The following is a 110,188-nucleotide window of genomic DNA, read 5'->3' as shown; positions in this document are numbered from 1 at the left end:
TTTTTAGAATATTGGTTCGGAAATAATATCCTTTTGGTGAGCCAACTGGTAAATGCAGAGGGCCTTTCACTCAGTTATAAGGAATTCTTATCACTTAGACGCCATTCCCTCAGGTGTTGTATCTATCTATACCTTATGTCATGCCTTATTGGAATGGATTTATTGATAATATCTGTTTGGAAAAAGTTTTGATGTTGTCACACACATACCTAGTTGTTAACAAAATTGAGGAAGTTTCCTTTAAAATTATTCAGAAATATTATCCTGCCAACCACTATATGAAGAAGGTTAAGGAAAACATCAACTCAAATTGCTCCTTTTATAATCACCACCCAGAAACAGTGTTGCATCTTTTTTGGCATTGAATTCATGTAAGAAAACTGTGGCAAGACATCAGTAGATTTATAATTGAACACATTTTGTGAATATATTTTTTTTTGTTGCTCAAGATGGCATAGCATTTCAGACGTATTTTTGTCCTCGTCCTGTCGTGTCCCGTATATATATATATTTACAACTTTTTTTTCACATACATTTTTAATTTTCCAAAAACTCATCTTCAGAACACTCTCCTGCAATCCGCTTCACCAATTTATATTTATACAAAAAAGTATTATTTACCTCAGATCTGTGATCCTCCGAGAGGCTAGCCAGAAATTAGCCAGAAGCTAGCCGGGAGCTAGCCAGAAGCTGGTCCAGAAGCTACTCTGAAGCTGAAGAGTTCCATCAATCACTCCTGGGCTGCAGTCACCTATCCGGACCCGTTTTGCTGCCTACGCGGAGCCCCACCGGACCTTCACGGCTGGACTGCCGACGTTGTCTACCCGAGGGAGTTGTCCGGCTGGCTCCTCCGGCGCAACGTTGCCTGGGCGCCCATCTGCGGCCTGCTAGCCGTTGGCTATCTTATCGGCTGCTATCTGAATAGACAATCGGACAATTTTTATTTTATTTTATTTTTATTTATTTATTTATTTTTCTTCTTGGGCCTCTATAACTATATCTATTGTTTTTATTTTTGTTGTTGTTGTGTGATTTGGATTAATCCCCTCTACCACACGGAAACCCACTAATCTACTGACGGAACGCAAGAGTTGGCTAACAACAGACCTCCATCCTATGCTAGCTTGCTCCTATGCTAGCTTGCTACCGATTTAGCTGTCTAAATCGCCGTGACCCCCAACCAACCTCTCCACTCACTGGACCCTTTTGATCACTCGACTGAGCATGCCTCTCCTTAATGTCAATATGCCTTGTCCATTGCTGTTCTGGTTAGTGTTTATTGGCTTATTTCACTGTAGAGCCTCTAGTCCTGCTCATTATACCTTATCCAACCTATTAGTTCCACCACCCACACATGCAATGACATCCCCTGGTTTCAATTATGTTTCTAGAGACAATATCTCTCTCTTCATCACTCAATACCTAGGTTTACCTCCACTGTATTCACATCCTACCTTACCTTTGTCTGTACATTATACCTTGATGCTATTTTATCGACCCCAGAAACCTCCTTTTACTCTCTGTTCCAGACGTTCTAAACGACCAATTCTTATTGCTTTTAGCCGCACCCTTATTCTACTCCTACTCTGTTCATCTGGCGATGTAGAGGTGAATCCAGGCCCTGCAGTGCCTAGCTCCACTCCTATTCCCCAGGCGCTCTCTTTTGACGACTTCTGTAACCGTAATAGCCTTGGTTTCATGCATGTTAACATTAGAAGCCTCCTCCCTAAGTTTGTTCTATTCACTGCTTTAGCACACTCTGCCAACCCGGATGTTCTAGCTGTGTCTGAATCCTGGCTTAGGAAGACCACCAAAAATTCAGACATTTTAATTCCAAACTACAACATTTTCAGACAAGATAGAACTGCCAAAGGGGGCGGTGTTGCAATCTACTGCAAAGATAGCCTGCAGAGTTCTGTCCTACTATCCAGGTCTGTACCCAAACAATTTGAACTTCTACTTTTAAACATCCACCTCTCTAAAAACAAGTCTCTCACCGTTGCCGCCTGCTATAGACCACCCTCTGCCCCCAGCTGTGCTCTGGACACCATATGTGAACTGATTGCCCCCCATCTTTCTTCAGAGCTTGTGCTGCTAGGCGACCTAAACTGGAACATGCTTAACACCCCAGCCATCCTACAATCTAAACTTGATGCCCTCAACCTCACACAAATTATCAATGAACCTACCAGGTACCTCCTCAAAGCCTTAAACATGGGCACCCATCATCCTAACCAACTTGCGCTCTAAATACACCTCTGCTGTTTTCAACCAAGATCTCAGCGATCACTGCCTCATTGCCTGCATCCGTAATGGGTCAGCGGTCAAACGACCTCCACTCATCACTGTAAAACGCTCCCTGAAACACTTCAGCGAGCAGGCCTTTCTAATCGACCTGGCCGGGGTATCCTGGAAGGATATTGATCTCATCCCGTCAGTAGAGGATGCCTGGATATTTTTTTTAAATGCCTTCCTAACCATCTTAAATAAACATGCCCCATTCAAGAAATTTAGAACCAGGAACAGGTATAGCCCTTGGTTCTCCCCAGACCTGACTGCCCTTAACCAACACAAAAACATCCTATGGCGTTCTGCATTAGCATCGAACAGCCCCCGTGATATGCAGCTGTTCAGGGAAGCTAGAAACCATTATACACAGGCAGTTAGAAAAGCCAAGGCTAGCTTTTTCAAGCAGAAATTTGCTTCCTGCAACACTAACGCAAAAAAGTTCTGGGACACTGTAAAGTCCATGGAGAATAAGAACACCTCCTCCCAGCTGCCCACTGCACTGAAGATAGGAAACACTGTCACCACTGATAAATCCACCATAATTGAGAATTTCAATAAGCATTTTTCTACGGCTGGCCATGCTTTCCACCTGGCTACTCCTACCCCGGTCAACAGCACTGCACCCCCCACAACAACTCGCCCAAGCCTTCCCCATTTCTCCTTCTCCCAAATCTGCTCAGCTGATGTTCTGAATGAGCTGCAAAATCTGGACCCCTACAAATCAGCCGGGCTAGACAATCTGGACCCTCTCTTTCTAAAATTATCTGCCAAAATTGTTGCCACCCCTATTACTAGCCTGTTCAACCTCTCTTTCGTGTCGTCTGAGATTCCCAAAGATTGGAAAGCAGCTGCGGTCATCCCCCTCTTCAAAGGGGGTGACACTCTTGACCCAAACTGCTACAGACCTATATCTATCCTACCATGCCTTTCTAAGGTCTTCGAAAGCCAAGTCAACAAACAGATTACCGACCATTTCGAATCTCACCATACCTTCTCTGCTATGCAATCTGCTTTCAGAGCTGGTCATGGGTGCACCTCAGCCACGCTCAAGGTCCTAAATGATATCTTAACCGCCATCGATAAGAAACATTACTGTGCAGCCGTATTCATTGATCTGGCCAAGGCTTTCGACTCTGTCAATCACCACATCCTCATCGGCAGACTTGACAGCCTTGGTTTCTCAAATGATTGCCTCGCCTGGTTCACCAACTACTTCTCTGATAGAGTTCAGTGTGTCAAATCGGAGGGTCTGCTGTCCGGACCTCTGGCAGTCTCTATGGGGGTGCCACAGGGTTCAATTCTTGGACCGACTCTCTTCTCTGTATACATCAATGAGGTCGCTCTTGCTGCTGGTGAGTCTCTGATCCACCTCTACGCAGACGACACCATTCTGTATACTTCTGGCCCTTCTTTGGACACTGTGTTAACAACCCTCCAGGCAAGCTTCAATGCCATACAACTCTCCTTCCGTGGCCTCCAATTGCTCTTAAATACAAGTAAAACTAAATGCATGCTCTTCAACCGATCGCTACCTGTACCTACCCGCCTGTCCAACATTACTACTCTGGACGGCTCTGACTTAGAATACGTGAACAACTACAAATACTTAGGTGTCTGGTTAGACTGTAAACTCTCCTTCCAGACCCATATCAAACATCTCCAATCCAAAGTTAAATCTAGAATTGGCTTCCTATTTCGCAACAAAGCATCCTTCACTCATGCTGCCAAACATACCCTTGTAAAACTGACCATCCTACCAATCCTCGACTTTGGCGATGTCATTTACAAAATAGCTTCCAATACCCTACTCAACAAATTGGATGCAGTCTATCACAGCGCAATCCGTTTTGTCACCAAAGCCCCAAGCCCTCGCTTCATACTCGTCGCCAAACCCACTGGCTCCATGTCATCTACAAGACCCTGCTAGGTAAAGTCCCCCCTTATCTCAGCTTGCTGGTCACCATTGCATCTCCCACCTGTAGCACACGCTCCAGCAGGTATATCTCTCTAGTCACCCCCAAAACCAATTCTTTCTTTGGCCGCCTCTCCTTCCAGTTCTCTGCTGCCAATGACTGGAATGAACTACAAAAATCTCTGAAACTGGAAACACTTATCTCCCTCACTAGCTTTAAGCACCAACTGTCAGAGCAGCTCACAGATTACTGCACCTGTACATAGCCCACCTATAATTTAGCCCACACAACTACCTCTTTCCCTACTGTATTTAATTAATTTATTTATTTTGCTCCTTTGCACCCCATTATTTTTATTTCTACTTTGCAAATTCTCCCATTGCAAATCTACAATTCCAGTGTTTTACTTGCTATATTGTATTTACTTTGCCACCATGGCCTTTTTGCCTTTACCTCCCTTATCTCACCTCATTTGCTCACATCGTATATAGACTTGTTTATACTGTATTATTGACTGTATGTTTGTTTTACTCCATGTGTAACTCTGTGTCGTTGTATGTGTCGAACTGCTTTGCTTTATCTTGGCCAGGTCGCAATTGTAAATGAGAACTTGTTCTCAACTTGCCTAACTGGTTAAATAAAGGTGAAATAAATAAAATAAAAACAATAGATGTACTGCTTGGATTCTTTACATAAGATAGAAATAAGCTGAAACATTTTTATGTAATTAATTTCATTATTCTTTTGGCCAAATTTCATATACACAAATGTACATTTACAAACAAAAAAAACACATTTTCGTACCCTACAAAAATAAATTGTACTGTATCTTAAGACAGTTAAATACTCTAACAAAAAAGCTGAATTGTAAGTGTATGTATGTCCCTTAAGGTCCTTGTGTAAAATTGTAATGTGATATTGTACCCCCTAGCTCGATTGTCCATTGTTTATAATCTATACATACACTTGTGTTCCCTCATGTACTTTCTGTATTGATTTGTTGTTCATGAAAAATAAAATAAATATATATTTCACCGGATGTATAGATGTGAAGCATCCGCTTGAATAGTTTTCTGTTCCCCAAACTGCATTCTGTTACGAACAGATTGGACTACGTTGTGTAGACTTTACTCTTTGCGTTATTTCTGAGCGCAAAGGCGAATTGAGATATTGCACACGCGAACTTCAGCTACTCTGAACGAAAATATGCAAATATATGCTAGAACGCGCCAATAGGATCTCACTAGGCTCGTGCTTGGCTCTGTCCAGCTCCCTGCTTATTCTGCCCACTATGACGGGCTGTGGTGTATCTTGGTTAAATTATCCTTTGTACTTGTCAGACAGTTAATTGCTACACAGATAGAGATCCTAATTCTGTTTCTACAGATATAAATAAATGCTAGCCATTATTTGATTTTAGAATATCCCACTTTTGATAGAGACCAACTTTCTCAGATGGACAGCCATTCATAAGAAATACGTTGCAGAAGTAAAATATGTATTTATTGGAAAAAGTTTTTATTCTGCACAATTCTGCCACAATGCATCAGCAGGCTCAAACCTTCAAGACTAAATACATTTTTTGCTTCTCAAGGACTGAAAACATAGAAAACCCAACAGGTATACAGTACATACACCTAACAATCAATTGCAAATGAGACAGGAAGTAGTAGAAACAAAGACAAAAAAAGAACAAACTCATAGCACACTAGTCAAACTTCTTCCAAGGAGGGCCGAGTGTATGCAGGTTTTCGCTCCACCTTGTACTCGACTGATGAATTAAAGTCACTAATTAGTAAGGAGCCCCCCTCACCTGGTTGTCTAGGTCCTAATTGAAAATTAAAAAAAACAGCAGACTCTAGTCTAAGCCCTCCATGGAGTGAGTTTGACATCCTTGCCATAGATGAATTAACATGTGAAAATAATGGTAAAAACACCAGGTGAGGTATTCTGTTATCCAAAAATATTAACATTCAACAAAGTGAGTGGACAAAACAAAACAGCAAATTAACAAGGGTGAGGAAAGCAAAGTTGAAAGTGATGGAGGCTATGGAAAAATTCAGTATCTGAGCGTACTCATTACGATCCATTACGTAGTTTCAATAAAGGGAAAGAATAGCACAGCTGTTGATACACATTCTGAAAAGAAAAAGCTAGACAGAATCTTACAGTTATGATTATACTCGGTCTCATCTGGTCAATGGACTCATAAACACATAATAGATTTGAGTTTCTATTGAGAACGGTGGCCAGTAACTATCATACAAAATGACATCACTAACAGAAAAAAGGTATTCTGATAAACATTTACACATACTGTCCATTAAGTTTTGAACAGGAGAGTTAATAGTTTAGTTGCTTAAAAAGTCAGTAATCAATTATCCCAGTTTGTATAGTATGAGTATTCCATAATACAGGTGTACTTTATAGCTTTAACAGTTAAGACCGTATTTCAAAACAAGCAGCAAGTAAAATATCCTTCAAACTGAATCATGGTCAATGGGCTGAAAAACATCTCTAAACGATGCCCCCTAGAAATAAAATGGTGGATTTAACCATGTGTTGGTTGTATGTAACACAGCTCTCGGAACCAACCCCTGAAAACGGAGTGTCACTCAGAATCAATACCCTTCGTTGAACTAATAAATTCCTGGCTTTATATATATTTTTTTACACTTATACAGAGGTTTGTTCTAACATGTAGCCTGTGAGAATGTCAACATTTGAATTACAGTTCTACGAAAAGGAGAATAATAAGTAAACACCTCAAATTAAGTTGACATTTAATCTTGACAACACTAGCAGGCAGCTCAACATCAATATAAAAGTATACATTTCAGGGCACTGCAATCTGCTGCAGTCAGCCAGGTAAAGGGATCTATATACACTGTACATGTACTCTGAAGTGACAACTCAGACAGCCACCGGCTCTGGTTCTAAAGGATCCATCTCTGGAACATCCTGATGTGGTTCTAAAGGATCTTCTTCTGGAAGAGACATTTCTGGTTCTGCTGGTTCCGCTTCTGGAGAACCTGCCTGTTCTGGTTCCACTTCAGCCATCTTCTCAGGTTCTGCAGGTTCCACATCTGGGATGATGAGGTCGTGCTTAAGTTTCTTCAGCTCAGTCATGTTGAAGCCCATGAAGATGGTAGGGCTGTTCCTCTGGATCGCCTTCATGCACTTGGTGCGCTTCATTCCAAACAGAGTGGACACCTCAGTCCGGGTCAGCCACAGTCTCTTGGAGAGCTCCTCAGACTCCTTCTTTGTGGGATACGGCTTGGTGTGAAAGTATCTTGTGAGGAAGTCTTTCCGCTCCTCAGAGGGGCGTTTCTCCATCCCACTGGGGTCCAGGGCTAGCTGAATAGAGGGGTCAGTCAGGGGTGCCTGCTCTCGTTTCTCCTTCTCTCGTTGCTTGCGGAAGGCTGCCCGCGCATCCCTCTCTTTCTTGTTGGCCTCCATGGCCTCCCTGAAGGCTGCCTCCAGCCTCAGCTTGCTCTGCAGCTCAGCAGGTGACTCGGAGGAGTGGGGGATGGGGACGGAGGGCTTCGCTGCCATGGGGACGGGAGGGAGCTGGGTAGAGTACCGACCTGGCACCTGGATCATCTGGTTAAAGGCCATGACCTGCTGCTGGCGTCCGTTGGTGGGGGTGGACTGGAGACTGTCTGCATCTGTAGGGGTCTTGGGTGCACGGCGGCACCGCTGTAGATGGATGATTATAGCTTTCTGCGTGGTCTTGCCTGTGTAAACGCCGTTGCAGTAGATGCATTTGAATGCTGAGGTCTTGAGGATGGCATGGACAGTGGGCGCAATGCAGTGCTTCCCACTCAGATGGGCCCGGTAGTTCTCCAGTGTGACACACTTCTCTTCACAGAAGGGGCAGTCGGTCTGCATCGTTTTACTGGGGTTCCGACACACTTCCTGTTTACCACCAGGTTGCATCTTGAGGAAGATCAGGTCCAGGGAGTTCGTGACCAGAGCTAATTTCAGTTCTGCGTCTCCTAGGATTTCTTTGGGGGCCGTGGTGTTAATGTCAAAGTAGGGGAACAGAAGGTTACCGCTGTCGTCTGTGTACAGTCTATACTCCCGCCTCATGAAGTCACAGTTGGCCTTCTGTGTGGGGTTGTGTTGTGTGTTTGTGTGTTCAACCAGTTGTTGGATGGAGTAGAACATCCCAGGACAGTAGAGACAGTTGAGCCCGTGCAGCAGGTGTTCAAAGAGGCCCTTCTCAGACAGGAGGATCTTACACTTCAAACACTTGACTGTCTTGTCAGGCATCTTCCTGAGGAAGGGAGCACGGGCAGCCAGGCCCTGCTGCTTGGCTGTTCTGGGCTGGGCCTTGTGGGCAGCCTGCTGGTGAGCCTCATAGACATTGGAGGGGAGCAGTTCATTACAGATGGGACAGGTGATCCACTTCTTGGCTTTGGCGTTGAGAGCGGGGTTACCTGCTGGTTTGATGGGTTGAGGAGCCTTGCTCATCAGCTGGACGTTGCTCGTCTGGCCGGGCATGCCCATTGGTGTTGCGAAGGTGTAGGTGGGCATGCCGTTGACCTTGTTGCCTGTGGGGATGAGGTGGCTGAGGAGGGACTGGGAGGTCAGCATGGTGCCCTGAGGGGTGCTCTGGAGAATGGTACTCTGGGGGGTCCCATGGTTCAGGGGGAGGCGCTGAGTCATCATGAGGGACTGGGACATCCCTGGAATGCTGATCTGCACCCTCGGGGGCAGGAAGACCTGCTGGGGCTGCTGCTGACCTTGGACCCCTATGAAAGGCACCTGGTTGTGAGGAGCACCAGGTAGCGAGGTGCCAGAGGGCAGTCTGACCATGGTCTGGCCGATGGGCATGGTGGCTGAGATGGCCCCCTGTGGCATAGCACTCTGCAGGTTGACAGTAGCACCAGGCTGGAGGAGGCCTTTAGCATTAGCACCGGCCATATGAACCAGGGTTGAAGACTGTGGGGGGAGGAAGCTCTGTTTGGCCCCGGCCAGCTGCTCAGGACTGGATACCTGTGGCAGCTGGTTTTTAGGGGCCAGTGTTTGGTAATTTGAAGGCTTGGTGTACTGAGTGTTCTCTAAGATCCAGGTCCTTATCTGAGCGCAGGCCCACTGGTGAGTGGGAGAGGACAGGATATGGTGCAGCATGTGCTCCGTGCTTTCGATGGCCATCTTACACACCTTACAGAACTGCCTGGAGGCTGTATGGGGGAACTTAGTGTCTGGTATCCGTCCTGAGAAGTGGTGCCACAGCTTCTCCAGGTGGTTAAGCAGGACGTGCTTCTTCATTGAGAACAGGTTTGAGTCCACATATCGGCACTTACGACACTTAAACCGGTCCCCTTTCTTGGTAGTTGAATGCAGAGACTCTGCATCCTGGTCCACGTTCGGAGAGCCATGGAAGAGGAGGAGGTGCTTCTTGAGGACTCGGGGGTGGGCGACAAAGGGGCAGATCTGGCAGGGAGCCAGGACACACAGTTTCCTCTCATACTCATGGTTCCGCTGCAGATGACTCTTGTAGGAGTACCAGTTCCGTGTAGAGTACTTACAGAGGGTGCAGCACAACAGCCGTGTGCGGTATGGCCACTGGGGAAGAAAATGCACAGTCAACAAGAGTGATTAGCAAAATAAGATTATTTACCTCACTCTAAGGAATGAATGTTCGTTTTTTTTGTCTGAAAGGGTGTGCCCTACATAGTGCACCACTTTTGTCAGAGCCCTATGGGGATAGGGTGGGAATTTGGGGAATAGGCATCCATTTCAGTTGATTCAGTAAGAACTGAATCAACATGTATTTAAAAAAAAAAAATTAAACACACACACACAGCTATTCATTTTGACAGACCCCAGAAATATTGGCACATTTAATCAATCAGTTGAATTATAAACTATTCTGTTTCAAATTAAACACTTGCTTGGTTTGTTGACATCCCCATCAGACTAGCTAATCTTTCCAGGTGCTATTGTACCTTTTTCTTTCTCTTGCCTGGAAAGGGCTCACTGAAGTCCACCCACTCGGTCTCCTGGAACACCTCATCAGAATCCAAATTTTTTTCCTTCTTCAGCTCCTGGAAGATGGTGACAGACAACATACAGCTAAGTATCACAGGAAGAAAACAACACTGATCAATGATCTCTGATCATTCACTGTCATGCATCCCAAATGGCATCTTATCCCCTTTATAGTACACTTCTATATAGCCCATAGGGAACAAGGTGCCACATGGGACACAGTCTTTAAAAGTTATGGGAAAAGTACAATCATGACTCTAAACAATGGGTAAAATGGCAATAATTAGGCATTCATCTAGCCGACAAACAATAGTTGCTACACTGATCTGATAGTTTTAAACGTAAAAATTGCACAAGAAATACCTACTTCCAGAAGGACTTTACAATTCTCCAGTCCAAAGTCACTCAAAATATGTTTAACTTTTCTCCTTGTTTTTCTGATGTTTTCCAAGTTTCCAACAGGGACTTGATACATTGTTCCTCAGCTTCCTAAAAGAGAGAGGCATCTTGTTAGGCCAGGTAATATAACCTACAGTACACTTTAGACTTATTAACTCAGTTATCCCAGATCTGTTAGCCTATTAGCCATTTGTGTAAACTGTGCATAAAAGTACCATAACAATAAGCCTGGGGACATGGTTAGTATAACAACCTGGGTCCATTTCAAATTGTTAACATGGATAGGCCTAAATGAAAATACACTACCCATGAATGTAGCCTATGGATTCATGTGTTTATGGCCCATATAACCTAGTGACATCATCTTAAGAATTGTAAATGCATTCATGAAGCTAGATAACGTTACACTCACCCAGCATCATCCTTTAGCTAATATAGCTACACTCACCCAGCATCATCCTTTAGCTAATATAGCTACTCTCCAAATCAAAACACACTGCAAGATAACATGAACAATTGGGTAGTTGCCATACGGCCAAAACAAAGGTGAAAAAATAATGTCTAAACAACGGCCACCTTAAATGTTTAGTTTATATACAATTTCATGTATTGGTGCCTTGAATGTGTCATCTGGTGTGACATTACAATGCATGTTAATATAAAAAGGTCGAATGATTCCCAAATTGACAAGAAAATAATTGTTATTATTTAGTTACTTCGGTAATCATAATCTGGCATTTCAATTGAAAAACACAAATTCCTTTTATTCTCGCTATTACATTTTGAATAAGGTTCATAGTAATTTCACTAAACCGCGATAAAAAAAAAGTTACCTGCCTCATACTTAAAATACTTTTTGGCGTGAACCAATTTGGACATTGTCACACGGATACGCAACTGGCAGTCAAATGTTACTTTCAAAAACATACATGTACATTTCTGACCACTAAAAAAATGACTCTGAACATCAGTTCTAAAAATCTGTAATGGATCCTCATTCAAGTATTTTGTGTGTATTTTGTGTGTACAAAAGGTCCAGTATTGCTTTTTTTCATCACTAGCTGGCTAACGAAAGTTACTTGCTTCCCTGACTCGGGAGTTGATCATTTGTGTTCCTGGTGCTTTCCCTGGATGTGGTAGACGTTTTCCAGACTCCCTCTTCGGAATTAAATCCTGATTCGCAGTTACCCGTGGTCACCATTTAGGTAGGCACAGAAACTACCATGGAAGTTGAAAGGGCAACTACCATTCGAATGGGACGTCTGTGCAATCAACTGTAATCAAAAGCGGCCGGGGGACCGGATAACTAACTAAACCCATCGAATTGTACGCATTGGCGGGAATAAAAACACATTAGCTAAAATGCTAGCTAGTTGTGTTGAACGCAATGATAAATCATTGGTTGAACTGCATACACACATGCCTGGTTGGCTGATTTGTGACAGCGCATCTGCGCAACTGTTGACAATGGCTACAATAGGTGTAGATTTGTGATGAACTGTTGAGGATGCTCACATGACATAAAATTACCTTTGCTTTGGCGTCTCCGGTTATAAAAGGATGGCTGTCGCGTCTTTTTTTCCCAATCTGGATAGTTTCACCAATCCGCAAGCGCTTCAGTCTCGGTGTCACGGAAGTGTGCAATCAATCCACCTGGACAATGCTCTGCCACTTACCTCTCCAGACAACATGCAGCCGCCAAAGTTAATTCAGGAAAAAATGATTTACATTAAAGTGAAATAATTGGTGTATTATGCTGTTTCACCCTCCTCCTGAAGTATATAAAAAAAAATGGCGCTGTGTTCAGGACATGACGTTTGGGTCCTAATTAGCATATACGGAAGGTGACCAATGAGATTGAAGTTAGCCGTGGACTAAATTGAGGAATGTTCCAAACATAGTTGGAAGGTTCGTAGAGATTTAAATCCATTTCACACTTAATTGATTAGTTAATTGGGCTAATAAACATTTATATAAGAGCACTAAAGAGATGTGGGAGTGGCTACAGACAAAATGAAGGCTATGGAAAAAGCTAGCTAGTCACATGGTACAATTCAAAACAACCAATAGGCTGTCCGGAAATTGAGGCAAAGGGGAGGGCCAAAGAGAGTATGGTGACGTCATATCATGCCACAGTTCATCAGCCAATAGTAGACGACTCTTCCAGTCCATTATTTGAAGAAAATGTTTTTGTAAGAACGTGAGTACATAGCAATCTTTATGATAATGAATTAATGGCAAAAAAAAAATTTGCATTGGTATTGCAAAGGTAAAAATCAAGAATAACAATTTTTATCGTTATATTTTGAATGTTATGCAAAAAATAATAAATCCAAAGGTCTAGCCCCAGTGAAATTTGGCTCGCCATGTAAAGCTATTCAATCACCAGCATTCGGTAAAACTATCTTCGGTAACAAGACATAAACACAGATTTACAAATGGTTCATCATATATGCTTGTAAATGTCTTGATTTGGTGCCCTAATGCCGTAGTCACTCACCAGTCACTAGGCGACCATCTCTTGAAGGCCCTTAAAACAACCTTATCAACTATTTTTGCGCATATGCCTTTCATTTGCACAAATCAAACAATTCAACCCAATTGGTTAACATGTTGCTGATACATTTCGTAAAGTTGGACTTTCCTCAACTTTCAGTCCTATAGTCAGGGTTCTATTGTCAACAGTTGCATCGCCACCTTCAGTTGAAAATAAATAACTTCTGGCCAACTGTGATCGCCCCCTGGAGGCCAACACTAATATTGCTGACCTAGCCCAAAATTGTTACAGGCTACTGTTATCTCCTCAAAGAAAAACTCAGCATTCTTTACGTATTATTGTATTCATCATGATGGAAATGTATTTTCAAGAGCAATACTCAATGGCGTTGACTGTGAAATTACTCAATATGCGTCATATGTGAACAAGGGGCCAGTCATGGTAGCGAGATGACAGTGTACATTGTGGCAAACTCATTCCACGGTGGGCCGAGTGTCTGGGGGTTTTCGCTTCTTCCTTGTATTTGATTGATGACCAGGTGAGGAACTCCCCTCACCTGGTTGTCTAGGTCTTAATTTAAAGGAAAGAACTAAAACGTGCAGACACTATGCCCTCCGCGGAGGTGTACACCCCTGGTGTACATTGTTTCAGAAGTGACAAACTAAGTACTGTAGCAGAATGCATTCACAAAGTTTTGCTCATCTTCCTGTCAGAGGATTTGGTGTCTGGGTTGCATTTACTACCAGGGTCAATAGGTCATCTGGGCCTATGTCTTGATCTTAAGCTGTCATAATTTGCTTGACTGCATCTGAAATGGCACCCTATTCCCTATATAGGGCACTACTTGCCCTGGTCAAAAATATTGCACCATATAGGAAGTATATACGGTGCCATTTCAGAAGCAGACATTTGTTTTGTGTTGCAGGACAACATACACATAGCCTGGTCAACTTATAGGAGTTTACATGATGGTTGACATGCATTACTATAAAAGTGTATAAGGTTGTGGGTCAAGGGATCTTAATAACACAAAAAGGAAACTGAAAACAGTGAGGATGAAGCTGGCTAGCCTTCATTTGAGCATGTGCTTCACATGATCAGCATCAAACCCGAGTGGCGCAGCGGACTAAGGCACTGTATCTCAGTGCAAGAGGCGTCACTACAGTTCCTGGTTTGAATCCAAGCTGTTTCACATCCGGCCGTGATTGGGAGTACCATAGGGTGGCGCACAATTGGCCCAGCGTCGTCCAAGTTTGGCCGGGGTAGGCAGTCATTATAAATAAGAATTTGTTCTTAACTGAGGGTTCGCGCCCAGGCTCTGTCTCAGCCGGCCACGACCGGCAGGTCTGTGGGGCGACGCACAATTGGCCTAGCGTCGTCCGGGTTAGGGAGGGTTTGGCCGGTAGGGATATCCCATGATATGTCATTTCCGGTCACAACTTGCAGATGTGCTTCACATGATCAGCATCAAACCCGAGTGGCGCAGCGGACTAAGGCACTGTATCTCAGTGCAAGAGGCGTCACTACAGTTCCCGGTTTGAATCCAAGCTGTTTCACATCCGGCCGTGATTGGGAGTACCATAGGGTGGCGCACAATTGGCCCAGCGTCGTCCAAGTTTGGCCGGGGTAGGCAGTCATTATAAATAAGAATTTGTTCTTAACTGAGGATTCGCGCCCAGGCTCTGTCTCAGCCGGCCACGACCGGCAGGTCTGTGGGGCGACGCACAATTGGCCTAGCGTCGTCCGGGTTAGGGAGGGTTTGGCCGGTAGGGATATCCCATGATATGTCATTTCCGGTCACAACTTGCAGATGTGCTTCACATGATCAGCATCAAACCCGAGTGGCACAGCGGACTAAGGCACTGTATCTCAGTGCAAGAGGCGTCACTACAGTACCTGGTTTGAATCCAAGCTGTTTCACATCCGGCCGTGATTGGGAGTACCATAGGGTGGCGCACAATTGGCCCAGCGTCGTCCAAGTTTGGCCGGGGTAGGCAGTCATTATAAATAAGAATTTGTTCTTAACTGAGGGTTCGCGCCCAGGCTCTGTCTCAGCCGGCCACGACCGGCAGGTCTGTGGGGCGACGCACAATTGGCCTAGCGTCGTCCGGGTTAGGGAGGGTTTGGCCGGTAGGGATATCCTATGATATGTCATTTCCGGTCACAACTTGCAGACTTGTTTTCGAGTTGCTGTGCGTTTTGTTGCCAACCTGTTTTGCTACCTGACACATTTACGGTTTTTACTTTTTAATTACCGTTTATAATTTTGTTTTTTTTTCCTCAACTTTTTCACTCCAGACGCTTTATCTGGACACGATTCGTCAGGACCTCCAACAGCCGAAGCTAAGTAGTAACATTAACATGATGCCTTCTAATTGCAGTCGCTGTACTCGCCTTATGGCGAGGATAGCTGTGCTACAAGCCCAGCTTCAGACGCAATCGCTAGGCAAGGGTAATTTCAGTGTAGGAAAGGATGAAACCCCAGCGGGTCGGAGTCAGAGGCCGAGTCTTCTCTGGTCTCTACTCCTCCCGTTACGGGGTCTGAGACGCCGAAGCTTCCCACCATTAGCTCTGACAAATTGAAAACTCTAGTCATTGGCGACTCCATTACCCGCAGTATTAGACTTAAAACGAATCATCCAGCGATCATACACTGTTTACCGGGGGGCAGGGCTACCGACGTTAAGGCTAATCTGAAGATGGTGCTGGCTAAAGCTAAAACTGGCGAGTGTAGAGAGTATAGAGATATTGTTATCCACGTCGACACCAACGATGTTAGGATGAAACAGTCAGAGATCACCAAGCGCAACATAGCTTCTGCGTGTAAATCAGCTAGAAAGATGTGTCGGCATCGAGTAATTGTCTCTGGCCCCCTCCCAGTTAGGGGGAGTGATGAGCTCTACAGCAGAGTCTCACAACTCAATCGCTGGTTGAAAACTGTTTTCTGCCCCTCCCAAAAGATAGAATTTGTAGATAATTGGCCCTCTTTCTGGGACTCACCCACAAACAGGACCAAGCCTGACCTGCTGAGGAGTGACGGACTCCATCCTAGCTGGAGGGGTGCTCTCACAGTCAGTGTAGTCAGCTCAGCTATCACCATTGAGACTGTGTCTGTGCCTCGACCTAGGTTGGGCAAAACTAAACATGGCGGTGTTCGCCTTAGCAATCTCACTAGGATGAAGACCACCTCCATTCCTGTCATTATTGAAAGAGATCATGATACCTCACATCTCCAAATAGGGCTACTTAATGTTAGATCCCTTACTTCAAAGGCAATTATAGTCAATGAACTAATTAATCACTGATCATAATCTTGATGTGATTGGCCTGACTGAAACATGGCTTAAGCCTGATGAATTTACTGTGTTAAATGAGGCCTCACCTCCTGGCTACACTAGTGACCATATCCCCCGTGCATCCCGCAAAGGCGGAGGTGTTGCTAACATTTACGATAGCAAATTTCAATTTACAAAAAAAAAAAAAGACGTTTTCGTCTTTTGAGCTTCTAGTCATGAAATCTATGCAGCCTACTCAATCACTGTTTTATAGCTACTGTTTACAGGCCTCCTGGGCCATATACAGCGTTCCTCACTGAGTTCCCTGAATTCCTATCAGACCTTGTAGTCATAGCAGATAATATTCTAATCTTTGGTGACTTTAATATTCACATGGAAAAGTCCACAGACCCACTCCAAAAGGCTTTCGGAGCCATCATCAACTCAGTGGGTTTTGTCCAACATGTCTCTGGACCCACTCACTGTCACAGTCATACGCTGGACCTAGTTTTGTCCCATGGAATAAATGTTGTGGATCTTAATGTTTTTCCTCATAATCCTGGACTATCGGACCACCATTTTATTGCGTTTGCAATCGCAAAAAATAATCTGCTCAGACCCCAACCAAGGATCATCAAAAGTCGGGCTATAAATTCACAGACAACACAAAGATTCCTTGATGTCCTTCCAGATTCCCTCTGTCTACCCAAGGACGCCAGAGGACAAAAATCAGTTAACCACCTAACTGAGGAACTCAATTTAACCTTGCGCAATACCCTAGATGCAGTTTCACCCCTAAATACTAAAAACATTTCTCATAAGAAACTAGCTCCCTGGTACACAGAAAATACCCGAGCTCTGAAGCAAGCTTCCAGAAAATTGGAACAGAAATGGCGCCACACAAAACTGGAAGTCTTCCGACTAGCTTGGAAAGACAGTACTGTGCAGTACCGAAGAGCCCTTACTGCTGCTCGATCATCCTATTTTTCTAACTTAATTGAGGAAAATAAGAACAATCCGAACTTCCTTTTTGATACTGTCGCAAAGCTAACTAAAAAGCAGCATTCCTCAAGAGAGGATGACTTTCACTTTAGCAGTGATAAATTCATGAACTTCTTTGAGGAAAAGATTATGATTATTAGAAAGCAAATTACGGACTCCTCCTTAAATCTGCGTATTCCTTCAAAGCTCAGTTGTCCTGAGTCTGCACAACTCTGCCAGGACCTAGGATCAAGAGAGACGCTCAAGTGTTTTAGTACTATATCTCTTGACACAATGATGAAAATAATCATGGCCTCTAAACCTTCAAGCTGCATACTGGACCCTATTCCAACTAAACTACTGAAAGAGCTGCTTCCTGTGCTTGGCCCTCCTATGTTGAACATAATAAACGGCTCTCTATCCACCGGATGTGTACCAAACTCACTAAAAGTGGCAGTAATAAAGCCTTGAATCAGAAAATATAAAAAACAATCGGCCTATATCGAATCTTCCATTCCTCTCAAAAATTTTAGAAAAGGCTGTTGCGCAACAACTCACTGCCTTCCTGAAGACAAACAATGTATATGAAATGCTTCAGTCTGGTTTTAGACCCCATCATAGCACTGAGACGGCACTTGTGAAGGTGGTAAATTACATTTTAATGGCATCGGACCGAGGCTCTGCATCTGTCCTCGTGCTCCTAGACCTTAGTGCTGCTTTTGATACCATCGATCACCACATTCTTTTGGAGAGATTGGAAACCCAAATTGGTCTACACGGACAAGTTCTGGCCTGGTTTAGATCTTATCTGTCGGAAAGATATCAGTTTGTCTCTGTGAATGGTTTGTCCTCTGACAAATCAACTGTAAATTTCGGTGTTCCTCAAGGTTCCGTTTTAGGACCACTATTGTTTTCACTATATATTTTACCTCTTGGGGATGTTATTCGAAAACATAATGTTAACTTTCACTGCTATGCGGATGACACACAGCTGTACATTTCAATGAAACATGGTGAAGCCCCAAAATTGCCCTTGCTAGAAGCATCTGTTTCAGACATAAGGAAGTGGATGGCTGCAAACTTTCTACTTTTAAACTCGGACAAAACAGAGATGCTTGTTCTAGGTCCCAAGAAACAAAGAGATCTTCTGTTGAATCTGAAAATTAATCTTAATGGTTGTACAGTCGTCTCAAATAAAACTGTGAAGGACCTCGGCGTTACTCTGGACCCTGATCTCTCTTTTGAAGAACATATCAAGACCATTTCAAGGACAGCTTTTTTCCATCTACGTAACATTGCAAAAATCAGAAACTTTCTGTCCAAAAATGATGCAGAAAAATTAATCCATGCTTTTGTCACTTCTAGGTTAGACTACTGCAATGCTCTACTTTCCGGCTACCCGGATAAAGCACTAAATAAACTTCAGTTAGTGCTAAATACGGCTGCTAGAATCCTGACTAGAACCAAAACATTTGATCATATTACTCCAGTGCTAGCCTCTCTACACTGGCTTCCTGTCAAAGCAAGTGCTGATTTCAAGGTTTTACTGCTAACCTACAAAGCATTATTACATGGGCTTGCTCCTACCTATCTCTCTGATTTGGTCTTGCCGTACATACCTACACGTACGCTACGGTCACAAGACGCAGGCCTCCTAATTGTCTCTAGAATTTCTAAGCAAACAGCTGGAGGCAGGGCTTTCTCCTATAGAGCTCCATTTTTATGGAACGGTCTGCCTACCCATGTCAGAGACGTAAACTCGGTCTCAACCTTTAAGTCTTTACTGAAGACTCATCTCTTCAGTGGGTCATATGATTGAGTGTAGTTTGGCCCAGGAGTCGGAAGGTGAACGGAATGGCTCTGGAGCAACGAACCGCCCTTGCTGTCTCTGTCTGGCCGGTTCCCCTCTTTCCACTGTGATTCTCTGCCTCTAACCCTATTACAGGGGCTGAGTCACTGGCTTACTGGGGCTCTCTCATGCCGTCCCTGGAGGGGGTGCGTCACCTGAGTGGGTTGATTCACTGATGTGGTCATCCTGTCTGACCCCCCCCCCCCCCCTTGGGTTGTGCCGTGGCGGAGGTCTTTGTGGGCTATACTCAGCCTTGTCTCAGGATGGTAAGTTGGTGGTTGAAGATATCCCTCTAGTGGTGTGGGGGCTGTGCTTTGGCAAAGTGGGTGGGGTTATATCCTTCCTGTTTGGCCCTGTCCGGGGGTGTCCTCGGATGGGGCCACAGTGTCTCCTGACCCCTCCTGTCTCAGCCTCCAGTATCTATGCTGCAGTAGTTTATGTGTCGGGGGGCTAGGGTCAGTTTGTTATATCTGGAGTACTTCTCCTGTCCTATTCGGTGTCCTGTGTGAATCTAAGTGTGCGTTCTCTAACTCTCTCCTTCTTTCTCTCTCTCTCGGAGGACCTGAGCCCTAGGACCATGCCCCAGGACTACCTGACATGATGACTCCTTGCTGTCCCCAGTCCACCTGGCCGTGCTGCTGCTCCAGTTTCAACTGACCTGAGCCCTAGGACCATGCCCCAGGACTACCTGACATGATGACTCCTTGCTGTCCCCAGTCCACCTGACCGTGCTGCTGCTCCAGTTTCAACTGTTCTGCCTTATTATTATTCGACCATGCTGGTCATTTATGAACTTTTGAACATCTTGGCCATGTTCTGTTATAATCTCCACCCGGCACAGCCAGAAGAGGACTGGCCACCCCACATAGCCTGGTTCCTCTCTAGGTTTCTTCCTGGGTTTTGGCCTTTCTAGGGAGTTTTTCCTAGCCACCGTGCTTCTACACCTGCATTGCTTGCTGTTTGGGGCTTTAGGCTGGGTTTCTGTACAGCACTTTGAGATATCAGCTGATGTACGAAGGGCTATATAAATACATTTGATTTGATTTGATTTGAGAGACTGGTGCACTTCACAAAATAGATGGCATCACGAGGAGGGAAAATTATGTGGATACATTGAAGCAACATATGAAGACATCAGTCGAGAAGTACCCTACTCAACAAATTGGATGCAGTCTATCACAGTGCAATCCGTTTTGTCACTAAAGCCCCATATACTACCCACCATTGCGACCTGTACACTCTCGTTGGCTGGCCCTCGCTTCATACTCGTCGCCAAACCCACTGGCTCCATGTCATCTACAAGACCCTGCTAGGTAAAGTCCCCCTTATCTCAGCTCGCTGGTCACCATAGCATCTCCCACCTGTAGCACACGCTCCAGCAGGTATATCTCTCTAGTCACCCCCAAAACCAATTCTTTCTTTGGCCGCCTTTCCTTCCAGTTCTCTGTTGCCAATGACTGGAACGACCTACAAAAATCTCTGAAACTGGAAACACTTATCTCCCTCACTAGCTTTAAGCACCAACTGTCAGAGCAGCTCACAGATTACTGCACCTGTACATAGCCCACCTATAATTTAGCCCAAACAACTACCTCTTTCCCTACTGTATTTAATTAATAATTCATTTTGCTCCTTTGCACCCCATTATTTTTATTTCTAGTTTGCACATTCTTCCATTGCAAATCTAACATTCCAGTGTTTTACTTGCTATATTGTATTTACTTTGCCACCATGGCTTTTTTTGCCTTTACCTCCCTTATCTCACCTCATTTGCTCACAACGTATATAGACTTGTTTATACTGTATTATTGACTGTATGTTTGTTTTACTCCATGTGTAACTCTGTGTCGTTGTATGTGTCGAACTGCTTTGCTTTATCTTGGCCAGGTCGCAATTGTAAATGAGAACTTGTTCTCAACTTGCCTACCTGCTTAAATAAAGGTGAAATAAAAAAATAAAAAACCAGGTAGGCCAGTTGAGAACAAGTTCTCATTTACAACTGCGACCTGTCCAAGAAAGCAAAGCAGTGCAACAAACAGAGTTACACATGGGATAAACAATCATAGTCAATAACACAATAGAAAAATCTGTATACAGTGTGTGCGAATGAAGTAAGGAGGTAAGGCAATAAATAGGCCAATAGTGGCGAGGTACAATTACAATTTATCAATTTACACTGGAGTGATGTATGTGCAGATGAGGATGTGCAAGTAGAAATACTGGTGTGCAAAAGAGCAGAAAAACAAAAACAAATATGGGGATGAGGTAGGTAGGTAGTTGGTTGGGCTATTTGCAGATGGGCTGTGTACAGCTGCAGCGATCGGTACACTGCAGCTGGCTGCACGTAGGAGGCAGTTTATACCTTTGCAGAAGACTATGGGAAGATCAATTGCATAATCCTCACATCCTCCACTTGTCTCCTACTCAACCCATTGGAGGTCAGAGGGGAGGGACCTCAGGCTTTCTCATCTAATTGGTTTTGAGGAGATGAGAGGACGCGAGGAGTAGCCAATTGAGATCTTCCCTAGTTAAACTGCGTTTGAAATGGTACCCTATACTTTACTACAGAAGGGATACTCGACTCTTACCCTACAAGGCACGGCGCATCCCGGTTTTCTGTTCTACCTGAATTACTCATGCCTGGTGTCCCAGGTCTAAATCAGTCCCTGATTTATAAAGGAACAATGAAAAAATGCTGTGGAACTGGCTTCGCGGTCCAAAGTTGAGTTTGAGGGTTTTATAGGGTGCCATTTCCTAATAACAAGGCATGTATGGATGAAATGTTATCCAATATTGGGAACTAATACTATAGTTTGAGTAACAGAATAAGGCAAATCGTACCAGAAACGTATTTGGGAATGAATTTATTATGTTGTATTCCTGTGCACCATGTCTGGACTAGAGGTCGACCAATTAATCGGAATGGCCGATTAATTAGGGCCGATGTCAAGTTTTTATAACAATTGGAAATCGGTATTTCTGGGTGCCATTTTTTTTACACCTTTATTTAATCTTTATTTAACTAGGCAAGTCAGTTAAGAACACATTCTTAATTTCAATGACGGCCTAGGATTATTTTTTTACCTTGTCAGCTCAGGGGAACCAATCTTGCAACCTTACAGTTAACTAGTCCAACGCCTGCCTGCCTGTTACGTGAATGCAGTAAGCCAAGGTAAGTTGCTAGCTAGCATTAAACTTATCTTATAAAAAACAATCAATCAACGACTGTCGTTGCTCCAATGTGTACTTAACCATAAACATCAATGCCTTTCTTAAAATCAATACACAAGTATACATTTTTAAACCTGCATATTTAGCTAAAAGAAATCCAGGTTAGCAGGCAATATTAACCAGGTGAAATTGTAATTTCTCTTGTGTTCATTGCACGCAGAGTCAGGGTATATGCAACAGTTTGGGCCGCCTGGCTCTTTGCGAACTAATTTGCCTGAAATGTACGTAATTATGACACAACATTGAAGGTTGTGCAATGTGACAGGAATATTTAGACTCATGGATCCCACCCCGAGGTGATAGTTTCCAGATTTGACCTAAGGCTTGTATTTCTGTGTGTTTATTAAATCTATGATTTGATATTTGATAGAGCAGTCTGACTGAGGGGTGGTAGGCAGCAGCAGGCTCGTAATAGTCAAAGGTATATGGTTTAGAGAGAAATAGTTGACGCGTTGTAATTCATGTAATAACTTGCGGCTACATTTGAAAGGAGTTCCTTCGTTATTTTACCGTTCCTGTCTTCCATAGAGAATGTCTTGATCTACTTCAAATAATGTCTGTGTTTCGTGCAGGCTTAAACCGCCTCGGGGTTTTGATACCCGTGTAAATCTCACTAGGGTAAGGTAACGTTTGTCAACATATTTTCATAAATCTACAAAACAAAAACGATCTTTGCTTATATTTAGCCAATATTGATCAGAATTACCTTGTCCTATGGATATCTAGTTATAAAATTGGCAAGGTGGTGTAAGCCTACACGAAACACAGACCTTATTTTAAGTGAATCTAAAAATATCCTATGGAATGAATGAAGGAACCGCTTTTCAGATTTTGCTAGGTGTCATGGGAATTATGACTCGCACTTTGGTAGTCAATTCTTACCATGTCCATTATTAAAAATAGGAATTCCTGCATATAGAAATTAGTTTTTGTTTTCAACATTCATCACAGGTAACTTAAACTCTATTTTTATTCAAACAGATGAGAGTATTTCCTAAGCAGACTCTTCAGTATCATTGTCTTTACAGATGGCAGAGAAAAGCAAAGCACCAGTGTGGGACTATTACATGGAATTGGCACCAGGGAAAGCAAGGTGTCTTATTTGTGATAAAGATGTAAGCATGGGGTCAGCAATGGCTAAATAAAAAAAATACCACCAACCTGTGGAATCACCGTAGGAACACCCATCCAAAAGCCCATATGTATTATATTAAGTTAAAATAAGTGTTCATTCAGTATTGTTGCAATTGTCATTATTACAAAAATGTGTGTGTGTGTGTATATATATATACACACACACACATTTTAAAAATTGGCCGATTAATCGGTATTGGCCTTGAAAAATCATAATCGGTAGACCTCTAGTCTGGACATCACAATTCACCACCACTGTAACAGTATGCAGTTAACTGTGCAGAACACATTTGTCTCAATTTCCTCCTAATACAGAATAACTGGTTAATGAGTTTATTGAAGACAAGAATCTGACAATCATTCTCTCACACACACGTAAAGTTGAAAAGTAATATAAAAAGCTAACTCTGTGGAAGGTACATGATCCTTCCATTTCCTCCTATGCTCCAAAGTTATGTAGTGCCAATCTGAACATGTCATTTGTGCAGATCCATTTGTTGTCCACGTTCTTCAGCAGGAACGTTTGTTGAAAACCCATCACCTGGTCCGTGTCAGCCTTTTAAAGAAAAGAGAACAGATGAGCATCATCCTCTACCAATATAATTTACTAATCTATCATTATTAGGGTTGCAAAGGGTCTGAAACTTTCTGGAAATGTTCAGGAAATTTTCCATGTGACGTTAAGACCGGGAATTTTGCTTAAATTCACCAAAAAGTTAGCTTATAAAGGTGAACCTTTATTGTATTATACATGTAAGGCAATTCTAGGTCTTGTGGCATATTTTGGTTAAACTGTCTGCAATACAATGGAACTGCAACCCTCTGCATGCACAGTGCATTCGTCCATCGCATGTACAGCTGATTCTCAAGATCTTGCACACTAATGAGATGCTATTGAGTCCACACTACTACACTGTCTGAGCCAAAGACTACATGCTTTCTGGTAAGTTTTTACAGTACTGGGTGGGATGAATATATTTTATGACATACATTTTTTGTTAACTAGTAAATAGTAGTCATCAAGTTATGGCATCAATCTACCTCATCAAGCAAAGTGTGAAGAATAAGAGCAACACATTGAAGTTGCCCTGCAACACCCGTTGGGGTGGTGTTGTCATCACGTTTGACAGTCTCCTGGAGGGGAAGGAGTCTCCAAGAATTGGCCATATCACAGTCTGCCGATATAAACAGCCCCATCAAGAGGATCCTCCTGGATGATGTGTTTTGGGAGAGAGTGATAAGCAGCCTGAAACTCCTGAAACCTACAGCAATAGCCATTGCACGGATTGAGAGAGACAATGCCATCCTGTCTGATGTTCAGACTCTGCTTGCAGATGTAAGAGAAGAAATCCGTACAGCCCTGCCCACTTCACTGTTGCTCCAAGCAGAGGAATCTGCAGTTCTGAAATGCATCAAAAAGTGTGAAGATTTCTGCCTGAAGTGGTAAGCAGCCTGAAACTCCTAAAACCTATAACAGTATGTAGGAGAAGAAATCCATACAGCCCTGCCCACTTCACTGTTGCTCCAAGCAGAGGAATCTGCAGTTCTGAAATACATCAAAAAGCCAATACACACCGCAGCGTACATGTTGGTATGCTGGCAAGAGCATCCTGTCTGATGCAGCGATCAACAAGGTCTATGGTGTCATTACTACCGTGTCTCGCCACCGTGGCCTGGATGAGGGCAAGGTTCTTGGCAGTCTGGCAAAGTTTTTATTTCACCATTATTTAACCAAGTAGGCCAGTTGAGAACATGTTCTCATTTACAACTGCGAACTGACCAAAATAAAGCAAAGCAGTGCGACAAAAACAGCAGTTACACATAAACACAGTCAATAACACAATAGAAAAAGACATGTACACTGTGTGCAAATGTAGAAGAGTAAGGCAATAAATAGGCCATGGATGTGAAATAATTACAATTTACCATTAACATTGGAGTGATTGATGTGCAGATGATGGGCAAGTAGAGATACTGGGTGAGAAAGATCAGTAACAATATGGGGATAAGGTAGTTGGGTGTGCTATTTACAGTTTGGCTATGTACAGGTACAGTGATCGGTAAGCTGCCGATCACTGAAGTACACTTCCAAGCAAGGGCTTTGGGATGGAGATGCAATATGGCACTCGTGCCAACATATCTCATCAGCCACCTGGTGGAAGGGTCTTTGTGGATCTGAGGCTCTTTCCCCTGTTGCCTCCATCATCCTCCAAATCCCACCACCTCAGAGCGCAACTGGTCCTTGTTTGGGAACACACACACCAAAGCACGCAACAGGCTGAACAATACAAGGGTTGAAAAATTGGTGGCCATCCAGGCAAATTTGAGGCTTTTTGAGCCTGACAACAAGCCATTCTCAACAAGGTTGGAAATTGACAGTGAAGATGAGGTCTCAGAGTCTGATGTTCAAGAGGTGGACATTGAGGAGGTCCAGGGAGAACTCATGGAAGCTTGAGAGGAAGACAACCATAGCTTTAGTTTCTGGACTATCATTTCACAGATTTGTTGAAAATGTTTTTGGGAGATGCGATGGATCATTGAGGATCATTCAATATTCCTTTTATTTTGTTGTTCAGTGAAATCCTCCCATGTGAAGAGTCAACTCATTTAATTAAAGTTAAATTCGTAACTAAATTGTTTATTTCTATTGGAAGGATTTAATCATTTGCAATTATGTCTACTCAAGGTAAAAATATGTCTCCATATGACATGGTAAATATCCAATGCAAAAAAACATTACATTTAAAAATATATTAATTTGCATATATATTTCCGTTAATTCCCATGGAAAGTTTCCCTCTGAATATTCCCCAAAATGTGCAACCCTAATCATTACATACAGTAGAAATTAACCACAATAAGAACCATCGATTTGATTCTAAAATTGATTACAGTTAAGCTCAAGTGTCTTTAAGTGGTATTAAAATGAAAACAGGAGCAGCTCCTTCCATGTTCAGCGGTGAAACAAAGACACCGATGAATGTTCCTGCAATTTATTGTGCAACGTTTCAGCCCAAGTGTGCAGATATCCATCTTTATTTTGTGGCATTTTTTGTACCCAGGTTCACCAGTGTCACTATGCTAGCTTAGCAGCTTCTTTCCTTTCCTCAACTTGTCTTTGACTGGGCTTAAAGTAGGGTCATTTCAAGCAGTTGGTGAGTTTCTGGTTCGATGTCACTCAGTTACTCTCGCCCCTCTAAACTTGCACTACATTGACCCCAGCCTTTGATCTAAGCTTAACTGTGGATCCAGGTCACGGCACCACTGTAACCCGCGTCACTGTGTTAGCTTATTCTCTCAACTCGCCTCTGACTTGGCTTGACTACAATCCTCTGCTACAAACAGTTAACACACATGACTGTCAACTTGACAATATATACACCAGTTGTGCCACTGAAAAGGATGCAAATCACTGGCGCCACCTCAAGCTGTGGGTGAGTTTCTGTTACGATCTCCCTGTTACACCAGCAAGTCACTCAACGTGTGTCCACTACATTTGAAATGACCTACCTTGAGCTGTCCCATCACCATGCTCATTACACAGCTGTCTGGCGTGGGCTGGTGGTCCTGTGCGGTGATGCTGTGCTGAATTGACTGGAACGGTAAGCTCTGCAGTAAGGGAGAGAAGAGGTATTTTATGTCTGTACCATGTTAAAATAATTAGGCTATACATTATAATTACTTTGAAGTTTAAATGAAGATGTCACTTACAGTGATCTTCTCCATAATGGCTTTATGCCCCTGGAAACCAACTCCTTCCCATGTTAAACATGACGCATCAGTCTGGACACACAAACATCAATAATTTATTAAGACAGCGAGCTCTCACATCAGTTACACACTGAACAACATGAGCAGCTGTGTATTCATTAGTTAGATTCCGTTGCAAGACGCTTTGCGGAATGGGAGGGACCTACCTGAATTAGACCAATAGAAATTCTTGTTTTCGTTGTAAAATGTTTTCCGCTTGGAGTAAACGGTTACCAACCCAAATGTTTTGCAACGGAATCTGACCAATGAATACACCCCATGGGTCCATCTCAAAAGTTTTCCTCGATTCCTTATATCCTCTCATCCATGCCACTTTCTCAAAGCACTTCGGAGGATAGCCCTTGAACATGACTCGACATGACTCAATTCCAATCCATTACACATCTTCTGTACAGGGGAGTTAAGAGTCCTGACACTCAATCTGAACATTAACACGCATCGCTTGCAGTACCCATAGCTGTATGGATCTTGAAAAATTGCAACAGTAAGTATATTTTAATGCTTTTTTTCTCGATGATGAAAGGGCCATATGTTTCAGAAGCCATATTGTAAGCAATGATTGACGTTTCTAAACGTTAAAACACAGCGTTGGGATTGTGGTTCACATGAGCAAAGCTGAAAACTGTAGGGTTATTTGAAGGAGAGAGTCCAAGTGAAGTAGGCAAGGAATTAAGAGCGGAGAGTCACCCCAGGTTTCCAGACAAGGTTGGTCCATGAAACACCATTACACATCTCTAACTGTGTTGAAATGTAAATACTCACATAGAGATCGGCGAGTTTGGTTCTATCAGAATCAAATTGTTGGTAATAATGTTGCACAAAGCCTGCACCTATCTGCTCCCAAACCGGTTTGCTTGCCATGATTCAAAGTGCAGGTAGGAATCTGGAGAGGAAAATGCGACTTGAATATGACGTAGCCAACAGCGCATCTCTGATGAGCACATTCCACGTGTTGCAGAATCATTCTGAATTATAATGAATGGAAAAGATAAAACTTTACAGTGTCATCATGTATTTATCCACTTATCAAGAGAACATGAGCACGAGAATGGCTAACTAGCTAGCTAGATCTCAAAACTGGAAACACTAGCTAACGTCAGTTAACGGAATGAATACTGCGTTACATAGCGAACTAGTTATATACAGTAGCAAGCTAGCTCGCTAACTAGTTTAATGTCAGTACATTATTCCACTCAGAAAAAGACAACTAAACTTTTACTTTGTGTTGCAAAGAATAATTTCCCCTATAAACTACATGTTTTATTGTTGAATAGTTGTGTAAAACTTCATATGGAACTTACCTTAATATGCAACTTGCTAGTAATCCAGTGTGGATGCACAACAGGTCTCTCCCGCTTCATCCGGAGAAAAAAACTTGTGTTGTCATATACTGGGGCCAAACAACCAATAGATGCGCTCTTCGGCTTGATTGACGGGTACCTACGAGCGGGAATGGCACCCAAATGGGCGTTTCCATCAAAATGATTTGGGAGAAATACCAAAGTGCAACCAACCTTGGTAGCTCAATTATTTTCAGCCCATTGATAATGAAATGTACATTAAATGTTATTTTTAATGACAATTAATACTTTTGTATAACATTGAGAATATTTTTTATTTAACCAGGCAAATCAGTTAAGAACAAATTCCTACATGGACAACTGTGAGTTAATGGATATGACAATGTATACTTTTATATTATTATTTTTTTAAATATTTTATTTTTATTTCTACTTTGCACATTCTCCCATTGCAAATCTACCATTCCAGTGTTTTACTTGCTATATTGTATTTACTTTGCCACCATGGCCTTTTTGCCTTTACCTCCCTTATCTCACCTCATTTGCTCACATCGTATATAGACTTGTTTATACTGTATTATTGACTGTATGTTTGTTTTACTCCATGTGTAACTCTGTGTCGTTGTATGTGTCGAACTGCTTTGCTTTATCTTGGCCAGGTCGCAATTGTAAATGAGAACTTGTTCTCAACTTGCCTACCTGGTTAAATAAAGGTGAAATAAAAAAAAAAATATATAGCATTGAGAATCAGATGTTTTTAATTTAGCCTTTATTTAACTAGGCAAGTCAGTTAAGAACACATTTTTATTTAGTTATTAGTTATTTTACACATGAGCTCTTTGTAGCAAGGAGAAAGTGACATAAAATAGTTTAGTTTTCAACAAGTGCTTTATGTAGCAGCTAGCTGTGTATTCCTCTGATATATTTTGATATCTGTGGTGGTGTGAAACTCAGTAACAGCTTTCCAGATGGTTTACTGATAAAGTCAATAAGGAAGAAACCACTTTGTTGATAATTATTTAGTATGATGATCATGAGTGACAAAAGTATCAAAGAATATACAACTATTACAAAATATGTTCAACAAATAAATGTTGCTTGGTGCAGTGTGTTGAGAATGACTAAGTGCCAATTCCACTCCAGTATTAGGCCATACAAACAGGAAACAATAGCATTATAAAAACGTCATGTTAAGGTTTACTCAAGCTTGAACATCATATACTTCAAATCATACGATTGGTGAGAGTACAAGTGTGACGATTAATAACATTTTCCTTATAGCAATTTAATTCAACAGGTGACCGACCACGCAATAAAATAAAGGGAAACACTCAGAGGCACTTGAAAAACAGTCTGAAGAAGTCTTCAGATCAATAACACAATTTTCCTTTTTCAGGTGTCCGCATCGTCTGATTTCTTCAGCGTCTTGAGAGCCAACACTATATTGCTTGTTGAAACTGTTGTACTGTCAGATCCTCCAGTCCAGAGGACACTAGTATTATTGTCTATAGTCAGGTCCAGAGCCGTATCCATCTATGGCTCTGGTCCAGTTAAGACAGCCATACAGACTGAGGTCACCTGAAGAGGAGTCAGGCTGACCATTGCATGTGCGATGTGTGGGAGCTGCAGGCATCTGTTTCAAATAGCCTCCTAAAATGGCACCCTATTCCCTATATAGTGCACTATTGTTGACCAGAAAACAATGGGTAATACAATATGTAAGGAATAGGGTGCTATTTGAGACAAGCTTTCAGTGTCCTGGGTGTGAGATGAAATAATCATCTGTTCTCAACACTGGGGGAAGCTCCTGATGCTGCTGCCTACTGGGGCTGGCTGGTTTCTGTAGAGACAAAAGTTATGGAAATAAATTAAGTCACGTGCCAAATACAACCGTGAAATGCTTACTTACAAGCCCTTAACCAACAATGCAGTTCTGAAAATACAAATATATCCACAGAGCAATGGACAACTAACATTTCATTATTATAGAGTCTCCCGAGTGGCACAGCAGTCTAAGGCGTCACTACACACCCGGGTTCGACCCCAGGCTGTGTCGCAGCCAGCCACGACCGGGAGACCCATGAGGCGGCGCACAATTGGGCCAGCGTTGTCCAGGTTAGGGGAGGGTTTGGCCGGTCGGGATGTCCTTGTCCCATCGCGCTCTAGCGATTCCTTGTGGCGGGCCAGGTGCATGCACGCTGACTTCAGTCACCAGTTGTATAGTGTTCCCTCTGACACATTGGTCCGGCTGGCTTCCGGACTAAGCAAGCAGTGTGTCGCTTGGCAGGGTAGTGTTTCACAGTAAGGTCTACAACTGTTGTATTCAGCATTTCATGTATTTTTAAAACTTTTATTTAACTAGGCAAGTCAGTTAAGAACAAATTATTATTTTCAATGACGGCCTAGGAACAGTGGGTTAACTGCCTTGTTCAAAGGCAGAACGACAGATTTTTACCTTGTCAGCTTGGGGTTTCGATCTTGCAACCTTTCGGTTACTAGTCCAACACTCTAACTAGGCTACCTGCTGCCCCCATGTGACAATAAACATTTGATTTTGATGTACTGACGTTATGGACATTTTGTATAAGCAACTAAAAAAATGCCTCTTCGGCACCTCCAATGTTTTGAGCTGTTATAGACTTCCGACCTGTGCGTGGCAATAATGAGTGATTGGAGGTGCCAAATAGGCTTTTTTTTCAGATGCTTGTACATTCTTATTTATACCTTTTTTTGGAAGTACATACCGGCCGTAACTGGAGAAAATGAAGATAGTTGCTCAGCGAAACTCCACAATTGGTGATCAGCAAATGTATTTTGACATTATAACGCTTGCAGAGCTGGTGAATGACAGTTTGAGTTGGAACTTCTTGGGTGTTACAGAAGACTTTGCTAGAGGCGTCACTACAGACCCTGGTTCGATTCCAGGCTGTAACACACCCGGTCGTGATTGGGAGTCCCATAGGGCGGCGCACAATTGGCCCAGCATTGTGCGGGTTAGGCCAGGTTAAGCCGTCATTGTAAATAATAATTTGTTCAGAACTGACTTGTCTAGTTAAATAATGGTTAAATAAAATAAAAAAAAACACAGAGATACTGGTTCAGGGGGATAGTGATTAAGTATAGGAATACAGCATTTACACTCCAAATGGATATTGCCTTAATGGTTGACTGAGATGTGCATTGATTGATTGACTCCTCACATTTAGAAAGCTCGGGACACTAATGGTACGGAAGATCTTTCTGAAGGCGCCCGGCAGGGTTCCTTGTTCCTTCTCTGCCTGAGTGACATGCTCCTCCATGACATTCACATTGGCACCCACCATCTTCACAAACACCTGGACACAACACCAGGGAACAGGGTCAGATACAGAACTACCATATCTGTGCACCAAATATAGAGAATAGGGTGTCATTTGGTACACAGATCATGTCAGGATTTCAATGACATCATCCTGGTCATTAACAATTACGTTAAGTAAATCACACTTACATCCAACTTGTCAATCTTTCTGTATATTTGTCTCATCTCTTCTGATTTTCTATGTATTTGAGGTAGGTTCTCGTTGACAATCTGTGATGTGTCGTTGCGGATCTATAACCAGAACAAGAAAATTGTATCTCTCACCCACTTTCACAGACATGAGCAGCACATACAGGGATGCGCACAAATTACAATGTACCATAAAAAGCTATGTATCAAACTACAAAATACAGAAATACATTTCCAAGTAGTCGGCCCAAACAGCAACAACATTCTCAATAAGTAACGGTTACAGAAACATTTGACTTGCTCTAGTTGAATGCACTGACTGTTAGTCACTCTGGATAAGCGTCAGTTAAATTACCAAAATGTGAAAATGAACATACCAAAATGAACTGCAAAGCACACTGGGTATTATAAGCCTTGTGTCAGTCAGAACTCATTACAATAATACTCAGCATGTTTTGCAAATGTCCATTTTTACATATACAATTATATGCAGTTAATTCGGCACAGGGGTGTCCAACCCTGTTCCTGGAGAGGTAGGTACCTTGTATCTTTTCGCTCCAACCACAGTTGTAACTAACCTGGTTCAGTTTATCAACCAGCTAATTATTACAAATCAGGTGTGTTAGATTAGGGTTGGAGTGAAAACCTACAGGATGGCAGCTCTCCAGGATCAGGGTTGGACAGCCCTGATTTCGCAGATTATTTTATCACACCATAGTGCCATCAGACTTCTGATACCAATGCAGGGTGAGGGGCCCACAAAACTGAAGCGCTATAAAAAAATAAATTGTATAGAAAAGGATTTTAGTATTTTGAAAATACAAATTACAGCTCCTGAAAGTATCTTGTTAAAAAACACAATAGAGTGCAGTTCAGCCTTGTGTAATACAAATTACTCAAGTAAACGAAATACATATTTCAAATACTGCCGATCTTTGAGCACGTACCATGTCAAGCATTCCAACAAATTCATCCACCCTAGTAAGCATTTCCTCCAGACTTTTCTCCAAACCCAGGATCTGTGGGGTATAGAAAGCAGGACATGGTTATAACCAGTCAAGTGACATTTCTCTTGTCACGCGTATCCAGTTATAGCTAGCTTTGGCTAGCGCTATTGCACCTCCCAGCATAGACAGTATTATATATTTTACATCCATCAGAAAGGTTGATTAATACTAACCTCGTCTCCAGCAGTATCTCTGATGTAAGAGGAGTAACTTAGGGTAGTGTGTCTCAGGATATCATCCTCCTCGTTGTGGTCTGGGTCCGTGTCGGGTTCCTCGGAGTTGAAGCTCGGACTCCGCAAGACTGCTGCGTCGAAGCTGGGGCTTTGCGACACGGTACCATTGCTTAGGGCCTCACTCAACATGGATAAACTGCTCACACTCTGCGACACGATGCCACTGTCCCGACTCACCTCGGCACTGGACTCCTCCAGCGGGGAGAGAACATCTACCCTATTTTCCATCCTAGGCTCCATCTTTCCCCCTTTTGTTTATTTTTGTTTTCAGCTACCGTGTTATGATTGTCAGCTGATTAAATCACGTGGTTGAATATGTTGATGGCGGCTTACAAGGATCAGGTAGAGCTAAGCGAAAAGGAGCCATGTTAAATCAGGGCTATTTCTCACTAATTTCCTCTGAAGTTGAATACTGAAATCTGATGACTCAATCGCCATTAGAAACATGTAAAAACACAGGAAACAATGAGTCAACTTTCCACAGTAGAAAATTGGAATGAAAATCTGGACAGCAAGTGCATTTTAAACCTTTATTTCAAAATGTATCTCCCAAAACGTACAAAACAGTAAGAAAATATAAACACAATATTCACAATACAATTCAAATTAATTGCATTAAGGGTTTGAATTTCAACTGTGGAAATTAGTTGAAGTGATACTTACGGTTTACTATGTTGAAAGAGCAACTAGGCCTACTAAATATTGATTGATCAATTACAGATCAAGCCCTAATATCCATTCAATTGTTGTTTACATTTGAGTGCTCAGTACATATCTGGACTAAAATGAATTAAAAAGGCACAAAGTGTTTTACAAACCTTTTCTCCAATAAGTGTGGAGAATGTATAGCAATGTCTGTACAGCATCATCATCATCCCATAGAATAAAAACAGTCCAGTTTACATGATATGCTGAAATATTCCCCATCATAATCATCCTCGTACCATAACACCTCATGGAATTATTTGTTCTTATGTCATTATTTTTCCCTTGTAAAAATCTATTATAAAATCCGTATGTACATTAAAAAGACAGTAAAACAATAGACATTATTCCAGAAAAATCTAGATGTTTCTGTAATAAATATAAAACCTGTAATATTTCCTAGGCGTGAATATGTTGGCTCACACAATCGATGGTACAGGGTACTACCAGAAGGGGGAAGTGACCAACACATTATAGCACTACTCAACAGGGTTGAACTGACTGTGCACAGTAAAGATATGCATGGAATAACCGCACTATGGTCATAAGAACAGTGTCAAGGTAACCAAAGCAGCCTATGGGGAGAGGAAAAGGAAAGAGCAACACAAATGACATATTTGTGAACCAAAATAGGGTGATAATCCAATGTTAATCCTGGAGATTTAAAGCGTTGAAACAACAATAAGACTTTAAAAAATAATACTTTGCAAACCTTGACAGCTTAAAAGCCTTGAACTACAATGTGAATACTGGTGAGAAGAATCCCATACAAAAATCAAACCACCTATGGATGATGGCTTAGTGTCCCACAGAATCCATGTACTCTATGAAAGTTAACCATACCATGGATGGATAGATGATGCTTGTTAACCAAAGTACCACTGGATCCATACATGGGTCTCAATGTGTGTGCCCAACACAGTGTAGGAAAGTGAATGAGTGAGGTTAAGCAGATGCAGATTCAGGTGTTATCACCTTCACCTTTTAGCAGTCCTGCCTGCTGTAACAGGGTTCACATCCCCCTGTCTTCTGTAACAGGGTTCACATCCCCCTGCCTGCTGTAACTAACAGGGTTCACAGCTAAGCAGGTGAGTAAACAGTAAAGATAACGATTCATTAGCGGTGAAGTGAGAGGGGTGCTAGTCAGATAGTGGCTTTTTTCCAGAGAGCATGTTGCATTCCTGGAGCTCCAAAAACAGACAACCAGTGGAGAAGACGAAACAGGATATAGACTATGTTCAGTGTAGGAAGTATTGCTTGATAGCAGTTCAAAATGTACCAGGTATAAATGACTGCTGGTAAGGGAAGTAAGAGTTTTAGTACATGTGATGATCCAACACTTCTCCTTATTAAAGCTTAGAATAATTTATTGGAGAATATAAATCACCTGTGAATCCACATGTAAAATACAGATATAGAGAATCAGTAGACAGGCAGCATTGTACAGAAACATTGAATTTTTCTTAAAAACAAAAGCTCAAAGTTGGTCCCAAAAAGGAGATAGAGGTTCAGATTAAAAGTGGCCACTAAAGGATAGCAGGTGAACCCCATCAGGCCTACACATTAGTGGCCTAAAATGCTCATTTACAAGACATTGAAAACCTTAAAACTCAAACAATACAGAATAAACTGTCCTTATTTGTTTTATAAAAAATGTAACAAAATTAGTAGGAGGTTTGAGGAACAACGTTCATTCTCATGGTGGGTATACCGGGCAGGGGATGCTCCAGCTCACGTCCAATGTGTGTGTGTATGTGTGTATTATTAGTGGAGGTGTGTGTGTATTATAGGGTGATGACGGTGCCATCCTCTTCCACCCCTCCCCGGGGCAGAGCCAGGCTGTGTCGAGGGTCCGTCCTCATGGTGCTGAGGATTTTGTGCAGGCTGCTGTTGCTCTCCCGGAGGGCTGGGTTGCTGCTGTGGTGCTGGGTTTGGTGATGCTGCGGGTTCTGTAACTGGGGCTGCTGGAGGTTCAGGTCCCTGTGCAGCATGTAGCTGAGGCTGCCGTGGTGAGAAAGGCCATTGAGGCTGGGCTGGGAGTGGGAGGAGGAGGTGGAAACCACAGAGAGGGGTCGGATCGGGGGGTTGGTGGGTTCCACGGGGGCCTGGGGAGGGGCTTGGGTATGGGAGCGTGACGTTCTTGAAGCCACGGACACTATTGATGCGCTGGAGCGCCTCGACGGCCGCTTGAGGGTGCTCTCAATAACGATGTCTGACTCCTCATCGCTTTCCAGCTCGTCGGGGTAGCCATGGGCACCGGTCGCCATTGCTGCGGTGGACAGGCTGGGGTAGCCAGTGGAACCGCTGCTGTCTGACGACTGACCGGAGCTGCCGGATATCCGGCTGGCTCGCACCACATTGTTCCGCTGGTTCACCGGCTTCACTGTGACAATCAGGTTGTGACTGTTGGCGATCATCATGTCCGTTACCTGGTCTAGCGTCTTCCCAGTCACCTCAATGCCATTGACCTCCAGGACCTCGTCATTGACGGCCAGCAGGCCCGTGCTCTCAGCCAGGCCCCCAGGCACCATGCGGGAGATAAAAATCCCAGGCACCTTCTCCAGGCCATGGGGCGTCACCCGTACGCTTGTCCCATCCCGGATGTAGAACCCCAGGGGTTTGTCAGAACCATGGCGGTAGAGGCGAACGCGGCGGTGGGACTCTGGCAAGATGTCCACATCGATGATGGAGGAGACTGGCCGGAAGTCCTGCGGCATGCCAATACGGATGTGAGGTCGCTTCCTGTTGACGTCATTCCGCAGCGCCACCACAGCCTTCTTCTTTCGTGTCAGAGAGTGAGTCCCATAGCTGCTGTAGTCGACCTCCTCTGAAACACAACAGGAGACATAGAACTGGTTAGAGCCTTTTCTGAAACCCAGAACAGAACTGCTAAGAACTGAAACACAGAAAATATAGAACCCCTTAAGGCCTCTGGGAGACAGGAGAAAACAACTGCTCACGGAACAGAACTACTTAGAACAGCTTAGCTCTCAGGGACACTTCACTTGAAGCATATGAGCCTCAAATGGTGAGCAGATGTTTTCCTTTGAAAGAACACAATACATAAAGGTTTTATTTGTAGCAAGAAATGTACGCAGTGCTCATTACCATACACGTCAACAGGTCTTAGTCCAAACTCCTCTAACTCTACCCCTGGGTAAAGCAAGCATCAACCCTTCATGTTTTTAAAAATGGACAAATGACCAAAACACACATAAAACTGCAAGATGACAACATGAACACAGATTAACTTTATTCCAGACTTGGGACATCAACACAACAGAATAGTGAAGCTGCCAATACATTCCAGATTGCAGTCCTAGAGTCATTAATAAAACGCTGAGAGGGCAGAGCAGAGCTGACAGCGTGGGGGTGTGTGTGTGTGTGGGGCGTTCCTGTCTGTGCTGACAGTGCTGTCCCGCTTTACTGGTACTGCTTAGACAGCTGCTGTTGGGGAGGCCCTGCCTGCCTGCCAAGCCAAACCATGGCCAAAATGGGACCAGAGTCACAGCGTACTGACTGTTTACCAGTCCCACTCTAAAGAAACACCCACACAAGGAGTTGAGGACAAAGGGAAGTTTATCATTAAAACTCCGCAGCTTGTTTACTGTGAAATCCTTTCCCTCCACTTCAGAACAAAGCTTCAACTGGGCTGAACTTGTGGCAGACCCTGTTGCACTCTGGGCCGTAGAGAAAGCCTGACGAGTGCTGTGCTGGTCTGGTGTAGCTCTGCAGTCAGTGGGGTGGACCAGAGCCACAGGAAGAACAGTTGTAATCAAACACCAGGATGGGATTACAGTTGGAATACCGATCATTCTGAGCTTCAGTTGTACACGACTCGCTGTCTGCAAGCAAGGGCAACGGAGTGTGTTCAAGCAAAACTATTTTTTTTAAAAAATATATAAAAACATTTCAACCAACCCAATATGTCTAGGCTTAGGCGGTATACGATATACTGGGGTATTTGGAGAAAAAAAAACACAGGATGGTTTTTCAATACTGTCAAAACTACTTCTTTGAAGTTGTTCAATACATTTGAATATTTATAGCAACTTTTTAAGTTAATACCTACAGTCAACTTGTGCATTACGTTCGGAGACAAAGCAGATTGCCCTTTTCATTCCACCCCTCACATTATGAACAGTTGAGCCAGTCACGTGTTTGTTTGTAAATAGCATAACATGAGAAAGCGGGAGCTGGTTAGTCCAAAGCATTGTATATCTATCGGTAAGTCTCTGTTGTGCAGCGCACATGAGGTGATGAAGTTACACCTGTATGCAATTCACCACAACATTTTTGCCATCAGATATCTTACGTCTTTCTGCCGTGTTTGAGAAGTCAAAAAGCTCTGGATGAGTTCTGTACAGATGCCATTTCTTTCCCTGTACTTCCTACTAGCACCCCCCCCCCCCTTTCTTCTCCCCTCTGCTCCTTATACACATAATGCTCTTCCTTCAGAAAAGCATTCATCACAACTTTGTTCATTTGCACAATTTCTCTCATTCACTTCCTCTTGTAAAATGTAAAACACTCACTGAAAATGACATTAGGTAGCTACTATCTATCCAGCTTGACAATGGCAGGAAGAGAAATAAAGAGAGACATGGAGAGACAGAGAATGCCAGAAACAGAGAAACAGTATGATAGTGAGAGGACTGCTCAGGCATAATAAACTCATCCTGTGACCTTCCTCTCAGGACATGTCTGTACTGCTAGCTGTGTTGATCCAGATCCAAGGAGGAAGTTTGTCCGGACAGTGTGAAGCACAGTGCTGCAGGAACAGGAACTAGAGGTCCTACGGGGGGGGGGGGGGGGGCATCCACCACTTCCATGGCAATGGGCCACGAGTCATAGTCCCTCCTGGGGTGGACACTTGCCTGGGTGTATGTGTTTGACGTAATAGCATATGCAAGTGGGATAACCATATGGTCACGTGGTATAGATGTGTTCCCTCTGCTGGAAAAGTGTGTTAGTTCCTATGCTAAAGTATTTTTGGGGGGGACAATTCTCTGTGCTAATAGTTTCAGTGGGAGTATTTTGTGCACCACTGTACTGACCCAACCTCCCAGGCCGACTAATGACTTTCTGCATCTCCTCCCCACTACACTAATGACGGAATCTAATGACAGGACACAACACAGTTTTAATAACGCTGTTCTGAAAGCAAACTGCTGCACTCCTTGCTACATATACAGATGGCCACAGCTAGGTTTGCAAAGGGTCGGAAACTTTCCGGTAAATTTCCCAGAAATTTTCCATGGGAAGTTAAGTCTGGGAATTTTGCTAAAATTCATTAAAAAAAAGTTAAGCTTTTTTGTGGGATACATATAAGGCAATTCTAGGTATTGCGTCATATTTTGGTTAAACCATCCCCAATTCAATGGAATTGCAACCCTCTGCATGCACAGTGCATTCTTCCAACACATGTACAGCTGATTCTCAAGATCTTGCACACTAATGAGCCCACACTGCTACACTGTCACAGTCAAGGACAACATGCTTTCTGGTAAGTTTTGATTACAATACTGGTTGGGATGAATATATTTTATATGACATTCATGATTTTTTGTTAACTAGTAAATAGTAGCCTACAGCAAAGTGTGTATAAATCATTTCTAATTCGTTAGCAACTTCTGCTAGTTAGTTTTTGTTACCATGTGGGTTTTAGCTTGCTTGAGCCTGCGAACTGAGGAGTGTTAATTCACCTGTTTCCATATATATATATGAATGAATGAAAGGTGAAATAAAACGGGGGGGAAAAAATTAAACATTTATCTTAAAAAGGAGTTTAATCAAATTTGCTTAACTATTTATTTGTACATGGAATGTTATATATATTTTTTACATATTTTTGTCTAATCTTTACAGGAAAATGCCACGGGTACTATCTGATGTGTGAAGACATTTCACTGCAGCTAATGTAGAAGGAAAAGCTGTGTACATTTGCAAATACTGTGCCAAATCATATGTGAAGAATACAACAAAGATGCAGAATCATCTGGCCAAGGGCATAAAGTTCCCTCAGCACTTACAACAAGCAACCTCTGACAAAAGTCCTATTACTTCTAGTCGAGTTGAAAATGATGAATCAGACACTTTATCGATAGCAACAGCTCGTGGTCCTCCTGGAATCAGAAGCTCTTTTTGACTCACTGGAGGAACGTAGTCAGAGAAATGCTGATGAATGTCTTGCTCGAGCTGTGTATGCAGCTCATTCACCTCAGATGCTCACAGGCAATGTGTATTGGAAGAGATTTCTGAATGTTCTTCACCCAGCATACACCCTCCAACCAGACATGATTTATCTACTCATTTGCTGGGTGCAGAGTTGAAAGTCAAGCAAATCATAGAGAAAGCAAACTGTATTGCAATCATCTCTGATGGGTGGTCAAATGTTTGTGGACAAGGAATAATTGACTACAACTCCACCCCTCAACCCATATTCTACAAGAGTACAGACACAAGGAACAGACACACTGGTCTCTACATTGCAGATGAGCTGAAAGCAGTCGTCAATGACCTTGGACCACAGAAGGTATTTGCACTGGTGACAGACAATGCTGCAAACATGAAGGCTGCTTGGTCTAAAGTGGAGGAGTCCTACCCTCACATCACACCCATTGGCTGTGCTGCTCATGCATTGAATCTGCTCCTCAAGGACATCATGGCACTGAAAACAATGCATACACTCTACAAGAGAGCCAAGGAAATGGTTAGGTATGTGAAGGGTCATCAAGTTATAGCAGCAATCTACCTCACCAAGCAAAGTCAGAAGAATAAGAGCACCAAAATGAAGCTGCCCATCAGCACCCGTTGGGGTGGTGTTGTCATCATGCAAACATCTCCTCCAGTCTACTGGAGGGGAAGGAGTCTCTCCAAGAATTGGCCATATCACAGTCTGCCGACATGGACAGCCCCATCAAGAGGATCCTCCTGGATGATGTATTTTGGGAGAGAGTGGTAAGCAGCCTGAAACTCCTGAAACCTACAGCAATAGCCATTGCACGGATTGAGAGAGACAATGCCATCCTGTCTGATGTTCAGACTCTGCTTGCAGACATAAGAGAAGAAATCCGTACAGCCCTGCCCACTTTACTGTTGCTCCAAACAGAGTTAACTGCAGTTCTGAAATGCATCAAAAAGTGTGAAGATTTCTGCCTGAAGCCCATGCACGCCGCAGCGTACATGTTGGACCCCAAGTATGCTGGCAAGAGCATCCTGTCTGGTGCAGAGATCAACAAGGCCTACAGTGTCATCACTACCGTGTCTCGCTACCTTGGCATGGATGAGGACAAGGTTCTTAGCAGTCTGGCAAACTACACTTCCAAGCAAGGGCTTTGGGATGGAGATGCAAAATGGCAGTCGTGCCAACATCTCATCAGCCACCTGGTGGGACTTTGTGGATCTGAGGCTCTTTCCCGTTTCCTCCATCATCCTCCAAATCCCACAAACATCAGCTGCCTCAGAGCGCAACTGGTCCTTGTTTGGGAACACACACACCAAAGCTGACCAATACAAGAGTTGAAAAATTGGTGTCCATCCGTGCAAATTTGAGGCTTGTTGAGCCTGACAACAAGCCATCCTCAACAAGGTTGGAAAGTGACAAGGGAAGATGAGGCCTCAGAGTCTGATGTTCAAGAGGTGGACATTGAGGCGGTCTAGTGAGAAGACATGGAAGCCTGAGAGGAGGACAACCAAAGCTTTAGTTTAATCATTTTACAGATGTATGTTGAAAATGTTTTTGCATCTCCCAATGGATCATTGGGGATCATTCAATATTCCCTTTCTTTCATTGTTCAGTGAAATCATCCCATGTGAAGAGTCAATTCATTTAATTAAAGTTCGTAATTCGTTACTAAATTGCTTTTAAAAATGTATATTGGGAGGATTGAATCATTTTCAATTATGTCTACTTATGATTAGGTAAAAGGTTTATGTTTGTCTCTATATGATATGGTAAATATACCCAATGCAAAAAAAGTCTATATTTAAATGATATGAATTTTCATATATTTCCGTTAATACCCATATATTCTCACAGAAAGTTTCCACCTCTGAATATTCCATAAAATGTGCAACTCTAGCCACAGCTTTAGAAGGTACAGAACCACAAGCCACAGAACCCAGTCTGGCCAGCTCTACTGTGGATTTTCATATAGAAGCCACCCCGCCGGCTCCAGCTCCTGCCCTGCCGGCTCCAGCTCCTGCCCTGCCGGCTCCAGCTCCTGCCCTGCCGGCTCCAGCTCCTGCCCTGCCGGCTCCAGCTCCAGCCCTGCCGGCTCCAGCTCCTGCCCTGCCGGCTCCAGCTCCTGCCCTGCCGGCTCCAGCTCCTGCCCTGCCGGCTCCAGCTCCTGCCCTGCCGGCTCCAGTTCCAGCCCTGCCGGCTCCAGCTCCTGCCCTGCCGGCTCCAGCTCCTGCCCTGCCGGCTCCAGCTCCTGCCCTGCCGGCTCCAGCTCCTGCCCTGCCGGCTCCAGCTCCTGCCCTGCCGGCTCCTGCCCTGCCGGCTCCAGCTCCTGCCCTGCCGGCTCCAGCTCCTGCCCTGCCGGCTCCAGCTCCTGCCCTGCCGGCTCCAGCTCCTGCCCTGCCGGCTCCAGCTCCTGCCCTGCCGGCTCCAGCTCCTGCCCTGCCGACCCTGTCAGAGAGAGTCTGGAAAATACCCGTAGACACCCTTTTCTGTTTCACTGCTGCTTTCAACTCTTGTTTTTAAGAAAGCTTCCAAAAGCTTCTGAATATCATCAAAGTAGGGTGCAGAAATTATTCTTAGTTGTCGGGTCGAGGCAGCAGGAAGTATAATTATTTAGATTGAAGCCAGACAGGCTTTTATTATGGGGAGGAATTTATGCCACAAGTGCAAGTCTGCTGATGGGAAACACATTGAGGCTGTACTGCTTCATCTCATTACCGAGGTGGACTGGTGCACCAACACTTCCCTCCACTGTCCCGCCTTTAGTCCCAAAACCCCAGGTACACCTTGTCCCAAAACCCCAGGCACACCTTGTCCCAAAACCCCAGGCACACCTTGTCCCAAAACCCCAGGCACACCTTGTCCCAAAACCCCAGGCACACCTTGTCCCAAAACCCCAGGCACACCTTGTCCCAAAACCCCAGGCACGCGACACACTGATGAAACTGAACAACACATTCCCCCCACTGAATCCCAAAGTCCTTTCCAAACTAACAAAGTTGAGGGTCAAGAAAGAGTCTCTGAACTATCTGAGAAACACAAGCGAGAGAGAGAGAAAGAGAGAGAGAGAGCGAGCGAAAAGGGTGGCATCTCACCGAGATCCAGGCCACATGGACAGACTGCTGACTAGAATGGAAAGACAATTTATACAAACACAAATAATTGGATGGTAAGATGGAAGGACAATTAGCCCAGTAATGTAAGAGCTGCAGCCCTGTTGGATAAAAGAGAATGATTATCAGAGCATGATTATTATGTGGCTTCTAGAGCATCGGGGGGGGAAATGGAATTTAGAAAGTCTGAATGCTTCGAGTCAATACCTTCAGCCTGATGTTGACTGACGCAGCACAAAACAAGACATGTAATGAAAAGGTACTAATGCGGAGGGAATACAGCTAAATAGTTTGGCATGGAACTGAAAACACTGACATGAACCAAATCAACTTTAACATCTTCCCCAAGAGAACTAATTAGGTGGCACCCGAAATGGCATCCCCATAGGCTCTGGTCAAAAGTACTGTACCATTGAGGGAATAGGGTGCCATTTATGTTCTAAGGTACAACAACAAACAGCCTCAACCAAGTCATGTGATGCTGCCAGTCACCTGACCTGGCTCTCCCATCCCAGTATGGGTCAGGGTTTAGGGGTTAAAGGTGAAGTGCCTAAATTCCTCTGTTTGTAAGAGGGCCGAGTTGGCCTCCCACCCACAATCCGGTCAGACTGCCAGGCTAGCTCTGTAGGGTTTCACCAGTCAGGAATGTGGCGCTTGATGGATATGGAGATATCTCTGGACAGGTTCAACTTAACTCAGTTTCTGTAGCTGTGGGTACTCTAGCCTTGCCTAGTCCTAATCCTGCATCCCCTTTAGGCTGGGCTAGGTCTGAAATGGCATCCTATTCCCTACATAGTACTCTCCTCTCCTCCTTGTTAACTGGACCTGTGAAAAATAGACTATTTTCAAGTCCAATAAAGGGTTTTTATGATCAGTCATTAGGCCTCCCCATGTGCTTTGTTCTCAAACACCTTGTTGTACGTTTAGTGCTGAATGTATGTATTCGCCAGCAAGCGGAATGTGTTGGCCAGAATGTAGCCTACTGGCCAGCACAGAGTACAACGATAAACACAAAGTAGAAAATAAAATGTAAGATTTTGAGCCACTATTTCTGAGCCCATTTGTTCAGTTTAAATCTAAGAACAGTGCATATTGTTGTGATGTAGTGTTGTCGTTCACGTTGATGGGAAAACTAACATACATTAGTCTAGACTAATCTGTCGGCTCTGTATAATGTTGCGGCAGGTAGGCTAGTGGTTAGAGCGTTGGGCCAGTAACCGAAAGGTTGCTCGATCGAAACCCCGAGCTGACAACGTAAAAATCTGTCGTTCTGCCCCTGAACAAGGCAGTTAACCCACTGTTCCTAGGCCGTCATTGTAAATAAGAATTTGTTTTTAATTGACTTGCCTAGTTAAATAAAAGGTACAATTTTTTTTTTTTTTTAAATGAACTCTGCATTACAAAGACTGGTAAATAATGGTAACATTCTACACCTCTGTGACAAACCAATCGTAAGCCTGGCTTTACAAAACGTCAATAAACACCAAACACTAGCTTTACAGAACATTAATAAGCAACATAACTCACACGTTGACGTGAGCCTAACGATCTGAGGGAACATTCAGGGTCTTAGTTGGTGTTTGTGATGGACGACAACACGTGGCATATTACACCTCCGTTACGCAACAGTTATGATGCAGAGATGTTTGGGAACTCAGTACCTCTCTGTTCACCAGGTATACTGTAGGCATCTAGGATCCCCTCTGTTCACCAGGTATACTGTAGGCATCTAGGATCCCCTCTGTTCACCAGGTATACTGTAGGCATCTAGGATCCCCTCTGTTCACCAGGTATACTGTAGGCATCTAGGATCCCCTCTGTTCACCAGGTGTACTGTAGGCATCTAGGATCCCCTCTGTTCACCAGGTATACTGTAGGCATCTAGGATCCCCTCTGTTCACCAGGTATACTGTAGGCATCTAGGATCCCCTCTGTTCACCAGGTATACTGTAGGCATCTAGGATCCCCTCTGTTCAACAGGTGTACTGTAGGCATCTAGGATCCCCACTGTTCACCAGGTATACTGTAGGCATCTAGGATCCCCTCTGCTCACCAGGTGTCGCCTACGGGAACTAGACCCTGAATGTTCCTTCAGTTTGAGTACATTACTAAACATAGACTCCTCAGAACCATGTTGGTCAGCGAGCAGTAGCCAGAGAGGAACAAACCAGCAGGTTTCTGCCAGGCTGGTGTGAGAGATTGGAGGTTAGAGGTCAGGGAGAGAGAGGGGTGAGAACATCCTCCCCCCAGGCCAGGCTTGGGCTAGCCACTGAGAGTGACCACTGGAAGAGATGTTAGTATTTAGACGTGACCCTGCTACAGACCCCTGCTAGGCCTGAACAGCCAGCTCACTGAAGAACACATGACCTCAAAGATCAAGAGCCTCCTTTAAAAACAGCATGGGTAACCAATACTCTGGGCCAACAAACTACTCTGGCTTACGCAAACACCACTCACACAACACAGCTAGGCTATCCATCTTCCGTAGAGACAATAAAAAGGGTCTTTCCTCCACCACCACAGGAACAAAGTGACTACCCACGGACTAAACAGTGACTAACTGCTCTTACTGCCAGCATAGACCAGGGGTGTCAAACTCATTCCATGGACCTAGACAACCAGGTGAGGGGAGTTCTTCAGTGACCTTAATTCAATCAATCAAGTGCAAGGGAGGAGCGCAAACCCGACGTGGAATGAGTTTGACATGAGGTAAAGACCATAACCACCACAGAGAGGTGTATAGAGGGTATGCAGGGCACGGGACAGAGCTGCCTTTCCCATTATGTGACTGGCTACCGTGGCTAGCCTGGCCAGAGATTACTCGAGAAATTCCCCATCCACTCATCTCCACACCAGCCACCAGAGGTGTTGCATCACCTGCAGGGAAAGGGTCAGTTAGAGGTTCTAAAACCTGTGTGATCCCGTCTGTCCGTCCAGCATCAGGGAGGTCTGAGTTGCAGCAGGAAGACTGCTGCCAAGGCATTCCTTTAACACTAACATGGAAAAAGGGAATCGCCTAGAATTTAAAATAAGCAAACATGTTTGCCACGGTAGCAGGGTCAGGGGGGAATGTTTAGGGGCCTAAGAACATCTACATAGTAGATGACAGCTAGAGTGGCCGGTGAGGGAGGACATTATTTAAGTTCCAGCTCTACCATAACAACAGAAATATCCTGTCGTCTCGCTCGTCACACACGAAGTTCAAAGAACCCGAGCAAGACCTATTAGACTGACCCCTTCCAACCACTGCTCCTCCAGAACTGGGAGCAGAGCTAGAGGCTGGAGACAGGGGAAGACAGGCGAAGACAGAGGAAAGCCTCTGGAGATTTGACTTTACTCAAATACTCTCAAGAGACAGACGGGCGAGGGAGGAGCTTGTGCTCCCTGAGAGTGCACAGTCAGCAGCACGGCCCTCCCCCTTCCTCCTCTACCCCCTGCCTGTTACCACCAGACATCTGGGACCAGTTAGGGGGACTGCTGCTGAAGAGATCAGGGTGGAGAACAGGAACGGCAGCACTACGATGGAGGATTAGCCTTCTCTCCTCCTCTTTTTCAGACGCATCACATTTTTTAACACAGGTCATGGTTGCCGACTTGTCTAGTGGTTGGCGGGGGGGGGGGTTAAATGATAAATGGTCTCCACCCAGAGAAGTCAGAACATGTGTTGGCGGTTAATGTTGAGCGTTGTCTTACCGCTGTCCATAAGTTCCACAAGCCTTCCAGGCTTTTAGCAGTAAATTGGGAGTTCAGGACCCATATTTGACATCGGAGTTTGCCATTTAAATCAAAATGAATAAGGGGTGGGGGGGACGGGGAGACGACTCATCCTAGATGATCTGTGAATACAGGCTAATAGCATTGCAATTTTGTCCACTTCACATTTAAAGTAGCAGCCAAGCACAGCAGAATTTAGAAACAGAGGAGGATGTGGGACAGATTTTGGCAGCGTATCGGAGCAGGGTGACTTAAATCACAGTGGCATGCTGGGAGTCAGGGCCACCCGTCTGTTTACAAACAAGAGATCGACTGGAAGGAGAGACAGAGAACACGAAGGAATACATCTCTCCTAATAGACATCGGAGTCTGGACCTCGCCAGGGAGGGAGTTCATCTGAGGGAGCGAGTCCAACGGCCTCCTACTTTCCAAAAATGGGGAAAAAAGGGATTTCTAAAAGCTTCCACAAAGGATGTCCAAAAATCTTCTTTCTAAAAAAAAAGACATATTTAGAGCTCATGGCCATCTTAGTCCACTAGAGCGTGAGAGTGAGGGGAGAGATGGTGCATTGGGGACAGATGTTATTTGAACCACAACAGCAGGAGACTGCTGCCGTTTCTAGCCTGCTACAATAGAGCATTAAGCTTTAGGAAGAGAGACAGCGCTATAGAGTAGGAAGGGACAGATAGAGACAGCACTACAGAGTAGGAGTCAGACAAAGCACGCCGACAGAGGACAGCTACATTAGCGAGAGCTTCAGACTCTTTAGTCCTTTAATAATGTTTAACCTGCTCCGGATTGAAAGATTAGATTCCTATTCGATCTGGATCACACTGTTCATTACGAGAGAACATGTATGTGTCCTTAGTGGATACATTAGAAGTCATTTACACTGATCCAGGCTGAAGAGGAGTAACCTAATAAAGTAGACTCACAGAGCTGTATTAGTCATAGACAGCCTCATTTAGACTGTAAATCAAGGGCATCATTGGATGTTGGATGTTCCAGTAATGATATCAGAATGGTTTATTAGTTCAGGGGAGGGGGTGAGAGGGCGTGTTATTTGATTAAAGTGCCCAATAATGGAGTTTCCTAAACTCCAAAGAGTAGTCTTTCCACCACTGTCCCAGTGAGACATCTACCTGGGCAGCGTTGGAGGGGAAAGAAGAGGGCCCACTGATAAACTCAGTGTGGGGGTCAATGAGGGTGTACCGATGATCCCATCCTTGCCTCGACACTAGATACAGCCTCTCCCTGGCCTGGTCTGGTCTGGCCTAGCCTGACCTTTCTCCACCCCCTCACCAGCCTGGCTGTCTCTGTCAGTGAGCAGAGCCAGACCTCCTAAACCTAACCTCCTCATAACCCTCTCTAATCTCCCCAGGTTCTGGGTAACAACTAACAGGTCCTGAGAGAAGTTAGGATAAGGACTGTACCCCCACCGACAGACACTCCCATCTCTCTCTATCCCCATCCAACATCTCCTGTGACCCCACTTCTCCCCCTCATCAGAGAGGATCTGGGGAGTCTGACTACCACGCCACATGGTGCTCTATACCCAGTAGGGATTAATTTTTGCCCGAAAATCTACCATGTTTTAATACCGGGAATAATTCATATTTATCCCGAGAGTCCCGGGAAATGTAAAGGGTTTAAAACCAAAATATGGTCACAATTCTAGGGTTCTCCCAAAGTAAGGATTGGCTGTGCCACTATGTGAAGATTTCAACGTAAATTAAACTGATATTTAGTAATGAGAGTAACTACCTTTGAACAACAATGACATTGTGAATTGCCAAACAGGTCTTTCATAAATTCAGAGCTTTATCATGTTCCTCAATTAATTCAGCAGTCGGTTATCTCGACACAGAGAGCACTCAGGGTGCACCAAGAGTACGCCTATAGCGTTACAGAATCTCTCACACACTTTGTCAAATTACCAAAGTTGCTAAACTTGCTAGAGAACCTCCTTCAAATGAATGAGCTCATGAATAAACAGTGAGACCAAGGGTGGAAATCGTTTAAATAGCAAGTGATCTTAACGGTGACCAACTCCGTTTAAAAAAAATATTCATAACTACTTCGGTTTGTTGATCACATGCATGGGTGAGAGACATGCGTTGATAATGCAACCTATGGATTACAGAATAAAGTTAGGAATTGTCATGCGAGACAGGAGTCATGATTTTGGGTTTCAGTGGCATTGGGACTGAATAGAAAAATAGTCTAGACTCTAGGACAATAGAATTTTCCTTCATGTCTCTCTGAATTGTTAACGGTAGTGTATTGTGCATAGCCCGGTCACATTTGTGACTGTCTGAAGAGTCACAATGACAGATCAGAGGCAAACATTTGATTGGCTATTACTGTAGGGGTTTCTTGTAGGGTTTATTAACTGCATTTGGGTCACGTGTGTAGTCGGCAGTGTCAATTAAGCGTGCGCTTTGAATTTATGGCGACTTTGTGGCTTCCATGCTACAACCGGTTTGGATAATGTGCCCTTTTATTGTTTTGCTAATCTGCTACTGCACATGTGTGTTTTGGGGAATTGCATTAGTGTGACATAGGAGGAAAATGTTTCCCGGGTCTTGTAATGTCATTTTTTCTGAAAATGTGGAGTGTTACCGGCACAGGATCCTGCTTACCGATATTAATCCTAATACCCAGCCTGTCCAAGCACAACAATCCAGGTTGACATTCACATACCAGCTCTATCAATGTACACTGGCAAACACACACGACTCATACTGGCAAACAAAAACTCACGTACTAGTGAGAATCACACCAGCGGCCAAGTGGAGTTGGGACTTCACCGCAGCCTATTAACTTGTGGTTTTCATGTCAGGCACAGGGAGAAGTGAACTAGTACGTATCATTAAAACGATGGTAGGGGAGGAGGAACGGGAACGAAGGATTTGGACGGGTAATTGCAGTCTAATGGTGGCAAAGATTCATGTTTCATCCGCCATTAAAAGACAACACACACACACACACACACACACACACACACACACACTAAGCTAAGCTAAGCGAATGCTGATTAGGGTTTAATTCAACCACAGTAAAACTGCTTTCACTATGATTCCCTCAGAGATGCATCTTATTTCGGTGGTTGACAAGAATATGAAATTCAATTTATTGTATGTAAATCACATCTCCATAACAACGCGAGATAATCTGATAATATCCTGCGTATGTAAAGTCCTACTGTGCAGAGCATATGGTTCATTATGTTCCTTAGCCATAATACTGTATCACATTGTTAAATTCCCCTGTTTACATTGTGTAAGACACAGAGGTGGTTCTGTCCACACGGGGCAGTGTCAGCCTCTCCTCCCCAGTTGAGGCTCACCGTCCCTGGGTGTTGTTGGGTAACCGTTAGGCAGGCTGCATGCTGGGACAGGCCCGGGCTAGAACTACACCTGAAACAACAACAGGACTGGTCTGGAGCTCTGCTGCTACACCTGAACCATCCACACCTTTGTACACAACCAGACTGCTTCCTGTGTGCTTCTAAAGTGTCAGGTTCTCCACTCCTGCCCGCCTCCTGCCAGGCTCCACTGACTCTGTTTGTAGACGATGACACACACTAATGAGATCCTACCCTGCCCAGATCTCAATTTCTCCAACAAAGCAAAAAAGTGAAATAACTATTTTCCTACAATGGGCCCCCTGAGATAATATCCCGGGTCCACCTGTACCTGAATACCTAAGACCTGATTTTGGACCAGTGAAGGCCTCTACTTTAAAAGTCAGGACTGCGAACAACAGCGATAAGACAGGAACACAAATTGTACTCAATAAATGGATGTATTATAATGTAGCATCAGAACTTCCCCAGATTGCTGAGACAAACTTCTCCATTCTAGCCGTCAGTATCTATTGTCTACAAATCTAAACGATTCATATTGTCTACAGGTCTAGTCTCCACAAGTCATCTGAGAAGAGTTGGAGCTCATTTCTCTTCCTGCCATCCCACTGCCCTGAACGGTTGAACTGCTGAGCTGGCCTGATTGGCCAAAAGCCCAGGTGTTTGTAAAGGGGCCGTCTCCTCCATCCTTCCTTCTCTCCCTTTCTCCCTCTGTGTGTCTGTCTGCTGTCAGTTATTGGGGTGCAGTCACACAGACAATAAGAGGGCTTAAATCACAGACCTCCTGTGAGCAAAGGACCACAGAGAAGGATAGGGATGTTTATATTAGGTACACAAGGGGTGGGATTATGCTTAAACAACTGAAATTGTTATCCTCTAAAATATATTTTCTGCAATATGACTAAAGAGGTTGGGCATCATTGTCTTATTTCAAAAGTTCATGTGCAGGTCTGTCACCTGCCTGCATGTCCCAGCTCAGCCAATCAGCAAATATATTTGTGATTGACAGCTCTCCTGATCCACTGCAGCCAATCAAACATTGAATAAGTGCCTCCCTGGTCCTTGTGGGGTGGGGGAGGTTAGAGTGAAGGGGGGGGGTATGGCACAGCAGGCTGTCTGATTGTTTTACAGCACGATGACCTATATATGCCTCTTCTTTGAACACATTCTAAAAACTCAGCTTAATTGTTCCTTTACTTCCCCTTCAGCGGATTCACCACCCCCAACCGTGGACTAGAAGCCCATACTACAGTCCGAAGAGTGTTGTTTAAGCCTGTTCACACTTAATCTATACATAACCACATTTGGAGATCAGCGAAACAAGGACAAACAGAGAATCAGAATTTAACATGCTATCGCCAAGGTGATTCAGAATAAAGCTGATGAACAATCACACCCTGTAGAAAACACCCTATAGAAAACACCCCATCTCATCTGACTGCAAGTCACAACTGAGCCTTTCTAGGAAAAACTGATATTTTACTTGTGCCCAATGAATCGCTGCATCAGGGCTAATCATGTTAGTTCACTGAGAAGGGGTGGAGGGGGAAGAGGCTGTAGCGAGAGAGCAAAGTGACTTTGGGACCATGCAGATATGTTTTTTTTCTTCCATTGCTTCATAGGACTAGATATTGACTGCCGTCAACATGTACACAGCGTGGCTGGTCTTGTGGATGAAGATGTGATGGCTTTCAGGTGACGGGATATGTGGATCCCTACATGCTAGGTATCGGGCAATTCTGCAACAAATACATGTGAAAGTCCCTAAATAATCTAATCTAAGCTTCCTAGAGCAATTCTGTTCTTCTAATTCCGTGTTTCATGGTCCATACCATATTTCTGCTTCCCAGACAGACCAGCGTGTTGCTGGGTGTTTGGTGTTGTGAGTAGATGAGGAGGAGAGGCCCTCCTTAGTAATTATGTCCTCCAGAAATAAAAACTGTGGCACGGGAGGCAGTGGCGATGTTAAGAACACAACAACTCTCCCTGCACCGCTCCGTTGACTCTCACACTACTTTTTCCTCACAGCTCAAACCCATGAATAAGGCAGTTAACCCACTGTTCCCCGGTAGGCCGTCATTGTAAATAAGAATTTGTTCTTAAATAAAAGGTTACATAAAAAAAAGTGTTTATTTTGTATGTGTTCAATAGCTGCTGGGACTGTTAAAGGCCCAGTAGCACATGTAGCTGTGCTGCCTGAGAGAGAAATGGGGCTGATTATATACTGCGACAGAACTCATCTCTCTGTTGCCCGGTCATCAAACACCACAGGATTCTACAGGGACAGAGATATTAATGTTTACAGCTTTCCAGAATGCTTTAGAGAGACCATTTTGTTGTGAAAGACAAGAAAAATGCTGAAAGCAAAAGTTAACCTTAATATAGTCTTACCACGATGTACGAGACAGTAAAACTAACAGAAATAGACTGGTTGGTTAAAAAAATGTGAGAACTAGAATAAAGGACGTCATCTCAGCACAGCACTCGACAGGAGACGAGGCATGTCCGTGCCAATTTACGGTGAATGCAGCGAGACTTTAAAACAAGATAGAGAAGGAACTAGGTTAAGGGCACCATAATCTCTCCACACACACACACACACACACACCCTTGTCCTACAGTAGATCAGTAATTAGAGGAACTAGAGAGAGCTGGTCTCTGGTTTGCATAGATACACTGCCTGCTCCCATCCTAACCTCTCCTCTGCTCAAACAGCCCGCAGACAAAGTACACTAAATGCTTCCCTCCCCAACCAGCACCCACAATGAACCTCTTCCAGGGTTCGCCCAGCACAGGGATAGTTCTCTCCTAAACCACATGTGACTGGGTCGGGTCCAGAATCCACTAAACACAGCCTGGCTGGGGCTATAAACAACGATCGCCTCGCTCTAGGCTTAACCTCCCCTCCTTTACCCGGTCTAAAAACATACACTCATGGATCAAGCTGCTGCAGGGTTGGAAGGAATAGGTAGACAGTTGTATTTACAGAGGGTTTGGTGGTGGTTGTTAAACTGTTAGTCTCCGGAGAACTGCAGCCATATTAATCACAACAGGTCGTATAGGCTAACATGTATTGGTACAGAAACAGTCTCAGATTATGTGGGAGAGAAACTCACACAGGAATCATGGCAGTGTGTCTGGAAACATAGGTTGTGGGAGCTGACACAGCGAGGCCTGACACAGCGAGGCCTGACACAGCGAGGCCTGACACAGCGAGGCCTGACACAGCGAGGCCTGACACAGCGAGGCCTTTTCAAAGCAGGTCGTTAAACAAAACGAAGCAGGGAGAGAGAAAAAAAAAGAAAAAACACCTCCAAGTTTGCCAAATACAACAGACGTTTAGAGTTTAATTAAAGTGAACACCCTCCTCCCTCCACTCTAGTGTAGGGATCAGAGAGAGAGGATGGGAAGGAGTGTGTGTGATCTCAGGAGCAGACAGAGGAGAGAGGCGACCAGGAAGGAGGAATCCAAGGAGGGGGGAGATTAATAAAGGAAGGAGTGCAGGTTCCTCCCACCAATCCTCCACACGTCTGCTCTCATCCCAACCATCCCTGCTCCTGTGAATCTCCTAAACAACAAGCAGCTGCTGTGTTGTCGCCATGAACGTGTAATGACCAACTCCACAAACAACCATTAAACTACAAAACATCAACAAACACCAAGACACAAACAGGGGAAATCAGAGTAAAGCCATGGGGGGAAAAAAAACTTGCCTGTGTAAACTAAACCAAACTATGTGGCCCCTGTTGATGGGAAGAGCAGGGGTGAAGGAGGGGGTGATGTGGCACGACCGAGACACTAACAAGTGGGTTGACTTAGGGCCCATCTAAACTGCCGATAATGGTCCTGCTACAACAGAGCCGGCGGACAGAGGGCCTGTCCCAATCAGGCATGGTGCTACCCCTCCATGCAGCCCCTAGCAGGTAGCTACAGTTCTCACTCACTCACTCACTCACTCACTCACTCACTCACTCACTCACTCACTCACTCACTCACTCACTCACTCACTCACTCACTCACTCACTCACTCACTCTCTCTGTGAGGAGCACAGGAGAAAAACGACCCCCCTTCCACACACACTAACCACTTAACTGCTCTGGCCATGCCACCATAGAGTAGATACACTTGACATGGTCCAGGAACACACAAAGGACAGCCTACTACCAGAAGCAGGCAGGATAACCAAATATACTGTAGAGGTAAGCCAAATACAGGCTTGCTATGAAACAAATAGGAACAGCATGTTGGTCTGTTCATCTGCAGCCAGCCAGTGTCCCCCCTCTCTGGGAGTTATTTGTCCAGTATGGTGCTGTGATGCTCAGACCGTCTCCCCTCTGGATATGACTGGGATTACCAATGACCCAGACAGGGCTGTCTGATGTCTGACAGCGGAGTAACAGAACCACAGCAGACGGGACTAGCCTAAACCTGCAGAGGCCATTCTCTCCCTTTCGACTCGCCCTCTTTCAGACTTTCTCTGAACGGTCATACTGTCAGCTTCAGCACTTTCACCAAAGTGAGAGGAAAGAAACCTAATGCTGGGGAGTGGGGGAGGGGCACAGGGGTGGAGGGGCTACTGACAGCTGGTTTCTTCCTCCCCTTTCAAGAGCCTGTCTGTTTGTCCAGAGCAACATGTGGACCAGCTCATACATATGGACCCATTTCAGAATCACTCTATCCCAAACAGAACCAGGCTTTTATCCCTGCAGAGCATTCAGACATCGGAAATGCATTAACTGTAGGGATGCATCATATTAATTTTTAAAATAAAATATTTTTTAAAAATTTTAAATATGTTTTTTTTATAAATCAATAAATCAAAATAATAATAAAACTTAGCTAAAAATGCCAACATCGGTATCAGCCAGATGTCTAGTTTAACACCGTGTTAAAAACCGATGTAAAAGCTACTGTGCATACCTATATAACGTAGGTAGATGAGGTGCATATCTATATAACATAGGTGCATACCTATATAACGTAGGTACATACCTATATAACGTAGGTACATACCTATATAACGTAGGTACATACCTATATAACGTAGGTACATACCTATATAACGTAGGTACATGATGTAATGACGCCACGTAAAATTTTGCGCTACACGTGCAACACAGCATTCCTAACCTAACCCACAATGTCTGCAATGACCAGTAGAAACTGCAGTCATTGTCATTAGTCTTCGCAATGATTTAGGAATCCTTGTGAGTAAGTATTAGCTAGGTTGCCACTTGTTGTTCGCTTATTGAAATTGAACTTCAGTTCATAAAAATAAATAGCTAGCTAGTTAACCCTCTTGCCCAAAGTTAACATTATAAGCAACCAGCTAGCTTCATCTGGCTAGTGAGGCTTGACCGGACTTGGTTATGAGTTGTGAAGCTAGCCACAATAAGGATTAGGCACAATAGTGGAATTTGCGGTTTGCCTTCAAAATAAAAGTATGTCATTGACAGTGAATACAAATAGTAGAATTATGCCATACTTTAATGTTGAAGGCTAACAGCAAAGTCCACTATTGTGGCTAATCCTTATTGTGGCTAGCTTCACATAGATGGGTCCAACCACCATTAATCAAATAAGAACTCTTATAAATTAGGGTTATTTTAGATGACACCAAGCTATATATAGTTAGCTAAACAGCGTTCCATAGAAATCAGCGTTCCATAGAAATCCTGGTTGAGAATGAAACGACTGAACAACGAAACAGCACAGCAAGTAAGTGAAAGAAATAGGTTTTGATTATGCTTTACTGGTAATGGGGACATATGTAAAATGCCAACAAAATATTTTTAGGGTCAGTGTGGTGTGCAAGTAACCTTTATTAAACTAGGCAAGAACAAATTCTTATTTAAAATGACAGCCCGGACGACGCTGGGCCAATTGTGCGCCACCCTATGAGACTCCCAATCACAGCCGGATGTGATACAGCCTGGATTTGAACCAAAGACTGTAGTGATGCCTCTTGCACTGAGATGCAGTGCCTTAGACCGCTGCGTCCGTGTGTGCATCCGTGTGTGTTAACTATTTAACTGTGCTAGAATGCTTAAAAAGGCTGCAAAAATGTAAAAATAAATCGTTATTGGTTTTTTTTTGGCAAGGAAAATATTGGATAACAGTATCGGTCAAAAATGTCATATCGGTGCATCACTAATTAACTGTGCATTAGACCTGTCTCATTGTCCATCTCCTGCTCAGATTCTTTTTTATTTCAAGTCAACGTGGCCCTGACAGCAGGCCTCTACTTTCATGCTGTAGCCGTTCTTTTGTCCTCTGGAAGGGAGCCATGGCCGATAATACAAGGGTTGCTGCAGTCCTCTCCTCTGGCCAGGCAGCATGTGAGTTGCATAATCCAGTAGCACACTTACATAAGGCCTGGAGAGGAGGAGAAAGGCAGAACTCTTGCATGAATAAATACTACATTAAACTAATCAGACATCTAATCCGAGCTCAGCACAGGAGTGACATCCCTAACCCTGCTCTGCTGTCACTGCTCTGTCTGGGGGGGATAAAGGGCTAATGCTATATGACTCTACACCATGGTTCAAAACGCTCAGAGGGCACAGCTTTGTACACTACACTGGTGGAGAGGTGAAAACACATCTTTCAGGTGTGTGTCTCGTCAGGAGGAGTCTCCAGTACAATGACGGTGGTAACAAATCGTGGTCCTGTTCCAGGGAGCGTTCTCTGAAGCCCCGTCGTCATGAAAGGTCTGGGTCTGGGCGGACCAGATGTTCAGACAGTACCCCGTGGTTGGCTGCTGTGGTAGACAGACACAAATAACACCCAGCCTTCATAAGAGGGATGCATTGACAGACTAATGGTGCAGTGAAGCTACAGGCAAGTCTTCAGGATTTTTTGTTTTTTGGTGGGGGGGCTACACCTGGGGGAAAGGAGACATGTTGCTAACAGAGGCGTGCTAAATGCCAAAAGGACTCTCCTCCAACAATAACACATTATCATGATGAGAAGGATAAACTTATGGATCTAAGAAAAACAATGTCACGGAAGATTAACTATGGATAAAATTAAAATCTAAAATGGCAATAACAATTTTACTTCCATCTCGTTACGAGTTCGACCCAATTAGATCTCATCTGAGGGGTTATTTGTCAGTCTGGGCCTTCTCTAGGTCTCTAGCTGGCCAATACAGTCTGCAGTCTTGGCTCTCCATCTCAGACATCTGTTGGGACTTCAGACACTGGTCTGGTCCTCTCTGGGGAATTAAATTATACTTACTGTAGAGGGATGTTTGATGCAACATTTTGTAAAGCACCACCACACTTTGATTAGCAATTAGAGAAATATAACAAAGCAGCTGGTTCATTCAGTCCAGTCACTGTCCCACAGCAGGGTTCTGTTGCAGTGTGTATGACATTCCTCTATTCAGACCATGCCAAGTTACATTCCTCAACAACCGATTTATGCTTGAAATAGAGTCTATACACAGAGTATATATTCGTCAGGGCATGGACTCTACAAGGTGTCGAAAACGTTCCACAGGGATGCTGGCCCTCTAATGTGTCCCACAGGTTTGTCAAGTTGGCTGGATGTCCTTTGAGTGGTGGACCATTCTTGACACACACAGGAAACTGTTGAGTGAAAAACCCAGTAGCGTTGCCGTTCTTGACACAAACCGGTGCGCCCGGGTCTCAATACCATACCCCGTTCAAAGGCACTTACATTTTTTGTCTATCCCATTCAACTTCTGAATGGCAGACATACACAATCCATGTCTCAGTGTAATTACAATAATACTTTCCCTGAACGTCTGCTGTGCAAACAACTCAATACACGTTTGAGTCTAAAAGCAGCAAAAACAATAGTAACAATTGGTTCACTATGATGGACTGAATTTTAGTTCTCCTTGCCACATTAAAGCTGCAATATCTAACTTTTTGGGCGACCTGACCAAACCCACATAGAAATGTGTGTGTGTTATAGATCTGTCGCTCTCATTGAAAGCAACTCTAAGAAGCTATGTTCTAAGATATGTTCTATGTGCGCTAGTTCTATGATTCCGGTTCCTAAGTTTAGTTTTGTGTCTTTTACTTTCGGTTTTGTACACCAGCTTCAAAACAGATGAAAACACAATATTTTTGGTTATGGAGAATATATTTCACAGCGGTTTGGATGGCACAATGATTCTCTACAGTATCCGTGCTTGCTTCGTCACAAACTGAAATTCGGAGAACTATTTGAATTTTTGCAACCAGATTTAACGCTTTGCAACCACATTTAACTTAAATGTTGCTAAAGCAGTTTCCTTCTGACAGTCAGTGCTGTGCATTTGTACTAAAACAAGGGAGACACTGTTTCGCTAACACTATTATCAGTCTAGTGTCCCAGGCGGGTTTCTAGAAGGTTAATCAGGTTATGTACCCATAACACCACATGTTAAACAAGCTACACCGCCAACGAGACGACCTTGGCCTATATCACCCACCTCCTAGATCCCAACTTCCCAGTATTTATTTAAACTGTGGGTTTTGCGAAAGAGGTGTTTGTCTGTTTAAAGTTCAGTCTGTTCAGCACTGGCATTGTCTTTAAAAAAAAAACGCCCCCCCCCAAAACCAAAGCAAAAACATATTTTGCTTAAAGGCAGGAATCCGCTACATTAATGTAGTTGTAGGCAGGATTATGACTGGCACACACTCAACATTAACTTTATAACTCTACATTAGTGGGGGTTTTTTCAGTTTTGATTAATTCCTTGCACTGGAGGGGATTCCGGTACATCAAACAAGCAGTGCTTGCTTGAGACAGGGGAAAAACACTTAACTGTACCTGACAATGGAGGTCAATAAGACCCTTAAAGAAAACTTATGTTGACTGTGTGCACCTCAGTAACATGTTAAGTGAAATGTCTATGGGCATTTCCATGGAAAAGGACCCATGAGCACCAACATGTGAAGTCCATTGGAGCATTTCAAAATTGGGTGTCAAAAGGAAAGTGAAGTCTTTATTGAGAAATGAAGGCATAGATACATTTGAACCATTTTCCATCTTAAGAATGAAGCATAAGTTGTGTTGTTACATGTTAATAACATTAAGACTGTGTCACCCAGCAGGCTATGCGAGGGTGGGGGAGTTGAAGTATGCCTTGCATGGCTACACAAGGACATTTCTAGCTGAAGTATCTGTTTATTAAAAGTAGTTCAACCTAAGCTCTGGTTTGTCATCATACGAAGAACAGGGCTGAGTTGGAATATGTTGGAATATATGAGCAAGTTGATGAGCAACTTACCAAAGAGAAATTGAAACTGTACCTGTTTCACGATCATGGATAGGCTTAGTCCTCCTACTCCTATGTAGTTAACAGGCAATCTAGCCGACAAATGGAAACGTTTCAAGCAAAAATCCAATATCTACATAGCAACCAGTGGAGCAAGGGGAGATCAATTGAAAGCTTCCATTTTTCAGCATGTTTTTGTTGGGGATGTATTGGACATTTACAATAGCTTTCAGCTAGACGAGGCAAACTTGACATTGACAGTCCTCATGGCTAAATTTGAGGAGTACTTTGTATCAAGCCAGAACATCACGTTTGAGAGATGCTTCTCTAATGATCAGAAACAGGGAGTCAGTTGTGAGTCTTCAGATTTTCACTAGTGAAAGACAGGATTGTCTGTGGCATACTTGATAATTGACTCAAGGAGAGATTGCTGCGTGAGCAAGATGTAACTTTGGATAAAGCAGTGAACGTGCCGAGCAGCTGAAACCACCAGAGCACAAGCTAAAGTGCTGCGCAGGGATGAGACGTCAGTGCATGCAATAAAAAGAGAGGAGCAACACACACACAAAACAAAAACAACCAAAAGAGAAAAATCTAAATACCACACGTGGAAAATGTGGAGTTATCCACAAGCCCAAAAATGGCCCTGCATATAGCAAATTATATAACAACAAAAGCTAAATGGATTGTGCCATTGACTGCGAATTAAACTATAATACCATCCAAGCCCGATACTGGAGCTCATGTTGGTGCTGGATGACAACAAAACACCGAATGTGAAGAGCAAAATACACCCTATGAAAATCATGGTTACTAGTTAGAGTGAGGGAAAAAAGTATTTGATCCCCTGCTGATTTTGAACTTTTGCCCACTGACAAAGAAATGATCCATCTGTAATTTGAATGGTAGGTTTATTTGAACAGTGAGAGACAGAATAACAACAACATTCAGAAAAACGCATGTCAAAAATGTTATAAATTGATTTGCATTTTAATGAGGGAAATAAGTATTTGACCCCTCTGCAAAACATGACTTACTACTTGGTGGAAAAACCCTTGTTGGCAATCAGAGGTCAGACGTTTCTTGTAGTTGGCCACCAGGTTTGCAACACATCTCAGGAGGGATTTTGTCCCACTCCTCTTTGCAGATCTTCTCCGAGTCATTAAGGTTGAGGCTGACGTTTGGCAACTCTAACCTTCAGCTCCCTCCACAGATTTTCTATGAGATTAAGGTCTGGAGACTGGCTAGGCCACTCCAGGACCATAATGTGCTTCTTCTTGAGCCACCCTGTGTTTTGGGTCATTGTCATGCTGGAATGCCCATCCACGACCTATTTTCAATGCCTTGGCTGAGGGAAGGAGGTTCTCACCCAAGATTTGACGGTACATGGCCCTGTCCATCGTCCCTTTTCTGCGGTGAAGTTGTCGTTTCCCTTTAGCAGAAAAACAACCCCAAAGCATAATGTTTCCACCTCCATGTTTGACGGTGGGGATGGTGTTCTTGGGGTCATAGGCAGCATTCCTCCTCCTCCAAACACGGCGAGTTGAGTTGATGCCAAAGAGGTCCATTTTGGTCTCATCTGACCACAACACTTTCACCCAGTTGTCCTCTGAATCATTCTGATGTTCATTGGCAAACTTCAGATGGGCATGTATATGTGCTTTCTTGAGCAGAGGGACCTTGCGGGCGCTGCAGGATTTCAGTCCTTCACGGCGTAGTGTGTTACCAATTGTTTTCTTGGTGACTATGGTCCCAGCTGCCTTGAGATCATTGACAAGATCCTCCCGTGTAGTTCTGGGCTGATTCCTCACCGTTCTCATGATCATTGCAACTCCACAAGGTGAGATCTTGCATGGAGCCCGAGGCCGAGGGAGATTGACAGTTCTTTTGTGTTTCTTTTGTGTTTCTTCCATTTGCGAATAATCGCACCAACTGTTGTCACCTTCTCACCAAGCTGCTTGGCGATGGTCTTGTAGCCCATTCCAGCCTTGTAGCCCATTCCAGCCTTGTGTAGGTCTACAATCTTGTCCCTGACATCCCTGGAGAGCTCTTTGGTCTTGGCCATGGTGGAGAGGTTGGAATCTGATTGATTGCTTCTGTGGACAGGTGTCTTTGATACAGGTAACAAACTGAGATTAGGAACACTCTGTTTAAGAGAGTAAAATGCAAATGCAAATCAATTTATAACATTTTTGACATGCATTTCTCTGGATTTTTGTTGTTATTCGGTCTCTCACTGTTCAAATAAACCTACCATTAAAATTATAGACGGATCATTTCTTTGTCAGTGGGCAAACGTACAAAATCAGCTGGGGATCAAATACTTTTTCCCCCCTCACTGTATACTGGGGAGAACATAGCAGTCAAAGGAAGCTACATAGTAACTTTACAGCACAAAGGAAAAACATTTCAAAGCACAGCTGCTGAATGTGGAAAAGACTGTACAGCTTATCCTAGGAATCAGTGCTTGTGAAAAGCTACATTTGGTGAAAAGAGTATGTAGTGACATCAGACTGAAAATGACCAAGAGTCACTACTGACTGAGTACGAGGATGTGTTTTAGGGTCTCGGATGTTAACCTGGAGAACACAAAATATGTATTGATGACAAAATTACTCCAGTTGTGCATGAAAAAAAGCTCAAGAAGGAACTCTGACGCATGGAAAGATGGATGTGATCACAAACATGGATGAACTTACAGATTGGGTAAGATCACTGGTTATTGTGATGAAAAAGAACGGGGATCTCAGGATATGTTTAGACCGGAGAGATCTCAAAAGGCTATCAAGCGAGAGCATTTCAAGTTGCCAACCGGAGAAGACATAATTTTACAGTTTGCTGGAGCAAAGTGGTTCAGTAAGCTTGATGCCTCATCAGGATTCTGGCAAATGAAGCTAGATGATGCAAGCTCAAGGGCTAGGCACATTCAACACACCTGAGGGCAGGAACAGATTTCTTAGTCTACCATATGGGATTCTCTCAGCGCCAGAGGTCTACCACAAGACAATCTATGAGCACATTCCAGGACTAGAGACCATGGACAATATCATCGTCTGGGGGTCAACAAAAGAAGAACATGATGTGAGAGTGAGACAAGTGCTGCACCTGACACGGAAAGTCAGCCTGAAACTAAACAAGGGCAAATGAGAGTGATGTGAAAACACATACCTTTGTGGGAGACATTTCAGAGGATCTAGTCAAACCAAACCGAGGAAAAATATCAGCTTTCAACAACATGGAGTACCCGAAGAACAAGGATGACTTCAGACACTTCATGGGCACGAAGTGTCTGAAAAGTTCATCTCTCAACTGTCCGCACCACTCCGATGTCTTCTGGAACAGATAAACAAATGGACATGGACTCATATGTGCAGGAAAACTGCTTCAAAAACAACCCGAAGACAATCACAGAAGAGCCAGTGCTCAGGTTCTATGATCCAGAAAAAAGCACAAGGATTTCTGCATTCGTGTCACAGTTTGGCCTGTGAGTAGTTCTTCTGCAAGTAGTTCTTCAGCATGATGACACATGGCAACCCGTTGCTTATGCGTCCAGAGCCTTGACAGGTGCAGAAATAAGTTATGCACGAATAGAGAAAGAACTACAGGCGAACGTGAGTTTGCAAAAGGTTTCACCAATAAGTCTACAGACAAGCCTTGAAGTCAAAACTGACTACAAACCATTGGTGTCAATCATGTCTAAGCAACTGAATGATTGTCCAATGAGAATCCAGAATGTTGATCATACTGCAAAAGTATGAAGTGAAGATGATCTACAGTGCCTTGCGAAAGTATTCGGCCCCCTTGAACTTTGCGACCTTTTGCCACATTTCAGGCTTCAAACATAAAGATATAAAACTGTATTTTTTTGTGAAGAATCAACAACAAGTGGGACACAATCATGAAGTGGAACGACATTTATTGGATATTTCAAACTTTTTTAACAAATCAAAAACTGAAAAATTGGGCGTGCAAAATTATTCAGCCCCTTTACTTTCAGTGCAGCAAACTCTCTCCAGAAGTTCAGTGAGGATCTCTGAATGATCCAATGTTGACCTAAATGACTAATGATGATAAATACAATCCACCTGTGTGTAATCAATTATCCGTATAAATGCACCTGCACTGTGATAGTCTCAGAGGTCCGTTAAAAGCGCAGAGAGCATCATGAAGAACAAGGAACACACCAGGCAGGTCCGAGATACTGTTGTGAAGAAGTTTAAAGCCGGATTTGGATACAAAAAGATTTCCCAAGCTTTAAACATCCCAAGGAGCACTGTGCAAGCGATAATATTGAAATGGAAGGAGTATCAGACCACTGCAAATCTACCAAGACCTGGCCGTCCCTCTAAACTTTCAGCTCATACAAGGAGAAGACTGATCAGAGATGCAGCCAAGAGGCCCATGATCACTCTGGATGAACTGCAGAGATCTACAGCTGAGGTGGGAGACTCTGTCCATAGGACAACAATCAGTCGTAAATTGCAAAAATCTGGCCTTTATGGAAGAGTGGCAAGAAGAAAGCCATTTCTTAAAGATATCCATAAAAAGTGTTGTTTAAAGTTTGCCACAAGCCACCTGGGAGACACACCAAACATGTGGAAGAAGGTGCTCTGGTCAGATGAAACCAAAATTGAACTTTTTGGCAACAATGCAAAACGTTATGTTTGGCGTAAAAGCAACACAGGTGAACACACCATCCCCACTGTCAAACATGGTGGTGGCAGCATCATGGTTTGGGCCTGCTTTTCTTCAGCAGGGACAGGGAAGATGGTTAAAATTGATGGGAAGATGGATGGAGCCAAATACAGGACCATTCTGGAAGAAAACCTGATGGAGTCTGCAAAAGACCTGAGACTGGGACGGAGATTTGTCTTCCAACAAGACAATGATCCAAAACATAAAGCAAAATATATAATGGAATGGTTCAAAAATAAACATATCCAGGTGTGAGAATGGCCAAGTCAAAGTCCAGACCTGAATCCAATCGAGAATCTGTGGAAAGAACTGAAAACTGCTGTTCACAAATGCTCTCCATCCAACCTCACTGAGCTCGAGCTGTTTTGCAAGGAGGAATGGGAAAAAATTTCAGTCTCTCGATGTGCAAAACTGATAGAGACATACCCCAAGCGACTTACAGCTGTAATCGCAGCAAAAGGTGGCGCTACAAAGTATTAACTTAAGGGGGCTGAATAATTTTGCACGCCCAATTTTTCAGTTTTTGATTTGTTAAAAAAGTTTTAAATATCCAATAAATGTCGTTCCACTTCATGATTGTGTCCCACTTGTTGTTGATTCTTCACAAAAAAATACAGTTTTATATCTTTGTTTGAAGCCTGAAATGTGGCAAAAGGTCGCAAAGTTCAAGGGGGCCGAATACTTTCGCAAGGCACTGTACACCCCGGGAAAGCTAAATGTTTGCCGCTGACACTCTTTCTCAAGTAGTTGACAAGAAAGAGGAGTGCCAACACACAGAAAATCTGATTCAGGCCTATGTCGATATGATCGTAGCATCACTTCCTGTGTCTTCTGAGATAATGGAGCAGATCAAAAGAGAGACAGCAGCTGATGAAACAATGACAGAGTTGAAAGAAACAATACTAATAGGATGGCCCACACAGAAAAACAACTGTCCAAAGAGAATACAGGATTGCTGGATGTGCAGAGCAGAGCTCACCATTGTGGATGACAGTGTTCAAAGGCAACAAGATAGTCATTGCCATGACACTACGCAAAGCAATGCTACAGAAAACACACACGGGCTACTTGGCTGAGGTAAAATGCAAACAACGAGCATGAGAAGTAATGTACTGGCCAAGAATCAACCAGGAAATCAGCCAGACCACTGCTTCATGTGAACTGTGTTTGACCTACAGGCCAAAGCAGCAAGCAGAACCACTAATGCCTCATCCAGCACCCAACAGACCCTACTACAAAGTTGGAGTTTACTTTTTTGACTGCAATGGCAAAAAAATACATTGTTGTTACTGACTACTACCTAAACTACCCTGAAGTAGCAACACTGCCAACTACCTCCAGCAAAGCTGTAATCACCTACCTGGAATCAGTCTTCCCTAGACATGGGGTTGCGTCTGAACTGTACTCCGACAATGGCCCGCAGTTCTCAAGTTCCGAATTCCAATCATTCGCTAACGACTGGGGATTCAGATAACACCTCAAGCCCCAACGGCTTAGCAGTGAGTTCAGTCAAAATTGGCAAAGGTCTGATGAAAAGGGCACAAGATGGAAAGGAGGATTTCCTCAAAAGTGTAGTGATCTACCGCAGCGCACTGCTGCAGAACAGACTTTCACCAGCACAAATGTTGATGGGACATCGCATCAGAACCAACCTACCCATCCATGGAGGACTTGCAAACATCCAGAGATGCTCAAAGTCAAACTCGCAAATGAAAAAACAGAAAGACAAACAAAAACAGCAACACGACAAAAGCGCAAGACATTTACCTGAGCTGAAACTACCAAAAAGGTAACAGATTTTCACATTTTAATCACTTAATTCATTAACAAAATTGCAGAGCTTTGTATTTCTAATACCTTTTAAGACTGTCTGGGAGATGTTTTCCGTTTGACCAGAAAGCAAAGCATTTTGCTTAGTCCTAATTTTTAGGATGGAAATGGTTGAAAAATGTATACATGCCTTTATTTCCCTGAAATATAGAGACTCTTAGCATTTATTTGACACCAAATTTGAAATGCTCCTATGAACTTCACATGTTCATGTTCTTGGGTCTTTTACATGGAAATGACCATTTAAGAAATACATCAAAACACAAATATGTTGACGTAAAGAGCCATGCCGAATAATCTCAACACATTTAGTTTTGTAGAATTGTTTTAGCTTCTGTAAATGTAAGAAATATTTCCTTGTGCCTTGTAATTCCATTATCAAAATCCCACTCATCTTTAAGATATTTTCTAGTTTCTCTCCCTCATGAGAGGATAATGAAAGTTCATAAGTAACAAGTAATGGTAGACCTACCAATGACTTGTAGTGATTTAACCGATTTCAAATTTGTTTATTAATTATTAAGTGATTAAAATTCAGAATAATAAAATACATTTTAAAACATTAGTAACACCAACTGACATTTACTCCTGAGGTACTGACCTGTTGCACCCTCTACAACCCCTGTGATTATTATTTGACCTTGCTGGTCATCTATGAACGTTGGAACATCTTGAAGAACGATCTGGCCTTAATGGCCATGTACTCTTATAATCTCCACCCAGCACAGCCAGAAGAGGATTGGCCACCCCTCAGAGTCTGGTTCCTCTCTAGGTTTCTGCCTTTCTACTTTCTAGGGAGTTTTTCCTATCCACTGTGCTTCTACATCTGCATTGCTTGCTGTTTGGGGTTTTAGGTTGGGATCTGTATAGCACTTTGTGACATCTGCTGATGTAAAAAGGGCGTTTTAAATAAATTAGATTGAGTAACAGAATTACTACAAGTGAATTGGCTACAATGGGATATTGGTCACAAACCACAGTTGGGTCACCTGCTACTGTCCTCCCTTCCACTGGCATACTATGTTCAGCTCATAGCAGTTCTCTTTGTCTTTCTGTTGTCCTTTGGTAAAACCAAGAGTGTTAAGAGTCTGGAGAACCCATCCCTTGCGCGCTCTCTCTCCAGTTAATGTCACCTCTCCCAGCTCTTACTGAAACCTACCCATGAGCCCCCTCGCTTTCCATTTACTGTAACCAGCATCCTCACCCACTGAGCACCGACCAACACCGGACATCCATGGACGTTGAAAAGTAGTTGAAATTTGGTCGGTTCACCTTGGCCTTGCTGTTAAAGTCCACAGACGGACTGGACCAATCATAGACGTATGTTTCACAAGTTTGGACAATACAGTAAGCAGAGCACAGCAGAGTACAGTCCAATACAGCAAAGAAAGAGTACAGTATAGTATAATGTACTATACTCTACTCTGCTAGACTGTACTACACGGAACCCTACTCTGCTCTGCTGCGCTGTCCAAACTTGTGAAACATGTCTTTTGGAGAATCTCATTCATATCCATAATTATGCATTTCTGTGTACTACAGATCAGGGACCCATGATGTAATTCCATTACCGTAATTCCGTTACTGGGTGTAAATCCACTTCACTTACTGTAGTTCAATAACCAAAAACTATTTTTTCTATGTGTCATGTTAATTCAATGTGTCATGTTAATTCGGAGCAGATGCCTCCCGAGTTGGACAGTGGTCTAAGACACTGCATTGCAGTGCTAGCTGTGCCACTAGAGAACCTGATTAGAGTCCAGGCTCTGTCGCAGCCGGCCGTGACCTGGAGACCCATGGAGCGGCGCACAATTGGCCCAGCGTCATCCGGGTTAGGGGAGGGTTTGGTTGGCAGGGATGTTCTTGTCCCATCGTGCTCTAGCGACTCCTGTGCAGGCCGGGCGCAATGCACGCTGACACGGTCGCCAGGTGTACGGTGTTTCCTCCCACACATTGGTGCGGCTGGCTTCCGGGTTAAGCAGGCATGGTGTCAAGTAGCAGTGTGGCTTGGCTGGGTTGGGTTGTATTTCGAAGGATGCAAGGCTCTCAACCTTTGCCTCTCCCGAGTCCGTACGGGAGTTGCAGCGATGAGACAAGAGTGTAACTACCAATTGGATACCACGAAATTGGGGCGAAAAGTAGGTAAAAGTAAAATTCGGAGCAGATATTTAACAGAGTTTTTGGTAAACGTGGTCGCATAAAAACCAGAGGGAGATTTTACCAAAATTCTGTTCCCAAAGTTTACATCACCACAGCTCTTCCACTAAATTCTTTTTGATACATTTTTCTGTGGAAATTGTTAAAAGTAGTCCTTGTGCATAGAGTTGTATGGTTTGTTAAACGTTGAAATTCTGTTATTGTGGAACTGACCCAATGCAAAACAATAAAACCAATCTATCTATGCTCTGCATATACACCAGTGGTAGCAACAGGTGGCCCGTGACGCAAAAATCAGCCAGCGAGTTATTTATTTTGGTCCCCCCAAAGTTGTTTTGTGTGTGTAGAAAGGTAGGTAGGTAGATAGATCTAACTATCTATAAAATCACCAGGAATTTAGCTTTAAAAAATTAGTTCAATTTAGGAAATCTGCTCAAGTACTCCCATGAATAAAAAAATAAAAAAAGACGTGATCATGTCTGTATGTAATCAAGGTACATCGCCTTCAGAAAGTGCCAATACCCCTCACCTTTTTCCACATTTTGTTTGAATTTAAAAACGTTCTGTCACTGGCGTAAACACAATACCCCATAATGTCAAAGTCAAATTGTTTTCAACATTTATATCTGTAATGTCTTCAGTCAATATGGCAAGCCTAAATAAGGAGGAGTACACATTTGCCTAACAAGTCACATAATAAGTTGTGTGGACTCACTCTGTGTGCAATAGTGTTGAACATGAGTTCTGAATGACTACCTCATCCTTGTACCCCACACATACAATTATCTTCTAAAAAAAGGTCCCTCAGTCAAGCAGTGAATTTCATACACAGATTCAACCACAAGGATCAGGGAGGTTTTCCAATGCCTTGCAAAGAAGGGCATCTATTGGTAGATGGGTCAAAAAAATGAAAAGCCGACATTGAATATCCCTTTGAGCATGGTGAAGTTATTAATTACACTTTGGATGGTGTCACTACAAAGATACAGGCATCCTTGCAAAGCAATTCACTTTTTGTCCTGAATACAAAGTCGTGGTAATATTGGATTTACCCCAAACATGTCTGAGTACCACTCTCCATATTTTCAAGCATAGTGGTGGCTGCATCATGTTATGGGTATGATTGTATATATTTTTTTAATGTTATTTAACTAGGCAAGTCAGTTAAGACGGCCTACCCCGGCCAAATTCTCCCCTAACCCGGACGACGCTGGGCCAATTGTGCATCGCCCTATGGGGCTCCCGATTACGGCCGGTTGTGATATAGCTCGGGCTCGAACTCAGGTCTGTAGTGACGCCTTTAGCATTGCAATGCAGTGCCTTAGACAGCTGCGCCAGTCGGTCCCTATTAAACTCCCCGTTACTTAATGATACAAAATAAACGGAATGGAGCAAAGGGGCAAAATCCTAGAGGAGAACCTGGTTGTCCGTTTTCCACCAGACACTGGAAGATGAATTCCCCTTTCAGCAGTATAATAACCTAAAGGACAAGCCCAAATCTACACTGGAGATGTTTACCAAGACAGTGAATGTACCTGTGTGGCCGAGTTACAGACTATCTATATCTGCCTGAAAACGGTTGTCTAGCATTGATCAACAACAAATGTGACAGAGCATGAAGAATTTTGAAAATAATAAAATGGGCTTACCCTGAAAGACTCTCAGCTATAATCACTGTCAAAGGTGATTCTAATTTGCATTGACTGAGAGGGTCGAATAATTATCTATAGTGATAGTGTTTCATTTTTCATGTTTTTTTTTTTTTTTACAAAGGTTAGAATTTTTCTTCCACTTTGACATTGAGTATTTTGTGTATAACATTTACCAAAAAAAATGACATTTTATTCCCACTTTGTAACACAGCAAAATGTGTGAAAAGGGTTGTGAATACTTTCTGAAGGCACTGTATGCAATTGTTCTTTTCAAATACAATTTATTTTTGATCAATTTGCAGTGTACAAATGATTATAATTATGTTCCGGCCGCCCCCACGACTTTTCACTAGATTCGCACAGCTGAATCTATTTGCCTACCCCTGATACACACCATGAGTGCCAGCTATTTCATTCTGTATTTATAATGCAATTTGAATCCATTTGCATCGTGGCAAAGATTTTTATTAAAAAGTTACAACTCACAAGTTGAACCTTAACCCAATGCAGCAATTATCAGCTTGAGCTACATTAGAAGTGGTCATGCCAGAGCTGGTCTAAAGAGGCCAGACTAAGGCCGCTTCCACAATGGCTCCCTATTCCCTATAGGGCCCTGGTCAAAAGTAGTGAATTATATGGTGAACAGGGTGACATTTCAGAGACAACCTAAAGCTCCACCACTGCAGAACCAGGGAGGCCAGACAAAGTTCCACCCCTGCAGCTCTCTGACCCAGAGCTAATGTGAGTGACCAGCAGGCTCCACATGACTGGACAGCTACAATCACACCCACACCATCATCTCAGGCAGGGAGCCTGAATACAGGCATGCTTTCCCACTACTCCTTTCCCCTCTGTCCTCATACTCATGCTGTATCTTCCAAAGCTCCCGAACTGTAACAGTTGTACACTAGAATAGACTGTTCCAGAGTTCAACTGTCTCTGCTCTATATGTCTACAGGACAATCCTAATACTGTTGCCCTTCCGTAATCAGCTTACTAGTCGAGGCCACAGCTTCCCCATCTCTGCACTTCATTAATCATGATTTTGCAAACAGACGTGGCTCCAGTAACAGGATTAGTAAATTATGCAAAAGGAATCGTTCCAATATCCCTGGATCTCCCCTTTAAAACAGGAAAATACTGCATAACAGCAGGTGGAGAACGATCCTTAACCCGCTCTTCCTCAGTCCGATGTTGATTGTCCTACAACCTCATAACTCACTGAACAACGGAGAGCACAGGAAGGATGGGTGAAAGCCAGATGCAATGATGCATGTGGCTACTGACTGAGCCCTCTAAACTGCCGACAGGCCTGGTTACCGGCCAGAGAGAAAGACAACCTTGTAAAAGCAGCAGCAAGGTCTCCACACTCACACGGGGGAGGGGGTTGGGGAAAGGTAGGGGGTGGGGTGGTGAGTTCAAATTAAACCAGGAGGAAGTGGGCCCTTTGCGGGGCTCTTACAGGTTCAGTTCCCCCCTGGACTCAGATTAGTCATTACCCAGAGATCTGAGGGTCTTAGTGGGTCCCGGGCGGAGGGGAGAAGTGCACCTGTGCAGCAGCACATCAAATGGGTCCTTGTCATGGCAGTGGACCATGGAGGTGATCTAGTGACCACCCTACCCTGGCCCCAGGGGCCTCATCTGACTTTATGTCTCTACTCTGATTGGCTGGGTCCGAGGTCATGTGGTGGGAGAGAGAAGACTATAAATTGACAGACAGTGAGGGGTTCTGGGCTTTGAAACTCAATTGTCAGAGACATTTACCTTCTCTGTTCAGTCTTATAAACCCATTCCAGAGTTTCACTCAGAGAGGAGTGTTTTGCATAAGGAATTTCCTTTCCAGCTTTTTCCCAAAACAGAGAGAGGGACAATGTTTAAGACTGTTGCTGTTATGAGCAGTATTGTCGTCTCTGTGAGGTTAGGATCTAGTTAAGTGTTTGTTCAGTCAGTGGGTCCAGACGACCCATACTGCGTTAGAATAGGATCCGTGTGATCAGAGTGACAGAGTCGTGACGCTGAGTCAAACTAATGACTCTATGCAAGGCCCTGAGAGAGGGCAGCAGTTCTAACTACTGACCGTCTCCGACAGAGGCCTGGATTGTTCTCCGGGTGGTCAGGAGATGCTTGGACAGCGTGACTGACGGGAAACCTGTGGTGCTTGTAGGTTGGTACTACCCAGCGCTACTCATCACAGGGGATTTTTACCCCCAGATACACAGGCGGGAATAGGCCTCAGTATGAATAGACGTTAGAACAATGGCCTCCAGTAAAGTTCAATACACAGCTCCAGAATGCTGACTCATCTCCAAAGTAACTACAGCGCGAATTCCTGTAAATAGTACCCACGCTTACACCATGAGTCCCAATGCAATAAGTTGACCTTACCCTGCTGCACACACATGAATACTTCACTATCATTACTTAGATCTTCACAACAACAAAAAAAACACCTGATAAAACAAACTCTTTGTTAGGAGAGGCATTGTATAATCTTCCTTCCTACTGGAGCTGCAATCCTTTCAACAAACAAATCCTTTGTGTCAGCAATGTGCCATGATAACACCCCACTTTGTTCAGCCTCTTGCATTACAACCATTGGGAGTATTGTCATAACGCGAACTGCAGGAGTACGTAGCGGGACAGTACACCAGGAAACACAACACAGCCAATGACGTGAACATTCCACATGAAAGGTGATGGATGCATTTGTATGCTGGGGCCGGCTGCAGTCGGATGCCCATGCCTGGTCCCATGCCTGGTATACAGGGGAAGAGGCCTCCGCAGGCCTTGTGTATATGGGGGGGGGGGGCCGGCTCCCATTCAGTGTTTAGGAGCGGTGCCTTTGGATTAGCAGCGCTCAGTTCAGCCCTACATAGTGAGGAGCATCTCATTCAAGCAGGGCTTTTGTTCGAAGTCATGTCTGGCATGAAAGAAGACGTTCCCATCGACCTCCTTTCTATTGGCTGCTTTCGCCTGCAAGCATTCCCCTTTTAGATAGCACACAGGACTGACCCATCACACACACCCACCCACGGCGGACCAGCAGTACAGGACAGTAAACCCCCCAGTGTGAGCGAAACAAAAAGGATCCTGACCGATAGGTGAGAAAACAGACCCTAAATCATTACAACCAATGACGACGCAGAAGAAAACGATAAGTCTGCTCGATCAGAAACAGCTACACTATATATTAGTCGAGCTCCTCCTCACCTTGTCTCTGTATGAAGACCCGGAGCAGTGGGTGGGCCGTGGACACCGCCTTGCAGAAGTTGTCGTCGTTGTTGATTGGCAGCAGGTCTCCGTGGATGTCAGCGTAGCCAATCATGACCTCCATGTTGGCGATGCGGTGAACGTGCATGACGAGCTTATAGAAGTCCTCGAACTTCCCCGGTTTGAACCGGTCCACGGAGAACCGCCGGAACTCTGCTCCGTACTGCAGGGACAACACATAGGGGTGAGTTAGCAAGACAGCTGCTTGGTGACCGAGCACAGCACTGAACACAATTTGAGCCAACCTTATACTTGAATCTCGATCGATATCGACCTGGCCTATAAACGTATAGTTAGACACAAGGGACCTCAGTGGGACAGAGTCCTAAAATGCTAGGTAATCAGTGTCACAACTGCTTCCACATTGTTCTCTAATCCACCACCAAGGCCAGACGATGTTCAGCCAAAACAGAATCGGCAGACAGACACAATATTCCTTCAGGATGTCTAAAGAAGATGATTTTTCAGAACTTCACAGACAGTCTAACCACAATAAAACTATTTACACAATGTAACACTCAAACAAGCCACGGCACAGGTCAAGAAAAGAGCCGTAATTGCTATGTCCATGTCTTCCATTTATCCCACTGAAGCAAGAGGGAAGTGGAGGTTTAGGCTTGTCCCAAATGCACCTTTTTCCCTAAATACACAGTGAGCTCCAAAATAATTGGGACAGTGACAATTGTTTGTTTTTTTGGGGCTCTGTACTTCAGAACTTTGGATTTGAAATTATAATGACTGAGGTTAATTAGCTTTAATTTGAGAGTATTTTCATTCCTATCGGGTGAACCATTTAGAAATTACAGTACTTTTTGTACATAGTCCCAACATTTTAGGGGACCAAAGTTATTGGGACAAATTCACTTGTGTGTGTTAAAGTAGTCAAAGGTTTAGTATTTGGTCCCGTACAAACTTGTTGGATGCACTTGCTGTTTATTTTGGTTGTGTTTTAGAACACGTGGATGCTTCCTATGTACAAAAAGTGCTTTCATTTTTAAACGGTTCACACGATAACGGATGAATATAACCCTCAAACTAGAGCTGATAGTCTGCACTTTAACCTCATAGCCATTGTATCACTTCAAATCCAAAGAGCTGGAGTACAGAGCCAAAACAACATGAACATTGTCACGGTCCCAATACTTTTGGAGCTCACTCTAGTCCAGTACTGTTGATCAAGGATCCGGGTCAAAAGTAGTGCACTATATAGGGAGTAGGGTGCCATTTGTCTGAGACAAAGGAACAATGCAGGTGAATGAGTCAGCAGTAAACAAGCCTATCTGGATGAGATGACGCCAACAGACAAAACAGTTCGGGTCAGAACAACATTATATGGGGGTGGACAAACTGACTGAGCATGCACACACACACCAAGGTTTGCTCAAACAGGATGCCCAGAGGCGTGATTGTCTGTACTGGCGTGTCTGTGTCTGTGTGTGAGAGAGAGAGAGAATGGACCACCATGGAGAGCAGCTGGGGTGACCCAGGGGTCACAGCTCTGGTCATGTAACTGACATAGCCAGTAGAAACCCTATCACTGTATGCATGGGCACTGGGTCTGCATAACACAAGCTAGGCTTTGTCTCTGACAATAGCAGTCACATTACAACAGTAGTCACTTGTGGATGGTGGTGAACTGTGCTGCACTATGCTATGGTGCGGTAATTATCTGCTCAGAGAGGAAGGCCGGATGACTGTCTGTTCTAGAGGAAGGCCAAGGTTAGACTGCTGGGAGGTTTGTGTTAGACTGGGCCTGTCATGCAGTTTGTCATTACAACGTGAAATACCATCTGAATATGTTGGTGAGGCAGTGTGATGCCAGGTGTGTTATCCAACTCATACTGATGCCAAACATGAATAAACACACACACACACACACACACACACACACACACACCAAAATAAATCATCAAATGAAACCTACATTTAGCAATAAGTGATGGGTTTGTGACAGACTGTTCTCTCTCAGCTTGTGGGCTAATGAGGTCTTGTGAAAACCACTGAGGCACGATATGATTTTATGAAGAGAAAAAAAACCCTCAATAAAATAGATTCAAAAACAGAATCCTGTGCTAGATATATGTTAGCTGTTGAAAAGTAGAGGTCAGTGTTTCAGTATGTTACCATGTCATCTGTGTGACTGAGCTGCTAAACCAGCCTGTGTTTAAAACACGAACACAGCCTAAAGGGAGTCAGCCAGCTTCAAGTCTGGACAAGATCATGAGCTAAATTTGAATCAGAACCTGAAATTAATACATCACACTAACAAAGAGCACCTCCTCCTCTTTCACGGGAGAATGTTAAAACGGGTCCAGACAGGTACAGGCTGCGCTGCTCAAGCATTAGGCCCGACACACTGACTGACATGGATGGAGGCCAGACTAAGTTTGCTAATGGCTTCTCGGTCTTATCACGCTTCTTCCCCGCGTGACAATCTCAACTACCCAGCCGACCTACGGACAGTTTTTGTATGGAGATGCAAATTCCAGTGGTTGAGAGATGAACCGTGATGGGTGAGGGAGGGTGAGGTAGATACTGTCGGGTGAATGAAGACATGCTACAGTACCATCTAAAGACATCTCTACAGAGAACAGCTGGCGCCGAGACAAACCAGCCCGTTGCAACACAGCTCATCTTTGAGAAGCCACGTTGTTCGAGTCTGGTGTTATCAGAACAATTCCCGAGAACAGGTTCTCCTCCTGGGTCAGTGAAAAACAGGAACTAAACTCCTTTATGACATCACTAAGAGGCTGATACCGATTCACTCCCTCAGTGGGGAGAGATGGTGCCTGATTGAGGTCACACTCCAACAGGCCTGAATAGAGTGGTGATGGTGAGTTAGGGTGTCGTGTCACTAGAGGATGACACCGGTTGACTCACTACAACAGCCTATTAGTTCTGTGATGACACGTTTAGTCCTGCCCTACCTAGCCCAACCCAATATGGCTCTTGATGACAAGTTTCTCCTAAAGTTGACAAGTTTCCTCTCCACCTATCAGAGGTTGTTTTAAACACACAAACAAAACATTAAACTGCTTACTCCTTAAGGGGTTCCCAGGAGAGATAAGCCAGAAGGGGGCCCTAACACTCTGATAGGGCTCCTAAAAGAGGACCTCCTTTCACCACAGACAGAGAGACAGACAATGGGTCAGCAGCATTCCAGCCCCGGTATGAATTAGTGAGACTGAATATTAACTCTGAATTAGAGCTGAATACTCACTCAGCCCTCTGAAACAATAGAGGTGGATCAGCTCTGCGGCGGGCAGGCATGGTGCATTGATGCACTTCACCAACGAGAGCCTTGAGCAAAACACTGCCAGCCACAACACCACACAAAGATTATACAACCCGCCTAAGAAATGTCCAGGCTGTGAAATCCACCTGAGGATAAACTAAACAACATCAGCACCATCCTAAACCTTGTAAGAGAGGAGGAAAGAAAAGAATGATGGAGGAACATAACCTGAGCAACAGATATCATAGAAGTAGACGAATATACTATCAGTACAATATATTGACATGTCAGGATGGAGGAAGGACACGACATGGGCCAGTAGAGAAGAGATCTAGTCGTCTGAACTGATCTATTCCACTAATGGTTTCAAATGGCACATATTCGTCTTATCACCCACCAATGTCTGTTGGTTGGTAGGCAACTGGCACACACTCCAGACTTAAGAGTGATGTTTACAGTATGAGGGGAGGAGGTAGTTTCTCTCACACACACACACACGCACAGCAGGTCAAGAGCTGCATGACCGAATAACTAAAATACAACATGTCTCGGTTTCTAGCCCACATCGACAGACGATTACATTTTTGTTTCACAACAATGAGAGAGCATATTTGTGTTAAAATAACTAAATAAATCGGTTTTAGGTCTATTGGAATGTAATTTGGTTGAGAAAGCTCGGCTACGATCTTGTAAAGTCAGTCGGTGTATTGGTGTGTTGAAATCAACACGCTGTCAGTGTCAACTCTTGTTAGTAGCAAAACAATCAAGAGTAGTTGCAACAAATGTTGCAAAAAATAACCATATCTCGACCGCTACTCTTGGGAATTACCACGAGACTTTCTTTAGAATAATTAACACATTTAATCGATCCTTCCTCAATGCAAAACCCGTTTTTCTAGAACATCTGCCATGGCATTAGGATTCGCATGAATAGTCCCAATCTTCAGCGGGTTTTCCACTAGAAATTTGAAAAAGTTGCCTTGTGAAAAATCACAGTAGTTTACAACCAATTCATCAACTAACCAACTGTAGCGTAATTGTTGAGAGTTTGTGAGTATTCCCATTGCATGTGGCAGGTCAAATCTAGACAAGTAGCAGTACAGTCTACTACCTCTTCCACCACAGCCGAGTCTATTTAGCCAGAAACCCCATTCCAGAGCATGTGAAGTAGCTTAGGCTAACTATTTAGCCTACTTCAAAGAAAATTGTCATGATGGTGTCTAAATGTGTTCCAACGATAGGCTAGTCGGCTTACCTTGCTTTTCACTTCAACCGCGATGCAATCAAAATATTGCAGGGAAGATTGGGATTTATTAAAACTCCGATTCATTTTTGCGGTTCCAGTAAAAGTTCACGCGCTCGCCCACAGAAAAGGGGCTGTTCGGGTCTATGTCCAGTCGCTAAATCCCTTAAATCCCACGTCGTTTAGACAGCAAAGTTTAGTTATCTGACTTTCTCGGTTTGTGCTGCGGTCCGAGACGCATTGGAGAAACTTCAGGTGGGAAATGAAACGAAGACAACAAATCGGTGCCTCTGACTTGGGGGAGTGAGTTCGCAGATGACATCATCGAGCTCCTGCATGAACGTTTTCAGCTTTCAACCCTCCCAAAACACACGTCCTCCAAGACGCCAGGGGACGCGATGCATGGCCATTATACCACGGCTAAGGACTATTCTTGCGGAGTGCTTGGATACAGCCCTTTGCCGTGGTATATTGGCAATATACCACAAACCCCCGAGGTGTCGTATTGCTAATATAAACTGGTTACCAAAGTAATTGGTAAAAAATACAGGAATTGTTCTACCTGTGGTATATGATCTGATATACCACGGCTGTCACCCAATCACCATTCAGGGCTCGAACCACCCAGTTTATAATGCTTAGGACCCGGACTATCTGGTTTAAAATAAGCATTATAAACTGTGTGGTTCGAGCCCTGAATGCTGATTGAGTGACAGCTGTAGTATATCAGACCGTATACCACGGGTATGAGAAAACATGTATTTTTACTGCTCTAACTCTGTGTTGTGTCGTGCATAAGAACCGCCCTTAGCCGTGGTATATTGACCATATACCACACCTCCTCTGGCCTTATTGCTTAAATATACCACACCCCCTCGGGCGTTATTGATTTATAGTCTAAGCATTTTGAAACGATTCAATCTGACTGAGAGCAATAACCTAGTTTAAAAATCATGCATCATTCCCTCAATGAATAATACAAACTGGTATACACCCCTTTGTCCTATTTTTTCACTAGAAATAATTGATATGCTTAGTAGAGAGATCCACATAATACGCCAAGAAAGACAAAAGACACAAAGTTATTCAGGGCCAGCCATGAGGATAGAGAATTCTGTAACTGTATAAAGCAGCATGGTCATGGTGTGTGTGTGTGTGTGTGTGTGTGTGTGAAGCTGTGTGAAGCTGTGTCTGCATTCTGGCGGCATGGAGACGCCTGCAGAACGGAACAGCTGCAGCCCAGCCCTCTGCTCCAAGCTGCGAGGCTACAGGAGCATCTCTTGACCTGCTGGGTGTCCGTTGACTCTGTGTGTGAAGCTACCTCCTCCCCTCACACTGTAAACATCATTCTAAACACTCATGTTTTTCTACTCTAGGCCTGTTGTGTTATTGTGTGTACTATAAAGAAACCAAAAGTGAATATCATTTCATCCTGATTAAGGCCTCAAACAGAATGTGGGAGTTAGGCCTGAAGTTGCATCTGAGAAATATCTATAACTTTAAGATATTACTATGTTATGTAGGATCTATAATAGTTGTATTATTTGAGATTATAACAGTTTGGTCAAGATCAGAAGTGTCACTTTGATAGTAACAAAGTTTGTCAAAGTAATATTTAAAACATGAATCATTGTTACAAATGGAGTATTATGGACTGACCAGAAATAAATATATCAATGTTAGGTAATGTAGTTCATATTGGTCTGGCATTGAATCAATTGACATACTCCTAAACTAGACTATGTGTCAAAAACTACCTGTCCCAAGCTTAGACTGCAGTCCAGTGGACTGTGGATGTCATTGCACATGTGCCCATATTTTTGGGATGTTGGCGCGGTCGGCATGACGACCCAGACAGACCTTGATAAAATAGCCTAACTAACAGTCTACAGATAGCATCAGTATGATACTACATATAGTATAAAGATGAATTTGCCGGAATATTTTATGACTTGTGTTTGTGACAGAGTAGATTATGTCCGTCTCTACAGTGGGCACCAACCAGCAATCTTCTGGTCCCCCGCAGCAACACCTGCAGTCGGGCAGACTCTAATGTTGGTTTCCAAGGATCATGACTAACACTGTCCATTTCTGTTCCCCATCGACTACCTGTGCCACACCCTTTATACATGTGTCTAAAGTAAAGTGAAAGAGCTAGAGAATATTGTTAGGAAGGAGCACTAAGCCACAGCTACCACCAGAGCTGGTATCTAGGCGCATTATTACATTTAAACGAAAGATGGAGGTGTGAGTATTTTGTTACATCATTTCTGCTGCGTTAGTCTACTTTGTTTATGAATGTGTTATTTGAAAGTGATACTGTAGTGATATAACCTTGTCGGTCAGGACAGGACCCTTGTTACTGATTCAGAGGGGTTGGGTTCAATGTGGAAGACATATTTCAGTTTAGTTGTAAAACTAACTAGGTATCCCCCCCTTTCCCTTTCAAAGAAAAAAACAAAGTAATTCAAAATTGATGACTAGGCCTGTAATCATCTGAACTGATAGTGTTTGTCTCTTTATCTCTTGGTCTGTCTATTCCATTTCCCTCCATTTCTACTTCTGCTTGGTGTTTAGCTGACCTCTCCGCTCAAGTTTACCAATTGATCAATCAAACAAGCAATCTGACGTATTGCTTGTCTGTCTGTGTATCTGAACCTAGTCTAATAGTTTACTAAGGGAGAGTGCTCAACTAAATCAACGCTGAAAAGTTAAAGCAAGTATTCTTTCTCCCCAGAAAATGCAACAAAGTTGCTCTCACCACTGGACTCACCACTGTCTGCTCTAGGTGTGATTGTGTTCTATAGTAGCCTGTCGCCGGCACACCGGCCCCTAGCCTTAGGCGTTCGCATCCTTCCCAGCCGTAACAGTTTGGAACAGTTCCTGCATATATCAAAGCTGGGACAGAGAGACTGGAAAACAGTTTCTATCTCAAGGCCGTCAGACTGTTAAATAGCCATCACTAGCCGGCTACCACCTGGCTACTCAACCCTGCCCCTTAGAGGCTGCTGCCCTATGTACATACTGTAGACACGGAATCACTAGTCACTTTAATAATGTTTACTTACTGTTTTTGTCAGGTGCGTGAATGAGGACCCAAAAGCGAATTAACAAACAGAGTTTCTTTAATGATGAACACACGTGGGCTCAGATGGACAGGTAGATTCCGACAGGACAAGGTTGCAGCAAACGCGATGATAGTCTGGTTCAGGCATGAGACACACAAACAAGAATCCGACAAAGACAGGAGCAGAAACAGAGAGAGATATAGGGACCTAATCAGAGGGAAAAAAGGAACAGGTGGGAAAAGGGGTGAATGAGGTAGTCAGAGAAGACAAGGAACAGCTGGGGGAAAGAGGGACAGAAACGGTAACCTAGTACGACCAGCAGAGGGAGACAGGGTGAAAGGAAAGGACAGAAAGACACAACATGACAATACATGACAGTACCCCCCCACTCACCGAGCGCCTCCTGGCGCACTCGAGGAGGAAACCTGGCGGCAACGGAGGAAATCCTCGATCAGCGCACGGTCCAGCACGTCCCGAGAGGGAACCCAACTCCTCTCCTCAGGACCGTACCCCTCCCAATCTACGAGGTACTGGTGACCACGGCCCCGAGGACGCATGTCCAAAATCCTACGGACCCTGTAGATGGGTGCGCCCTCGACAAGGATGGGGGGGGGGGGGGGGAAGACGAGCGGGGGCGCGAAGAACGGGCTTGATACAGGAGACATGGAAGACCGGGTGGACGCGACGAAGGTATCGCGGAAGAAGAAGTCGAACTGCGACAGGATTAATGACCCGAGAAATACGGAACGGACCAATGAACCGCGGGGTCAACTTGCGAGAAGCCGTCTTAAGGGGAAGGTTCTGAGTGGAGAGCCAAACTCTCTGACCGCGACAATATCTAGGACTCTTAGTTCTACGCTTATTAGCAGCCCTCACAGTCTGCGTCCTATAACGGCAAAGTGCAGACCTGACCCTCTTCCAGGTGCGCTCGCAACGTTGGACAAAAGCCTGAGCGGAGGGGACGCTGGACTCGGCGAACTGAGATGAGAACAGCGGAGGCTGGTACCCGAGGCTACTCTGAAAAGGAGATAGCCCGGTCGCAGACGAAGGAAGCGAGTTGTGGGCGTATTCTGCCCAGGGGAGCTGTTCTGACCAAGACGCAGGGTTGCGAAAAGAAAGACTGCGTAAGATGCGACCAATAGTCTGATTGGCCCGTTCTGCTTGACCGTTAGACTGGGGGTGAAAGCCGGAAGAGAGACTGACGGAAGCCCCAATCAAACGGCAAAACTCCCTCCAAAATTGAGACGTGAATTGCGGACCTCTGTCCGAAACGACGTCTGACGGAAGGCCATGAATTCTGAAAACATTCTCGATGATGATTTGTGCCGTCTCTTTAGCAGAAGGAAGCTTAGCAAGGGGAATGAAATGAGCCGCCTTAGAGAACCTATCGACAACCGTAAGAATAACAGTCTTCCCCGCTGACGAAGGCAGTCCGGTGACAAAATCTAAGGCGATGTGAGACCACGGTCGAGAGGGAATGGGAAGCGGCCTGAGACGGCCGGCAGGAGGGGAGTTACCGGACTTAGTCTGCGCGCAGACCGAACAAGCAGCCACGAAACGACGCGTGTCATGCTCCCGGGTGGGCCACCAAAAACGCTGGCGAATGGAAGCAAGCGTACCCCGAACGCCAGGGTGGCCGGCTAACTTGGCAGAGTGAGCCCACTGAAGAACGGCCAGACGAGTAGGAACGGGAACGAAAAGAAGGTTCCTAGGACAAGCGTGCGGCGACGGAGTGTGAGTGAGCGCTTGCTTTACCTGCCTCTCAATTCCCCAGACAGTCAACCCGACAACACGCCCCTCAGGGAGAATCCCCTCGGGGTCAGTGGAGGCTACTGAAGAACTGAAGAGACGAGATAAAGCATCAGGCTTGGTGTTCTTAGAGCCCGGACGATAAGAAATCACGAACTCGAAACGAGCGAAAAACAGCGCCCAACGCGCCTGACGCGCATTAAGTCGTTTGGCAGAACGGATGTACTCAAGGTTCCTATGGTCAGTCCAAACGACAAAAGGAACGGTCGCCCCCTCCAACCACTGTCGCCATTCGCCTAGGGCTAACCGGATGGCGAGCAGTTCGCGGTTTCCCACATCATAGTTACGTTCCGACGGCGACAGGCGATGAGAAAAATACGCGCATGGGTGGACCTTGTCGTCAGAGAGGGAGCGCTGAGAAAGAATGGCTCCCACGCCCACCTCTGACGCGTCAACCTCGACAACGAACTGTCTAGAGACGTCAGGTGTAACAAGGATAGGAGCGGATGTAAAACGATTCTTGAGGAGATCAAAAGCTCCCTGGGCGGAAACGGACCACTTAAAGCACGTCTTGACAGAAGTAAGGGCTGTGAGAGGAGCTGCCACCTGACCGAAATTACGGATGAAACGACGATAGAAGTTCGCGAAGCCGAGAAAGCGCTGCAGCTCGACGCGTGACTTAGGGGCGGGCCAATCAATGACAGCTTGGACCTTAGCGGGATCCATCTTAATGCCTTCAGCGGAAATAACAGAACCGAGAAATGTGACGGAGGAGGCATGAAAAGTGCACTTCTCAGCCTTCACAAAAAGACAATTCTCTAAAAGGCGCTGGAGGACACGTCGAACGTGCTGAACATGAATCCGGAGTGACGGTGAAAAAATCAGGATATCGTCAAGGTAAACGAAAACAAAGATGTTCAGCATGTCTCTCAGGACATCATTGACTAATGCCTGAAAGACAGCTGGAGCGTTAGCGAGGCCGAAAGGAAGAACCCGGTATTCAAAGTGCCCTAACGGAGTGTTAAACGCCGTCTTCCACTCGTCCCCCTCCCTGATGCGCACGAGATGGTAAGCGTTACGAAGGTCCAACTTAGTGAAAAACCTGGCTCCCTGCAGGATCTCGAAGGCTGAAGACATAAGAGGAAGCGGATAACGATTCTTCACTGTTATGTCATTCAGCCCTCGATAATCTATGCAGGGGCGCAGAGACCCGTCCTTCTTCTTGACAAAAAAAAACCCCGCTCCGGCGGGAGAGGAGGAGGGGACTATGGTACCGGCGTCAAGAGCTACAGACAAATAATCCTCGAGAGCCTTACGTTCGGGAGCCGACAGAGAGTATAGTCTACCCCGGGGGGGAGTGGTTCCCGGAAGGAGATCAATACTACAATCATACGACCGGTGTGGAGGAAGAGAGGTGGCCCTGGACCGACTGAACACCGTGCGCAGATCGTGATATTCCTCCGGCACCCCTGTCAAATCACCAGGCTCCTCCTGTGAAGAAGAGACAGAGGAAACAGGAGGGATAGCAGACATTAAACATTTCACATGACAAGAGACGTTCCAGGAGAGGATAGAATTACTAGACCAATTAATGGAAGGATTATGACAAACTAGCCAGGGATGGCCCAAAACAACAGGTGTAAAAGGTGAACGAAAAAATAAAAAAGAAATGGTTTCGCTATGATTACCAGAAACAGTGAGGGTTAAAGGTAGCGTCTCACGCTGAATCCTGGGGAGAGGACTACCATCCAGGGCGAACAAGGCCGTGGACTCCCTTAACTGTCTGAGAGGAATGTCATGTTCCCGAGCCCAGGTCTCGTCCATAAAACAGCCCTCCGCCCCAGAGTCTATTAAAGCACTGCAGGAAGCTGACGAACCGGTCCAGCGTAGATGGACCGACAAGGTAGTGCAGGATCTTGAAGGAGAGACAGGAGTAGTAGCGCTCACCAGTAGCCCTCCGCTTACTGATGAGCTCTGGCTTTTACTGGACATGAAGTGACAAAATGACCAGCAGAACCGCAATAGAGACAGAGGCGGTTGGTGATTCTCCGTTCCCTCTCCTTAGTCGAGATGCGGATACCTCCCAGCTGCATAGGCTCAGCTCCCGAGCCGGCAGAGGAAGATGGTAGTGATGCGGAGAGGGGGGCAACGGAGAACGCGAGCTCCTTTCCACGAGCTCGGTGACGAAGATCAACCCGTCGCTCAATGCGAATAGCGAGTTCAATCAAGGAATCCACGCTGGAAGGAACCTCCCGGGAGAGAATCTCATCCTTTACCTCTGCGCGGAGACCCTCCAGAAGACGAGCGAGCAAAGCCGGCTCGTTCCAGCCACTGGAGGCAGCAAGAGTGCGAAACTCAATAGAGTAGTCTGTTATGGATCGATTGCCTTGACATAGGGAAGACAGGGCCCTGGAAGCCTCCTCCCCAAAAACAGATCGATCAAAAACCCGTATCATCTCCTCCTTAAAGTCCTGATACTGGTTAGTACACTCAGCCCTTGCCTCCCAGATTGCCGTGCCCCACTCACGAGCCCGTCCAGTAAGGAGAGATATGACGTAGGCGACACGAGCAGTGCTCCTGGCGTAAGTGTTGGGCTGGAGAGAAAACACAATATCACACTGGGTGAGGAACGAGCGGCATTCAGTGGGCTCCCCAGAGTAACACGGCGGGTTATTGATTCTGGGCTCCGGAGATTCGAAAGCCCTGGAAGTGGCCGGTGGATCGAGGCGGAGATGGTGAACCTGTTCTGTGAGGTTGGAGACTTGGGTGGCCAGGGTCTCAACGGCATGTCGAGCAGCAGACAATTCCTGCTCGTGTCTGCCTAGCATCGCTCCCTGGATCTCGACGGCTGAGTGGAGAGGATCCGAAGTCGCTGGGTCCATTCTTGGTCGGATTCTTCTGTCAGGTGCGTGAATGAGGACCCAAAAGCGAATTAACAAACAGAGTTTCTTTAATGATGAACACACGTGGGCTCAGATGGACAGGTAGATTCCGACAGGACAGGACAAGGTTGCAGCAAACGCGATGATAGTCTGGTTCAGGCATGAGACACACAAACAAGAATCCGACAAAGACAGGAGCAGAAACAGAGAGAGATATAGGGACCTAATCAGAGGGAAAAAAGGAACAGGTGGGAAAAGGGGTGAATGAGGTAGTCAGAGAAGACAAGGAACAGCTGGGGGAAAGAGGGACAGAAACGGTAACCTAGTACGACCAGCAGAGGGAGACAGGGTGAAAGGAAAGGACAGAAAGACACAACATGACAATACATGACAGTTTTACTCATCTCATATGCATATACTATATTCTATTCTACTCTATTTTGGTCAAAGCCACGCTGACATTGCTCGTCCTAATATTTATATATTTCTTAATTCCATTATTTTACTTTCAGATTTGTGTATTGTTGTGAATTGTTAGATATTACTGCACTGTTGGAGCTAGGATCACAAGCATTTCGCTACACCTACAATAACATCTGCTAAATATGTTTATGCATGCAACCAATAACATTTGATTTGATTTATATGGCCAATATACAACGGCTAAGGGCTGGAGTGCCTGGACACAGCCCTTAGCCATGGTATATTGGCCTTATATCACAAACCCCTGAGGGGCCTTATTGCTATTATGAACTGTTTATCAATGTCATTAAAGCAGTAAAAATAAGTGTTTTGGTCATACCCGTGGTATACGGTCTGATATACAGGGTGGCAGCGTGGCCTAGTGATCAAATCCCTGAGCTGACAAGGTAAAAATCTGTCGTTCTGCCCCTGTTCCTAGGCTGTCATTGAAAATAAGAATTTGTTCTTGTCTTGCCTAGTAAAATAAATATACCACAGCTGTCAGCCAAACCACCCAGTTTATAATTAAGCGTTGGGTTTAATGCTGATTGGTTAAAACTGCGGTGTCATTCCACATGTTACCAACATTAAAATGCCTATTTACTCTGTTTCATCTGACTGAGCAAACCGCTGTCTCATCAGCCCACCCAGGCAAGTTCTAAACTTGATCTCCTCTCTAACGTTAAAACGTGTCATATGTCCTTAGTTTTCAACACCAGAGATTTGTATAAACCTTGCTTTCTGTCTCTCTGACATTTGCAACATTGTTTCAATATTCAAAGACATGAACATGTCAGGACGAGACAGACAGGCAGGCAGCGTTTCTCAGCCAGTCCAAATCATGAATCAGCTGGCATCATTTATATGGATACATACAGTTTTTCCTATTTTGTTGCAATACAACCTGTAATTTAAATGGATTTTTATTTGGATTTCATGTAATGGACATACTCAAAATAGTCCAAATTGGTGAAATGTAATTAAAAAAGTACCTACAAAAAATTTTTAAAAAATTGAATGGAAAAGCGTTGCGTGCATATGTATTCACCCCTTTGCAAGGAAGTCCCTAAATAAGATCTGGTGCAACCAATTACCTTTAGAAGTCACATAATTAGTTAAATAAAGTCCACCTGTGTGCAATCTAAGTGTCACATGATCTGTCACATGATCTCAGTATATATACACATGTTCTGAAAGGCACCAGAGTCTGCAACACCACCAAGCAAGGCTCACCACCAAGCAAGCGGCACCATGAAGATCAAGGAGCTCTCCCCAGGCAAGGAGGGCATTAATCAGAGAGGCAACAAAGAGACCAAAGGTAGCTTTGAAGGAGCTGCAAAGCTCCACAGCGGAGATTGGAGTATCTGTCCACTTTAAGCAGTACACTCCACAGAGCTGGGCTTTATGGAAGAGTGGCCAGAAAAAAGCAAACAAACGTTTGGTGTTCGCCAAAAGGCATGTGAAAGAATCCACAAACAAGTGGAAGAGGTACTCTGGTCAGATGAGACTAAAATTGAGCTTTTTGGCCATCAAGGATAACTTTATGTTTGGCACAAACCCAACACCTCTCATCACCCTAAGAATACCATCCCCACAGTAAAGCATGGTGGTGGCAGCATCATGCTGTGGGGATGTTCATGCTGTAGGGACTGGGAATTTAAGGAATGATGGATGGTGCTAAATACAGGGACATTTTTGAGGGAAACCTGTTTCAGTCTTCTAGAGATTTGAGACTGGGATGGTGCTTCACCTTCCAGCAGGACAATGTTGCTGAAGCAACACTCAAGTGGTTTAAGGGGAAACATTTAAATGTCTTAGAATGGCCTAGTCAAAGCCCAGACCTCAATCCAATTGAGAATCTGTGCTATGACTTAAAGATTGCTGTACACCAGCGGAACCCATCCAACTTGCAGGAGCTGGAGCAGTTTTGCATTGAAGAATGGGCAAAAATCCCAGTGGCTAGATGGCCAGTGGCCAAGTTTATAGAGACATAACCCAAGAGACTTGTAGCTGTAATTGCTGCAAAAGGTGGCTCTACAAAGTATTGACGGGGGGGGGGGGGGGGGAGACTCAAGGTCTCTGTTTTTTGTCTTATTTCTTGTTTGTTTCACAATAAAAAATATTTTGCATTTTCAAAGTGGTAGGCATGTTGTGTAAATCAAATGATACAACCCCCCCCAAAAATCTATTTTAAATCCAGGTTGTAAGGCAACAAAATAGGACAAATGCCAAGGGGGTGAATACTTTTGCAAGCCACTGTACAAATAAATGGCAATTGAAAAAGGCTGAAGCACAGATGTTTGCAATCTTTCCAGCTTCAGTTTCAAGTTATTGTGTTAGCTGTGTTGTTGGCTAGCTCCTCTGAACAACAGTTTCCTGACGAGTGAGCAAATTTTCAATGCCAGGCAAAATCAGGCATCATTAGCTCATTGTTATGGATGTAGCCAAATAATTATCACTAGAAAACAAATGTCACGCTTAAACAAATGCAGCTACTTCGCTGTTATTCCCGGCTGCACCTTTTGACGTGACTAAGTTGGCTGTAGTTGGCTAGATAGCAATGAAACATTTAGAACGAACAACTGGGTCGCATCCATAGATACAGAACAAAAAGACTGAACTACTGGGTAGCGTCTCCAGTGACCAAACTGATAGAATGAACGACCAGCCGGCTTAGGTAGCAACCCTAGATTTGTGTCGGGACTATATATTGTGGAAGGATGAAATAGTATGAATAAACTCAACAAAATAAAGTTTTTAATGAAAATATGCGTAATCATTATTTGAACGTGTGTAACCTGTTGTATAAAATTGCTAATGTTAGTTTGACTTTGTCTCGGGCCTAACAACACCTATGCCAATATATCCTCCAAACACCAGTTTCTCGGCATTATCATTTAAATAAGGCCACAGGGGGTGTGGTTATGGGCAATATACCAGGGCTAAGGGCTGTTCTAGACCTGCTCTGAACATCAGCTTGCTTCCAGAAAAAAATTGGTGTGCCCGAACAGCCGTAAAAAAATTGTGCTTGTTGTTGTTGTTATTGCACCTTTAAAAATACAAATAATTTTCTGAAATAGAAACACAAAAAATAGGATTTTACATAACTATAATATATCATATGGCCAGCAGAGGTCACTACAACCATGAGGGACGAAGGCTGGTCTCAACCCAGAACAGGCCATGGAATTACACAGTTACAGTTTAGTCCAGCAACTTTTAATTGATTAATCACAAAGCATGCTGGCTAATTCCTGATTAAGTTCTAATAACACTTAGGGTTGAAGAGGAGAAAAATTCAATCTTGTTTTCCAGTCCAGAAACAAAAACAGACTGAGGTCATCAGGGAGGTCAGACTCATTTACAGAGTTTCTGCCGCATGTCTCTGCCGGGGCAAAACGGTCAAAACTCAAAGATTCTGTTCTCTCTGCTTGGAGAATGTTAGTGTGACTGCAGCAGTGAGAGTGTTCTACTGTCTGACAGGACAATATTACTGTAACAACATTTAAACTCAGCTTTTCATTATTCCTGACATTTAATCAGAGTAAAAATTCCCTGGCGTAGGTCAGTTAGGATCACCACTTTATTTTAAGAATGTGAAATGTCAGAATAATAGTAGAGAGAATTATTTATTTAAGCTTTTATATCTTTCATCACATTTCCAGTGGGTCAGAAGTTTACATACACTCAATTAGTATTTGGAAGCGTTGCCTTTAAATTGTTTCCACAAGTTTCCCACAATAAGTTGGGGGAATTTTGGCCCATTCCTCCTGACAGAGCTGGTGTAATTGAGTCGGGTTTGTAGGCCTCCTTGCACGCACACGATTTTTCAGTTCTGCCCACAAATGTTCTATAGGATTGAGGTCAGGGCTTTGTGAAGGCCACTCCAATACCTTGACTTTGTTGTCCTTAAGCCATTTTGCCACAACTTTGGAATTATGTTTGGGGTCATTGTCCATTTGGAAGACCCATTTGCGACCAAGCTCGAACTTCCTTACTGATGTCTTGAGATGTTGCTTCAATATATCCACATAATTTTCCATTCTTATGATGCCATAAGGAAGTCCAGGATCCAGTTGCTGCAGAGAGCGTGATCAACAGTCTGAGCCAAAGTCAGATAGTATCAGTATAATATTATATTTACAGTATAAAGATACATTTGCGGGAATACTTTTGAGTTTTCCTATATGTGTGTGTAACAAGGAAGATTGTCTGTTCTTTTATGGTAATTAACCAGCAATCTTCTGTTCCCTGCAGCAACCGCAGCCGTCCAACTATGGGACCAAGTCACATAGCCCGTGTGTCCTCTGTTCAACACCAGGTTCATGTGTCACACCATTGACAAATGTATAGGAAAGTGAAACAGATTTAGACTCAATTGTTCGGTAGTGACGCACTAAGTCAGAGCTATCACCAAGAACAACTATCGAGACACCAAACTATACTTAACTAAACTAAAGATTGCCACCCTAGTCATGTGAGTCATGTGAGTAATTTGTTTCATGTGAGTAATTTGTTTCATCATTTACTCTGCATTAGCATCCTCTGTCTCTGAAACAATTATTTTACAGTGACACTGTAATGGTATGCCTTTGCCTGCTGTCAGTTCTATCTTTTGGGGAATCTGTACAATCTTAGCTGCCTTCTGTCTTTCTGCCAGTCTGAATATAGTCTGATAGTTTACTGATGGGTTACAAATGAAAAGTTTTGAAATGAATCAATATAATCAAGTACTTGTTTTTCCCAAGAAGATTTGTGTCTATTGCAGTCGCTAGTGGTGCCGTTACAGCCACAACTTGCTCTGTTACAGGCCCTGCTCTTGTTGCAATAACAGCAGTGGTTACTGTCGGTGCAATTGGGGTTTTGATCTACAAAACTACCCCTTGCATTAAATCCACTGTTGATTTATTTCAGTATTGTATTTTATGAGCAAAAATAGACAGTACTTAGTATATTTGTATTCAGTGGGCACCAGTCATTCTGGGCCGGTGTGGCAGAGCCCACCTGTTTTGAGCCCTACCTGTTTAGCAAACATATTTATGCGTGTATATATTTATACATATATTACTTCATTTTTATTTTTTTTGTTGTTGCCTGTTTGAGTTATATAGCAGGATACAAACATGGTCTCTTTTTTGCTTTCTTAAGTAAGGCAGCTCCAAAATGCAGGTGTTTAAACCTAGCTTAGTGCTTTCTGTTGTGGTGGAGCAGCCAGCGGAAAATACAATAGGTAATAGGTCATGTTCTCTAGTTGTGCTTTGATTGGCTCAGTGCTTATGGGAACACTACATCACTGCAAAATCTACAGGAAGAGCTCGACAATTCAAGCCCTTTGGGTGCTGCCATATGACCTTTTAACAATTGTTTTCACTATATATTTGACCTCTTAGGGATGTCATTCAAAAACATAATGTGAACTTTCACTGCTATGCGGATTACACACAGCTGTACATTTCAATGAAACATGGTGAAGCCCCGAAATTGCCCTCGCTAGAAGCCTGTGTTTCAGACATAAGGAAGTGGATGGCTGCAAACGTTTTACTTTTAAACTCGGACAAAACAGAGATGCTTGTTCTAGGTCCCGAGAAACAAAGAGATTTTCTGTTGAATCTGACAATTAATCTTAATGGTTGTGCAGTCGTCTCAAATAAAACTGTGGAGGACCTCGGCGTTACTCTGGACCCTGATCTCTCTTTTGACAAACATATCAAGACTGTTTCAAGTACAGCTTTTTTCCATCTACGTAACGTTGCAAAAATCAGAAACTTTCTGTCCAGAAATGATGCAGAAAAATTCATTCATGCTTTTGTTACTTCTAGGTTAGACTACTGCAATGCTCTACTTTCCGGCTGCCCGGATAAAGCACTAAATAAACTTCAGTTAGTGCTAAATACGGCTGCTAGAATCCTGACTAGAACCAAAATATTTGATCATATTACTCCAGGGCTAGCCTCCCTACACTGGCTTCCTGTCAAAGCAAGGGCTGATTAAGGTTTTACTGTTAACCTATCTCTCTGATTTGGTCCTGCCGTACATACCTACACGTACGCTACGGTCACAAGACGCAGGCCTCCTAATTGTCCCTAGGATTTCTAAGCAAACAGCTGGAGGCAGGGCTTTCTCCTATAGAGCTCCATTTTTATGGAACGGTCTGCCTACCCATGTGAGAGACGCAGACTCGGTCTCAACCTTTAAGTCTTTACTGAAGACTCATCTCAACAGTGGGTCACATGATTGAGTGTAGTCTGGCCCAGGAGTGTGAAGGTGAACGGAAAGGCTCTGGAGCAACGAACCGCCCTTGCTGTCTCTGCCTGGTCGGTTCCCCTCTCTCCACTGGGATTCTCTGCCTCTAACCCTATTACAGGGGCTGAGTCACTGGCTTACTGGTGCTCTTTCATGCCGTCCCTAGGAGGGGTGCATCACTTGAGTGGGTTGAGTCACTGATGTGATCTTCCTGTCTGGGTTGGCGCCCCCCCTTGGGTTGTGCCGTGGCGGAGATCTTTGTAGGCTATACTCGGCCTTGTCTCAGGATGGTAAGTTGGTGGTTGAAGATATCCATCTAGTGGTGTGGGGGCTGTGCTTTGGCAAAGTGGGTGGGGTTATATCCTTCCTGTTTGGCCCTGTGCGTTTCGAACAGTCATCCAACTCGAAATTCCAAGTCAGGAACTCAGGCTCTTTCTAGAGCTCTGACCTGAAGACCACTTTTGTCATGATTCAACTTTTTTTCCCCCAGAGTTCTCAGTTGTCTTGAAAGCACCATAAATATAGAGAATGCCAGACTTTGATGACAAAGTTTCATGACAAAATTTGCCCACAAGAACAACTGTCGAGCCACCTTCCTGTTCAAGTGAGCACAGCACAGCAATGCTGCTGCATAAATTATGTGATATACCAGGGAGATATGTACACTATCGTTCAAAAGTTTGGGTTTTTGAAAGTAAAGCACATTTTTTGTCCATTAAAATAACATCAAATTGATCAGAAGTACAGTGTAGACATTGTTAATGTTGTAAATGACTATTGTAGCTGGAACCGGCAGATTTGTAATGAAATATCTACATGGGCGTACAGAGGCCCATTATCAGCAACCACCTGTGTTCCAATGGCACATTGTGTTAGCTAATCCAAGTTTATCATTTTAAAAGGCTAATTGATCATTAGAAAACCCTTTTGCAATTATGTTAGCACAGCTGAAAAATGTTTTTCTCATTAAAGAAGCAATAAACTGGCCTTCTTAAAACTAGTTGACTATCTGGAGCAACAGCATTTGTGGGTTGGATTACAGGCTCAAAATGGCCAGAAACAAATAACTTATTATTATTGTTTATATTCTTTTTCTGAGAAATTAAGCCTATTCCATGTGAGAATTTGCCAATAAACTGAAGATCTCGTACAACGCTGTGTACTACTCCATTCACAGAACAGCGCAAACTGTCTCTAACCAGAATAGAAAGAGGAGTGGGAGGCCCCGGTGCAAAACTGAGCAAGAGGACAACTTAAGAGGGTGGCTTTAAGGCGGCGCTAGTGTCAAACGCGCCTTATTTTGTAACTTTGTCACGTAAAAACTGCAAAACTAGCATTTTCCAGCCTTACCGGCGAATTACCTGTGTTATATCAGCTCGCTTGATCTCAGATGGGCGGGTTGGAAATATTTGAAGTTTGTCCTTAAAGACATGCTCCAAAATGCTCATTTCAGACAGCGCTGATAGGGATATTAAAGGCCAACCAAAAGCTGGTTTTAGCGGAAACACAGTTAGTTATGGTTCAAATGTTGACAGTGGAAACGCAGCCTATCCAGCCGCGATATGCTCAAGGACCTAGAGTAGCCTAATGTGCTTTTGGTGCCTGTATACTTTGTATTTAGAAACATAAAAAATGTGATGTTTTTTCCCCATTCAGTTTAATTTGATTAAAAACCAAGCATAGCCTTCCCTCCTCTTAATGAAGGCTTTTTTGTCTGCCCTTTGCAATCGCAAAGTAGTCAAGGCTGTCAATAAAGGGATTTTGGCTCCTGAGACCGCTTGTAAATACATCTTTATCACCAAAGCATTATTAAAATATAAAGTCTGAGAGGAGGAAAAAAGTGAGCTGTCATTCCCTTTTTATCTATGCAAGGTATGCAGGCCCACATTATTTTAGCCATGCAGGACACGTTTTGGACGTGCTTAAAGCCCCCTCGATGATATAGGCTACGTGTCCATGCGCATCATGAAGATGAGAACCTTGGTGAATACCGGTGAACCTCATACTTACAAGTTATCCGTAACCTGTGAAAAATTGCTTATCTTCTGTTTGTTATGTTCAAACCAAAGCCCTCCCTTAGGCCTACTACAACGGAGGCAGATCTTTTTTTATCATGCGATCTTATGACATCCCGACATTTTACATGTATTTATTGTTGTTGTTTTAAAATAACAACGAATTGCTTGTTTTTCATTTAATTTTATTACAACCAAACTTATTCACCTTCCTGATTTAATCGTGACAACGTCCGTGGCTTCTGGAGATGTGTGAATGCGGTTTGATATATCTTCATAAAAAAATAGTCCTATTTGGGAGCAGTTTAACAGCGAGTGGATATTCTCCCTTTCTATTTACAGTGACTTTGGAAAGTATTCAGATTTCTTCACTTTGTTCCGTTTCACGGCCTTATTCTAAAATGGATTACATTGTTTCCCCCCTAATCAATCTACACACAATACCACATAATGATGAAGCAAAAACAGTTTGTATTTCTTTATACAAAAAAAAAGGAAACGACACATTTACATAAGTATTCAGAACCTGTAACAAGTACTTTGTTGAATCACCTTTGGCAGCGATTACAGCCTTGTGTCTTCTTGGGTATGATACTTTACAAGCTTTGCACACGTGTATTTGGGGAGTTACTACCATTCTTCTCTGCAGATCCTCTCAAGCTCTGTCAGGTTGGATGTGGAGCATCGCTGCACAGCACAGCTATTTTCAGGTCTCTCCAGAGATGTTCGATTGGGTTCCAGTTTGAGCTCTGGTGAGCCACTCAAGGACATTCAGAGATTGTTCCGAAGCCGCTACTGCTTTGTCTTGGCTGTGTGCTTAGGGTCACTGTCCTGTTGGAAGGTGAATCTTCACCCCAGTCTGAGGTCCTGAGCTGGTTTGAGGTCTTGAACCACTCTGGTGCAGGTTTTCATCAATGATCTCTCTCTGCTTTGCTCTGTTCATCTTTCCCTCAATCCTCACTAGTCTCCCAGTCCCTGCTGTTGAAAAACATCCCCACAGCATGATGCTGCACAGAGGAACTCTGGAGTTCTGTCAGAGTGACCAACGGGTTGTTGGTCACCTCCCTGACCAAGGCCCTTCTCCCCTAATTGCTCAGTTTGGCTGGGTGGCCAGCTCCAGGAAGAGTCTTGGTGGTTCCAAATTTCTTCCATTTAAGAATGGAGGCCAATGTGTTCTTGGGGACCTTCAATGCTGCAGAAAGTTTTTGGTACCCTTCTCCAGATCTGTGCCCCGACACAATCCTTTCTCTGAGCTTTACAGGCAATTCCTTTGAGCTCATTGCTTAGTTTTTGTTCTGACATGCACTGTCAACTGTGGGACTTTGTAGACAGTTGTGTGCCTTTGACAGTGCGAGTCATAGGATGCGGAAAGGGAAAAGAGTAGGGTTGAATAGGCAGAATCAGGAAAGAGAAGGATTTAGCAGAAAGAAGAGATGACAGGATAGAAGAGGAGAGAGTAGTGGGAGAGAGAGAGCGACGATTGCATAGGTGCATTACCATATGGGTAGGGGCTGAGTGGTTAGGATTGGAGGAAAGGGAGACAGAGAAGGAAACAATGTGGTGATCAGAGACCTGGAGGGTTGTTGCATTGAGATTAGTAGGTGAGCAGCCTCTAGAATAGATGAGTTCATGCATATTGCCTGCCTTGTAAATTGGAGGGGATTGGGAAAGGGTGAGGTCAAAAGAGGCAAGGAGGGGAAAGAGAGAGTTGGAAAGAAACGAATCGAAGGCAGATGTCGGGAGGTTGAAGTCACCAAGAACGAAGAGTGGTGAGCCATTGTCAGGAAATGAGCTTATCAAGGTGTCAAGCTCATTGAGGAACTCTCCAAGGGCACCTGGTGGGTGATAGATGACAATAATGTTAAGTTTGAGTGGACAAGTGACAGTGACAGCATGGAATTCAAATGAGGAGATAGACAGGTGAGCGAAGGAGAAAATAGAAAATCTCCACTTGAAATGAGTAGACCTGTGCCACAACCTCGACGACCAGATGCTCTCGGACTATGAGAGAAAACATAGACAGATGAAGAAAGTGCAGCTGGAGTAGCAGTGCAGCTGGGGTGATCCATTTCTCCGTCAGAGCCAAAAATATAATGGAACTGAAGGGCAACATAGGCTGAGGCAAGGCAATCAAGGCTGAGGCAAGGCAAACAAGGCTGAGGCAAGGCAAACAAGCAAAGCGTCAGTATAGAGACAAAGTAGAGTAGCAATTCAACGGCTCAAACACAAGACGCATGTGGCAGGGTCCACAGTCAATCACGGATTACAAAAAGAAAACCAGCCCCGTCGCGGACATCGATGTCTTGCTCCTAGACAAATTAAACAACTTATTTTCTCGCTTTGAGTACAATACTGTGCCATTGACAACGTGAGTAAAACATTTAAACGTGTTAACCCTCACAAGGCTTGGCGCAGTGGTTAAGGGCTCTGTACTGCAGCGCCAGCTGTGCCATCAGAGTCCCTGGGTTCGCGCCCATACTCTGTCGTAACCGGCCGCGACCGGGAGGTCCGTGGGGCGACGCACAATTGGCCTAGCGTCGTCCGGGTTAGGGAGGGATTGGTCGGTAGGGATCTCCTTGTCTCATCGCGCACCAGCGACTCCTGTGGCGGGCTGGGCGCAGTGCGCGCTAGCCAAGGTTGCCAGGTGCACGGTGTAGCCTCCGACATATTGGTGCGGCTGGCTTCCGGGTTGGATGCGCGCTGTGTTGAGAAGCAGTACGGCTGGTTGGGTTGTGTATCGGAGGACGCATGACATTCAGCCTTCGTCTCTCCCGAGCCCGTACGGGAGTTGTAGCAATGAGACAAGATAGTAGCTACTACAACAATTGGATACCACGAAATTGGGGAGAAAAAGGGGTAAAATAAAAAAAATAAAAATAAAAAAAAATACTCACAAGGCTGCCGGCCCAGACTGCATTCCTAGCCGTGTCCTCAGAGCATGCACAGACCAGCTGGCTGGTGTGTTTACGGACATATTCAATCAATCCCTATCCCAGTCTGTTGTCCCCACATGCTTCAAGATGGCCACCATTGTTCCTGTTCCCTAGAAAGCTAAGGTAACTGAACAAAATGACTATCGTCCCATTGCACTCACTTCTGTCATCATGAAATGCTTTGAGAGACTAGTCATAATACTAGTCATCTGCCCCCAGATGGTGAAGGTAGGAAACAACATCTCCACCCCGCTGATCCTCAACACGAGGCCCCAAAAGGGTGCGTTCTCAGCCCTCTCCTGTACTCCCTGTTCACCAATGACTGCGTGGCCATGCACGCCTCCAACTCAATCATCAAGTTTGTAGACAACACTACAGTGGTAGGCCTGATTACCAACAACGACGAGATGGCCTACAGGGAGGAGGTGAGGGCCCTTGGAGTGTGGTGTCAGGAAAATAACCTCTCACTAAACATCAACAAAACAAAGGAGATGTTTAGTGGACTTCAGCAAACAGCAGAGGGAGCCCCCCCTCCACCTGTGGAGGCTGTGTTAGAGGTTCACCTAGGGGTCATGATTGGGGCTGTACACATGTTTGATGTATTAGAATAATGTATTATGCTTATGTTGTATTAATTAAAGGGGAGGGGTTATAAGACCCCTCCCTCCTTACATTTATAGGGTCCTAGACTGCAGATTAAAAATATATATATATTAATTATAGAGGTTTAGAATTGTTCCACAGTTGTTTTATAGTCCTCTCTCTCTCTTATAAAGAGACCCCTCTGAGAAAAGTGTGACTGAGACAGAACTCTGCAGGGGAGTGTAGGAGATTGGACTAGTCAGACATTCCACGATAAATCCACTTTGGGGAGTGGACATTTACTGCTAGGCTTTTAGATAACACTAAAAGCCTTGTTTATATAGCTTTGTAGGCATGGTTTTGGTCAGGAGTAAAATGTAATGACGTAGGCAGTGACATCACTAAAGGCTGGACTTCGAGTTTGATAAAATAACATGCAACCTTTTCTTTGATGCAGAATTTACGTGGAAACATGCGTGCTATGTTCCTGATTGTCATATTCTGTCTGCAATTGCATTAATACAGGTTTTTGAATTATTCAATTCAAGATATTGTCATAGTGCTAATTTTACCCATGAGCCAATGATTGACAAGGAACAAGGAGGAACGAACCCCAACAGCTGTATCACCGTCTTGTACAGCAACTGCAAGGCTCTTCAGAGGGTAGTACGGTCTGCACAACGCACCACTTGGGGCAAACTACCTGCCCTCCAGGACACTTACAGCACCCGATGTCACAGGAAGGCTAAAAAGATCATCAAGGACAACAACCACCCGAGCCAATGCCTGTTCACCCCACTATCATCCAGAAGGTGAGGTCAGTACAGGCGCATCAAAGCTGGTGACCGAGAGACTTAAAAACAGCTTCTATCTCAAGGCCATCAGACTGTTAAACAGCCATCACTAACATAGAGAGGCTGCTGCCAACATACAGACTCAAATCTCTGGCCACATAAATAAATGGACTAAACACAGGTATCACTTGTCACTTAAAATAATGCCACTATAATAATGTTTACATATCCTACATTACTCATCTCATATGTATATACTGTATTCTATACCATCTATTGCATCTTGCTTATGCCGCACGGCCATCGCTCATCTGTATATTTATTTGTACGTATTCTAATTCATCTCTTTACATTTGTGTGTGTATGTATATAAGGTAGTTGTTGTGAATTTGTTAGATTACTTGTTAGATATTACTGCATAGTCGGAACTAGAAGCACAAGCATTTCGCTACACTTGCATTAACATCTGCTAACCATGTGTATGTGACCAATAATGATTTGGTCTGCTCTGGGCTAGAGAGGTGGCGCGAGCCAGACCTGGGTTCAAATAGTATCTGAAACCTTTGCAATATTTATTTTGTGTTTATTTGAGCTCGCGTGGTGCAATGGAACCAATGGCAGAGTCCCGTAAGTACAAAACCCCCACTCAGGTGACAGTCCAGACAGGCTCAAGCAAATGCTCTTAGATTTGAAAGATGTCAAACACTGTTTGGACCCAGGTGTGTCGAGGGTCTGGCATAGATCTGGTAGAGCCTGGGATCAGATATGTGGCAGGTCAGGTACCGCAGTCAGCCATGTGAGGCTCCAGTTAGTTCCTGCCCCGGTCTCAATAATGTAGATGTGGTGCTCAGTAACATGGGTCTCAGTCAGTAAAATGTGGAGCAGCTTTCAGTTGGCCTCCCGCTGCTCCTCGTCTGCAGGCCGAGCCGACCGCTGAGCGCCATCTGTAGACCATTACACCCTGTCCATCTTGAAGACTGTCCATGTAGTCTACAGGACCACAACTATAACCACATGGCGAAAAACAGCGTCCCCTCAGTGTCATCCCTACCAGACATTATTTAATTAGAGTACACATTCCACAAAACCTGTTATTAACACTGTGTTATTATATTAACAACACTGTATGAACACACAACCTTGTAGATGAAGTGTCACCTCGCCACCACTTGGTCAGAGCTGGCTGGCTGGCTGACTGGCACTCACAGCAGAGAGAGGAGTAGAGAGGTAGAGAGCAGAAACTCTCCCAAGGCCACATGACTGCGGTAGGATTAAGGGTCACAGGTCTCGGGGGCTTGGTGTAACACCAATCAGGGCTAAATGGGACCTTTTCTAATAGTTAAAAATATCCAGATGATGACCTTTGAACCATGTGGCTCAGTGATGTGAAAGACCCTCTGAGGTCGGAGTCCTGAAACACCTATGTTAATCTGCAGGATTAGTGAGGGGCTCAGAACACAGCAGCCTTTCTTTCTCCCCTAATATCTCTCTCCCTCTCTTTCTGTCCTTTTCTACATTCCCTGCTCCCTAAAACAATTTTTTCCTTAAAAAAAGAGAGTGGGGCATTGACATCAGTTTTAAGGATAGTGCATCTTTTTATTGTGGACACATTCGTGTTGTTATGGTATCGGCTGACAGTCAGTCAGACAACAACATGAGACCTCTGTTATATACATTTGACGCTGCTAATCTATCGGATAGGGAGCTGAAATCATTCTGAGCCAGCCAGGCAGGCAGAAGCTCCTAAATATATAATACCGTTAAATCTAATTAGAGTTCAGTGTTGCCGGAACAAAACCCAACGTGTGTCTCTGCATCAAGATAATTCAATAGGAGTATAGAGTAAACAGAGATTAATTCGGGTTAAAATGATCCATTCGAGATTGTTTCGGCAAACATTTCCATAATTGTATTTAATTATATTCCAGTTTATACCAAGGCTGGGTGAAACATGACATCTCGGCAGTGTTGAGGTGTTTTTAAATGAATATGGAGCTACCCAAACCAGAAACAGACACAGACATCTGAGCTAGGAGAGAGAGACAGAGTGAGGGAAAGAGAGATGGAGAGAGATAAGCTGGGCCTTATCTTATCTTGGTCTGCTCTCCATCTCTCTTTCCCTCACTCTGTCTCTCTCCTAGCTCAGATGTCTGTGTCTGTTATTGGTTTGGGTAGCTCCGTATTCATTTAAAATACACAAACAAAGATTGAAACAGACATCACGTAGGTAGAGAGCATCATGTCGGCAGATGAACGCTAGATCCACATTCGATGGGATGTGTGCAAACCTTTAAATGTGAATAGCATTGACTAGGATGAACGCATGGCTGTAACAACTTTGCTCTTAGGACCACAAGACTCCCTATAGGCAAGGCTGTGTTGGGACTGGAGCTCAGACTGGCCTGGGGCTGAGGCTGGGCTCTGGGCTGGTAATAGACCACTGTGGAAAACACAACTGGCACAGAAGCGAAATCCTTACCCAACAAGGTTTTTCTCCATTTAAATGTTCTGCTATTTGTCCAACGTGCCTAGGCCTCTCAGCCCACCTTCTGTGACTTCCTCTCCTTCTGGGTGGTCAACAACTCAAGATGTGACTCTGGATTTATGTTAGTTTTAACCTTTATTTAACTAGGCAAGTCAGTTAAGAACAAATGCTTATTTACAATGACAGCCTAGGAACAGTGGGTTAACTGTCTTGTTCATGGACAGAACACAGATTTGTACTGTGTCAGCTCAGGGATTCAATCTAGCACCCTTTCAGTTACTGGCCCAATGCTCTAACCACTAGGCTACCTGCCACCCTGGATGCTGTGTTTGCTAGGGATGGAGAAAAAGTGTGACATCAATCAGGACCTCGAGGACTGGAGTTGCCCACCCTTGGTCTAAAAGGTTAATTGTTGGAGAGCTACCATCCTGTAGCTGTTGGCTCCAACCCCAATCTAGCCACCTGAGTCTAAGAATTAGCTGGTTGACAAGCTGGATCAGGTTCGTTACAACTGGGGTTGGAGTGAAAACTTACAGGAGGGTATCTCTCCAGGAACAACTAGGGTTACATGCCTTGCTGAAGGGCACATTAACAGAACCAGCAACCTTTTGGATACTGACCCAACACTCCTAACTGCTGGGCTACCTGCCGCCCACCCACCGAACCAACTGGCCCTAGACATGATCAACCAGAATACATGGCCCAAGTCACAGGACATTATGGCTGCGTTTATACAGGCAGCCCAACTCCGATCCTTTACACTGACTAATGACGACAAGAGAAATCATTGAGCCACAGAGCATAAAAATATGTTTTAGATCAATTATTGAATGATATGTTCAAGCAATAGGCCGAATAAATCATTGGACAAATGACAATTAGATTGTCAGAGCGCGTACATTTATAATACATGCACAGACCTAGCAAGCAATAAAGACCAAAAAAACTAAAATAGAAAAATATCCATATATGAAACATATCCCCATCCCACCCTCCCACCCTTTTGGATTTTTAAAGGAAAGAAAAATTGAAAGAGAGAAGATAACGCAGTAGATAAGAGTGGGAATTAGTTGTTCAGGTAATCTCACTAGTCATATTAGAAGGACTCGTTTGTTTTCTACTGCCCTAGAAGCAGTCTAGGTCAACATCATGAAATGGTATGGGAGTCAAATCATGAAGGAGAAAGCTAAACGTAGTATAAGAGGTTATGAAGTGGCAAACCATATTTGGAACAAAGATCTTTAAAACCGCAGAGGTCTTTGAAGCTTATCAAGCCTTTATTTTTCCAGATAAAAAAGGCGGAATCCAAAGTAGTCTGACCTCCATGATAATCTGAGTCTATTATTGTTTCTGGGCTGGAAAATGTTATGAAACAGTAGTGATCCTTTACTCACTTTAACGTTCAGTGAACTCTCCATGACGGTGTTAATAGAACTTAATCAGGACTGAGCCAGCACGCTTTGTGATGAATCAAAAAAGGTTGCTGGACTTGACTGTAACTGGGTATTTCCTTGGCCTGTTCTGCGTTGAGACCAGCTTTCATGCCTAATTATCTGTGGTTATAGTGATCTCTGCTGGCCATGTGATATATTGTAGTTTCGTGTATGTTTCTCTTTTTGTAGGATTGTAAATCTTTTTTTGTTTTGAAAAGGAAAAACAACAACACCATCACCAACAATAGCAATAAAATATTGTACCTTAATTACATAAAAAAACAAAAGCTAACACTTGAGACGATTTACACAGTCTCCTCTAAACAGTTGATGTTGAGATGTGTCTGTTAATTGAACTCTGTGAAGCATTTATTTGGGCTGCAATTTCTGAGGCCAGTTTTTGCAACTGCACTTGAAGAAACTTCAAAAGTTCTTGAAATGCTCCATATTGACTGACCTTCATGTCTTAAAGTAATGATGGAATTGTGTTTCTCTTTGGTTAGTTGAGCTGTTCTTGCCATAATATGGACATGGTCTTTTACCAAATAGGGCTATCTTCTACGGTCACAAGACGCAGGCCTCCTAATTGTCCCTAGAATTTCTAAGCAAACAGCTGGAGGCAGTGCTTTCTCCTATAGAGCTCCATTTTTATGGAACGGTCTGCCTACCCATGTGAGAGACGCAAACTCGATCTCAACCTTTAAGTCTTTACTGAAGACTCATGTCTTTAGTGGGTCATATGATTGAGTGTAGTCTGGCCCAGGAGTGTGAAGGTGAACAGAAAGGCTCTGGAGCAACGAACCGCCCTTGCTGTCTCTGCCTGGCCGGTTTCCCTCTTTCCACTGGGATTCTCTGCCTCTAACCCTATTACAGGGGCTGAGTCACTGGCTTACTAGGGCTCTTTCATACCGTCCCTGGAGGGGGTGCGTCACCTGAGTGGGTTGATTCACTGATGTGATCTTCCTGTCTGGGTTGGCGCCCCCCCTTGGGTTATACCGTCGCGGAGATCTTTGTGGGCTATACTCGGCCTTGTCTCAGGATGGTAAGTTGGTGGTTGAAGATATCCCTCTATTGGTGTGGAGGCTGTGCTTTGGCAAAGTGGGTGGGGTTATATCCTTCCTGTTTGGCCCTGTCCGGGGGTGTCATCGGATGGGGCCACAGTGTCTCCTGACCCCTCCTGTCTCAGCCTCCAGTATTTATGCTGCAGTAGTTTATGTGTCGGGGGCTAGGGTCAGTTTGTTATATCTGGAGTACTTCTCCTGTCCTATCCGGTGTCCTGTGTGAATTTAAGTATGCTCTCTCTAATTCTCTCTTTCTCTCTTTCTTTCTTTCTCTCTCTTGGAGGACCTGAGCCCTAGGACCATGCCTCAGGACTACCTGACATGATGACTCCTTGCTGTCCCCAGTCCACCTGGACGTGCTGCTGCTCCAGCTTCAACTGTTCTGCCTGTGATTATTACTATTTGACCATGCTGGTCATTTATGTACATTTGAACATCTTGGCCATGTTCTGTTATAATCTCCACCCGGCACAGCCAGAAGAGGACTGGCCACCCCACATAGCCTGGTTCCTCTCTAGGTTTCTTCCTAGGTTTTGGCCTTTCTAGGGATTTTTTCCTAGCCACCGTGCTTCTACACCTGCATTGCTTGCTGTTTGGGGTTTTAGGCTGGGTTTCTGTACAGCACTTTGAGATATCAGCTGATGTACGAAGGGCTATATAAATACATTTGATTTTGATTTGATTTGATCTTCTGTATGCCAGCCCTACATTGTCACAACACAGCTGATTGTCTCAAATGCATTAATAAGGAAAGAAATTCCACAAATTAACTTTCTACAAGGCACAGCTGTTAATTGAAATGCATTCCAGGTGACTACCTGGGATATTTAGCAGTCTGATGGCCTTGAGCTTTTCAGTCTCTCGGTCCCAGCTTTGATGCACCTATACTGACCTTGCCTTCTGGAGGATAGCGGGGGGAACATGATTCATGGCTTTTCTAGCTTTTCTATTTCCCTTTGTAGCCCGTGATTGTCATCTCCAGCCCGGAGCTGCCAGAGTCGCAGCCCCTCCAGCCCAGAGGCGCCAGAGTCGCAGCCCCTCCAGCCCAGAGGCGCCAGAGTCGCAGCCCCTCAGCCCAGAGGCGCCAGAGTCGCAGCCCCTCAGCCCAGAGGCGCCAGAGTCGCAGCCCCTCAGTCCAGAGGCGCCAGAGTCGCAGCCCATCAGTCCAGAGGCGCCCTTCAGTCCGGGGCTCTCTGAGAGGGCCTTCAGTCCGGGGTCGGCGGTGAGGGTCCCCGCTCTAGAGGCGTCACCTAAGTGGGCCGAGCCAAAGGTGGAGCGTCCCTCACCAGAGCTGCCACAGTGGAGTAATGCCCACCCAGACCCTCCCCTATAGGGTCAGGTTTTGCGGCCGGAGTCTGCACCTTTGGGGGGGGGGGGGGGGGGGGGGGGGGTACTGTCACGCCCTGAGTTGGGGTGGGCATTCTATGTTTTGTGTTCTAAGTTTTCTATTTCTGTGTGTTTGGCCAGGTGTGGTTCTCAATCAGAGGCAGCTGTCTATCGTTGTCTCTGATTGAGAACCGTACTTAGGTAGCCTTTTCCCACCTGTGTTTGTGTGTAGTTGTTTTCTGTTTTGTGTCTGCACCAGACAGAACTGTTTCTGTTTCAGTTATTCTCTTGTTGTTTTTGTTAATCAGTGTTCAGTTCTAAATAAATAAGATGAACACGTACCACGCTGCGCTTTGGTCCACTCCTTCCAACAGCCATTACAAAACAAGTCAGCCATATCAGTGATGCTTTTTTTGAAAGGCAGTAAATGAGGCTGAATTAACTGTTTGCATGGGTGTTAGTAGTTCAAAAAGACAGCTTGGTGCATTCAACATGTCACCTCTTACAAAAACAAGTAGTGACAAGTTCAATCTGTCCTCTACTTTGTGCCATGAGAGATTGACATGCATATTATTAATGTTAGCTCTACGTGTACATTTAAGTGCCATTTGTAATTTTCCGAAGTCCCTCTTAGTGGCACCTGACCACACGACTGGGCAGTAGCCCAGGTGCGACAAAACTAGAGCCTGTAGGACCTGCCTTGTTGATATTGATGTTAAGAAGGCAGAGTAGCACTTTATTATGGACAGACCTCTCCCCATCTTAGCTACTGTTGTATCAATATGTTTTGACCATACAGTGCCTTGCGAAAGTATTTGGCCCCCTTGAACTTTGCGACCTTTTGCCACATTTCAGGCTTCAAACATAAAGATATAAAACTGTATTTTTTTGTGAAGAATCAACAACAAGTGGGACACAATCATGAAGTGGAACGACATTTATTGGATATTCAAACTTTTTTAACAAATCAAAAACTGAAAAATTGGGCGTGCAAAATTATTCAGCCCCTTTACTTTCAGTGCAGCAAACTCTCTCCAGAAGTTCAGTGAGGATCTCTGAATGATCCAATGTTGACCTAAATGACTAATGATGATAAATACAATCCACCTGTGTGTAATCAAGTCTCCGTATAAATGCACCTGCACTGTGATAGTCTCAGAGGTCCGTTAAAAGTGCAGAGAGCATCATGAAGAACAAGGAACACACCAGGCAGGTCCGAGATACTGTTGTGAAGAAGTTTAAAGCCGGATTTGGATACAAAAAGATTTCCCAAGCTTTAAACATCCCAAGGAGCACTGTGCAAGCGATAATATTGAAATGGAAGGAGTATCAGACCACTGCAAATCTACCAAGACCTGGCCGTCCCTCTAAACTTTCAGCTCATACAAGGAGAAGACTGACCAGAGATGCAGCCAAGAGGCCCATGATCACTCTGGATGAACTGCAGAGATCTACTGCTGAGGTGGGAGACTCTGTCCATAGGACAACAATCAGTCGTATATTGCACAAATCTGGCCTTTATGGAAGAGTGGCAAGAAGAAAGCCATTTCTTAAAGATATCCATAAAAAGTGTTGTTTAAAGTTTTCCACAAGCCACCTGGGAGACACACCAAACATGTGGAAGAAGGTGCTCTGGTCAGATGAAATCAAAATTGAACTTTTTGGCAACAATGCAAAACGTTATGTTTGGCGTAAAAGCAACACAGCTGAACACACCATCCCCACTGTCAAACATGGTAGTGGCAGCATCATGGTTTGGGCCTGCTTTTCTTCAGCAGGGACAGGGAAGATGGTTCAAATTGATGGGAAGATGGATGGAGCCAAATACAGGACCATTCTGGAAGAAAACCTGATGGAGTCTGCAAAAGACCTGAGACTGGGACGGAGATTTGTCTTCCAACAAGACAATGATCCAAAACATAAAGCAAAATCTACAATGGAATGGTTAAAAAATAAACATATCCAGGTGTTAGAATGGCCAAGTCAAAGTCCAGACCTGAATCCAATCGAGAATCTGTGGAAAGAACTGAAAACTGATGTTCACAAATGCTCTCCATCCAACCTCACTGAGCTCGAGCTGTTTTGCAAGGAGGAATGGGAAAAAATGTCAGTCTCTCAATGTGCAAAACTGATAGAGACATACCCCAAGCGACTTACAGCTGTAATCGCAGCAAAAGGTGGCGCTACAAAGTATTAACTTTAGGGGGCTGAATAATTTTGCACGCCCAATTTTTCAGTTTTTGATTTGTTAAAAAAGTTAGAAATATCCAATAAATGTCTTTCCACTTCATGATTGTGTCCCACTTGTTGTTGATTCTTCACAAAAAATACAGTTTTATATATTTATGTTTGAAGCCTGAAATGTGGCAAAAGGTCGCAAAGTTCAAGGGGGCCGAATACTTTCGCAAGGCACTGTAAGAGTTTACAATCCAGGGTTACTCCAAGCAGTTCAGTCTCCTCAACTAAATTTTCACATTATTTATTACAAGATTTAGTTGAGGTTTAGGGTTTAGTGAATGATTTGTCCCAAATAAAATGCTTTTAGTTTTTGAAATATTTAGGACTAACTAATTTATTGCCACCCATATTGCCACCCACTCTTTGTTAAGAGTTGCAGTGATTTCACTCACTGTATAGTTTTGAGTCATCTTCATACATAGACACACAGGCTTTACTCAGAGCCAGTGGCAGGTCATTAGTAAAGATTGAAAAAAGTAAGGGGCCTAGACAGCTGCCCTGGGGAATGCCTGATTCTACCTGGATTATGTTGGGGAGGCTACCATTAAAGAACACCCTCTGTGTTATGTTAGACAGGTAACTCTCAATCCACCGTATAGCAGGGGGTGTAAAGCCATAACATATACGGTTTTCCAGTAGCTTACTGTGTGTAGACCTGGAAATGTTTGTCACCACCCTGTACAGTGCTGTTCAGACATCTTCCTCTCATCTGTCCCGGCTGTGATGTGCTCAGCAGGATGTGTTTGCTCTGCACTGTGTGTCTGCTCCTCTCAGGCTGCACTTGCTGCCTTGAATGAGGGCGTCCGCTGAACAAATGAGGCCTTAACAATAATGACGATGATTATTATGGGACGCAGAGAGAGAGGACGAGGTAGATAACCTAGTTGAAGCGGGCAGGGAGTGGGTTCTAGGGATATAGAGCTGTGGAGAGAGAGGCAGGAGCTCCCAGTCTGGTTGTAATTTACAGGAGAGCAGGTAGAAGACAATTAACCTCACTTCCTGATGATGTCACTTCCTGATAATGTCAGAGCCTGCCCTCCGGAGTCATGAGTAGGAAGAGAAGGAAATAATCAACATAAAAAACACTCACAGGTGGAGAGAATGGACTCCTCTGTGCATTTATGTTGCAGTTTTTCTCTTTCCCAACTCTGCAGTGTGTCGTTAATGCTTAATGCCGACTCTGTTAGCAGACAGACTGCAGAGCTGTGGTCTCTGAGAGAGACAGAGAGAGAGCGACAGACAGAGAGGAGATGACAGAGCTTTCCTGACTGGTGCCAGAACCATGAAGTCAATAACTTCAGAGGGTTTCCATCCAGCGGTGCAGAGAGCGGACATCTCACGCATTCTTGAGTCTCACGCCACCATGCCTGCTCCCATTTAACCTCCGTCCTGACCAGGACACGGGAACCATAACACAGCTGTATAAAAGTAGACGGTGCAAATGTTTTCTCAATCGCTGCCGGGTCTGGAGGAGGCTGTAAGAGTATAGCTTTGCATACATTGAGCAGCTCCACTTTGTCTCTCCCTCTGTGAGATCATCCTCATGACTTCCATACACACGGCAGAACTCTTTATTGAGAGAAACAGAGATTCAGAGCGTAGAAGGGTGGAGTGGTAGAGGGGATGATTTGGGAGGTCCCCCCTTGTTCTCATGACAAGCTGGCAGGGGAGTCGTCTAAATACCCTCTATATATTTCCGGATGTTCCTTTGTGATTCATCATGGCTGGATCAGATCTCTTCAGATCAGTTTAATCTGTTGGGATCCAGTTTCACCCAGAGGACCACCAGACTCTGATATGTGGGCCAGAATTGGAGAGAAGAATAAGTGGCTTTAGGACTCAGATTGCTGTCTGCCTTCAGGGGCTGTGTCTTTGTGTAACACTGAAACCAGTTAGAGGAAAGAAGAAGAACAATGATCTTCTAGGGAGTAAAAGGGAAAGTTACTGTACTGCTTCCAGGGAACTCAGATCCATTCCTTCCTGCAGCAGGACTGGTCTCCAGCTCCAGTAGCAGGAAATGATGTGTTTAGTCTTGGCCAGAACATTGTTGTTTTCTCTGCCTCAGTAAACAGACAGCTGGATAATGTGGATGATGTATGACATGTTTACTGTGTAATTTTGGGTTTATCTGTTATCGGTTAGGGCACCTACAGAGCAAATAAATAATGTAGTTTAATAATGTTCTCATGTAATAATGTAGGCTAGTTCTGTAATATGTGATTGTGATTGTAAACACCTCAGGGCATTGTCATTCTCTCTCTTTCTCTCTCCATCCCACCCTCCCTCACTCTCCCTCACTCTCCCTCACTCTCTCTCTCTCAACATCACTGTGTTTCTCTGCCTCTCTCCCATGAATGTAAACATTGTTAGGGCTACTGATTTCAAGTGTCAGGGAGAGAGAAGAGAGTTTTTACACTAATATTGTCCTGTCAGACAGTAAAATGCTCTCAGCAGAGCGTTTATTTTACTCCCTTTAACCATCGGTGTATTCTCTATGATGGTGTTATTGGAGCCTAATCACAATAAGTGACTCCAAATTGACACAATACATTATTTAACATGAATTTATATTGGGTACAAAATAATCTAAAACACAACCAAAACAAACAAATGGATCCAACACATTTGTAGCGTCACAACCTTGATGTAGTCATTGCGTACTATGAATACTGGACCAAATACTTAACTTTTTACAATTTTAATACACATATATTTGTCCAAATGCTTTTGGTCCCCTTAAATGGGGGGACTGTGTACAAAAAGTGCTGTAATTTCTAAACGGTTCAACCCACGCTGCCCAAATTGTGGGCTTCCCAAATAGGCAAAGGCCTACACACTTGTGATTTGAAACAATCCACAACAACACAAAAAAAGTTAACAATCCTCTCTGGCTAAGTCATGCTCTCTGGTGAAGTATATATTTTTTGTTTTTATTTAGACAGGAGCATTTATATAATTTGGGCAAAACTTACATTTACTTTATGGGAAGCCAGCATATTAACACTGCATTGCAAACCCCACCAACTTTCCTTTCCAATTCGCAAGAGGCTGAAACCAGAGATTTGTATGTAATGATGAGATGCTCATGTCTCCACCCTAACAATAGCGTGTCCCAAAGGCGCGAAGACAGGCGACAAGTTTAGGGC

At 44.1% G+C, this 110,188-nt stretch overlaps 5 protein-coding genes across 7 annotated transcripts; 1 reads left to right on the top strand and 4 right to left on the bottom strand.

The window, feature by feature from the left end:
• Nucleotides 1-5,699: 5,699 nt before the first annotated feature.
• Nucleotides 5,700-12,616, bottom strand: LOC110496370 (activity-dependent neuroprotective protein 2a-like). Its single transcript, XM_021572231.3, has 4 exons — nt 12,132-12,616; nt 10,570-10,691; nt 10,160-10,258; nt 5,700-9,776 (listed from the first exon to the last, which is right to left on the bottom strand). The coding sequence occupies exons 2-4, from the start codon at nt 10,675-10,677 to the stop codon at nt 7,116-7,118; spliced, it is 2,868 nt and encodes a 955-aa protein (XP_021427906.3). The 5' UTR covers nt 10,678-10,691; nt 12,132-12,616; the 3' UTR covers nt 5,700-7,115.
• A 9,436-nt stretch (nt 12,617-22,052) lies between these two features.
• Nucleotides 22,053-28,752, bottom strand: LOC110496368 (nuclear transport factor 2). The gene is made up of 5 exons (XM_021572230.3): nt 28,641-28,752; nt 28,102-28,222; nt 27,280-27,351; nt 27,079-27,177; nt 22,053-24,124 (listed from the first exon to the last, which is right to left on the bottom strand). Exons 2-5 carry the CDS (start codon nt 28,198-28,200, stop codon nt 24,008-24,010), a joined length of 387 nt encoding a protein of 128 aa, XP_021427905.1. The 5' UTR covers nt 28,201-28,222; nt 28,641-28,752; the 3' UTR covers nt 22,053-24,007.
• Nucleotides 28,753-29,644: 892 nt separating this feature from the next.
• On the bottom strand, nt 29,645-33,791 carry LOC110496367 (biogenesis of lysosome-related organelles complex 1 subunit 4). 2 transcript variants are annotated; one of them, XR_016488542.1, is made up of 5 exons: nt 33,311-33,689; nt 33,078-33,149; nt 32,131-32,232; nt 30,672-31,975; nt 29,645-30,480 (listed from the first exon to the last, which is right to left on the bottom strand). XR_016488542.1 is itself a non-coding variant. In XM_021572229.3 (5 exons), the coding sequence occupies exons 1-5, from the start codon at nt 33,608-33,610 to the stop codon at nt 30,391-30,393; spliced, it is 699 nt and encodes a 232-aa protein (XP_021427904.2). In that variant the 5' UTR covers nt 33,611-33,791; the 3' UTR covers nt 29,645-30,390. The 2 variants fall into 2 exon arrangements, 1 of the variants encoding a protein (XP_021427904.2); XM_021572229.3 differs by having other exon boundaries at nt 31,841-31,975; nt 33,311-33,791.
• A 95-nt stretch (nt 33,792-33,886) lies between these two features.
• On the bottom strand, nt 33,887-78,193 carry LOC110496366 (partitioning defective 6 homolog gamma). Its single transcript, XM_021572228.3, has 3 exons — nt 77,784-78,193; nt 73,234-73,456; nt 33,887-36,902 (listed from the first exon to the last, which is right to left on the bottom strand). The coding sequence occupies exons 1-3, from the start codon at nt 77,856-77,858 to the stop codon at nt 35,860-35,862; spliced, it is 1,341 nt and encodes a 446-aa protein (XP_021427903.3). The 5' UTR covers nt 77,859-78,193; the 3' UTR covers nt 33,887-35,859.
• Nucleotides 78,194-98,153: 19,960 nt separating this feature from the next.
• LOC149975591 (uncharacterized) lies at nt 98,154-104,841 on the top strand. 2 transcript variants are annotated; one of them, XM_090206817.1, is made up of 3 exons: nt 98,154-98,517; nt 103,762-103,866; nt 104,441-104,841. In XM_090206817.1, exons 2-3 carry the CDS (start codon nt 103,800-103,802, stop codon nt 104,809-104,811), a joined length of 438 nt encoding a protein of 145 aa, XP_090062943.1. In that variant the 5' UTR covers nt 98,154-98,517; nt 103,762-103,799; the 3' UTR covers nt 104,812-104,841. The 2 variants fall into 2 exon arrangements, with proteins under 2 accessions (XP_090062943.1, XP_090062942.1); XM_090206816.1 differs by having other exon boundaries at nt 98,154-98,680.
• The last annotated feature ends 5,347 nt before the right edge of the window (nt 104,842-110,188 follow it).

The sequence above is a fragment of the Oncorhynchus mykiss genome, chromosome 18, assembly GCF_057628025.1.
Source record: "Oncorhynchus mykiss isolate SJ-2025 chromosome 18, ASM5762802v1, whole genome shotgun sequence".
NCBI classification, from domain to species: domain Eukaryota; kingdom Metazoa; phylum Chordata; class Actinopteri; order Salmoniformes; family Salmonidae; genus Oncorhynchus; species Oncorhynchus mykiss.
The sequence above is the reverse complement of the archived record's forward strand: the minus strand, read 5'-3'. Positions and strand labels throughout refer to the sequence as shown.

Coding starts and splice junctions, on each gene's coding strand:
- LOC149975591 (XM_090206817.1), top strand. CDS start 103,800: ATGATGACTCCTTGCTGTCCCCAGTCCACCTGGACGTGCTGCTGCTCC. Junction 103,867..104,440: donor CAGCTTCAACTGTTCTGCCT/GTGATTATTACT, acceptor TTCCCTTTGTAG/CCCGTGATTGTCATCTCCAG.
- LOC110496367 (XM_021572229.3), bottom strand. CDS start 33,610: ATGGAGCCTAGGATGGAAAATAGGGTAGATGTTCTCTCCCCGCTGGAG. Junction 33,150..33,310: donor GAGATACTGCTGGAGACGAG/GTTAGTATTAAT, acceptor TATACCCCACAG/ATCCTGGGTTTGGAGAAAAG. Junction 30,481..31,840: donor GTGTCCCGAGCTTTCTAAAT/GTGAGGAGTCAA, acceptor TTGTCTCTACAG/AAACCAGCCAGCCCCAGTAG.
- LOC110496366 (XM_021572228.3), bottom strand. CDS start 77,858: ATGAATCGGAGTTTTAATAAATCCCAATCTTCCCTGCAATATTTTGAT. Junction 73,457..77,783: donor CGGTTGAAGTGAAAAGCAAG/GTAAGCCGACTA, acceptor TTGTCCCTGCAG/TACGGAGCAGAGTTCCGGCG. Junction 36,903..73,233: donor GGTCTTCATACAGAGACAAG/GTGAGGAGGAGC, acceptor GTTGTGTTTCAG/AGGAGGTCGACTACAGCAGC.
- LOC110496368 (XM_021572230.3), bottom strand. CDS start 28,200: ATGGCAAGCAAACCGGTTTGGGAGCAGATAGGTGCAGGCTTTGTGCAA. Junction 27,352..28,101: donor CCAAACTCGCCGATCTCTAT/GTGAGTATTTAC, acceptor TTGTGTGTCCAG/ACTGATGCGTCATGTTTAAC. Junction 24,125..27,078: donor TGGTGATGGGACAGCTCAAG/GTAGGTCATTTC, acceptor TTTCTTTAAAAG/GCTGACACGGACCAGGTGAT.
- LOC110496370 (XM_021572231.3), bottom strand. CDS start 10,677: ATGTATCAAGTCCCTGTTGGAAACTTGGAAAACATCAGAAAAACAAGG. Junction 10,259..10,569: donor ATTGTAAAGTCCTTCTGGAA/GTAGGTATTTCT, acceptor ACCATCTTCCAG/GAGCTGAAGAAGGAAAAAAA. Junction 9,777..10,159: donor CAGGCAAGAGAAAGAAAAAG/GTACAATAGCAC, acceptor TTTCTTCCCCAG/TGGCCATACCGCACACGGCT.